General features: G+C 45.8%; 3 protein-coding genes across 3 annotated transcripts; 2 read left to right on the top strand and 1 right to left on the bottom strand.

The window, feature by feature from the left end:
* Positions 1 to 25,469: 25,469 nt before the first annotated feature.
* FASTKD2 (FAST kinase domains 2) lies at positions 25,470 to 45,248 on the bottom strand. The gene is made up of 12 exons (XM_065413597.1): positions 45,209 to 45,248; positions 43,608 to 44,417; positions 42,274 to 42,377; positions 40,175 to 40,283; positions 37,786 to 37,909; positions 35,124 to 35,263; positions 34,088 to 34,260; positions 33,472 to 33,635; positions 30,669 to 30,890; positions 29,499 to 29,586; positions 26,239 to 26,353; positions 25,470 to 25,781 (listed from the first exon to the last, which is right to left on the bottom strand). Exons 2-12 carry the CDS (start codon positions 44,307 to 44,309, stop codon positions 25,662 to 25,664), a joined length of 2,061 nt encoding a protein of 686 aa, XP_065269669.1. The 5' UTR covers positions 44,310 to 44,417; positions 45,209 to 45,248; the 3' UTR covers positions 25,470 to 25,661.
* A 2,116-nt stretch (positions 45,249 to 47,364) lies between these two features.
* On the top strand, positions 47,365 to 70,363 carry MDH1B (malate dehydrogenase 1B). The gene is made up of 13 exons (XM_065413735.1): positions 47,365 to 47,386; positions 51,534 to 51,646; positions 53,329 to 53,463; positions 55,449 to 55,591; positions 56,724 to 57,226; positions 58,072 to 58,213; positions 60,981 to 61,144; positions 61,823 to 61,962; positions 62,549 to 62,597; positions 63,172 to 63,240; positions 66,672 to 66,752; positions 69,603 to 69,677; positions 70,287 to 70,363. Exons 1-13 carry the CDS (start codon positions 47,365 to 47,367, stop codon positions 70,361 to 70,363), a joined length of 1,713 nt encoding a protein of 570 aa, XP_065269807.1.
* Positions 70,364 to 83,181: 12,818 nt separating this feature from the next.
* On the top strand, positions 83,182 to 135,857 carry DYTN (dystrotelin). The gene is made up of 15 exons (XM_065412878.1): positions 83,182 to 83,223; positions 85,574 to 85,631; positions 88,984 to 89,058; positions 95,949 to 96,150; positions 99,189 to 99,274; positions 99,661 to 99,749; positions 102,278 to 102,349; positions 102,703 to 102,866; positions 105,374 to 105,485; positions 107,055 to 107,203; positions 109,729 to 109,897; positions 113,494 to 113,564; positions 124,329 to 124,488; positions 125,885 to 126,389; positions 135,751 to 135,857. The coding sequence occupies exons 1-15, from the start codon at positions 83,182 to 83,184 to the stop codon at positions 135,855 to 135,857; spliced, it is 2,061 nt and encodes a 686-aa protein (XP_065268950.1).
* Positions 135,858 to 136,288: the final 431 nt, after the last annotated feature.

Genomic DNA, 136,288 nt, shown 5'->3' with positions numbered 1-136,288 from the left:
TAAATCCATGATACATCCACACCTTGACTACTGCATGCAGTTCTGGTTGCCCCATCTCAAAAAAAAGATATATTTGAAATGGAAAAGGGACACAGAAGGGCAATAAAAATGGTTAAGGATATGGAACTGGAGAGATTAAAAAGACTGGGACTTTTCAGCTTGGAAAAGAGATGACTAAGAAGGGCTATGATAGAGGTCCATAAAATCATGACTGGTGTGGAGAAAGTGAAAAAGGAAGTGTTATTTACTCCTCATAACACAAGAACTAGGGGTCACCAAATGAAATTAACAGGCAGCAGGTTTATAACAACAAAAGGAAGTATTTTTTCACACAACACACAGTCAACCTGTGGAACAACTTGGCAACGGATGTTGTGAAGGCCAAAACTAAAACAAGGTTCAAAAAAGAACTAGATAAGTTCATGGAGGATAGGTCCATCAATGGCTATTAGTCAGGACGGGCAGGGATGGTGTCCCTAGTCTGTTTGCCAGAAGTTGGGAATGAACGACGGGATGGATCACTTGATGATTACCTGTTCTGTTCATTCCCTCTGGGGCACCTGTCATTGGCCACTATCAGAAGACAGGATACTGGGCTAGATGGACCATTGGTCTGACCCAGTATGGCCGTTCTTATGTTCTTAACTGAGGCTTTTAGGGATTAGCTGAATAAGGGCCCGTTCCTGCATCAAGTTAATGGGAGATTTCGGTGAGTGTTGGAATCAGGCCCTTAAAGCTTTAACCAGGCATGTTTTAAATATTTGTAGGTATGTCTTTATGGGTTTAAGTGCATTAGAAACAGCAAATTTTTTTAGCCTCTGATTTTGCAAACCTTCATTGCTGTTAATAGCTGGCGAAACAGTGCTGAGAGCGTTGGCTGGGTTGAAAAGATTTAGCAACAGTATCTTAGTTAGTCTGGCTTTACCTCTGTTCAGGCCTGTTGATTTTGCTTGTGGTTGGGGATGGATAATTAGAGCCATTTCCTAGTAATTAGCCAACACCTTGCCCCCACCACACAGGCAGGCACCGCTGTGATTGGCATGGCAGTGGGGGAGTGTATTACTAGTATGTATGTTTTATAAAGCAGTCACCCCTTGGGATCCCAGCCAGGATCCCCGCTCCTGGTGAGCTGCACAAACACGTAGTAAGAGACAGCCCTTGCCTGAAGAGCTTACAATCCAAATAGAGAAGAAAGACAAAGGCTGGGAGAAAAGAAGCTCTAGTATCCCCACTGTACAGATGGGAACTGGGGCACGGTTGGGAGTTAGGTGCATAAATGGCTTTAAAAATCTGGCCCTAACTGACTTGCCCAAAGTCACACACAGCCTGTGGCCAAGCTAGAAATTGACCCCAGCTCCCCAGTCTAGTGCCTTAAGACAAGGCCATCTCTTCCTGTCCTTTTAAACTGAAGCTCTTTTCCTGTCCTTTTAAACTGAAGCTCTTTTCCTTCCTTTTAAACTTTCTCTCCACTGGGAATGTGCCCTGTTCCTGTTGAGGGACAAGGCCTCCCTAGCCCACTATTGTTCTACTCCCAGCACTGGTTGTGTGGAGCCTGTAGACCTCATCACAGGGACCAAGCTTTGTGAATCATACGACAACCATTTTGGGATATCCATAGTGGTATAATGTAGCCACACAATGGAAAGACTGTACCTATGTTGGAAAGGGAGTCTGTTTGCCAACAGCACTGAGGCATCTGCCATTTTGTACTTTATTTTGGGTACAGAACATTTCAGAGCAAATCCCCAAGTGCTCTCTTTTTCTTGGTTACTTTATACAACATCCAGCACCTATATTATCCCTGTGACATTGCAGCTGAATGAGACTAAACACAGTCTAACTACGGGTATGTCTACACAGCCAACGTTAAGGGCTGTATAGTCGCAGCTCCTGTGCTGGGAGAGAGCTCTCCCAGCACTATAATAAAACCACCTCCGTGAGGGGAATAGCTACCAGTGCTGGGAGCGCGGCTGATTTACCCCAGTTTCCTTGAGATCAGAATCAGGCCCAATAGCCGTCACTGTTGCAGAAAGAGAAAATGGTGTTTGGGTAACAATCCAAAAGTTTTCTTCTTTGAAGACTTAGGACCAGAGCCTGAGCTGGTATAAATTGGTGTAGCTCCACTGACTTTAATTTACATCAGCCGAGCATCTGGTCCCTAGTTTAACATGCGGCATAATTCAGATGAAGCTATATACAAGGTGATCTGTGCAACAAAACAAACAAAAAATACAGAAATCTTAACAAGCCCACTTTGCAGCATGGATTGAGGAGACATAGGCCTGGTCTACACTACGAGTTTAGGTCGACTTTAGCTGCGTTAAGTCGACTTAAGCCTGGACACGTTTACACGACGAAGCCCTTTCTTTCGACTTAAAGGGCCCTTTAAACCGGTTTCTTTACACCACCTCGACGAGGGGATTAGCGATAAAATCGGCCTTATGGGGGTCGGAATTGGGTAGTGAGGACGGAATTCGACATTAGTGGCCTCCGGGAGCTATCCCACAGTGCTTCATTGTGACCGCTCTGGACAGCACTCTCATCTCAGATGCACTGGCCAGGTAGACAGGAAAAGCCCCGCGAACGTTTGAATTTCATTTCCTGTTTGCTCAGCGTGGAGAGCACAGGTGACCATGCAGAGCTCATCAGCACAGGTAACCGTGATGGAGTCCCAGTCCCAGTCTCAGGATCGCAAAAGAGCTCCAGCCTGGACCGAACGGGAGGTACGGGATCTGATCGCCATCTGGGGAGATGAAGCAGTGCTGGCCGAACTCCGAAACAGTAAAAGAAATGGCAAAACATTAGAAAAGATCTCCAAGGCCATGAAGGACAGAGGCCATAACAGGGACGCACAGCAGTGCCGCGTGAAAATTAAGGAGCTAAGGCAAGCCTACCACAAAGCCAGAGACGCAAACGGAAGGTCCGGGGCTGAGCCGCAAACATGCCGCTACTACGAGGAGCTGCATGCCATTCTAGGGGGTGCAGCCACCAGTAGCCCAAGCGTGTGCTATCAGTCCCTCTCTGGAGACAGGGAAGCGGGTTCGGCGGACGAGGAAGATGAGGATGGAGAGAACATCATAGATAGCTCACAGCAGCAAGGAAGCGGAGAAACCAGTTTCCCCAACAGCCAGGATATGTTTGTCACCCTGGACCTGGAACCAGTAACCCCCGAACTCACCCAAGACCCTGTGGGCACACAGGGGACCTCTGGTGAGTGTACCTTTGTAAATATTACACATGGTTTAAAAACAAGCGTGTTTAATGATTAATGATTAATTTGCCCTGGCAATCGCGGCCAGTACAGCTACTGGAAAAGTCTGTTAACGTGTATGGGGATGGAGCGGAAATCCTCCAGGGACATCTCCAGAAAGCTCTCCTTCATGTACTCCCAAAGCCTTTGCAAAAGGTTTCTGGGGAGGGCTGCCTTATCCCGTCCGCCATGGTAGGACACTTTACCACGCCAGGCCAGTAGCACGTAGTCTGGAATCATTGCATAACAAAGCATGGCAGCGTATGGTCCCGGTGTTTGCTGGCATGCAGACAACATCCATTCCTTATCGCTCTTTGTTATCCTCAGGAAAGTGATATCATTCACGGTCACCTGGTTGAAATGGGGCGATTTTATTAAGGGGACATTCAGAGGTGCCCCTTCCTGCTCTGCTGAACAGAAATATTCCCCGCTGTTAACCACGCGGTGGGGGGGAGGGGTGAAGTGACCAACCCAGAGAATTGGGTGTGTGGGGGAGGGGAGTTAGTTGGGTTTGTGCTGCATGTTAAACCTTAAACCTCAGCCCCTCCTTTTACATTGCAAACCCATTTTAAATGGCCAACCCAACGGGTGCTTGGTATGGTTAATGAGAGCAGTACTGTTTTAAACCATCCCCACTTGTTAACAAGGTTAAAAAAGCCCAAAGACTGTCTTACCATGGCTGCCTACAAGCTGAAATCTGTGGCCTGGCACTGCGTGAGTGATCTCTCACACCAAACTGGCAGTCCCTCAATATAAGAGGAAAAATGCGACCTTGTAACGAAAGCACATGTGCTGTGTGATGTGAACAGCAAAATCTAACGTGAAAGAGTGTACCCATTGTTCTCAAAAATGTATCTTTTTTAAACAACTCTCCCTTCTCCTCCACCAGCTGCAAATGTTTCACCTTCACAGAGGCTAGTGAATATTCGAAGAAGGAAGCGAAGGACACGTGACGAAATGTTCACTGAACTACAGACTGCCTCCCACGCTGACAGAGCACAGCAGAATGCGTGGAGGCAGTCAATGACTGATTTTAAAAAAGCCCAATATGAGCGAGAGGAGAGGTGGCGTGCTGAATCGCGGGCTGAAGAGGAGAAGTTGCGTGCTGAAACGCGGGCTGAAGAGGAGAAGTGGCGTCAGCTTGTACTCAGAAAGCAAGAGTCGATGCTCCGGCTGCTGGAGCATCAAAGTGATATGCTCCTGCGTATGGTTGAGCTGCAGGAAAGGCAGCAGGAGCAGAGACCGCCGCTACAGCCCCTCTGTAACCAACAGCAGGAGCAGAGACCGCCGCTACAGCCCCTCTGTAACCAACAGCAGGAGCAGAGACCGCCGCTACAGCCCCTCTGTAACCACCAGCCCTCCTCCCCAAGTCCCATTGCCTCCTCACCCAGACGCCCAAGAACACGGTGGGGGGGCCTCCGGCCACCCAATCACTCCACCCTAGATGATTTCCACAGCAATAAGTTTTAAAGTTTTAAAGTGCAGTGTGTCCTTTTCCTTCCCTCCTCCCCCACCCATCCCGGGCTACCTTTGCAATTATCCCCCTAGTTGTGTGCTCAATTAATAAAGAATGCATGAATGTGAAGTAACAATGACTTTATTGCCTCTGCAAGTGGTGCTTGAAGAGGGGAGGGTAGGGGAGGTTGGGGTGCTTGGTTTACAGGGTAGTAGAGTTAACCGGGTGCGTGGGGGGGGCTGCGATTTCATCAAGGAGAAACAAACAGAAGTTTCACACCAAATCCTGCCCAGTCACAAAACTAGTTTTCAAAGCCTCTCTGATGCGCACCGCGCCCTGCTGTGCTGCTCTAACTGACCTGGTGTCTGGCTGCGCGTAATCAGCGGCCAGGCAATTTGCCTCTACCTCCCACCCCGCCATAAATGTCTCCCCCTTACTCTCACAGATACTGTGGAGCGCACAGCAAGCAGCAATAACAATGGGGATATTCTTTTCGCTGAGGTCACAGCGAGTCAGTAAGCTGCGCCAGCGCGCTTTTAAACGCCCAAATGCACATTCCACCACCATTCGGCACTTGCTCAGCCTGTAGTTGAACAGGTCCTGACTCCTGTCCAGGCTGCCTGTGTATGGCTTCATGAGCCATGGCATTAAGGGGTAGGCTGGGTCCCCAAGGATCACGATAGGCATTTCAACATCCCCAATGGTTATTTTCTGGTCCGGGAAGAAAGTCCCTTCCTCCAGCTTTCGAAACAGAAGAGAGTGCCTGAAGACGCGAGCATCATGTACCCTTCCCGGCCAGCCCACGTTGATGTCGGTGAAACGTCCCTTGTGATCCACCAGGGCTTGCAGCAGCATTGAAAAGTACCCCTTGCGGTTTATGTACTCGGTGGCTTGGTGCGCCGGTGCCAAGATAGGGATATGGGTTCCGTCTATCGCCCCACCACAGTTTGGGAATCCCATTGCAGCAAAGCCATCCACTATGTCCTGCACGTTTCCCAGAGTCACTACCCTTGATATCACCAGGCCTCTCATTGCCCTGGCAACTTGGATCACAGCAGCCCCCACAGTAGATTTGCCCACTCCAAATTGATTCCCGACTGACCGGTAGCTGTCTGGCGTTGCAAGCTTCCACAGGGCTATTGCCACTCGCTTCTCAACTGTGAGGGCTGCTCTCATCTTGGTATTCTGGCGCTTCAGGGCAGGGGAAAGCAAGTCACAAAGTTCCATGAAAGTGCCCTTACGCATGCGAAAGTTTCGCAGCCACTGGGAATCGTCCCAGACCTGCAACACGATGCGGTCCCACCAGTCTGTGCTTGTTTCCCGGGCCCAGAATCGGCGTTCCATGGCATGAACCTGCCCCAGTAACACCATGATTTCCACATTGCTGGGGCCTGTGCCTTGTGAGAGGTCCATGTCAATTTCCTCATCACTATCGTCGCCGCGCTGCAATCGCCTCCTCCTCCTCAGCTGGTCCTCCTGGTTTTGCTTTGGCATGTCCAGGCTCTGCATATACTCCAGGACAATGCGTGTGGTGTTCATAGTGCTTATAATTGCCGCGGTGATCTGAGCGGGCTCCATGATCCCAGTGCTAGCTATGGCGTCTGGTCTGAAAAAAGGCGCGAAACTAGTATCTAAAGACCAGGGGAAGAAGGGAGGGAGGGAGGGAGGGAGGGGCGGGCGAGTGACGACATGGCGTACAGGTACAGGGAATTAAAATCAAGAAAGGTGGCTGTGCATCAGGGAGAAATACAAACAACTGTCACACAGAATGCCCCCCCCCCCCCCCCCAGAGATTGAACTCCTAAGCCTGGGTTTAGCGGGCCGTTGATTTGACGGAGGGAGGGGGGAAGGAAATGAATAAAACACAAATCTATTTTTTACATCTTAAGACAACAGTGCAGCATGACTGATAGCCCTCGGCATTTTCTGGGTGCTTGGCAGCCAATACTTGGCAGCAAATAGTATACTACGACTGGTAACCATCATTGTCCAACGAGGACGGTTAAAGGCAAGGGGTTGCTGCTGTGTAGCAATGTAGCCCCACGTGTGCCAGCCACATGTCTGCCAGCACCCAGATCGCCCTCGGCCTTTTCTGGGTGCTTAGCAGACAATACTTGGCAGCAAATAGTATACTACGACTGGTAACCATCATTGTCCAACGAGGACGGTTAAAGGCAAGGGGTTGCTGCTGTACAGTAGCCAGAAGGATCGGTAAAGGCGCTCAGGCTACAATAATCTATGAGCATTTCAGGCAACCTCTAAATTTACTTGCTTTCAGACCTGAGGAAAGCTCTTCTTGCAGATCTGCTGAGCACCCAGATTGCCCTCGGCCTCTTCTGGATGCTCAGCAGACAATACTGACAGGACGGTTACCAGTCGTAATAAACCATCTACTGCCAAAAGGCAAGGGGCTGGTGCAATGCAGCCCTACGGCTGCCAGCCCCACAGCTACCAGCATCCCGAGCGCCGATGAAGGCTACTACTCATGCTGCACCGTCTACCGCCAAAAGGCAGTAATCTGCTGCTGCTGTTTAGCAATGCAGTCCCACGTTTGCCGGCACCCGGAAGACATATGGTGACGGTGAGCTGAGCGGGCTCCATGCTTGGCGTGGTATGTTGTCTGCACAGGTAACCCAGGTAAAAAGGCGCGAATCTATTGTCTGCCGTTGCTGTGACGGCGGGGGAGGTGCGTGACGCAATGTACTCAGAACCCCCCGCGGCACTGCTTTGCATCATTCGGGCATTGCGATCTCAACCCATAATTCCAATGGGCGCCGGAGACTCCGGGAACTGTGGGATAGGTACCCATAGGCACCCATAGTGCTATGCGCCGGAAGTCGACGCTAGCCTCGGTACTGTGGACACGGTCCGCCGACTTCATGCACTTAGAGCATTTTATGTGGGGACACACACAGTCGGCTGCATAAAACCGGTTTCTATAAAACCGGCTTCTATAAATCCGACCTAATTTTGTAGTGTAGACAAGCCCATAGATGCAGCATATGATTGTAAATGGTAAATTGAACAAATTTATTGAATACTATCTCTTTGTCCAAAGGCATCAGTAGAATCCAATACCTTAAACAGTGACAAATGAAAGAAAATTATCCTAGTTATTGGAATTTGCATCTCACGACACAAGGCCAGAGCAGATCTGGCACTTGATGGATGCTATGGTAATCATGCTACTGTAGTATTGTATGGGAGTGTTCTCATAAACAGGGAGCAAAGTAGAATGACAGCCTATGTGCTACCCGGAAAAGGAGGACTTTATTTAAATGCCTGCTGCAGACACGCTGGAACCAATTCGCCACTGCCTTGCCCAGTGGGTGCTTTTTTTTACACCTATGCAAAGTAGGTGCAGAAGGGCAGCCTTTTACACGCACCTTGAAGAGTTGAGTATGGAGATGTAAAAAGGATCAGAGAGCTAAGGATTAAATTGTTGTTCCTGAAAATGACAGATCTTAAATACCTGGCTCAAATATCAACTGTCAATGCAGCACTCAAAAGTAGGACAACATAGCTGTCCTGGGCTTTTATAGCTGCTAGCAAAAAATGGAAACACAAGGTATGTTTACACTGCACATTCCTTAAGGCAGCATGTAGATGACATACACTGCATTCTCTCCTAGCATGGGTATAATCAGCAGAGGCACTTAGGTGAGTAAAGATATGCCTGAATCCTGTGGTTATGTACCCTATGTGACTCTCTACACTGCTATTTTTATCAGTGTAGGGCCCAACTGCCTCCCTGCTGCCAGAGCCTTTCCCCACCGCAGGGAAGCACCCAGCAGTGGATAAAGGCTCCAACAGCTCCTTGCTGGCCAAGCCTTTCCCTGCCACAGGGAGCTGCCTGAGCTTTTCCCAGCTGCTGTCTCTCTGATACATGTAGCTACACAGCACAGCATACACAGTGGTGTTCCACAATGGACATAGCCTGCTTTTCACTGCGGCATGTAGCCACGCACACCCTACACACCGCTGACAGTGGTGTGCAGTCTAGACATAGCCACAGAGTTATACTCTGAGCAAAATTACTACTTTAAGTGTTTGAATTTGGAGGGAATGCTAAAATGGTTTCTTAATGAGTTTGTTACTGATTCACAACCAGTGTTGCTCCATTGGATTTTCTATCCACAGCAAGAGGTGCCTGATGGCTGCTTCTTAACATGCACCTTCCCACCCTCTGCTCAGCCTGCCAGACTCCTTCATGTTTTCCCCACAAATTGCATCTTGGGGAATGTTGTTTTTGCACTTTAAATCCACTTAGGGCCTTAAAGTAGATTAAACTGATCTAAAGCCTTGGATTAGTATAAACTACAAAAAATATAATTTGAGGGGTTGGGAGACAATTCCCCCCCCCACACACTTTATAAACATGGAATGCTCTAAACAAGGGCCATGCTGATTACTGGCAAAAGAAGAATGTTCAACCATCACATGTTCAACATCAGTATTTTACTATCTCCAGACATAACTTAATAATTCGTCACATGAAATGTGCAGCATTTTGCCTCCGCTGTTGTCGATACTTACAAAACATGTGTAAATTCTTCTCAAATGCAGATCTTCAATTGCCAAAAAACAGGAAGTAAACTTGATATCTTATTCAAGCAAGGTTATTTGCCCTGCAATTTGCTTGGAGAGATGAGAACAGCTTAGCATTAATAAATAATAATATAAAACAATACCAATTACAGTAGCCTGGGAACAGAAAGACTAGGGAAGAGTCAGGTCAGTCTTTGTAGCACTCTTGGCTACTACAGTTCCCTTCTCTTTTGCAGTTGCCAAGTCCTAATTCTCTAGACTCCAGCACATGCAGGATACTCGCGTACAGGCCCTTTACATAGAACCATAACCACATCACTCCCCCAGAAACACATTTTTGTACCCTCTGTGATAAAGTTCCTCCTCTATCTTGGTGGGTCCTGGTCACCTTTGTGTTTTTCTCCTTGTTCCGCTGCATCCATTGAAGAGGGGCATGGTCAGTCATGAGGACAAATCTGCGCCCGAGCAGGTAGTAGTGCAATGTTTCCATGGCCCATTTTACAGCGAGGCATTCTCTCTCCACCACTGCACATTTTTGTTCCCTTGGAAGGAGTGTCCGACTGAGGTATAGAATTGGGTGTTCCTCCTCCCCGACCATCTGTGATAGAACGGCCCCCAACCCTACTACCGTCTGCAGGATAAACTCCTTGGTGAAATCGGGGGCTATCAGTACGGGGTTATTGCAGAGGGCAGTCCGTAGGTCTGTGAATGCTTCCTCTGCTGCGTCAGACCATCTCACCAGATCAGGTCCACGGGCTTTCACTAGGTCTGTCAGGGGGTTTGCCCTTGTGGCAAAGTGGGGGATAAATCGTCAGTAATACCCCGCCACGCCTAGGAATGCCCGGACTTGTTTCTTGCGACTTGGTTGGGGCCAATTTTGGATGGCCTCTAACTTGTTCACTTGGGGTTTTACCAGACCTTTTCCCACAATGTAGCCAAGATATTTGGCCTCTGTAAACCCTACAGCGCACTTGGCAGGGTTTGCTGTAAGGCCAGCTCGCCTGAAGGCATCGAGGACTGCCTCCACCTTCTCCAGGTGGGTTTCCGAGTCTGGGGTATGAATGACCACATCGTCCAAGTAGGCAGCAGCATAACTGTTATGTGGGCGTAATAGCTTGTCCATGAGGCGCTGGAAGGTAGCTGGGGCCCCATGTAGTCCAAAAGGGAGGACAGTATATTGAAAAAGACCCTCTGGTGTAGAGAGCGCAGTCTTTTCCTTTGCATCTTCTGCAAGGGGAATCTGCCAGTACCCCTTTGTCAAGTCTAGGGTAGTCAAGTACCGGGCATTACCCAGACGGTCCACTAGCTCATCTATGCGAGGTATGGCGTACGCGTCGAACTGGGATACTTCGTTTAGTCGCCGGAAGTCGTTGCAAAATCTTGTGGTGCCATCAGGTTTGGGCACCAGCACGATTGGGCTGGACCACTGACTGTGGGATTCTTCGATGATCCCCAACTCCAGCATTTTTTTTACTTCTGCTTTTATTTCCTCCCTTTTTGCCGCTGGCATCCGATAGGGCCTCATTGTTACTCTGGCCCCAGGGTTCGTGACGATATGGTGATATGTCTCGGTTGTTCGACCCGGTTTTGTCGAGAACACATCTTGATTCCGGAAGATCATCTGAGACACCTCATTTTTCTGGTCTGGTGTTAAATCGGGAGACACTCTCACCTGTTTGGAAGGCTTGTTTTCCTGGGTTAGGTCTTTTTGGACCGTTGTGCATGCCTCTTGTGCATGCCAGGGTTTCAGGAGGTTAACGTGATAAATCTGTTCTTGTTTTCTGCGTCCTGGCTGCCGCACCTTGTAGGTTACTTCCCCCACGGGTTCAACCACCTCATAGGGCCCCTGCCATTGGGCCAGAAGCTTGCTTTCTGCCATGGGTACCAACACCATAACCCGATCCCCTGGTTGGAACTGTCGCACTTTTGCCTGGCGATTGTAATGGGTTCGCTGGGCCTCCTGTGCCTTCTCCAAATGTTCCCGTACAATAGGGGTAACCCGGGCTATCCGGTCTCGCATCTGCATTACATGCTCTATTATATTTCTCCCCTCATTGGGTTCCTCTTCCCAGATCTCTTTGGCGATATCTAGTATGCCACGGGGGTGACGCCTGTATAATAACTCGAAGGGGGAAAACCCAGTTGAGGCCTGTGGTACCTCCCGGATAGCGAACATAAGATAGGGTAGTAGGGTGTCCCAATCCTTCCCATCCCGACTTACCACCTTCCTTATCATAGCCTTGAGGGTTCGGTTAAACCTTTCTACCAACCCATCAGTCTGTGGATGGTAGACTGAAGTTCTCAGGGTATGTATATGGAGCAGCATACAGAGGTCCTTCATTAGCTTCGACATAAATGGGGTTCCTTGGTCGGTTAATATCTCCTTCGGTAGCCCCATTTGGGCAAAGATCCCCACCAGCTCTTTGGCTATAGTTTTAGAGGCCGTGTTCCGCAGGGGGGCGGCTTCTGGGTAGCGAGTAGCATGGTCCAAAACAACAAGTATATATTGATGCCCCGAGCCGTCTTCTCCAGGGGTCCCACTAGGTCCATGGCTATTCGCTCGAAGGGGACCTCTATGATGGGAAGGGGTACTAAAGGTGCCCTCAAGTGGGGACGGGGACTGTGCAGCTGACACTCCGGGCAGGAGGCACAGTACCTCCGCACTTCTTCATGTACTCCGGGCCAGAAGAAGCGTCATAGGACTCGTGCCAGGGTCTTCTCTACCCCCAAATGCCCCCCAAAAAGATGACTATGAGCAAGACTTAATACAGCGTTCTGGTGTTTTTGAGGTACTAGGATCTGCTGTACCTTCTGCCCCTGTACTGGTGCAACCCGGTATAAGAGATCCTTCTTCATTATGAAGTAGGGTCCTGGTCCCTGGGTTTTTCCTTCCACGGGGACCCCATCTATTTCAGTCACCTTCTTCCTAATGTTGTCATACCTTGGGTCTTCTGCCTGGTCCCGTCCAAAATTTCTTCTCCTGGGGCTAATCTGCCCAAGATCTAGGGGCCCAGTCTCTGTTGCCTCTACTGGTTCAGAAGCATTAGGGTGGGGGTCAGACTCAGGTGCTTCTCCCTCCTGCGTGGCCTCCTTTTCAGCTGAGCGGGTCCGCCTACCTACAAGAGCGACCCTCTGGCTTTGGGTCAGTATTCGGGTTCCCAAGGCCTTAGCTGCCCTTCTTTCCCTTTTTGTCTTTCTACCCTGTCTGGGAGTGGAGAACAAATCTGGGGATATTTAAGAGAAGATTGGGGGTTGACAGTCTGCTGTGGATGCCTCATCAATTTTAGGGTCCCCATCTTTCTCCAATCCCCCTACTGGGAGTAAGTTTCCAAACCCTGGGAAGTCCCTGCCTATGAGCACCGGGTATGGGAGTTTAGGGACTACACCTGCTGCTACCTCAGTAGTGTTCCCTTGGATCTCGATTTTTACTGGGATGGTGGGGTAGTAACTAACTGTCCCATGGACGCATGTTATCCCCGTACGTTTAGCCTGCAGCAGCTGACTACGCTTCACGAGCTTCCCTGAGATAAGCGTGATAGCACTCCCCAAATCAACCAGTGCCGTGGTCCCTACCCCATTTAGTTTCACTGGTCTGGTATACATATGTGGGGTTAGTGAGACCCCCACAAGGTGGATTAGGAAGCATGGATCTGCCCAGTTCCCCAGGTTACACTGCATAGGCTCCTCAGCATTGGGACACTGTGCAGCGATGTGTCCCCACTCCCCGCAGGCATAACATCTGTATGGAGCCCTAGGCGTTCCCCGGTCTCTTGGTTTGGGCAGTCTAACATCACAATCCTCTTCTCCCTCAGTGCTCCGACTCTTTGTGGCCTCTAATGGGCCTTCAGCGTCTCTCTTTTTCCACCTGGGCCCTCCTGGTGGCCCAGTCACCTGAACTTTAGGGCTTGGTGTTGCTAGTTTAACCCAGGGTGCCTCTTTCTTAACTGGTCGGGTCAGCTCCCTCGCTGTCCTTCGCCTCTCTACCAGGGCGACAACCTCATCATAGGCGGAGGGTTCGTTCTGGCTTACCCAGGCACGAAGGTCTGGTGGTAGTCCCCTCATGTATCGGTCGATGACCAGAACCGCTAGTATCTCTTCTGGACTCTGGGACTCTGTTTGCAACCACTTTCGTGCGAGATGGATGAGGTCATACAATTGGGACCGCGGGGTTTTGTCTTCCTGGTACCTCCAACCGTGATACTGCTGGGCCTGCACTGCTGTCGTTACCCCAGATCTGGCCAGGATCTCTGCTTTCAGCTGGGGGTAGTCTGCCGCAGCCTCTTCAGGCAGATCATGGTAGGCCTTCTGGGCCTCCCCACACAGGAATGGGGCAAGGATGCCAGACCACTTATCTCGAGGCCAGGCCTCCCGTAGGGCTGTTGTCTCAAAGGCCAGAAGGTATGCCTCTACATCATCCTCCCGTGTCATTTTCTGCAGCCAATGGCTGGCCCGTATGAGCCGCGTCCCATCATGGCCGCGATTCAGCTCTGTAAGGGACTTTACCTGGTTTACCAGTTCCCGCAACATAGCTCGGTCTTGAGCAGCCTGGTCCATCAGCAGGCGATTAGTCTCTTCCTGCAGCCGCACTGCCTCCTGTTGGGCAGCTGCCTGGACACGGGTAGCCTCCTGCTGGGCCACCGTAGATTGTATCAGTGCCCGCACTACGTCATCCATTGTGGTGAAAAAAAATAAACCCTCTTCCTTTTTTTTTGTTTTTTGTTTAAATCACCCTCCTTCTTCTGCCGCGCTGTGCACCCCAAGATCCCACCCCTGACACCAGTGTGACAAAGTTCCTCCTCTATCTTGGTGGGTCCTGCGCTTATTGGCGGCTTTTCTTGCCTCAGAGATTCACCATGTGGGTTGGGGAACAGCCCAGAGACCTTCCCTTCTGGGAGAACCCACAGTCCAGGTCAATTGGGAGGTTTGGGGGGAACCCGGGCCCGCCCTCTACTCCGGGTTCCAGCCCAAGGCCCTGTGGACTGCAGCTGTCTATAGTGCCTCCTGTAACAGCTGCATGACAGCTACAACTCCCTGGGCTACTTCCCCATGGCCTCCTCCAAACACCTTCCTTATTTTCACCACAGGACCTTCCTCCTGGTGTCTGATAATGCTTGTGCTCCTCAGTCCTCCAGCAGCACACCCTCTCACTCTCAGCTCCTTGTGCCTCTTGCTCCCAGCTCCTCACACTCGCCCCACAAACTGAAGTGAGCTCCTTTTTAAAACCCAGGTGCCCTGATTAGCCTGCCTTAATTGATTCTAGAAGCTTCTTCTTAATTGGCTCCAGGTGTCCTAATTAGCCTGCCTGCCTTAACTGGTTCTAGCAGGTTCCTGATTACTCTAGTGCAGCCCATGCTCTGGTCACTCAGGGAACAGAAAGCTACTCATCCAGTGACCAGTATATTTGGCCTCTACCAGACTCCTGTACCCCACTGGTCTGGGTCTGTCACACCTCATTCTAGGATCCACTTATTTATCCTAATTTTTATTTTTAACCCTTCCAAGATACCTCACTCCATCTGCTTATCTGGCACTGGCCCCATTCCTGTCCCTTCACACCAGCCACCTGTTGCAAGAGCCTTCTCCTTTGCAGCACCTGTCATCTCACTTCCCGTCGCTTGCTTCACTGACTCTCTGCCCACTTTTAGACCTCACATGGCTTGCATAGCCTAGTGCCAGTTATTACTTTGTCTGTGCTTTCAATCACTGAACTTAAATAATAAAGTCAAAAGCTTTTTAGCATACAGTTTATAGCAAAGATTACACACAAAGGAACCTGATCCTGCCACCCTTTTCCATGAGAGTTTTTGTTTCTCATGTGAAAAGGGCAGTTAAATTCAATGGGACTAGTGTCTAACGCTTTGCCTGCAACGGGAAATAGCCTGGAATAGCTATTCTGCAATAGCTCCCCATGTGAATGCTTAACCCACAATGAGCACTGGTCTACACTGGGAAGTTACATCAGCATAGCTAGGCCTCTCAGGGGTGTGGCTTTTTCACACCCCTGAGACGTAGCTATGCCAACCTAACCCCTGGTGTAGACAGTGTTAGGCCGATGCAAGAATTCTTCCATCAATGGAAGTGGAATAACTACAGCACTGCGAGAACCCCTTCCATCATTGTACTGAGTGTCTACACTGAAGAACTGCAGCTGTAGCGTTTTAAGTGTAGACATAGGCACTTTTAGGGTATGTGGGTTTAGCTTACTCCACTTACATGAAACCACAGAAAGGCATTCTTAATTTGAAATACCTATTGCACTTTAAATTCGCTCCCTAGCTTATTTTGCAATAGCTTCCCCATGTAGACAAACCCCTAGTTAATACTTCACAAATTCATAATGGGGGAACAGAATGTTACATGGGTCCTCTATTCTGATTTCCTTGTGGCCCAGGGAATAAAACATGCTGCCCCCTTGCATGGATCTGGCCAAATCTATGCCAGCTCTAAGAAGCAGAGTCTGCTCTCTTCTTTGAAAAGAAAGTTACAGCTTCATCTCAATTGGGACATATCCAGAACTGCTATAACAGCGCTATGAAAAGGGTACTATTCATCACTTCACAGCCTGCATGACATTCACTTTGTGCAAAATCTTCGCTTTCATTTCAGAAAGAAGTTTCTAGCTATCACTAGAAAGAAAACCTTCCAAATGTGAACCGAGGGTAAATAGACACAAGGCTGCCTTCCTGAGTCTGCAGCCAGCCTGAAACAATGGCTCAGAGAGGTGTTAACTCCTCTGTCCCCTATTAATCTCACTGGAGTGAGAACTAAAACAACCCTTTAGGGTCAACATTAACGTTCATCATTGCTGATCACTTTAATGGATGGAATGGGTGAGAGAAAGCCCCAGGTGCTGAGAAATTAGGAATTGCTGTGAGGAAAGAAATGCAGAGGGAAGAAAGAAGGAGAGAATGAAAAGGAAGAGGGAGAGAAATGAAGGTGAAAAGGAAAAGTGGGTGGTGGTCCCATGAGGGGGCCACATGATTTCCCACTGAGTGATACCGAATGTGAAAACAAAGTACTTAATAAAGAATAGTAATTAATAAGTTGAGTTACTGTCAAATTCTATACTTGATCTTTGTAAAAAATTTCCATTGACATCGGTGGGAGCATGTTATCCTAAATATATACTCTGGCCCATGAATCATGCCTAAAAATGGAATTTGGCCTTCACTGATTGACACCTGAAAATCTTGTGGCATTTTAGATGCCATGGCATGGTCGCAACTGTACTATGAATGATATTCACACTCAAGCTAGAGGGAAATGCTAGGAGGCAAATACAGTGGATGCCATTTAATAGGAATCCTGATACACCTCTACCCCGATATAACGCGAATTCTGATATAACGCGGTAAAGCAGTGGGGGGCGGGGCTGCGCACTCTGGTGGATCAAGGCAAGTTCGATATAACGCGGTCTCACCTATAATGCGGTAAGATTTTTTGGCTCCCGAGGACAGCGTTATATCGAGGTAGAGGTGTATTATCAACTTCCAGTGGGTAGCAATATTTTCTAATCCTGCCCCACTGACTTTAATGGTAATAAGATTTGGATATTGGCAACAGGCATGCTGCTGACTTTTTGATGTGCCTCCTGTCTGCAGCAGCGGGGAGGTTTGCGGGGCTTCAGCCAGGAGAGGAAGAACTGGGACATGCCAAGCCCAGGCTCCTCTACTGTACAGCCCTGCAACCCCCAACGCCCACATGGAAAGCCCCAGCATCTGGGCTGCATCCCTCCTGCTACCCTGCACGTAGCTGCCCCTCCCAGACGCAGGCAGGTTTGCAGGCAGGCAGGGAGAGGTACCACACATGTCCCAGTGCTTCATTCCCTGGCTGCACCCCTACGGACTTACTTTCTGCTTATTGGCAACCTTTGGATAATAGCAACTTTTTGGTGGGAACTGAGAGGTTGCTAACAAGCGGAATCCATGGTAGGAGGGAAAGAATAGGGTAAAAGACTCAGAAAATCTGAAGACCAAAGTCCTCAATGGGAACAAATATCTTTCTTGACTATTCTATAGCTGAATATTTATAGCACTGTATCGATAAGATGCAGGAATAATACAAACAGCTAGTGATACAGCAGAAGCAAGGTACTATCACAAAGTACGTTGCATATGGCCTGAAACATGCCTTCTATTCGGGACTATTACATTATAACTAGCATAATGAGATGTGTCATTGGTTCCACCCACTACTGTTTTTTTCCAGTGGTCACTCATTCAGTGCAGTGATCATGAGTACTCTACATCTCTAATGTAGTGTTGACAGCAAAGAAAATCGCTTGCATGCCATCTTGGCTACAAGAAAAAGAAAGGTTCATTCAGATAATCAGTATTTCTTGGTGCATCTGATCCATAAAGAGGGAAATCCCAGCAATGAGCAAATCTCTTTGGTCTGAAAATCCAGTTTTAAATCTCACAAGTTCAGGCTTTCTGGCAAAATTTCCATGCTTCTGCCAGTCTGAAAAACAGCAAGGACAGGCTCTTCTTGTGGTATGTTACCAGTCATAACTCTGTACATATCTTTATTAGCAAGTTCCCTCCACAAACATACATCATATTCAGCTGACCTACTCTGTGAAGGGTAGGGCAGCAAATTAAAATAATGCCTCATTTCTTCTTTTCACCTTAATCCTTTTACCACATCATTGCAAAGCTTCAGCCGCATCCTCAACCAAACACAGAGACAAAGAAGTGTGCAGTTCACAGCTCACTATGATGCGAAGCAAGAGCACCGCCATTTGGTTAAATAAGGTTACTGTCAAAGGCTCTGCCATATATTTACTAATTCTGGTTGAACAATATCGTTATCACAGGACTGAGAACACAGAAATGGGTAACAGATTTGTAAGACCACGTTTCAATGCTGTTACTAAGTAAATGTTCAAAATGCTCCTATTCAAAATTGCACTTCACTAAAACAAAAAATACATTTTAATTTTTCTGTCAAGTTTTCATTGACTGACTCTTGAAGGCAAGTACCAATGAATATTCCCAAGAACAGGATGGAAAAGCTATGTCTGTCTCTTCCACTCCTTCAACTTAGAGCATTCTTTGAACTTCACATTTACATCAGTAGGCAATACCACCATTATTTTGGTTTATCCTCTACTACGTAGTGGGCCAGTAGACATTGTGTTGCATCACAGAATCATAGGACTGGAAGGGACCTCGAGAGGTTATCCAGTCCAGTCCCCTGCACTCATGGCAGGACTATATATTATCTAGACCACCTCAGACAGGTGTTTGTCTAACCTGCTCTTAAAAATCTCCAATGATGGAGATTCCACAACATCCCTAAGCAATTTATTCCAGTGCTTAACCAACTCGACAATTAGGAAGTTTTTTGTAATGTCCAACTGTGACGGGGCAGAGCGGCCCCGCACTGGCGCAGCAGGGGTTAATGCTTCCTTCCTGGCAGAGAAAGCCCCGCCCCGGAAGCCCTGCTGGGCATGCTCCAACTGGAGGCTAGGTATAAAAGCCTGCAAAGCTGCTCAGTTGGGGCTGATCACCGGAGGAGGAGGACGCACACAGCCAGCTCCCGAGGAGGAACAGCCCACGTTCCAGGCTCCAGGAGCCAGCCTAGCCGGCCCGAACCCTGCATCTCAGATGGAGAACCCGCCAGAGGGGAACGGACTGGAACCCACGTCTCCAGAGGAGACCGCGACATTGGGGGTAGGAAGTGACCCAGGGGAACTTTAGGGACGAGCCACGTTAGAGCAACACTGATGTTCGGCGTGCGGTGGCCGGATCCCCGCCGAGCCAATGGCAAGGGGAACCCCGCCATTAGGAGAGCCCTGGGTCGGGACCCGGTGGAGAGGGAGGGCCCGGGTCCCCCTACGCCTCTGGCCGTTGGGCCATGCTACCCCGCTACTGAGGGGAGTTATATATGGACTCTGGCCGTTGGGCCATGCTACCCTGCTACTGAGGGAGAGACGACGGACGGGACACCACCAGGAGGGGGCGCTCCACTGGACAGAGCTAATTCCCCGAGACAACCAGTAGGAGGCGCCAGGTGGTGAGTCCCAACCTCGTTATACTGGTGGAGAATGTGGGCAGTGATCAGGGCCTGAAGTAAGGACCCAGAGACCCACGATGGAACTGGAAAAACTTCTGAAATGGCTCCTGGAGAACCAACAGCAGCAGACGGTGCAACAGCAGCAGCAGCAAGCCCAGCTGCTCCAACAGCTGGCAGCCGAACAACAGCTGCAAGCGGCGCAGCAACAGGAACAGCAGCAACAGCTGATCCGGGAGCTGAACGCCCAACAAACCGCCAACCAGGAACGACTGTTTCAGCAGATGGCTACGCTGCTAGGGCATGCACCGGGCCCGCCCGTAGGCACAGCCGGCAGCAGTGCGGGTGATGGTCTCGGAGGATTGCCAGTATGCCTAACAAAGATGGGGCCGGGGGATGATCCCGAGGCCTTTCTGGTAACATTTGAGCGGGTGGCAACCGCCGTCCAGTGGCCCAGCGCGCATTGGGCCACTATTCTAGCCCCCTACTTGACAGGCCAGCACAGGCTGCATATCGCAACCTCAACCTGCAGGAGGCGCTGGATTATTCCAAAGTCAAGGTGGCCATTTTGGATCAAACTGGGATTAGCCCTGAGATTTACCGCCAGCGGCTCCAACGAGAGAGATACGCACCAGGGGATAGGCCTCGAGTTGTGGCACAGCGCATTCGCGACCTCTGCTGGAGATGGCTCGAGCCAGAATACCAGATGAGTGTCCAAGTAGCCGAGACGGTGGCTTTGGAGCAGTTCCAGCAGATTCTCCCTACTGGACGGAGGGAATGGGTGCAACGGCACCGCCCGAAGACCCTCGCAGAAGCAACCTCCCTGATGGAGGATTACCTGGCTGCCGAGGGAGAACCGAAGACTGCCTCCAAAGGAGGGACACAGGGTGAACTGAACGCAGCCCCAGCACTGGGACCCCGCAAGGGGGACGTGGGGAAACCCTGTGTCCGTCCCCAGCCCTCAGCAACCACACCACCCCGTATCACGAGGGGGCCTCCAGGGGGGAATCTCACGCAAACCCTAGGTGATTCGCCGGGGAGGCAGCGTGCCCCAGAATGCCCCACCCGAAGGAAGTAAGAGGGAGAGGTGTTATGAGTGTGGATAGATAGGGCATTTCCAGAGGGACTGCCCATATATGGACTGTAATTACGGGCAGGTTTGGACCGCGGGGCAGTGGGCCCGGAGGTGGGGACCGGGCAAGATTCTTGTACCAGTGAAAGTGGATGGTACACCCACCATGGCATTGGTAGACTCCGGATGTAGCGAGACCATCATCCGGGCAGGGCTGGTAGAACCCACCGGGCCCATGGGGGCCCCCATACACCTGCAGTGTATCCATGGTGACGTGAAACCCTACCCCACCGTCTGGGTACAGCTCGAGACAGCACGACAGGGAGGGCGGTGCCTAGTGGGGGTGGCCCCAAAATTAGCTTACCCGGTGGTACTGGACGCGACTGGCCGGGCTTTGCCACACCCCTACAAGAGTGGAGTGTCCTACCGGCGAAGACAAGAGGTAGCCGAGCCAAAAAAACAGGACTCTTAGGCCAGACCCCACCGGACAACCCCCTAGAGGGCCCTTCGGGGAATCGTGGGGTAGACGAAGAGGGCCGACCCCACACTGAAACCCGGACAGAGGAGGGCCAGAGATGGCTGGAGATCAACACCGATTTTCTAGAAGAGCAAAGGGGGGACACCACCCTCGGTCGGGCCTGGGAGCAGGCGACGGGCGCCTCTGGGGAAGAAGACCCACCCGGACGCCCGCAGCAAGGACCCCGCTTCAAGATCCATAATGACCTACTCTATCGGGTGGTCCAGGAACCCCAAAGGCAGGAAGAACTACGCCAGCTGTTGGTCCCACGGCGGTTCCGGTGGGACCTGCTCCACTTGGCCCACTCCGTACCCTGGGCGGGACATCTGGGGAGGGAGAAGACCCTACAACGGGTGGCCCAGAGGTTCTTCTGGCTGGGCATCCATCAGGAAGTACGGGACTACTGCGCCTCATGCCCCGAGTGCCAGAAGGCCGGCCCGAAAGGGGTCCTGAAAGTGCCCCTCGTGCCTCTGCCGGTGGTCGGAACACCATTCGAGCGGATTGGCCTGGACTTGGTGGGGCCCTTGGACAGGAGCAGCTCCGGACATAAATATATCCTGGTGGTGGTTGACTATGCCACAAGATACCCAGAGGCCGGGCCCCTCCGGGCCGCCACAGCGCCCATCATCGCCAATGAGCTCCTGCATATCTTTGCCCGGGTCGGGCTGCCCCGAGAGATGTTGACGGACCAGGGGACCAACGTAACCTCTAGGCTGATGGCAGAATTGTGCTGGCTGTTAAACATTCGCGCACTGAAGACCTCAGTTTATCACCCACAGACGGACGGGTTAGTCAAGGGGTTCAATGGAACCCTGAAATCCATGTTGAGGAAGTTTGTGGAAGATGACCCCCGACACTGGGATAAGCTACTGCCTGCGCTCCTCTTTGCCATAAGAGAGGTACCACAGGCGTCAACAGGCTTCTCCCCATTTGAACTCCTCTATGGGCGGAGACCCCGGGGGATCTTAGACCTCTTGAAAGAAACATGGGAAGAACAAGAGACCCAGGTCCGAGGATCCATCCAATACATCCTCCATCTCCGAGAACGGCTCTGCGAGTTAGGCACCTTGGCATGTGAGAACGTGGAGAGGGCCCAATGCAATCAAGAAGCTCAATACAATAAAGGGGCCAGGATGAGAAGCTTTGAGCCTGGGGACCGAGTCCTCCTGTTATTACCTTCCTCCGACTCCAAGCTACTAGCGAAGTGGCAAGGCCCCTTCGAGGTAACTAAGCGAATAGGGCCCATTGACTATGAGGTCCTGTTGTCGAGGCGAAGGAGAGACGAAGGTATACCATGTGAACCTCCTCAAGGCCTGGAGAGACCGGGAGGGTATGATGATCGCTCCGTACCCTCCCGAACCCGAGTTGGGGCCTTTGACGGGGGAACCGGAGGAACCAGGGACGGCAGCAATAAGCCCAGAGCTCAACCCCATACAGCAGGAGCAGTTACACCAGTTGGTAGCCGCCTTCCCCGCAGTCCTATCAACACAGCCAGGAAAGACCACGTTGACCAGCCACCACATCGCCACCCTCCCTGGCAACAAGGTGAGGGAGAACCACCGGTCCCTTCCTAGGAAGCTGTGGGAAACAGTGAAAAAAGAGCTTGAGATGATATTGGCACTGGGAGTCGTAGAAGAATCAAGAAGCGAATGGCGGAGCCCTATAGTCCTTGTCCCCAAACCCGATGGGACAGTCTGATTCTGCATAGACTTTCACAAGGTAAACGCGATCTCCCGTTTTGATGCCTACCCCATGCCACAGGTGGACGAGTTGCTGGAACGATTGGGGAAGGCTGAATTCATCTCTACCCTGGACCTGACCAAGGGATATTGGCAGATCCCTCTGACACCCACCTCTAAAGAAAAGACAGCTTTTCCCACACCCTTCGGCCTCTTCCAATTTACGATGATGCCTTTCGGGTTACACGGGGCCACAGCCACCTTCCAGTGACTTATGAATCAGGTGCTGAGTCCCCACGGGTTGTACGCCGCAGCATACATCGACGACATCGTCGTCTACAGTTCTAGTTGGGAGGAACGTCTCCATCACCTCACTGACATGCTGCGTGCCCTGGGTAAGGCCGGCCTCACCGCAAACCCGGCCAAATGCCACTGGGGCCAACGGGAAGTAACATATCTAGGCTACACAGTGGGTCGGGGAAGACTCCGCCCGTTGGTGGACAAAGTTGAGGCCTTGAAGCGCTACCCCACGCCTACAACGAAAATACAAGTTTGGCAGTTCCTAGGGCTAGCCGGATACTACCGACGGTTTGTGCCCAACTTTGCCACACTCGCGGCCCCCCTCACAGACCTGATGAGAAGCTCCCAGCCCAAGAAGGTCCAGTGGTCAACAGCCTGTGAAGAAGCTTTTGGTGCCCTGTGCAACCACTTAACCCGGGAGCCGGTACTGAGACAGCCAGATTTCGCGAAGCCCTTTATTCTCCAGACCGACGCCTCTGAGGTAGGGCTGGGAGCCGTGTTGTCCCAAGAGGAGGAGGGAGAAGAGCACCCCATCTTAGACTTAAGTCGTAAGCTGTTTCCCTGAGACCCGGTATTCCACCGTAGAGCGGGAGGCCCTGGCAGTTAAATGGGCAATTGATGCACCTGTTAGGGAACACTTTCTCCCTGGTGATGGATCACGCACCCCTCAGATGGATCAATAGTATGAAGGAAACGAATGCACGGATCATGCGGTGGTACCTGTCCCTCCAACCCTACTCCTTCCAAGTGTCACACCGGCCGGGGAAGGCCCATGGGAATGCGGACTTCTTTTCCCGCCTCGGGGAAGGGGAGGGGGAAGAAGGGCCCCAGGGACCGCTGGCCCCAGCCATGGTTTTAAAGGGGGGGATATGTGACGGGGCAGAGCAGCCCCGCACTGGCGCAGCAGGGGTTAATGCTTCCTTCCTGGCAGAGAAAGCCCCGCCCCGGAAGCCCTGCTGGGCATGCTCCAACTGGAGGCTAGGTATAAAAGCCTGCAAAGCTGCTCAGTTGGGGCTGACCACCGGAGGAGAAGGACGCACACAGCCAGCTCCCGAGGAGGAACAGCCCACGTTCCAGGCTCCAGGAGCCAGCCTAGCCAGCCCGAACCCTGCATCTCAGATGGAGAACCCGCCAGAGGGGAACGGACCGGAACCCACGTCTCCAGAGGAGACCGCGACATTGGGGGTAGGAAGTGACCCAGGGAAACTTTAGGGACGAGCCACGTTAGAGCAACACTGATGTTCGGCGTGCGGCGGCCGGATCCCCGCCGAGCCAATGGCAAGGGGAACCCCGCCATTAGGAGAGCCCTGGGTCGGGACCCGGTGGAAAGGGAGGGCCCGGGCCCCCCTACGCCTCTGGCCGTTGGGCCATGCTACCCCGCTACTGAGGGGAGTTATATATGGACTCTGGCCATTGGGCTGCACTACCCCGCTACTGAGGGGAGTTATATGGACTCTGGCCATTGGGCCGCACTACCCCGCTGAGGGGAGTTATATGGACTCTGGTCGTTGGGCCATGCTACCCTGCTACTGAGGGAGAGACGACGGACGGGACATCACCAGGAGGGGGCGCTCCACTGGACAGAGCTAATTCCCTGAGGCAACCAGTAGGAGGCGCCAGGTGGTGAGTCCCAACCCCGTTACACCAACCTAAACCTCCCTGGCTGCAATTTAAGCCTATTGCTTCTTGTCCTATCCTCAGAGGTTAAGAAAAAAAATTTTTCTTCTTCCTCCTTGCAACAACCTTTTACACACTTGAAAACTGTTATGTCCCCTCCCAGTCTTCTCTTTTCCAGATTAAACAAACCCAATTTTTTCAATCTTCCCTCATAGATCGTGTTTTCTAGACCTTTAAATCATTTCTGTTGCTCTTTTCTGGACTCTCTCCAATTTGTCCACATCCTTCCTAAAATGTGGCGCCCAGAACTGGACACAATACTCCAGTTGAGGCCTAATCAGAGCAGAGTAGAGTGTCTTGCTTACAACACTCCTGCTAATACATCCCAGAAGGATATTTGCTTTTTTTGCAACAGCTTGTGGTCCACTATGACCCCCAGATCCCTTTCCACAGTACTCCTTCCTAGGCAGTCATTTCATCATGTGATGAATCAAACTAAGTATTGTGCAACAGCAGTAAGTAGTCTTGGAAGAGCTAATACTGAATCACGAGCTGACATCACAAGGCAATTTATACGAGGGACAGGACCTTACATCTATGAGTCTCAGAGCGCTTTAAAACAGAGGGAAAGGCTTGAGACTGAAGAAGCATGGAGAATAAAGAATCATTTGCTTTCCCAGACTTCTGAAAACGAGACGAGAAAATTATTTTTTGAGTTACAAACTTGTCCAGAGATTTGGGACTTTCGATTTTCCACTCCAGTCAATATCTAATGATTTACTGCTTTTCTGGCTGGAGTTCTTACTGAAAGCTAATGATGGATTGACTCATGTAGTGAGAGTGGAACAGTGAGAGCAGTCATAGTCCCAACTGCTCTGAAAGATTGTTACACTTCCCCAGTTCAAGAACACATGAGAAGTTTAGCCCACTGGAGTAGCCTATATGTAATTAAAAAAAAAAAAAAAAAAAATTGAGATATTTTCAACTTTTTTTTTTTTTTAAATGCAGTCAATTATTGTTTAAGGAGCCTTAGCAAATAACTGCTTCTATTGCCAAAGAACTCCTTCAGTAGATATAGTTGAATTTACAAACTTTCTACAAGGTACAATGTCTTGAGGCATTTTTCAGGAATATATGAAACCGCTTCCCTCTTCTTGTGAATGTCTGCGATGGGAAAAAAGCAGGAGATCTGAAGTTCCCAGTCCATTTTAAATATTATCCTGCAAATTCACATCAGAAACAGGAAAAGTATCTGCTGAATAGATTTCTCCCTTCAAACACTCAATTGCTTCTTCTTCCTTCAGTTTTTTAAACTCCTGGTAGTGGACCTTAGTGGAGAGGAGAGGAAAGGAAAGGGTGCATTAGTTCTGCTGCTAAATAACAAACTCACATTGTCTTGTGAACCAAGGCACTTAGTAAAGGGAAACCGATGCATTCCAGAAAGTGATCGGTTCAGATCAGCAATTCCACGTGAAAACAGGTGAATGAGTCAATATCTGATCAAATTCATGCAAGGTTCTGAGGAACTGAATTCAATAACTCAGTTTTAGCTTTTGGAGAATTATGGTGTAGTTCATGACAAAGAAAGGATCAAACTCCACCTGGACATAGTTTACCATAGTGGAGTCCCTTTGCCCAACACCATAGAATACCATCACTGATCAAGGAGTTTTTCCAGCAGTGTCAATTTAGGTTAAGCTCACCACTCCCAGTACTCTGTTCTTCACCTATCATACACGTCATACATGTCACCATATTGATGAGACTTGCATTTAGACTTCTTACCAGTATCACATGATAGCCGAGTGCTTTCAGATGTCTCATCTTCATTGCCAGCTTGCCTTGGGGGTGTCTTGTGCCAAAACAGAAAGCAGACGGAGAAGCACAGAGAACAGCCACTCTAAAGCCAAAAACAGTAATAATTTCTTAGGGAGCTGGCAAACAGCATTATGTTGGTGCAGTTTAAATATTCTTCACAGTTAACTGTTCAGAAAATGCCTTTAATATTAAGGAATAGCACTGCTGTGTTTGTTTATTGCTAATATTTTTGTACATTTCTAATGTAATCATTCTTTTGCTTCTCCGGACTTAAGCAACTTAAATCCCTCTCTCCTGCAATGTGTTTTATCTAGGTGCCGAGGGCTGCCCATGCAGTTCTTACGGCAAAGATTGAACTCTTAGGCCTCAAATCATTCTGCAACTTCTGGAGAAGCTCAGAATGGTGCATTATGTGAAATAGAAGCATCCAAAATATGGGATTGCATCAGGGATGCAATCCCATGCTCTGGGTGTCCTGAAACTTCTGACTGCCGGATGCTGGATGACGGGTGGATCACTCAATAATTGCCCTGTTCTGTTCATTCCCTATGAAGCATCTGGCATTGGCTACTGTTGGAAGACAGGATACTGGGATAGATGGACCATTGGTCTGACCCAGTATGGCAGTTCCTATGTTCTTACGCATGTAACATTTATTTCCTTCTTTCTTCCATTATCTGCTGTGCAAATCCCTAACCTGCCTGGAAGGTTCAGAAAAGTTCAATGACTTGGTAGCCTGACAAGCAGCATTGGCACAGAGTAACCAGTTCCCTTTTCCCCCCCAATAGACAGACAGAAATTCATCTGTGCAAGGCCATGCATCACTTAGATCCCACCTAAGCCCTCAAAATACGACTTAAGTGGTGTCTCAACAAGGGATACGTTATTGTTAGAGATCCAAAATCTGCAGTATCATTGTGGTCTCAAAGTCATGATTTAGGTTTCCTAGTTTGTAACACGGTTCACAAATTGGGTCAATGGATTTATATATACTTCATTTACTAAAAAACAAACATTCCTTAGCATAGAGTTGAATTGCTCTCTCCATTCTAACACGGAATAGAGATATAGTTTTTCACTCAATGCATAATTAGACTGGAACTCATTGCCACAGGATCCCGTTGAGGTCAACTTTAGTAAGTGTCACAGAGGGATTCAACATTTATATAGACAACAAGAATATTCGCAGTTGTAGTTAATGCAAAAAATTTTTTGGAAGAGAATCAAAATCTCATGTTTCAGGATTTATGCTAAACTCTAATTATTAGGGGAGGAGGCCCTGTTTCAGTGTCCACAATTTTAAAATGTTGATATATTGGAGAGGGTTCAGAGACACGGGAATGATTAAAGGATTGGAAAACACATCTTATAGCAACAGATTCAAAGACTTCAATCTGCTCAGTTTAACATAGAGAGGGTTAAGGGGTGACTTGATCACAGGCTATAAGTACCTACATATGGGGAACAGAAATTTGATAAAGGGGGAGGGAGGGAGCTCTTCAATCTAGCGGACAAAGGTATAACAAGATCCAATGGCTGGAAGTTGAAGCTAGACAAATTCAGACTGGAAATAACGTGTAATGTTTTAACAGTGAGGGTAATTAACCGTTGGAACAATTTACCAAAAGTCATGGTGGATTCTCCATCACTGGCAATTTTTAAACCAAGACTGGCTGTTTTTCTAAGAGAGATGCTCTAGTTCAAACAGGAGTTAATTCAGGGAAGTTCTGACATCCTGCCTAACACAGGTCATAGACTAGATGATCAAAGTGATCCGCCCCTTCTGGCCTTATAACCTAGGAGACCTTTATGAGGGCAGATTATCCCACATCTACCCACTGTGGAGTTTCTTGCACCTGCCTCTGAAGCATCCAGGGCTGGCCCCTGTTGGAGGCAAGATACTGGACTAGGCCCTGTGTGACGTTGTGCAGTCTATATGGTTTTATAAAAACATGATAATAAGTGAATATAATGTAACTGGAATTTGCTTCATGCAAAAGGTCTCTTGTAAGGTATCATTACAAAGCTTATAATCTACTGAGTGTGATCATCCTATTTGTATAAATGTACCACTCTTGTATCTAAAACTAGAAATATAAAATAACTCTGAGGGCCTATTGTAATTATGCAAAGTGTGGGCCATTAATGGTGGTTTGGAATCTTGATGACTCCCATTAACCAGGACCATTGTCTGCAGATGGCTGTGTTTTACCTGTGAGTCTTCCTATGTATGTGTGTGTGCTGGCAACTGGGCAATGAAGTCTTGCAGTGACATGTGATCATGTCACCTGAACTGGAATCCATCTTTAACCTGGTGCTTTTCCAGTGAGGGGGAGTGGAAACCCAGAGGGACAAAGGGTTCACGCCTTATGCAGAAGATATATAAAGGGGTGGAACAGAACAAAGGGAAAAGAAGAGCCATCATTAAGAATCTCCTACCTACCACCTGAGCTGGAAGAAGAGCTGTACCAGGGGAAAGAATTGTGCCTAACCCTGGAAGGTGTCCAGTCTGAGAAAAAACTTGCTAAAGCATCTCTGAGGGTGAGATTATCTGTATTCAGTTTGATTAGACATAGATTTGCCATTTTATTTTATTTTGCTTGGTGACTTACTTTGTTCTGTCTGTTACTACTTGGAATCACTTAAATCCTACTTTCTGTATTTAATAAAATCACTTTTTACTTATTAATTAACTCAGAGTATGTATGAATACCTGGGGGAACAAACAACTGTGCAGCATCTCTATCAGTGTTATAGAAGGCAAACAATTTATGAGTTTACCCTGTATAAGCTTTATACAGGGTAAAACGGATTTATTTGGGTTTAGACCCCATTGGGAGTTGGGCATCTGAGTGCTAAAGACAAGCACACTTCTGTGAGCTGTTTTCAGGTAAACCTTCAGCTTTGGGGCAAGTAATTCAGACCCTGGGTCTGTGTTGGAGCAGACGGGAGTGTCCGGCTCAGCAAGACAGGGTGCTGGAGTCCTGAGCTGGCAGGGAAAACGGGAGCAGAGGTAGTCTTGGTACATTAGGTGGCAGCTCCCAAGGGGGTTTCTGTGATCCAACCCGTCACACTGGTCTGATCCAGAATGACAATTCTTATGCTCCTGTGAGAGCACAGAGAATGTGAATTACTTGCTCTGCAGATCAATGAGCCAAAGAGGCAACAGGAAGAGCCTCACATAGAATATAGCCTGGTAAAGAAAACTTGTAACCAAATAAAGGTACCTTTGAACATCTGGAGCATCAGCAGGATCATCTACTTCAGTTACTGGAAGCACTTTTTTTCTGTCTGCATCCATTTTGATTTCAAAATCTGAAAGCAAAACAGTCAAATATTAAATGGCACAAGAGGCTTTGACCATTCCAATATATTTCATGGAGTCAATAGAAAAGAAACAGCTATAATTATTGCATTTGTGAGACAGTTTGCACAATATATTGCAGTTCCTTCGAGAGCAACAAATATATTCAGCTGGCGCTTTGACACAGTCAGAAAAGGTGCTCGTTATCGCAAATCATAGATACTGTACGCGTAGGTGTATCAATTCAGGATTTAAAGAAAAAAAAATTCTGACCAGGTTGCTATGAAACCTCAGACAGATGCATACATATTCCCTTGTCCTTTTATCACTGGGTTTGATAAATTTAGGAATAAAAATACCAGAAGTATCATAAGTGAATCAGGTAATGAAAAAAGCAACAGAGTGTCCTGTGGCACCTTATAGACTAACAGATGTATTGGAGCATAAGCTTTCGTGGGTGAATACCCACAGGACTCTGTTGCTTTTTACAGATCCAGACTAACACGGCTACCCCTCTGATACTTGACACAGGTAATGAAAGTAGCTTGCAAATGATATAATCATAGAAGTATAAACCCTGCATACAAAAGAAACCATACACCATGGAACTTTACTAAATTTATAAATGGTCTCTCAATGAAGGTCATCTCCTGTTGTTTAAATCAAAGAAAAAGGAAAACTGCTCCACAGCTAAAACAATCACCTTGAAGTTTCATATTTTGCCATCTTATATTGTTTCTTTAATCCAAGATTAAAAAAAGTATGTTAGCATTAAAAGGTCAGTGTTGTTTAATATAGTTATGGCCTATTTGGGTTTATGTAGGATTAGTTGCATCAAAAGCCAGATTTTAACCACAAAAAGCCCAATGCAATTTTACAAACCAGAGCAGTAACAATATTTTAGTCAACTATCCAACTATTCTAACGTGAATGTCATAGAAAATACAACCATAAAGGCATAGTTGCCAAATAGACCTTATCACCAGAAATTTATATTTTAAACCCCTTATATTATAGGTAATAGTTGCCAGTCCATTTCTCTATCACTATAAATCAATATTCAAAGGCACATGACAATGAACTGGTCCCATACCAATGTTGTAATCATGTGGCCGTTGGATGTTTTGCTGAAACATACGCTCATCTCCCAGAAGTTTCAGCAGAGCCATCCGAACCTCAGGGAGATCAGAAACCAAAGGTGTGGAGGGTTTCTTTATAAACACAGTTGCTGGTTTGGTGAATGAAGGACTATCAAGTTCCAGACACATGTTCACACAGTGCAGCATCATTTCATTCTGCTCCTTGTTGAGGCCATCTGAAGAAAGGATAGAAATGTAGCATTATAGTGGACTCATTATATTTATATTGTATCATTTTATCTCATGAAATCCACAATTTCACTGGCTACTATTTGCAGTATGAAGAGATTTCAGCTTTGCTGAGCAGTAGATTAATTCCAGATTAGGCATAATAAAACTAATTGTTTCTTGAAAAGATGCCATCAAGACATTGTTAAAATCTTCTTGTTCTATACAGCTATCTAAGCAATTTACAAGACACACATTACTGTAGAATCAATCTCCTGGTGAGAGAGAGCAATGCTATTATTCCCATTGTACAGATGGAGAACTGAGGCACAAAGAGGCTCAGAGACTTATCCAAGGTCACCGACAAAGTTTGTGACAGAGCAGAGAGTTGAACCCCAGGGCTCCCAGGCTCTAGGTTACCACCCTAACCACTGGACCATCCACTCTTGAAAGTCTGAAATCTATTCATTTACTCACTTTCCCCCCTCTATTGTGCACAGCTACACACGTTACCCTGTTACAGCAGGGTTACTAATAAGTGAAAGACATTTATGCACACATGGAGGCTGTTCTTAAAAAAAATAAAAATAAAAAAAAATAAAAAAATACTTTAATGGATATTGATAAAACACAAGAAGTTAAATCACATTTTGGATGTCACTTTGAGAGCATGCTTTAACAGTACCAAACTATAGAGCTGAGCAAAATTCTTCAGCTGAATGGCAAATTCTCTGATAAAATGCAGGTTTTGGAGTGAGTGAAACTATTTGCAAGTTTGGATAAAATTCAGCAAATAGTTTGGGGGGAAAAAAATTGTGGAAATGTTTTTTCAAAACAACTGCAAACATTTCATTTTATCTGAATGGAATTTTTTCATTTCAGTGGGAAAAGCCAATAAATAAATAAATAAATATAAATATAAATATATCAATTTCAGTTAAAAATAAACTGATTTCCCCCCCCTTTGATTCAGCCAGTGAATGGAAGAGTGAATTATTCACTCAGTTGTACTGAACTATTCAGGTTCCAAGTAGACAGACTGTTTTGTTGAAGTGTAGGGACTAACAGAACGTCCCAGAGTATACAGAATCTGCAAGCAACAAATACACTTACACCCTGACTCAGTGCCAAACTAAGCGATTAGCTGTAGAGAATTATAACACGAAGCTGAACGACTACCTTGAACCATTTCAGTTAGGGTCCTTCATCCTAAAGCAAAACAGTCAAGCAACTTCTAACCACGAGTTGTATTTTGAGCTAAACTTTGATTTAGCTGAAAAACATACATCACTTTGGTTATTTTTTTTAAATGTTCTTGGAAAATCTTGAATGCGTGTCCCAGAAGAATCCACAATTTGTTCACATCTGACTTTCTACAACAAATCTTACAGTTACCTAGAAAACACTTTCCTCATTACTGAAGTGTCTTATCTGAAAATGGTACCTCCAACAGCGCAATACACCCCAACGCCATGATGAGGGCATTGGTTCAGTGCTGAGTCTGAGGAAAGAGTCTCCTGAATCACTAACAAGTAACAACAACAACTTGCAGAACTCAGTTTTTTATTTCATATCCAATATTAACCCGTCTGCCCCACTTAGCTTGTGAGCTTCAATGCAACCACACCCTAAAGCAGGGGTCTCAAACATGCGGCCCACGGGGTTATTTTCTGTGGCCTGCGAGCTCCTCGCAGCCCCCCCGGCCCTCCCCCAGCGTTTACCTAGAGCGGCTCCGGCCAGACACACACCGGGGGCAGAATGGGGAACCGCCAATGGGAGCTGCTGGGGGCGGTGCCTGAAGCAACAGCAACACACACCCCCCTGTGCCCCTCCTTCCCCAGGTTCCGGCCGCTTCCCAGAGCGGAGCGGCGCGGGGGCAGGGCAGGCAGGGAGCCTGCCCTGCCCCCGGTGTGCGTCAGGCCGGAGCCCGCCCCCCGAACTCCTCCTGCAGCCAAACCCCCTGCCCTGAGCCCCCGCCGCACCCTGCACCCCTCCTGCACCCGAGCCCCCTGCCGCACCCTGCACCCCAACCCCCTGCCGCACCCTGCACCCCTCCTGCACCCCAACCCCCTGCCGCACCCTGCACCCCTCCTGCACCCCAACCCCCTGCCGCACCCTGCACCGAGTCCCCTGCTGCACCCTGCACCCCGACCCCCTGCCCTGAGCCCCCCGCCACACCCTACACCCAAACCTCCTGCCCTGAGTCCCCTGCTGCACCCTGCCCCCCTGCTGCACCCCTCACCCCAACTCCCCCTGACCTGAGCCCCCGCCACACCCCACACCCCTCCTGCACCCCCGGAGTTGGGGTGGGGATTTTGGGGAAGGGGTTGGAATGGGGGCGGGGAAGGGGTGGGAAGAGGCGGGGCAGGGGCGGGGCCTCATGGAAGGGATGGAGTGGGGGCGGGGCCGAGGGCAGCGGGGGGGAGGTGTCAGTAAATGCCAATGTACTAATCCGCATGTGGCCCTCGTGGTCATTTGAGTTTGAGACCCCTGCCCTAAGGAGTGATTGTGTTGAAGCTACTACTACTCTTCTCTACACACCACTGTGAATTCAATGGCATAACACACATGAATACATTAATGCCTGACCTGATTTTAGTAACTCGTTGAGTTTGTCCTCTTGCAGGAGCTGACTAAGTGCAGGCTGGGGCAAATACCCTAAAATGCAAAATGAATACACTGCCTTCAGCAGATCCACATTAGAAATCCTGGTGAGGTACTTATTCAAGGCATCGTTGAGAGACTCCAGGAACCTTCAAAAGAAAAATGACATCTTTACATACCAATTTATAAATAAACTCAGACTTTCCTAAAAATCTCTATAAAATATAAATCCATACTTTTGAAATAAAACCCCAGACAGACATTCCAATTTACTTGGATAACCAGAACCCAAGTCCAGCATCTAAGCTTCCCACTAGCTACAACCTGTTCACCACTTTTATCAGTCTATCACTTAAGTGATGGGCACCCATTCTCTATTACATTGCTTTACTGTTTGGAAAAAATGTATATCTGCCTTTTTTTTTTTATAATAGTGACAGGTATAGCAAGTTTACCTCACAGATTAGTAAAACAGGACCAAGTGAGAATTATTTCACAACTGGAATCCAAGATCAGTAGCAGGTACTCTTTCGGGTGCCTGTTCAGACACCCACATAACAACTATGTAATTTAATACAAGGCTTTCTAAGCCAGAACCTACTCCTGATTTTGGCATTTGGGAACATGGTTGAGAAGCGAATACACCCAGAGAACACTTAGAATATCCTTCAGGTTCAGGGATTCAGGATGACTTGTCACCTTCTCAGCCAAAATATCCATCAGCTCAACAGGTCGAAAGCGAAGTTTCCCGAAGGCAGACAAAAACAGGACAATCTAAAACGCGCCAAAAAAAAGTATATGAAGAAAAACATTTTTAAGGCTAAAAAACAACAAATTAAAACTAGAGTAAGAGCCTCAATATGGAAATTTACTTAATTGTCTGGTGTTATAGCATCAGAGAGGTTTTTAAAAATGAAAATAAACTTTTGAAAATTGTAATATTTTATTATGAGCATGACTAACTGTATTATTTATTACCATACTGCAATCAATAGGAGAACAATGGACTGTTGAACTCCCAAACACTTATTAAAATATTTAAACTAATACTGTCTCATTGTTTCCCTCTGATCCACCATCTGTATGTCTGTATCCCTCTGTTGTTTCTTGTCTTACACTTAGATTGCAAGCTCTTTGGGGCAGGGACTGCCTTTTGGTTCTGTGTTTGTCCAGCGCTGAGCAGAAGGGTTCAGGTCCATTATGAGGGCTTGTCGGTGCTACACTAACACAAATAAAACAACGACTGCCAATGTACCAGTTTTACTGAAGATTTCCCCTCCACCAATCTGTATAAATACACAGTGTTGTTTCAAAGATATACATCAAGAAAAAGAAGTTTGAAACTGACACATTTTCCAGCCATGGACCAATTTCTACCAAGTTATTCCTATTAAACGTTCATGAAAAGAAACCAGAGAAAAACTGCATTTTTTTTATGCCCTTTGAATTTTTTAACATTATGTACTTGCTCTACATGTAGAGCAAAACTGGAATTTATGCCCAATTTTAAGCCCATTTCAGAATGCAAACTGAAGTACTGAGTCATAACTAGCAACTCTATAAATTGTGTTTGTGTGCGCCTGGGCACAGCTGAGTACTGGCAGTTCTAGTGGTGTCACTTGTGGTCACTACCTCACCTGTTTAATGTCCCACATGTAGATGTGGGAAGTCACGTAGTTTGCTATTGCTGAATACAGAACCACATTGCGGTACCGGAGGATGCTGCATGATCTCAGAACATGGATTAGCTGCCAAAATGGAGTACCATGGATATTCTCTGTAACAGGAACAAAAAAAATAACTGACTGTGAGCTGCGCATTGTGGGATACGACTGGGACCAGCAGCCAGCGGCGTGTGCTGTGAAAAATCAGATGGGGAGCCATGGAAGAGACTGGGACTGGCTGGGCAAAGGAGACCGGGATGAAAAGTTTGGGGATACAGACTGGGACTTTGACTAGGAGCATAGAGGGGGGATGTTGGGACTAATTGGGCAAGGAGACTGGAACTAGGATGAGAACCCTGAGGAGTGGAGACAGACTGGTTTGGTGAGGAAAACAAGACAGGGACAAGGAGCTGAGGGTGGGGGAAGAGACATGGCTGGGACAGGGCAGAAGGGACGAAGCTTGAGAGGAGAGGAATGGGCAGAAAAGTCTGTGCCCACCAGAGCCTGGAATGGAACCCAAACATCCTGAGTCTTACCATTCCTCTGCCTATGGGTTTCACAGCTATTTGCAGACAGCAATGTGTCTCATCCCCCTCTAGTGCTGGTCCATATTGAGGATCACCAACTATTATTGCTATAAGTTACTCCCTTATATGTAGAGGCAGAGGTGTATGAGCTGGATCTAAAGCAGTGGTTTTCAATCTTTTTTCATTTGTGGACCTATAAAAAAAATTTTGAATGGAGATTTCCCTTTGGAAATCTTAGACAGTCTGTGGACCCCCTGTGCGCAGACCACAGGTTGAAAACCACTTGTCTAAACATTCCAGTCCTGCTGATGACCTTTATGTGGGCATCAGTATGATACCACAGGATGGAATTTGGTTTTTTTAAGTTTGCTTTTAAAACCCTAGGAAATTATACGTACGGATACACATGCACACACAAACCCCAAAACAATTTGTATTAAAAGAAAAGTAGCAAGGCTGCAAAGTCGAACACTCAAAAGTTAGGAAATGCAAGAATTAAAGCTTCCTGTGTAACCTTAATTCAGTTCCCCTAGTGCATATGCATTATGATACAGTCTGTAATTTCATGATCACATTCTATTTTTTCTACAAGACCTGTGCCTCGCTCAGTGCACAGGATGGACGTGATCAGGGGATCATCAGGGTTGCATAATGAAGGAGGCTGTTGTCTAGCCCCTGCTTCATTTGTTGCAGTAGTTGGAAGGCGTATATTGAATGAGACAGATGACTGCAGAAATAGGAAGTATGGTCTCATGGTTAAGGCTACTTGAATGTTATCCTGGATTCTATCCTTGACAAGCTTTGTCTTCTATCCTTCGATCCTATGTAATGCTGGGAAAATCACTTAACCCAATGTGTTCCTCATTCTCTGGGTACCCAGGTTGAGACCCTGGAATCTGATTTGCAGAACTGCTGAGCACTCACAGCTGCAAGTTAAATCAAGAGGAGCTGTGCTTCAAACATATAAAGTGCCAAATAATGCTAAGTGCTCTGAAAAAATCAGGTCCAATGCATTTCAGATTGGGAACTCAAAATTAGTGGACACTTCTGACCTTAATATCTGTGTGCTTCAGTCCAGCATATTTAAAATGCAGATACCACCACCTCACTCTTCGGTGTTATGAAAATAAATCCATATTTGTGAAGCACTCAGATATTATAGTGATAAATGCCACAGAAAAGCAAATTAGGAAATTAATAATTCTGTCTTCAGAGCAGGATTTGACTCACGTGTAGTAAATAAGACCTATGGCTGTACGCTAAACAATAAGGATGCAACAAAGTATTCAATAGCTTCATACTATGAATACCATCCATCCTGTACATTAATGAAGCAGGGATCCCGTGGGAGAAAATAGTTTGTTGCCATATAATTAAAGATTGTATCATAAGGTGTATGCACAAGGAGACCAAATTAAGGCTGCACATGCAACCTGAACTTTGACATTTCCTACCTTTTGAGGGCTTGACTTTGCAACATTAATGTTCTTTTACCATAGCTTTGGATGCAAGAGTATATATTAATACATATTGATCAATTATGTCTACAATACTTATTGCAAAGGTCTGAGTAAAGGTCAGAGTATTAACCTTCATTTTAAGTTCCTTTGGGCTCGACTGAGCCATCATTTATTAAGCAGAACTCAATAACGAAATCCACTTAATCATGTCCCCTTTTGCTTACTCCCTAAACACAGAGTTGTCAATTCATACTATGAGATGCAAATTTCCAGTTCAGAAACAGTTTTAAAAGCACATCTGAAACCACTAATTTTACTTGCTGGCCTTTAGTTAGCATTTTCTCTATTTATAGAATTTGGGGAAAAGAAAACAGAATTTTAACTTCAGAGCTATGAAGAGTGCCATTATAATCCACAGAGATGACATTTCATGGTATTAATGAGGGCAGAGACCATAAGAACTACTTTCTTTGATCATCCATCAGTCCTCCAAAATTTTTTGTACTGTATTTTGTCTGATGGATCTGTATTGTTAGACTACAAAACAATCATGTTTTCTGGGCTTAAAAGGAAATTGGAATACGACATTTTCATTAGGAAGAGTCAGAGTAAAGGAGAGGGGAAGTTTAAAAATTCACTTTAACTCACCAATGATTTTGTTACTTGAGGCATCCAGGATTAGGAGGGAGCAGTGATTCATGGCAGCCAGAGCACTAAACATGTGTTGCGCATTCTGAGGAGTCAAGTGGTCCAGCTGTTTCAAAACTCTATCCTAAAATGAATTCAATTTGATTAGACTCTTCATTCTTGGCATTGGCAGTCCAAATTATCTCTGCCGAAGCATGAAGTGAGTTGGAAAGATCAAAACTACTCCAATCCAGTCACCTCACCAGATTCGCACTGAAGAAAGGGTTGGAAGGAGCTTAAAATAACTCCTTCCAATCGCTTTTCTTACAGAAACAACTACAGCTATTCTAATGTTTAGTGTGAGCTGTCCTTAAAAAGTTCTCAGGTGCTCCCGTTTCTTTCTTGAATAAAATCAATACAAGAGGAACTTAATACTTATTCCTGGTTACTATGTATATAGTTTTCCTACCAGTACTTGAAAGAATGGTGGATTGCTACTTAGCATGGATGGCATATTTACCAATATTGCAGAGTCAGGATGATATCTAGTCTTTGCCATGTGCAAGAACTCTAAGTTATTCTAAATCCTTAGTAAATGACTCACGGAAATAAAGAAACAAATCAACAGAGCCAGACGTGTACCCAGAAGCCTCCTGCTACAAGACAGGCCCAAAAAAGAAACCAACAGAACTCCACTGGCCATCACCTACAGTCCTCAGCTTAAACCTCTCCAACGCATCATCAGTGATCTACAACCCATCCTGGACAATGATCCCTCACTTTCACAGACCTTGGGAGGCAGGCCAGTCCTCGCTCACAGACAACCCGCCAACCTTAAGCATATTCTCACCAGCAACCACGCACCGCACCATAACAACTCTAACTCAGGAACCAACCCATGCAACAAACCTCGATGCCAACTCTGCCCACATATCTACACCAGCAACACCATCACAGGACCTAACCAGATCAGCTACAACATCACCAGCTCATTCACCTGCACGTCCACCAATGTTATATATGCCATCATGTGCCAGCAATGCCCCTCTGCTATGCACATTGGCCAAACTGGACAGTCACTACGCAAGAGGATAAATGGACACAAGTGAGATATCAGGAATGGCAATATACAAAAACCTGTAGGAGAACACTTCAACCTCCGTGGCCACACAATAGCAGATGTAAAGGTAGCCATCTTACAGCAAAAAAACTTCAGGACCAGACTCCAAAGAGAAACTGCTGAGCTCCAGTTCATTTGCAAATTTGACACCATCAGATCAGGATTAAACAAAGACTGTGAATGGCTATCCAACTACAGAAGCAGTTTCTCCTCCCTTGGTGTTCACACCTCAACTGCTAGCAGAACACCTCACCCTCCCTGATTGAACTAACCTCGTTATCTCCATACTGATTTATACCTGCCTCTGGAGATTTCCACTACTTGCATCTGAAGAAGTGAGGTTCTTACTCACGAAAGCTTATGCTCCCAATACTTCTGTTAGTCTTAAAGGTGCCACAGGACCCTCTGTTGCTTTTTACAGATTCAGACTAACACGGCTACCCCTCTGATACTTGTCACTATTTTCTATTGCCCTTTGTGATACACCTTTGGCAGATGTACACTAAATTAAACAAGATTTAAAAAACTGGTGAAGCTAAAGTTAGTGGGCCCACTTCTGATATCACTTAAGGCACAGTAAGTCAGGAGTGACTGTTTGCATGGTTAGGGTTATACTGACCCAACCAGCAGCAAAAATTAGGCCCACTAATTTCAGTTTCACCAGCTCTTAAAATAGTTTCACCCAGTACATTCTCAAAGACATATAAAGGGCAATGAAAAAATGTATCAGTAATAGAAAAAAATGTCAAAACAATGTTTAAAAATACTATATCAACCCCAGCTCCTTTCACTGGATTCAGAAAACATTTTAAGAATCCCATTCTATTGGAACTAGGGCAGATGTAGTTACTTGTCTCTCAACAGCATGATTCATTACATAGAAAGCCCTGTTACAATGAAGCTCACAGATAGCATCTTATCTTTTATGCGACCAATTTCTTACATTAACATCTCCACGCTTTCTATCCCTATGCATGGTTTGACCTTCGCACCCTCTACTTATTTAAGTCCCTCCTGCAGACATCTCTCTGTTGCGCAGGCTACAGCAAACTTAATTGACATGTATCGTCATAAAAAAAAATATATTGTTTCCCCTTTCTCAAACCACTATTTCCTTGCTTACCTGTCCCTGGAGGATGAGCAACTTGGGGAAGTTACCATTCATTTTCAATGTCTGGAAACTGCCTAGCGTACAACAGGTGCTACCATCAACAACTAATAAATAGCAACACAGGAGCAATAGCGATGCAGGAATAATAGTAGGACCCACCAATGATTTTAATCTTTTACCTCAAATTTCCTTTTGAGAGAGAGTGGGGCATCGTTCCCAAAGCATTTCATCATGCTTTGCAACATAAAAATGTTAGTGATCTTTGGAATTCGCGGCTCCACCAGTAACCTGATAAGGGGAAAAATGGAATTGGTTTAAGGAGGCTTGGCCTACACATACACACAAGTTGCACCAGTAAAGCTCTGCTTATTTTTGGCAGGAGCAGGCACACATCTGTCTCCCATGGATGACTCCTGAGTTAAACTGGTGTAGCTCCTCACTCCTCTTCCCCACACACTTTTTCTTTTAAATTAAACTGGCGCAGCTCTACATTGACATAGTTAAATTGACTTAATAGCAATGTGGCCATCTCCTGACACTGAAGTAACTACACTGGCGTGAGATATCAGTAGGAGGACTTCTCACTACGTGCCATGATCTGTCCGGCAACCTTTCTAAACTCCACTGCCCAAGCAGTGCAAAGGACCCCGGAATGCCCACCCATACTGCACCATGCTTACACTGATGCAGAATGCTGCTGTGTGGACACAGTGCTGCAACAGTGCAACATACACCAATGCAAGCGCAACAGAGTGAACATATGGCAGGGAAATAGAGGTATCAGTTTAACTAAACTGACGTAACTTATCCCAGTGCAATTTCTCTCTGGAGACAAGCCCCCAGTGACCCATGAAATTCAGGAGAGCCTCATACAGGACCCAGCAAAATGGAGCAGATGGAAAAGAGAACAAGTGATACTATGGTCTGTAGGAGAAGAACAGGATCTTGATATAGCAGAAGGCAAAGCATCACATAGAGAAGGACTCTGATCTGGTGTATCTGTGGTTGCCATTTTGGCTCAGTAGGAAACAAAATGACTAAAGAGACCCAAAAACCCCAACTCTTTAAAACAGTATTTTTTTTAATCAAATATCAGAGCACTAGTTTTGGAAATTCCAGTGTCTGTATGGCAGTGGAAGGCTCTGAAATTGATCCACTGAGATTGACATTTCCCTGTGAACAGGTAGGAGTTTGATTAATCAAGATGGAGCCAAAGTCTTCTAAGTGAAAAATAGAGAGGGATAATCTACTTTCCTCCAGAACTGTGCACCTGAACTTCTAACAGAATATGCTGTTATTTAACCAACATGCCCATCCTTTTGTAGCTGGAGCTGAAATTGAATTGATACATACAATACAAATCCACCAATATGTTCCGTTAGAAGCTCAGGAACACTAGATCTCTGAAGGGGTGAGCAGATGGGGCTTTGTAGACCAACAATCTGAGTACAAAACCACCACCCATAAACAAGTTATTCTGAAACAAGAATAGATGTAATGCTTCTCCCACCCCTACATTTGAATACAGGCAGAATACAAGGTAAAATGGTATTCCAACTCAACGGCTTTTCCTATTGAAATCAAGAAGAATACCACCTAGCTGAAACATAGGGCTTTTCACTAATAGATCTCAAAGCACTATACAAAGGAGGGCAGTTTTATCCTCACTTTACAAATGGGGAAACTAAAGTACAGAGAGGTGGAATGACTTGCCCAAGGTCACCGAGCAGGCCTGTGGCAGAGACCAGGTCTCCTGTGCCATGGTCCAGTGTTCTAACCTATCTCCACCCTTTCTGCTGAGAATGCCAACAATGATGCCAAAGAGAGCTATTTATTTCAGCTACTATCTGATGGTAATGACTTGGGGCCCAATCCTGCAATGAGCTTCTCGGGGTGGACTCTGCACAGAGCTGTCACACAGAGTTCAGTGTAGAATTACAGCCATGGTCACTACAGAGTGTCCCTGATTGTCTAAGACCGTGTAAAGTTACTTAAAGGTTCAAGTGTCTTCCTGCTTTGGACATTTCTACCATATTTTACATATGAGAACACTGCAGGGATTACTAAAATGTTCTAATACAATATATCATTAAATAATCTTCAAGCAAATGCTAAAAATGTAAGCCAGAAAATATCGAAGTGTATTTTGGGCAAAAGAGTAAAGATGCTCACTCTCCTTTCATGCCATATTTATTTTCCTCCAACAGAAATAAATGGTCACATGACAAGACTTGTAAGTAAGGAAACCATAAAAAAAAAAAAAAGTAATTGTTCTCACTGTAATCCGGCTTGAAGAACATCCACATTTCTGCTTTTTCCCATGGTTGTCAAGGCGGTTGCCACAACAGAGAGACATCGGTCATCAAATTCATTGAGGCGCTCCTATTAAAGATATATTTTCACAATGTTAGAATGTTAGAAAATTCTTAAGACTAAGTGGTGGAATGGTCAATTTTTACCAGCTATCTTAGCCCGCCCATCTCCCCTGCCCACACAAAGAGAAAGGTCAAGTCACTGGGGCTGATTCTACTTTGACCTACACACTGGTATAATTCTACTGACTTCTGTGGAGTTAACTCCCAATTTCCCCTGAGAAAATGAGAAATCAGGCCTAAAAGAAAAATTGCATTAAGGACAAAAGGAAGAACTTGTGTAATGTACTATACATAGTGTGGATACAAGCTGATGAATGTCGTACTGGTCATGTTCAAGATTTCCTCTCTAAAGTGTTTTGTAAACAGTTAACAGCGTTTTGATGTGCAGGTTCAAGCACATCTGGGGCCCAACCGTGGGCACGCTTGGTGGGGACCCTCCCCCTCCATGTAATAAGTCAGTGCCCTCTTTCCCTCTGAAAGTTGCATGCTGCTTTATTAAAACACATACAACTCTACAAAGTAGGATGGGTTGGCTAGGTGCAGAGTTAGGGGGAGGTGGAGGTAAGGATGAGGACAGACTGGTTTAAGGGAACAGAAAGGGAAGAAACAGGGAGAAAGTTTCACACAGTGGGTGGGGGGCTCTGAAGAAAGTCAAGAAAGAATCTCCCAGGGCAGCAGCAGGTCCAGAAATGGAGAAACCCTCACCTAGCACAGCATGAAATAGTCATATAATGCTCAGAGGAAGTCCCTAGTTGCATCAGCAGCTAGGGAAGGTCCTGTAAAAATCCCCAAGACAAGGGGAGCATAATACAGCTAATAGTGGGTAGACCAAAGAAAGCTCCCAGAAGCAGCAGGTGAAGGAACTGGGAGTCAAGGAGGACACTGGCCTGTGCCCTCAAATCAAAATATCAAAAATACCTTTCCTCATGACTGCTCACTCTCAAACCTGCTTCATATCATGTGAGGAGAAAGGAGAGGGGGAAGGGAGGGTGGAGGGAGAAAAGAGTTTTTCTAAGCCTCAAACAGATCTAGAGTTTTGGCACAGCCTGAAGCGCAAGTATTCTTTCAGCCCTCTCTCTTTATATGGGGTGTGTGTGTGTGTGAATGAAAATAAAGCATGGGCAGAACTCAAACCACAGGCATTCCATGTGGAGACCCTCCGAGGCTATAGCCTCTACAACCAGTAAGAACTGGCGCTGGAATTTTATTCCAATCTTTAAAAGATTCCAATACTTACCTGACAGACCCTCAGCAAAGTCTGAACCAGTTGAGTGTTCTGGGGTAACCCTAGCCTCACCACAGCATGTAGACTGTATACCAAGTCATTACACCACATGCTCCTAGAATCTTGCATCAGACGCTGACATAGCTGCATAAATGCAGGATGCTCGCCCATCAGTTGCTTCTCATAATGCTTCTGGTCTTCGGACAGCTTTTTGGTGAGCACCCACATAGTACTAAAACAAGCACTACAATGCTTCTCAGAAATAGCAGACTTTGAAACTAGGTCTAATACATCACAGGGAGATGTGCATTTTTGAAGGTCATCAAAGAACTGCTGTGACTGACTCCTTTCGCTCTTCACTACCAGATTCTCTTCAACAACACTTCTATCTTCTTCTAGAGGGTCCAAGGCACTAGATGAACTTTGCACATGTTCATCTAATAGAGTCTTTGTAGCATTCTGTTCTTGTACAGTGGCATCTCCTTTACTATAAACAGGCACCCCCTGAGACAGCAATCGGAGAGATGGTTCAAGCCACCGAGGAGGAACATTTAACAGGAATCTTCTCAGGTTCACACTTTGTATGGCACTCTTACGTCTACTGATCCCTAATGTGTATGTCCTCATTGTAGTTCTAAAGTTGGGACCCAGTTTAGAACCACATACATGCAAATGTCTGATTGTCCTTATCAAATAACCCACTTTATTGTTCATTTTTGCTACTGTTATAAACAGCTTTCAAATGCCAGCTCACAAGACAGGGCCTTAATCAGATTCAAGCCCACAGAAACAGGTCTTTGGACACCAGGTAAAATGCATTATCTGTGAAATCAATTGAAAATTATAAAATCATTAACAAGCTTTTGGTTTAAAGGTTAAAATACCACATCTACTAACACATCTTTTACAGAGGGAACCTGAAACAGACAGCTCTGGAAACAGTTCATTTTCATTTGTAATCAGTCATTAATTAATGAGCGTCTTCTGCTTCTGATTCCACAATTACACAGGGTCTCATGGTCACAAAACTGTTGCAATTCCACAGTACAATTGAAGAGGGACAGGATTTGAAGAGAAACTGGGCAGACTTAAGCCCTGATCTTGCATCTACACTGGTAAATTGATTTCAATGGGTCTCCACACACACTGGCACAGAGGTCTGTCCTCATGGGTGCACTTACAGGACCGAGTCCAAAGTCTGTACCTTCACTTTCCTGATTTCCTTTTCCCCAAGCCTCCCGGAGCCATGCAGCACTCCTGATTTACCAGAAGTGATAAAATTCTGACACTTGCAACAAATTCAGCAGTTAGACAACATAGAGATAGGCGCCTCTAGAAATGTCTGAGACAGATAGAAGACCTATATTATGAGACTAAACAGGACCAAGTAAAAGATAACACCATACATTTAACTATTAAGGGCTTCCTGCACCTTTCTTTGCACAACCCAAGGGCTTCTATCAAAGGTTGCATCCATTTTTGTGGTGCAGACAGAAGTCATGGATCCAGTTAACTCATGGGGAGTCTTGGGTGTTCAAGAAATGTATGATCAGGGCCTGATGTCATAACTTGCATAATAACTACAAATGTTAAGAAGAGAAATTAAAGCTCACAATTCATGGAACAATCTGATGTACTAGGACTAGACAGGACTCCGTTTCTCTCATGAACAGCACACCACAAGTAGAAGACATTTCAGTACAGGCAGTAGAAATCTTCAGGGATTTTACTTTCAGACCTGCAGAATTTCTGAAGGGAAATGGACATTTTTTTATTTTTCAATCCACTTAAGTCTATTATGTTTTAATGAGATATAACTGAAGGTATAATTGTAAGCAGAATTTTGTGTATTTTAGGGCAGAAAGGAGTCCATGTTGTAGCCCTTTGTTGTGGAAGACTAACAGTTCTGCAGCAACTTCAAGCAAGATATAAATTAAAGATTTGTTATAATTAAATATGAAGATTAAGAGCAATTAGAATTGTTTTTCTTTTTTATTAAGTTTTGATTTTACACTACTGACAAATTTTTAATTATCAACATGCTAAAAATTGTGCAGAAACTACAGTTGCATATTAGAAGTTGTATGGGGAAAACCTGGAGGTTTTAGCAGACAGATAGCAGTTGAGCATTTAAGTAGCTGGGGTGGCACTTCTCTCTTTTCCATTTGCAGATGCATGCAGAGGGGACTTTTAAGATTTAGGGGGAGGCTCCAACCCCAACTTTCATAACTCAGCAACCAGCTGCCCCATTAACTGCATGTTTCTGTTAACACAAGCAGCTGCAAGAGAGTTGGCAATGGTTCCCTTTAAGCAGTTATCTTTAGGTTTCAACCGTTGACCACAGGGCAGATCACATACATCTCAGAGGTGCAGTTTCAGGCTGCCTGCAGACTCAGGCAGACACCACTGCTTCGGCTATGTGCCATTTACAAAGCTAAACGTACGCCTTTGTGGTCACAAGGCTTATAGCCTTCCTTAAAAGAAACCTCAGGGCCCGGAGCACCATGGCACAGCCGGGGTGGATCCTGCGCCTCAGTTCATAGACTCATAGACTCATAGACTTTAAGGTCAGAAGGGACCAATATGGTCATCTAGTCTGACCTCCCGCATGATGCAGGCCACAAAAGCTGACCCACCCACAACAGAATTTTCCAGTCTGCGACCCCTGCCCTATGCTGCGGAGGAAGGCAAAAAACCTCCAGGGCCTCTGCCAATCTACCCTGGAGGAAAATTCCTTCCCGACCCCAAATATGGCGATCAGCAGAACCCCGAGCATACAGGCAAGATTCTACAGCCGGACCCTCATTTTACCCGCGATGGCACGTTAATGCCTAATTGACTAAAATCACGTTATCCCTTCAAACCATTCCCTCCATAAACTTATCAAGCCTAATCTTGAAGCCAGAGAGGTCTTTCGCCCCCACCGTTTCCCTCGGAAGGCTGTTCCAAAATTTCACCCCTCTGACGGTTAGAAACCTTCGTCTAATTTCAAGCCTAAACTTCCGCACGGCCAGTTTATATCCATTCGTTCTCGTGTCCACATTACTACTGAGCTGAAATAATTCCTCTCCCTCCTTGGTATTAATCCCTTTGATATATTTAAAGAGAGCAATCATATCCCCCCTCAGTCTTCTTTTGGTTAGGCTAAACAAACCGAGCTCCTCGAGTCTCCTTTCATAGGAAAGGTTTTCCATTCCTCGGATCATCCTAGTGGCCCTTCTCTGTACCCTTTCCAGTTCGATACACGGGCCCTGATCGTCACATACCAGCAGAGACACCTGTGAACGCCCTGTGGCTTCCTGGCCTGAGTCCATGGAAGCCCCCCATGGGGACCCCACCACCACACACACACACACCAGCGGGGACCGGGGCAGACCTCTCGTCGCTGGCAGCGGGGGCAGACCCTCCCCCCGTCACCCGCACTGTGGGGACTCACAAGCCCCCTGACCCCCGCCGCGGCTGGAGGCAGCCGGTTAGTCCCGGGGCCTCTCGCTATTCCAGGGCAGCAGCCAGGCTGATTCCCCAGGGGCGACCTCACCAGGCAGTGGACCGACCCGGCTACGCCTCGTGTGACCGGCCTACAGGAGCCGCCATGATACCTTCCTGACGTACCCTCTGTAAATCTCGCGAGAGTACGGGGCGGACCAGGGGACAACTTCTCGCGCTCTCCCTCGCGCGGCGAGGTTGACTAGAGGCAGCGTCGCCACGTTGCTAAGCAACAGCCAGGCGCCGCTGCCCAAGGGGCTCGGGCCCCGCCGCCAGCCACCTCATGGCAAAGTTCGTGCTGGCTGGTGAGAGACTCGCCCGCTCCCCCAGGGACTCCCCCGCGGGGCCGGGGACTCGAGGAGTGGGACCGGCGGCGGCGGAGCGGAGGGTGCTGAGCTAGTTATGAGCTAGTTAGCGGGGACAGGGACACGGACACGGTATGAGGGGCAGTTAGGGGGAAGGAGAGGGGGGCAGTTAGAGGGGCCAGGGAGGGCATATGAGGGGCAGAGAGGGGTATAGGCAGTTGGAGGGACACGCGAGAAGTTAGAGGGCTATGGGGGCAGTTAGAGGGGCCAGGGAGGGCTATGGGGGCAGTTGGAGGGGTAAGGAGGGGGGCAGTTAGAGGGGACAGGGATATGGGGGGCAGAGAGGGGTATAGGCAGTTGGAGGGGACAGGGAGGGCTATGGGGGCAGTTGGAGGGGTAAGGAGGGGGGCAGGGATATGAGGGGCAGAGAGAGGTATAGGCAGTTGGAGGGGCATGGGAGAAGTTAGAGGGCTATGGGGGCAGTTACAGGGGCCAGGGAGGGCTATGGGGGCAGTTGGAGGGGTAAGGAGGGGGGCAGTTAGAGGGGGCAGGGATATGGGGGGCAGAGAGGGGTATAGGCAGTTGGAGGGGACAGGGAGGGCTATGGGGGCAGTTGGAGGGGTAAGGAGGGGGGCAGTTAGAGGGGACAGGGATATGGGGGGCAGAGAGGGGTATAGGCAGTTGGAGGGGACAGGGAGGGCTATGGGGGCAGTTGGAGGGGTAAGGAGGGGGGCAGGGATATGAGGGGCAGAGAGAGGTATAGGCAGTTGGAGGGGCATGGGAGAAGTTAGAGGGCTATGGGGGCAGTTACAGGGGCCAGGGAGGGCTATGGGGGCAGTTGGAGGGGTAAGGAGGGGGGCAGTTAGAGGGGGCAGGGATATGGGGGGCAGAGAGGGGTATAGGCATTTGGAGGGGACAGGGAGGGCTATGGGGGCAGTTGGAGGGGTAAGGAGGGGGGCAGTTAGAGGGGACAGGAAGGGGGCAGGGATATGAGGGGCAGAGAGGGGTATAGGCAGTTGGAGGGGCATGGGAGAAGTTAGAGGGCTATGGGGGCAGTTAGAGGGGCCAGGGAGGGCTATGGGGGCAGTTGGAGGGGTAAGGAGGGGGGCAGTTAGAGGGGGCAGGGATATGGGGGGCAGAGAGGGGTATAGGCAGTTGGAGGGGACAGGGAGGGCTATGGGGGCAGTTGGAGGGGTAAGGAGGGGGGCAGTTAGAGGGGACAGGAAGGGGGCAGGGATATGAGGGGCAGAGAGGGGTATAGGCAGTTGGAGGGACATGGGAGAAGTTAGAGGGCTATGGGGGCAGTTAGAGGGGCCAGGGAGGGCTATGGGGGCAGTTGGAGGGGTAAGGAGGGGGGCAGTTAGAGGGGACAGGAAGGGGGCAGGGATATGGGGGGCAGAGAGGGGTATAGGCAGTTGGAGGGGCGTGGGGGAAGTTAGAGGGCTATGGGGGCAGTTGGAGGGGCCAGGGAGGGCTATGGGGGCAGTTGGAGGGGTAAGGAGGGGGGCAGTTAGAGGGGACAGGAAGGGGGCAGGGATATGGGGGGCAGAGAGGTATAGGCAGTTGGAGGGGCATGGGAGAAGTTAGAGGGCTATGGGGGCAGTTACAGGGGCCAGGGAGGGCTATGGGGGCAGTTGGAGGGGTAAGGAGGGGGGCAGTTAGAGGGGGCAGGAAGGGGGCAGGGATATGGGGGGCAGAGAGGGGTATAGGCAGTTGGAGGGGACAGGGAGGGCTATGGGGGCAGTTGGAGGGGTAAGGAGGGGGGCAGTTAGAGGGGACAGGAAGGGGGCAGGGATATGGGGGGCAGAGAGGGGTATAGGCAGTTGGAGGGGCGTGGGGGAAGTTAGAGGGCTATGGGGGCAGTTAGAGGGGCCAGGGAGGGCTATGGGGGCAGTTGGAGGGGGGCAGTTAGAGGGGACAGGAAGGGGGCAGGGATATGGGGGGCAGAGAGGTATAGGCAGTTGGAGGGGACAGGGAGAGGTATGGGGGCAGTTAGGGCAGGGAGAGGATTTGGGGGGCAGCTCCATGCTCACTCAATTCATATCCTTCGGGGCCCATATAGGCTTGTTTCACATTCTGTAGTGTTTTACCCAGCCTGGTTGTAGGGATGAGGCCTCACCTGCTCTCCCTGGGAGCCTTATACATCTCAGTGCCAGGAAGATTTCCCTTACACTCAGACTAAATGTTGCCCTTCAGCACACTCATTATTGCAGGCCTTAGTATCCAAGAGTGGTCCATGATTGCAGCATAGAGGGTTTATCGAACTGCCCTGTTCAGTTGCACATGCATTTTGTATTTTCTGTCACATCATGTTGCAAATACATCTGATTTGCTGTCTACTATCAGACCTTGTCTTCATTCCATAGTATTGGGTTTGGTTTCTTTCTTCCATGGTATCCTAGTATTTTTGATTATTTTATTTCAGATATATTACTTCTTTTTTCAAATGAAATTTCATTTTGTTATGTTCTGGCTGTTTTTTTTTTAAATTACTCTGTGTCCAGTGGTAGCAATAGTGTGAGGAGTATAAATCATACAACTCTCAACTTGGTCTCATTTGGAAATTAAATATTTTTTTCTGTTGTGGCTCATTAATGAAGATGTTAAGATAACAACAACAGTAAATATTACATCCTTATCATTACACTTGCATTATGGCTGGTTAGCCAGTGTTCAGGACCAATGGCACAGTTCCTAGCTAAACCAATTTGAACATAGTTGGAGAGTAAGATTTCACAAGAAACTTTATCAAATGGTTTACTAAAATCCAATAGATTACCTCTAACTCTTTTCCTCTCATTCATGAAGGTAATTGACTTCAATGGGATATGAATGTAAGCAGGCACTTAACTGCAATCCTGAATTGGGATACTTTCCTGAACTGATTTTCAAGCATGTATCATCTAGAAAGACTGATGTGTTCACTTTTTTCAAGTCTTACCTGTTCTTTACCAGTACAGTAGAATATTGCTAGTCTGCAGACTTATAATTCTTACAAGTAATAGTATTGTCTTCCCATCTCAGCAAAAATTTAATAGCACAGAGAGCGCTGTAGTGATGTCATATATTACTACATCTTCATTACATTTACAAAATATGCTACAGAATATTTAGACTGTGTCTACACTGTAATTAAACAGCCATGGCTGACCCATGTCAGCTGACTCAGGCTATGGGGCCAAAAAATTGCAGTGTAGATGTTTGGGTTTGGTCTGGAGCCTGGGCTCTGGGACCCTCCCTCCTCGTGGGATCCCAGAGCCCAGGCTCCATCCCAAGCCCGGGTGTCTACACTGCAGTTTTATAGCTCCACAGCCCAAGCCGTGCAAGCTCAAGTCAGCTGACACAGACTAGTCTCGGGTGTTTAATTGCAGTATAGACATACCCTTAGCAGTATATCATGGAGTATAGTCATACATAATCAAAAATGGCACGACATATAAATGAACAGCATGCGCTTTAATTCTGTATCCTTGCATTTTAAAAAATTGCCTTGTCACTTAGGTCCCTATCCTGTAAAGTTCCCCATGTGGGTAGTCCCCTATTGACTTCACTGGGGCTCCATGCAGGTGCAGTGAGATCTGGCTGTCCAGTGCACCTTGAAGGATTGTAGCCTAACTTATAAGATTCAATTATCCTGATTAGGGTCTCCCGGTCATTAGCATGAGTTAGTCAGGTTCTGCTTTTTAAAGAGACTCTCTTACTTCTGGATTTTCAAAGCTTCTTTTATTTTCTTGTTAAAGACAGATTTTTTTAAAAGAAAAAAGACAAAAAAAAATTACAGTATCTTAGCTATTTCTGAGTCATTGTTAATTTCATCTCCCTCTTCATTTATTAATGGACCTTCTTCCTACTGCTACTATCACCCCCGCTATATCCTCCTTAACCCCTTTAAAGTTAAGCATGTGAATAAGTACTTTTGTTGAATTGGAGTTTAGATGTCTTAGGTCCCTAAAATTTTCTTCCCTGGTTTTTAATATCCTTATAGTACTACTGTTCCTGAGCCCACAGAAAACTGGTCCTGTAAAGTCCCCTCTCTTATTCCTTCTTTTGAATCAGAATGACTTGTTTTTCAAAATGTGTATCTTATGAGGCTTTCATCAATCAGATTAATAAATTCTTAGAGTTATGCTAATTCCCTTATTTTCAGGTAAGGCAGACTGTCCACACTTTGCTAAGGCAGAACTTCTGGCCGACTATCTTCAGATTAATTTGCCTAATTTCAAGATACACAAGATTACTCAGCATCCTGACAAGTGGGAGGTAAGGGTATTTAATTCAGTTCATTAATAGATGCCCATGTGCTTCAGGTTGAGCATGGAATGTGCCTCTGATCTGTACTGTGCTTCCTTCATTGTGCATATTAGCACCACTTTCTGGCTCTGAAAACTACATGAGTTTCAGACACCACATTACTATTGTAGATAGTCTGGGACATTTGCAAATCATAATACAAAATATGATGGCAGAATGATTACCAGACTAAGATTATATTTTGATATTAAAATCTTAAAGAAGTTACTATTTCTTTCAGTGTACAAGTGCCTGCTTAGCCTATTATATACTGATCCTCTAATATGTGCGTATTTCAAATATGTATTCCTTCTCGGTCATTATTTGCCAATAAATCTGTGGAGAAGGAATTCTAGACTCCAACAGTTTTATGTTACAAAACCTGAAAATATTGAAACTAAAAGCCCCATTCTCATTTACTCTAAGTTCCCTTTACAGCACTTTGGTGGTGTCACATAGATCACCTTACTCTGACAGTACTATCTCATTGTTTCCTTGTGCTTACCTCTCTGTCTGTTAGTATCCATCTGTTGTCTCTTGACTTAGACTGTGAGCTTTTTGGGGTATGTTTGTACAGTGCCTCACACAATGGGGTCCTGGTCCATACTTCTAAGTGCTATAATAATACAAAGAATACATTATAGTAATAGCAGCATGCTGTAAAATATCGTTAGTGTAAATGAGAATCTGTCACTAAGTGTGTGAATGTGCAATAGATAGTATCCGAAATGTCCAGCTGAAGATAATTTCCTTTTTATTGTGGCCATAATATACTAGATCATATCTAGAGTAAGTCAGACTAATTAAGAATCAGTATCATCAAACTATTAGATGACTTATGAAATTGATTTCTGCGAATGCTTCTAATAACCAATTAAACTAAATCGGTAGAGTGCAGCGTAATAAGTACTGTAGTAGCTGTAGTTGTATGGATGACAGTAGTTACAAAATAGCATTTGATAAAATGCTGTACATTACAGAAGCTACAGTGAACAACTAGACAACTCTTTCAGCCCATCTGTAAACCAGCTTGCATCATCTATTTCAAAGCAGTTGAAATAATATTTATTAATAAAAAGGGCTACCAAAAAGACAATGGAAAAAGACAGTTGCCTCCTTCAAGTTCTTCCTTACTGAAATGGCGTTTCTTGCATGTGTTACAGAAAAATTAAATCTCTTAGATGTAATTTCCTTTATTATCTAACTGCTGATAGCTATTTAGGGTAATGGTAATATCTTACCTACAGCAGAGAGACTAGGGGAAGTTACTAGAAAAAAATCCCAGAACTAACTCATGAGGCAGACAAAGCTGTAAGAGAGGTTTTACCAATAGTATCACCTCTTAGAATTTGCTGAGTTCACTGCTAAACCAACTGAGCAATACTTTTCACAATGATATGATTAAGGAGACAAGTATGATATTTTGTTCTCGTGCTAATTAATTCCTTGCACAATACATCACAGCCATCTGGTTGGTAAGGTTCCTCTGTTTTTCAAATATTCACATTTGGGAGACCTGTGAAGTATCCCACAGCTGTGCATTTAGATAAGAATTACTATTTTACATTGGAAAATACCAGCAGTAATATTTAAATATTGCCTTTTTGCATGTGAAAAAATTATTAAAACTGTTTTGGGTGTGTTGCCTATAGAAGTGGCTTCATGATATCTGTGAAAAGAATGGATGGAAACACAAACGCTCACCAATTGTTTGGAGGGAATTATTGGACCGTGGAGGGAAGGGCCTGCTTCTGGGAGGATTTAACGATTTTATGGAGCATGCCCAGGTAACAAGACTCTCAGTACAATAACTCCTCACTTAACGTCCTCTCGCTTAACGTTGTTTCGAAGTTACGTCACTGCTCCATTAGGGAATATGCTCGTTTAAAGTTGTGCAATGCTCCCTTATAACATCGTTTGGCTGACTTTACAAGGGAGCATTGCACAAGTTCCTCTTCTCCGCCTCCGCCCCCTCCCTTCCTCCCTCCCTCTCTCCCAGCGCTTCCCCTGCCGCCAAACAGCTGTTTGGCGGCGCTTAGGACTTTCTGGGTGGGAGGGAGCGAGCGAGCAGGGAAGCTGCCCCCTCCCCCGCCCCGGCAGGCAGGGCCACCCGGAATGCAGGGGCTTTAGGGGCTGCAGGGCCTTGGGCTAAGGAGTCCCGGAGCCCTGGCCTGCAGCTCTAAAGCCCCTTTCAGAATGAGGCCCTGCGAGCACGGGCCAGAGGACTCAGGAGGAGCAGGGGCAGCCGTACAGCCAACGGCCGAAGAGAAGCAGCGCTTTCCCCTTCAAAGCTCCGCTTCTCTCTGGCCGGCTTTGAAGGGGAAAGCGCCACTTCTCTCCGGCCGCTGGCTGCGCGGCTGCCCCTGCTTGTCCTGAGTCCTCCGGCCCGGGCTCACAGGGCCACATTCTGAAAGGGGCTTTAGAGCTGCAGGCCAGGGCCCCAGGGCCCCCTTAGCCCAGGGCCCTGCAGCCCCTAAAGCCCCTGCATTCCGGGTGGCCCTGCCTGCCGGGGGGCGGGGGAGCAGCTCCCAGTATCGCGGCTCCCAGAATCGCGGCCATGGGGGCAGTGCTGCGCTGCACAGAGCCACCTGCACACCCCCTGCACCAAACAAGAGTCGCCCCAGGTAAGTGCTCTCACCTCCTGCCTGCCTGAGCCTCCTCCCGCACCCCCACCCTGAGTGCCCTCCCGCACTCTAACTCCCTCCCAGACCCCTCACCCCACCCTGAGCACCCTCCTGCACCCTAACTCCCTCCCAGACCCTACACCCCCACCCTGAGAGCCCTCCCACACAGGGCCGGCTCCAGCATTTCTGCCGCCCCAAGCAAAAAAAAAAAAAAAAGCCGCGATCACAATTGCGATCGGCAGCGGCAATTGGGGGAGAAAAAAAAAAGCCGCGGATCGGCAGCGGCAGTTCAGCGGCAGGTCCTTCGCTCCTAGAGGGAGTGAGGGACCTGCCGCCCCCGAATTGCCGCAGGTGCCGCCCCTCTCCCTTGGCCGCCCCAAGCACCTGCTTGTTAAGCTGGTGCCTGGAGCCGGCCCTGCTCCCACACCCTAACTCCCTCCCAGACCCTGAGCCCCAGGAGGAGAATGGAGAAAAAAAGAATGAAAAACGGGGCGGGGGGGAGGAGATAAGAGAGAATGCTCCCCCCACGGGGGGCCCCAAAAATGAAGCTGAGCACAGGGTCCCACTAACTCTAAATCCGCCACTGGTGGGAGGGGGAGGAGCGGGGACGCAGCGTGCTCCGGGGAGGAGGTGGAGTGGGGGTGGGAAGAAGCGGGCCTGGAGTGGAGCGGGGACGGGAAGAGGCAGGCCTGGAGCATCCCCCGGCAAAGTCAGCACTTGTTCTTCTGGGGGGAAGCTGCTGCTCTGCAAAGTGCTTCCTAGCGTTCTTGCCTGCCTCATTGTCTGCAGCGGGCTGTGCCTGTGTGGGGTAAGCCAGGGGCACCGCCCCACCACAGTACAGTACTGTACGGTATATAATGCCTTTTGTCTGCCCCCAAAAAATTTCCTTGGAACCTAACCCCCCGCCTTTACATTAAAGCTTATGGGAAAATTGGATTCATTTAACATCGTTTCACGTAAAGTTGCATTTTTCAGGAACATAACTGCAACGTTAAGTGAGGAGTTACTGTACTGCTAATTGACATTTTGCAGTCTTTTCTCATTCCTTCCTCCTTTTTGAGATGTTACATAACATTATTTTATGTGGTAAAACTTAGTTGTGTTGGGGCCACACTCTTGATTACTGAATGTCCTTTCTTCATTGTGAGCATTACTATGGCATCACCTCGGACATGCTGAGTGAGCAGATGCTGAGAATTGCTGAGGAGAATTTGCAGACCCACATAGAAATTGAGAAAGAGGAGGAATATATTAAAAGTCTTATCGACCCCTTGCAGGTCTGGATCAGCAGGTGAGAAAGCAAAAGCACAGTTATATTCATTCAGCTTTAGAATAATGTATTTCTTCTCATACAGTCTTCCTTCAGCTGATTAAATGAATGTGGGGCTTGCACATATACATTTTGATATTGTTTATATTAACTGAGGTACATACACTTTACAAGTAATTTATCTTTTTTGTAAATTCTTTCTTTAAAATCCTAAACCTTAAAACACATTACTACACCGACTTTTGATGTCCCTTTTAATTAAATATTAATGTAAATTAAAAAGCTCTTTTTGTAAAACATTGTCCATAGCTGTAGCAATTTGTTTTAAAAAATACTATAAATAAAGCACTAAATTGTTCAAGTACTTGCTGATTCGTTTACTTGGAATAGGTTGTATATATATAGTCATTTTTACTGCACTCATCACTATTGTTTATGGGCATTCAATAGATATTCCAGAAGGTATTTATGTTTTGTTTGCAGCTTCTAACCCTCCCTCCCCAAATCCAATCCTTCTTGTGCCCCCTTTCCCCCCCAAAAAAACCTGATAAGGTGATATGAACTTAAAGGGACATTGTTGGGCAAAATTTAGCCCCCAAATGACCTTTGGAAAAAGGACATTTTTACAATAGCAGAACCCAACAGAAATATTTTGAAGAAATGTTTTATTTTAAAGCATAGAGGAAATTTTTACATGAATAAATATTCCCATATAGTGTTGATAATCCAAACATTGCAGCATTATGCTAATACATAAACAGCAAAAATGAAGTTGACTAGAAACAAAAGAAAAACGGATTGGTTTATTTACATTGTCCACCATAATGGAAATGCAAAAAGGAAACAAGCAGCATACAAGAGTAACTTAGACTTAAAAAATTCTTGTACTTTTATTTATTAATTTGTTGGATTTTTTAAATATGATTTTTAACCTGACAGTATACCTTTAAGTGGAGGGAAGCCTGATCTGTATTAATTTTTAACATTTTGATATGAAAGCAAGACTGAAATGATCCAAGGTAATAGATCATTTGAATATTAATCAATTACAAGACTAAGTTCTTTGTCATCCATTTTTATAATACATTTTATAGTACAAACGGCAGCATTTACTGATTAACAAAGATTTTCCATATCTACATTTTCTCATCAGTGCATCAGCTCCTGCCTGCTATAACCTGATTCCATTATTGGCCAATGGAGAAGTGTTTGGGATGGCAACAGAGGTTAGCATTCATCTGCTCGACAGTAGCCATTACAAGGAAATTCTGCATGGTATTGTAATGGAGGCTCAAGACTTAGCATTCCCCCTCCTTCGCAGTGTCTCAATGCACACTGAATTAGATGATGCCTTTGTTCAGGCTGATGTTGTAATTTTGCTTGATGATATCCTCTTACAACACGAGATCCCATCACTTGAAGACTGCATCAGACAGGTGACTGAGCAATGTAAGGTGTATGGTCCCCTGATTGAGAAGAATGCCAACAGCAGGGTCAAAGTTATTGTGTCAGGAAAAACTTTTGTGAACCTTAGGGCATTAATGATTATGACATTTGCCCCATCCATTGACGGCCAGAATGTTATCGCTTTGGCAATGTTCTTGGAAAACGCAGCTAAAGCTATGCTGGCCAGGAAACTGAATATGAGTTCAGCAGGTGAGTAATTTGTATTTGTACTCTTCAATATCAGTCACAATCTGGGAACTTCAGTGGTCAGAATTATGCATTTTCAAAGCAGGATGCAGTTGGAGTATATGTAAAAACAGAAGTACACCCATTACATCTGCAAATGTGGGATTCTACATAAGAGAAGTGCAGACATTTATAAGCACAATGGGTGCACACTCATTTTTGCAGGTGCAATCACCGCCTTTCTTTGAAGTTAATATGTTAAATATCCTATTATTTGGGGAATTCACCAGGTATTTGCTATTTTGGTATTCACCAAAGCAGTTTGCTTTTTTATTTAATTATCTTTTACAGGTCATCATTAAGAATTGGTGTCTAAGGCTTTAAAAGTAATATTACCATGTTTGCAATTTGTTTTGATTTGTTATCCAGTAACTTAAATAGGCACTACGATATACACTAATGCAGTGGTTCTCAAACTTTTGTACTGGTGACCCCTTTCACACAGTAAGCCTCTGAGTGCGACCCCCCCCTTATAAATTAAAAACATTTTTTTATATATTTAACACCATTATAAATGCTGGAGGTAAAGCAGGGTTGGGGTGGAGGTTGACAGCTTGCGACCCCTCATGTAATAACCTCACGACCCCCTGAGGGGTCCCGACCCCCAGTTTGAGAACCCCCGCACTAATGTATACAATAGCATCAGATAGGTTAAAGTTCCTTCTATTTTTGTCTGGGTTTCATACATTAAGTTCTTTTTTGTTATTGTAGCAATTTTGAGGTAAAATGACTCCTGCTACAAGGCAGTAGGCATTTAAAACACAATATCTTTCTGTTCACTCATCTTTATATATTCTTCTTTGTTACAGGAGTCAAAGATGTGATTGTTTGGGGTAATATCAGTGGCAATAGCTACATTGATCTGTCTAAAGCAAAAGTTTACAGATATGACAGTGCTATCTGGGGTCCACCTAACTTTTCACGCCATTTGCCGGACATGATTTATGATGGGTACAGTATACATTTATTTTTCGTTTTGATCTTTTAAATGTTACCCTTTTTAAATCCATATCAACCTGAGGCCGCTCACAAATACATGGAGATTATTATTATTAAAGATGATACTTTCTAGCATAATACTACAGGGGCACAAATAAAAATGAGTTAAAGTAGTTTCATGAACTACATTTATTTCTCTGTTCCCTGCCAATTTTTGTGATTAAAAAGTAGGAAAATTGATTGTATAATTTTTTTTTCTCTCCCATGTTACCATGTAAAGGACTAGAGAAACAAGAAAAACTCACTATGGGCCAGATTTTCAAAGGTATTTAGGCACCTAAAGAAGCAGATAAGCACCTAGTGGGATTTTCAAAAGTGTCTAAGTGAGCTAGGCACTTAGGCCCAGATCCACCTAAGTCCATTTTTAGGAACCACAGCAATCTGCTCAGCTGTTGCCCAACCCTGTAGACACCTAAACTCACTCAGTATGTTTTTGCAGTTAACATTCTGAAAGCACCTAGGTTTCTGCCTCTGGGTATGTACACTGCTGCCTCACTCTAGGCATCCAGGTGTGGACCTCCCACTTAAGCCCCAATACGATCCACAAACTGGGAGAAGATAGGCACTCCTCCACCTAACTGGCACATGGGACCTCATTCAGTAGGTATGCTCAGAGGCTGCCTAACTCCACACAAGACAGCTGGGGTAGAGAGAGAAAAACTTCCCTTATAACCTTTAACCCAGTGGCTAGGGTATTTACCTGAGATGTGAGGAGAAGGGATTTGAACATGGATCTGCCACCTCTCAGGTAAGTGCTCGCACCACTGGGCTACAGGAAATTCTGATGTGGGGCACCCTCAATCTCTCCTGTTGAAATTGTTCCACTTTAATTAAAAAATTGACTATTAAATGGGCCAAAGAGTGAGACTGCCTCTATAGCCCGGTGGTCAGGACACTCACCTGGGAAATGGCAAATTTCTGTTCAAACCCCTTCTCAGCAGGCAGAAGAGGGACTTGAACTGGTGGTCTTCCACATCCTAGGTGAGTGGTCTAACCACTGGGCTAAAGGTTATAAGAAAGAGCTACTTTGTCTCTAAGCACACCTATCAGATCAGGCCCTGCACTTGAATTAGGCAAAGGAGCACCTATCTTTCCTTGGTTCATGGATCACTGGAAGAGATAGGCAGCTATCTCCATCTCCCACTGGTTAGGTTAGGCAGCTCCCTACCTACCATACTAGGTTTGTGGAGCTCATGCTTATTGGGGTAGCCTCCAAGACCTCTTGCACTCGGTTCCCCCAAGAACTCAGATACCAGTCTCATCACTCAGGTTGTTTTTTTTAATTTGGCATACAGCAAAGCTACACTGAGTTGATCAGACAAATGTAGTGGGTGGGTACAGGGTATACCATGCATCCAAAGTTACACAGAAACCTCCCCCCCCTTCCTTTATATACACATTTACACATCACATTAATTTACTATACATAGCATCATGTTTTGGTATTGGCTTTATTACTTTGTAGGAATCAATCACTGTACAGCATGCTCGGTCCACGCGCTATTAGTGTTTGACTTACTCTTTACCTCACCTTACATTCCAGGCTTATTTTATACATTGTTGTCTTGTCCATTGTAAATGATTCCCTGGATGTTCCCCCTTATCTTAGTTAATACAGACATTGTTTCCAGCCTGCTAATCAATTTACCTCCATAATTCTGTCTCCCAAGAAATGAGGCCTCGCCTCTGTCTAGTTACTCATGTCAAGTGAGGCCTACGATGCTAAGGTGCCTGTCTCCCCTCATGCATTGTACAAGGAGCCTTGGCACCTAACCCAGGCTTTGTGAATCACAGTGCTGTTCCTGTGATTTTCTAGGTGCCTAAAAGTTAGAGGTTGTGATGTCGGTGTCGCAACATCTAAGTCCCTTTATTGATCCAGGCCCTAATCTCTATTGACAAACCAGCTAAGGCACCTGTCTACATCTTTATGTGCCTAAATACCTTTCAAAACCTGGCTTTATTAACTTGATAGCACTAGTCAAACAATCTGTGTTCTGAGGGGACCCTGCAGCCACAAGGGAGCAGCAGAGAGGTTATGACCAAGGTTTTGCAAATTCAGCACATTCCCCTGGTTACCTCCACCAAAAAGGCCTTATGGAGTCCCCACTACAGTTTAGAATGCTGAAAAAAAGCATTTGAATAAATGACCTGCACCTGCAACACTTTTCATCTCTGACAACCAGGCCACTTCTACCTCTGTGCTTTTATCTATAGCTGTAGGTGACTAGCTTTAAGCACTCAAGATTGAATTAGTCCAGCGGCTCTCAAACTGTGGGTTGGGACCCCAGAGTGGGTCATGTTAATGGGGTCGCCAGAGCTAGTTTAGAGTTGCTGGGGCTTGGGGCTGAAGCTAGGGGCCAAAGCCGAAGCCCAAGGGATTCAGCCCTGGGTGGCGGGGCTCAGGTTATAGGCCCCCTGGCTGGGGCTGAAGCCCTTGGGCTTCGGCTTTTATCCCTACCCTGCCTAGGCAATGGGGCTTTGGCTTTGGCTCCCCACCCAGGGCAGTGGGAATCAGGCGGACTCAGGCTTCGGTCCCCCTTCCTGGGGTCGTGTAGTAATTTTTGTTGTCAGAAGGGGGTCATGGTGCAATGAAGTTTGAGAACTGTATTAGTCCATACTGACATCTCCCACTGTCTTTAGTTCTTATTTAATCTAGAAGAACTACCTGATCTTGAGTCTTCCATAGTTATATTAAAAATCTCTCCTTTCTTGATGACAGCAACTGGGTGCGTTCAGAATTTGCATTTGTACTGAGTTCCCTGAGTTCCCGGGAGCATCACTGCTTAGGCATGTCACCTGCTCATGTAATAGCTACTGTGCTGAGATACTGGTATCAAGACTCTCCTCCCGGGGAGATTGTCTCAATGGGAATACTCAGTGAAGGTAAATTTCTATTTGTAGTTCACACATACTGTGAAGATTTCTCTTTACTCTATAGCTTCCTTCAGTAAGTGTAATAGTAATTTTTTAATTCAGATCTTTAACAATTTTCAATTAAATCATGATTCTCTGAGGATAACTTATTTTCTTAACACAAGAGCTTCCAAATCTAAGAAATTATTCTACCAAGATCCTAGAATGCTGTATGTACTTTTTTCATGCATCTCAAACAATTACTCAAGTGTTTTTGTGGTTTCATTTTCCTGTCCCTCTATTTTAACCCACTAATTCAATTGATTTTATGTAGTCACTGCTTTGTAGAAAGGATTTTTAAATTCCTTATTGATTCTTTGGGCTACATTTTGAAAGAATGTCCTTTAACTGTGATTATGAGTTCAAATACATTTAGAAATATTTTCGTAAGTGCCATTTAAAGCACAGATGGAAATAAGGAATTTTGCATATCTAGTGTTAAGGTACACAATGATTTTGTGGATTCCTAATTAAAACTTGCAGTCATGATAAATCAGGGAGTTCAGTGTTCTTTGTATTGTAAGATGAGAAAGGCAATAATCTGTCTATTTTAGGGTTTTATATTGCTACTCACCACTACAGTATTTGAGCACATCACTGTGTGTTTTAATCAGAAAGAAACATGTTTGGGGGGAATTTTTTCTTTAGGTCAATTTTGTATCCCTGAAGGGATTATCTTTTCCATGCCTGTGAGGTTCCAGGATGGTAGCTGGGAGGTCATTACAGAAACAGAAATTAATGAAGAAACCCAAGAAGCTCTGAAGCGTTTAGCCCATGATCTGATACAGGTGATGTCACTCTCCATCTAGTATTATTTCCATTCGACCATCTATGGGTATGTCACAAGGTGCTCTACTCACCGCTTGGAAGCGCCTCCTCCTGGTTGTTCTGGGGATTAGCACTGCCAGGCCAATGCCTCTTCCTGTGGTTGCACTCTATCACTCTCACTCTGCAGCCACTCTCTCGCTCCAGGAGCTGCAGCTTCCTCTTCGTGACTCAGTCCTCTGGTCAGGTCACTGAGTGGTTCACCTTCTGGACTATCAAAATCTTTCCATACCAACGGTCTCAGGCAGTTCCCCAGTGGTTTTTTTCAAATACTAGGTTTTTTCAAAGCCTAGAATTTCTCATAAAACACAAAATAAGCTAACAGCAATTTCTTTTCAGTGTGTCATTCACAATAAGTTGAAAATTGTTATTAATATTGAATACAAGAGGACTGATCTCAAACACTTCACTTTCGCATCATTCATTTTTTTCTCTTTAGTCATGTTAATAGTATGTAGGGAGTATCTTCATCGGAACATTTTGAATTCATGCTAGAAATTGTAACTGTTGTAAATAGTATATGATAATAAAGCTCTCTTTCTCATGTAGGAAAAACAAGTTGCACTAGGGGAAATACCAGAAATGCGTCCATATAAAGGTAAAACCATTAGTAGTAAATATTGGTTTAAAGCTGTGTCGTATAACAGAGGACATAAAATAAGATTTTGAGGGGGATTTAAAGTAGTGGGTGTGATGACTGGGTTGTATGATTTTTTTTTCTTTTTCAATGGATTAAAATTCTGCCTTCTGGATTTCTGAAGTTATTTTAAGTGCTGGTATTAAGGGTCCTGATCCTACTGTACTGTTGTAATCTCATAGCCCTTAGAGAGTGCAAGACTGGATGGTGGCAGTCATGTTTTGGTTTGTTGATCTTCTAGCATTCAGAGATTATGAATATCATCACTTGAGTTGGGATGTAGGATTTATATCTTGTCATTGTTTAATATTGAACATTAAGCCTCTTTCCATATTGAAATGACTAATTGGAAAATACTTTTGCCATATGTCTTGGTTAATGTTTTTGAAGCCACTCTGGTATATCATGGGCTCTTTTGGCCTCTTTGTTAACCACCTGCCATTTAAAAAAAAAAAAAAAAGGGGGAAACCTCAGATGCAAAAAGGGCTGTTGTAAATGTGAATTTGAATCTTTTCATTTGGATGTTTTTTTACAGAACCTGCATTCAATGGCTTCAATCTGCTAGCACTTCTAGAAGAGGAAAACGTTCAAACACCCCCAGAGGGTAGGCTAAAAAACATGATAGTAGCCCCAATTATTTCAGGGAAGTTAAATCCAATATTTCACTGTTACATCTTGTCACTTCCTCAGGAGGTCCCAATTACAAGAAAGGAGAGATCTTTTATACCAGCACTAAATTATTGATCCACTTGGCTTCACTTAAAGTAAAATTCCCAGGTTACCATGGCAAAGTTCAAGTGCATAACCACATAAACCGAACCCTATCAATACTTACAGAAAATCCAGCATCTCTTCTAAGAACATAAGAACGGCAATACTGGGTCAGACCGAAGGTCCATCTAGCCCAGTATCCTGTCTATTGACAGTGGCCAATACCAGGCAGGGGCGGCTCTAGACACCAGCAAAGCAAGCACGTGCTTGGGGCAGCCCATTTGCAGGGGCAGCAGGGATCCAGCATGGGAGCTGAGAACCAACAGGGGGCCCTGGGAGCTGTAGTTCCTTGGTTAGCTCCCTGCCTATAGAGCCAGCCCTGGAGCAGGGGAAGAACTACATTTCCCAGCATTCCTTTGGCCACTACCAACAGGAAAGATGGGGAGGGAGGGAGGTAGCTGAGACCTCATGCTGCAGCCTGCTATGAATGGAGAGCTGCACTGTGAAGGGTAGGGATACCATATTTTAACATTCAAAAAATAGGACATTACACAGGGAGGGAGGGTAGCCCCACCCTGCCACCATCCACCCCCTCCGACTGCCCCCCACAGAAACCCCAACCCATCTAACCACCCCTGCACCCTGTCCCCTAATCACCCCCTCCCGGGACCCCTGCCCCTAACTGCCCCCCAGGACACCATCCCCAATCTAAGCCTCCCTTCTCCTTGTCCCCAACTGCCCCCTCCTGAGACCGCCCCAACTTCCCCCCTAGGACCTCACCCCCTACCTGTCCCCTGACAAATCCCCGGGACTCCCATGCCTATCCAACCGCTGCCTGTCCCCTGACTGCCCCCCCAACCCCTGACCCATCTAACCCCCCCTTCTCCCTGCCCCTGACTGCCCCCCCCGAACCTCCGCCCCATCCAACCCCCCAGTCCCCTTACCGTGCCACTCAGACCAGCATGTCTGGCTCCGCGCAGCGCCAGACGCACTGCTGCATACATGCTGCCGTGCTCCCCCGTGGAGCCACAGCCTCCTTCCCCCCCCAAATCTGAATGCCTTCCAGATTTGAACACCTCAAAATTCAGGAGTGCTCAAGTTCAGTTTGGGCAGCTGTTACTTCATTTCTCCCAAATCAAATATACTGATCCACTGTAACTTGCTGTAGAAAAAGTAGGATAAAATTGAGCAAGAAATGCTTCCCAGTGGTTATTAGGACTGGAATTGCTATTTTCAACAGCCATTGCCTTTTTGTTTGTTTGTTTGTTTGTTTAAAAGGAAGACAGTGATATTGCATTGGCAAATTCCCCATAGAAAGAAAGAGTGGAAGAAAAGAATAATAAAGGCACCTCAACTTTTCCTCATTTATGTAGGACAGTCTTATCATCCAGATATCCTCCAATCACACAAGCTGAAAATTGTTCCACTTTACTGCAGTTCTGTAACCATATGGGAACTAATCCTGTCTGTGTTCTGTGCACATCTAAAATTCATGCTGAATGACCTGCCGTGGGAGCGAGTTACCAGTGACCCAGGGCTGCGGCGGAAGGAGGGTGCAGGTGGGGGAGGGGCTGAGAGAGCCCAGGGCTGGGGCGGCAGGAGGTGTGTGTGTGTGAGGCAATGGTGGGGGGGAATGAGGGAGCCCAGAGCTGGGGCGGCAGGGGGTGTGGGTGGGGAGAGCCTAGGGCTGGGGCAGCAGGGGGGGTGTGGCGAGGAGCCCAGGGCTGGGACGGGGGGCAGCCAAAAAATTTTTCGCTTGGGGCGGCAAAAAACCTAGAGCCGGCCCTGATGCCAGGTGCCCCAGAGGGAGTGAACATAACAGTTAAGGATCAAGTTCTCTCTCTCCTGCCGTCCATCTCCACCCTCTGACAAACAGAGGCTAGGGACACCATTCCTTACCCATCCTGGCTAATAGCGATTAATGGACTTAACCTCCATGAATTTATCCAGTTCTCTTTTAAACCCTGTTATAGTCCTAGCCTTCACAACCTCCTCAGGCAAGGAGTTCCACAAGTTGACTGTGTGCTGTGTGAAGAAGAACTTCCTTTTATTTGTTTTAAACCTGCTGCCCATTAATTTCATCATCTCTACTTTGGGAGTTTGAGAGATGAGCAGGATTAGTTTGGCGGGACCTGCAAACCACATCACAATGCCATGACAAACTCTTGAGCCTTCCCCAATCTATTTTCCCCATCCACAATACAAGGCCAAGTCCTAATCCACCTCTTCCGTTGCTTCATTTCCCACCAGTTTTGCTACTTGGATTCTCTGCCCTGTCACTTCAGGATGATTACATTAGGGAAAAAAGAAAGAGCATCCATTAAATTGAAAATTTCCTAATCTGAAAGCTGTGTGTTCTTGGGGTTTATTCTGTTTTCCCATTTTTTGCTCTCCTTCCTTCCATGTCCAAGTTTTATTTTCTTAGCTACATTCCATGCTCTCTTTTTTCATCTTTTTAAACTACAGTTCTCTCTCAATTTTAGTTTTTACTCTTTCCATGTCTCTCTCCCTCTTCCTTTGTGTCATTTCCCTTTCTCACTATCCCTGTTTCCCTGGATTCTTCTCATTTCCACTGAGTTTCTCCTGTCTTATTTCTCAGTCCCCCAAATCTCTTTCCTCTTGTTCTCATAATGCCCCAGTTATCTCCTTTCCCTTACGCAGGTGCTGCTATTTCCCCTGGTCCTAAATTGCTTTCCTTCTCTCAGATCCCCTAAAATTCCTTCTCTTTCAGGTCATAGCAACTCTCTTTTCCCTGAAAACTTTTCTTCTTTCCCATCGACTCTATAGATGCACATACTGGGAAACAGGAAGAGAAATGGGAGTGGTATCTCTGCAGCTCCACACCTCCAGAGAGCACCTGAGCATTTTGGTCTCTCATCATAGTCCACAGCCCCAGTGATGAATTCTTGATATATGAAGGGCTCAGTGATCCGCACTGGCCACATCCTGGTGCTCTCAGAGACAGACTTCAAGTGAGAACAGGACTCTTCCTACCTGGCTGCCACCTGGTGCCCTGTGCTGCTCTTTTGCAAAACTGCCTCATCCTTTGTGGCAAAAAAGGGCACACTGGCAGCTCAGCAGAAGAGCAACTCAGCTACAGGCAGTCAGCTAGCCAGTAGTAACCTAAATACTCAATTGGTGGAGAACCCTGCACGTCAAGTTTCCCTAAGGCTTTGGAGGTCTTAGGATCAAATCTTCATAGCATCATATTATTCAGATAATAGCAAAACGTATCAAAATACCTTTCCTGTCGTCCTGCATATTTAAATATGAGGAGATGTGTGTTTTAAAATACAGAGCATTCTATTATTTTGTTTGTTACAGACCTGGACACCTTATCCAATGGCTTACTTCAGCCAGAGACCCAGGAAGGAGAAGGAGAAAAAGTCCAAACAACCACTGATGGTAAACTATATGTTCCAGAATATTATAGTTTCTACAAAATTTTCCTCATTGATAACATCTGAAGGCTGGAGCTCTTTATGCAGAAGCAGGTTGAAAAACAAAAACAATGCAAATGCGACATTCCCAGACAAGAGGGCAAAGCTTCTGTGAAATCCTGGTCCCACTGAAGTCAATGAGGCCAGGATTTCACCTTGTATGTTTAATGGTTTATAGCCATGTAGGCCAACAAACTATTAAAAATCTTCCTTTGTTGTCCAAAATATTCACATTCAGGTTATACTGAACAATGGTATTCACAGGTAAAAGGAAGTGTTTCACAGCCCCAAGCTACTGCCTCCTCAGGAGGTCAAATATAATAAATGACAACTCCTTTGTAAGAATATATATAAACAAGAGGAATAGTTAAGGTTGAGCTTTCTTTGTCCTTTCTCTGTGAAAGATTTATGTACCCAATTTTAGGTTTTTTGGTCAAATACATACTTACAGACACAATCACAGATAGCTAAATAGATATGATAATCCTTTCCTGAAAGCATTCAGGAAAATATGTATAAATCAATTTCCAATACCTGTAAGTCCCCCTGAGAAATTGGCCCTTAGGATGGTCATTCCAATCCAACTGTAAATTGTTAACTAAAGTTGTCTTATTGCTTTGTAATTTACCACTCGTGATCATATCCAAAAGCTCAACTTGACATAACAGATATAAAGGTGAAACATAAGACAACACTTATAACTGATCACATTTTCAAAAATCTCCACATCCTCTTGAAACCCTCCCGGCTAAGCAGAATATCATCAGTATCTTCCTTATATTAAATACCACTAAAGAGAAGTAGCTTGTTCCACCAACCAAGAAATATATGTAAATGAAAACAAATGTTGCCTCTATTGCTGTATCCTATTAGGATCTGAACCAAAGTCCAATGGGAGTCTTTTCCTTGATTTCAATGGGTTATTTTGGGCCTTTAATGAAGAGAGAGAGGCTTATTGAGCAAAAAACACATATACTGTTTAATATTGATGAGGCCAAGGGGACTCCTCACTGAAATGTTGTAAGACCCTTCTAATACCCTCTTCACCTCCTCAGTACTATTAGACACAAACCAGGCAAATCAGAGAACAGGGGAAGAGCATGGAAAATGCAAATTATCTCACTCATGAATGTAAAGCATTTCATCCTCTAATTCTGTTTACTGTAAAAGCTGAAGCTTCTTTCAGTGACTTATTTCAGCCAGAGACTCCAGAAGGAGAAAAACTCCCACCAAGGATATGCCAAGAGGCTTAATTAAAAATGATCCTTTATTTGTTCATGGTCAAAAGAATGTCACAATCTACTCTGTCACTTTCCTTATTGCTTGCACTTGCGCCAGATACCTTTTCTTTCAGTTCCTCTGTCTCTCCACATACTGCTTCCTTTATGTACATCATAGTGCATAGACTGTGAACTTGGTTCTTCAATTAATGAAGGCATGTTTTTAACCCACAGATACCTAGAACCATTACAACTTTGGAGTTCCTTATAAGCAGAATTATAAACCCTTATATCTAAAAGTGTGGTCTAGTTGCTAAAAAATTAGATTGAGAGTTCTACTCCTGTGCTCTTACACTGACTCAGTCTATGGTTTTTGACAAATCACTGAGGCCAGCATGTTCAAAAGTTGTCACTGATATGGGGTGCCCACTTTTAGACACTAGGGCCTAATTTCCAGAATTTTTGAACACCCATCACTCCCATTGGCTCAGCACTTCTAAAAATCAGACCCAAGAAGTCTCAAATTGGGCATCCAAGAACCAAGGCCCCAAAAATCACTGACTGCTTTTGGAGAAATGGGCCTTTCCCTCACTCTATCATCAGTTTTTTCATGTATAAAATGATACTTGGCCACATTTGTAAAGCATTGTGACTACACACATATTAAGTATTATTATTTATTATTCACATAGAGCCTATTGGCAAGCCAGCCTGTTTCTAAACATTGTTCAGTATTTAGACTAGACATCTAGCTATCTAAAAATGGCTGTCTTCACAGGAAGTTCTAAGTGCGATTGATATCCATTTATACATTTTAGGACCAAATGTCACAAATCACATGTGTTTGGGTAACACATTGCCTGACAAAAGTCAAATGATGATCCTCTATTTTATTCAAAGACTGTCAGTTTTTCTGAAGGCTTTTCCATATCTAAGCACCTCATATGCATTACTGATTGAATGGTCAAGTCAAGGTCATGCAGGAAGTCTGTACCAGAAATGGGATCAGAATCCCTATCTTCTGAGTCCCTGCCCAGTGCATTAGCCACAGTTAGCCTTCCTCTCTTCATTCAGTTCTAATCTGTTCCATATCTCATCTTCTCCTAAGCCTCAGCCCCGGTTTACACTACAAACTTATGTCGGTATAACTACATTGCGCAGGGGTGTGGATCTTTCACACCGCTGAGTGACATAATTATACTGACCTAATCCCTGGAGTCGACAGCACTATGTCAATGGAAGATCTTCTCCTGACAACACAGCCACCACCTCTTGGGGAGGTGGAGTACCTACGTCAATGGGAGAAGCTTTCCCATTGGCATAAGTAACGTCTTAACTAAGCACTACAGTGGTACAGCTGCACTGGTGCAGCACTGTAGGTGTAGACAAGCCCTCAGTTGCATGTGTACTGGTTAGTGTTGCTGAAGGTGTTGGAGTACTGTCCTAGGTGCCTTCTGATACCAAATGTCATTCTCAAAAAAGGAAAGAGACTAATACATTCAGAGAAAATGGCGAGCAAAGAAATAGTAATTGAAATCCAGGCATGACTGTCGTAAAAGTAGAGCATTTTGGTCCTTTCATTTTGTTTATTACAGAACCTGAAGGTCCACCCGATGAGTTACTTCAGTCAGAGATGCTGGAAGAAGAAAAAGTCCAAGTGCCCATAGATGGTAGGCCAAGATGCCTAAATATAATTTTTTTTTTTATTGTTCATAATGTTCAAATTGTAACTCTAACACCTTTTGACAAACCTGGATACAAATCCTCAACTTTTCACAGGGGGCCAGAAACAAAACAATGGAAAACTTTTGTAAGTAAACAGGATAGCAAAATACCAGGTCTAAATAGTTTATTCAATCACTGCCCCAGTTGGTTTAATTTAAAACAGAATATAAAGATTTATCCATTCAGTTAATGGCAAATGTAGCATAAACAAGCAAAGCAGGTATTAATAGCTTCTCAGTTGGGATTGTTGGTAGCTGAGCACTTTTGAAAGTCTGGCCACATCATTTAGGTGCCTATTTTGGAGATGAGCTCTTTCGAAAACCTGGCCAATGAATTTTACTTGCCCCCTAAGGGAATGTCTACGCAGCAGTTGGGAGATGTGATTCACAGCTCAGGTAGACATACATGTACTGGCTACTTTAAGATGGCAATTTCCACAGAGAGCGTGATCTGGCTCCTACAGACCATCAGAAAACCAAGAACAAATAGGGAGAAACTCTAAAAAAAGAGAATTTGTCTTGTAAACCTAAAATATTTTAAATCTGTTTTTACAGATCCTGAAACTTCATCTGAGGGCTTAAATCAATCAGAGACCAGTCTGAGCAATGCAGAAAACAATGAAAACCCTTAAATCATTTCTGATCAAGTAAACTACAGCAAGGGATATGCTATAGTGCTTGGAACATATTACTTCTGTGATCTGACAGAGACAGATTCATGGCTTTGAACCTTCACAGATTTTCTTTTGTAGTAGTTATTTAAGAACCTATAGGAACTGGCACATTTAAAAAAAAAACAAAAAAAACCACACACACCTCATGTTAATTGATTCTACAGGATTGCAAATTTAAACACAAATTCAGTAAATAAAAATGTTAAAATTATTTTATCAATAAGTCATTCACATTGCACTTGTTGTATATTAAAGTAAATATTTAACAGCCTAAGCAAAAATCTTAGGCCAACATTTTCAAAAATGAGAGCATAACTTTAAGCATCCCTTTTTTAAAATCCTGGCTTTCTTTTATTTGTTTTCTGATACCTGTATGTTTGAACTAGTAATATTAATATTGTACTAAAATAAGAAATTAAAACGATGCCAGTGTAGCATAAATATTACATATTTAAAGTGTAGTTTTACTCTGAGAAGTGACAGTAAAAATGGCATCTCTTTGCTCAGCAAATAGAACTCTATATGCACAACAGTAACGTATTTGCTCACTTCGGTGACAAAAATATTCTTAGCTTTACAGAGCCAACAGAACTAAGATGGAATAGAATCTGCATCTAAGGCCTTGGCTACACTTGCGAGTTACAGCGCTGTAAAGGCTCCCCCAGCGCTATAACTCACTCCCCGTCCACACTGGCAAGGCATTTGCAGCGCTGTATCTCCGTGGTTGCAGCGCTGCATGTACTCCACCTCTCCAAGAGGAATAGCGAGTATTGCGCTGCCGCTGCAGCACTGCAGCGCCAGTGTGGCCGCCCAATGCGCTGTGAATGGCCTCCAGAATTATTCGGCAGTATCTCACAATGCCTGTTCTAGCCACTCTGGTCATCAGTTCAAACTCTACTGCCCTGGCCTCAGGTAACCAACCATGTGACCGACCCTTTACATTCCCCGGGAATTTTAAAAATCCCCTTCCTGTTTGCTCAGCCCGGCGTGGTGTGGAGTGCTATCAACGAATCTTTCCAGGTGACCATGCCTCCACGCGCCAAGCGAGCCCCAGCATGGAGCAATGGCGAGTTGCTGGACCTCATCAGTGTTTGGGGGGAGGAAGCTGTACAGTCCCAGCTGCGCACCAGCCGTAGGAATTACAATACCTTCGGGAAGGTATCAAAGGACATGATAGAAAGGGGCCATGACCGGGACGCCCTGCAGTGCAGGATTAAAGTGAAGGAGCTGCGGAGTGCCTACCGCAAAGCCCGCGACGCAAACGGCCGCTCCCCCCGCGACCTGCCGATTCTACAAAGAGCTGGATGCGATACTTGGGGTTAACCCCACCTCCACTCCGAGCACCACCATGGACACTTCAGAGCCGGTGTGGGGGGGGAGGAGGAAGAGGAGGAGGAGGAAAACGGGAGTGATGGTGGTGGGCCAGATGGAGACACCCCGGAATCCCTGGAGCCATGCAGCCAGGAGCTCTTCTCGAGCCAGGAGGAAGGTAGCCAGTCGCAGCGGCCGGTACTTGGTGGAGGACAAACAGAAGAGCAGGTTCCCGGTAAGCGGGTTTTTTTTCGGGAAGGAATTTTTTCGGTGCGGGCTCTTTGGGAGAGGAGGGTTAGGCATGCATGCCTAGATGCGGAATAGTGCATTGATGTGGTTTATCACATCGCGGTAATTGGCCTCGGTAATCTCCTCGAATGTCACATCCAGAACGTGTGCAATGCGCTTGCGCTGGTTTATCGGGAGAGCCACCGTGGTCCTTGTCCCAGCCAGGCTAACGTGTCCGCGCCACTGTGCCGCGAGGGGCAGGGGGACCATTGCTGCACACAGGCAAGCTGCATATGGGCCAGGGCGGAAGCCGCATTGCAGTAGAAGACCCTCCCTTGCTTCCCAGGTCACCCTCAGCAGCGAGATATCGTCCAGGACGAACTCCTGTGGAAATGTTGGGACAGTGTTCAGTGTAGGTGCCCCCTGAAGCTGTTGGCTCTCCCCAAGGCACAGAAACCCAGAGGACAGTGCAGCCCTGAAACAATCAGTCCCCCTTACTCACCATTTTGAGGCTCCCGTGGGATATATGTGCTCTGTTTCGGACGGGAAAATTATGCTATTGTGTAGACCCTGTGTGTTTTCTACTCCTTAAGTGCGGGGGGAATCATTACTCTGTCTGGTATAAACAATGCTGCCTCTGTTAAATGTTGCATTTTGCCTATACAGCTGCATCAACCTTGAGACCTCAGCCGTCCCTCTTATCGCCTGCTCAGAGACTGCAAAGACTCAAGAAAAGACCGCGAAAAAGCAAAGAAGACATGCTGCAAGAAGTGATGCGGCAATCTATTAAAGAGAATGAGAAAGCACAGGACTGGAGGGAGAGAGAAAGCAGGATCCGCCAGGAAAACGCAGCGCACCGGCGGCAAAGCACCGCGCACCGGCAGCAAAGCACTGATAGGCTCATAAGCATCCTGGAGCGCCAAGCAGATGCTATCCAGGAGCTGGTAGCCATGCAGAAAGAGGAGCAGTACCGCAAACGCCACCTCCCCCCACAGCCCTTGTCCCAAAACTCTTTCCGTTGTGCCCCACTGTCACCTCCAACCCACTTTCCCCAACTTCCGTGTTCTTCACGCCACCCGCTGCCTCCAACACCAGTATCTTCACCACCCAGCCCTGAAAACCATGACCCTTACCCTCTGCACTCAACCCCCATCACCATGCAGTATAGCTGTCCTGAAGTGCAGCACTCACTGCACAGCACACCAGACAGGACATACGCGAATCTGTGATTGTACTGTTCCCCACTCCACCCCCTTGCTTCTTTTCAATAAATAATTTTTTTCTCTTTTCAATAAATGGATTCTTTGGCTGTGAAAACATTCTTTATTATTGCATAAAGTAAAAGACTCCTTAGACCAGGAAATAAACAGGCACTGCAAGTCTGCTTGTCTGCTTAGCAAACACTGATTCCTAAAGATTGGAACTACTGCACTTCACTCCCGTGCAGGGCACCAGATATCACTGCTGGTTTTCAGCCTCAAATTGCTCCCTCAAGGCATCCCTAATCCTTGCAGCCCCGCGCTGGGCCCCTGTAATAGCCCTGCTCTCTGGCTGCAGATTCAGCCTCCAGGTGTTGAACCTCGGAGGTCCATGCCTGAGTGAAGCTTTCACCCTTCCCTTCACAAATATTACGGAGGGCACAGCACGCGGATATAACCGCGGGGATGCTGTTTTCGGCCAAGTCCAGCTTCCCATACAGAGATCGCCAGCGGCCCTTTAAACGGCCAAAGGCACACACTACAGTCATTCGGCACCGGCTCAGCCTGTAGTTGAACCGTTCCTTGCTGCTGTCAAGGCTCCCTGTGTAGGGTTTCATGAGCCACGGCATTAACGGGTAAGCGGGATCTCCAAGGATCACAATGGGCATTTCAACTTCCCCTACCGTGATCTTCCGCTCTGGGAAAAAAGTCCCGGCCTGCATCTTCCTGAACAGCCAAGTGTTCCGAAAGATGCGTGCGTCATGCACCTTTCCGGGCCAGCCTGTGTTAATGTCAATGAAACGCCCACGGTGATCCACAAGCACCTGGAGAACCATAGAGAAATACCCCTTCCGGTTAACGTACTCGGATCCTAGGTGGGGTGGTGCCAGAATAGGAATGTGCGTCCCATCGATCGCCCCTCCACAGTTAGGGAACCCCATTTGTGCAAAGCCATCCACTATTTCCTGCACGTTACCCAGAGTCATGGTTCTTCTGAGTAGGATGCGATTAATGGCCTTGCAAACTTGCATCAACACGATTCCAACGGTCGACTTTCCCACTCCAAACTGGTTTGCGACCGACCGGTAGCTGTCTGGAGTTGCCAGCTTCCAGATTGCAATAGCCACCCGCTTCTCCACTGGCAGGGCAGCTCTCAATCTCGTGTCCTTGCGCCGCAGGGTGGGGGCAAGCTCCTCACACAGTCCCATGAAAGTGGCTTTTCTCATCCGAAAGTTCTGCAGCCACTGCCCGTCATCCCAGACTTCCATGACGATGTGATCCCACCACTCAGTGCTTGTTTCCCGAGTCCAAAAGCGGGACTTGTTTCCCGAGTCCAAAAGCGGCGTTCCACGGTGCTGAGCATGTCCGTGAATGCCACAAGCAATTTCGTGTCGTACGCGTTACACGGCTCGATAGCATCGTCGGACTCCTCACCCTCACTCTCACTGTCACTTCGGATCTTAAGGAATAGTTCGACAGCCAAACGTGACGTGCTGGTGAGACTCGTCAGCATATGCCTCAGCAGTTCGGACTCCATTTCCCACAGACAGATCGCACTGCACAGAAACCGTTGAAAGATGGCGCCAAAGGTGGACGGAAACAAAGGGATTTCTGGGATGCGAAGCGATGCATCACGGGGCATTGGGACAGGACCCAGAATCCCCCGCACCCACGCCCCCTTCCCACAACCCACGGCGCCAGAATGGGAAAAGGTGCTCTGTGGGATAGCTGCCCATAATGCACCGCTCCCAACAGCGCTGCAATTGCCGCAAATGTGGCCACGACAGTGCGCTGGGCAGCTGTCAGTGTGGACAGACTGCAGCGCTTTCCCTACTCAGCTGCACTAAGTCAGGTTTAACTCACAGCGCTGTACATCTGCAAGTGTAGCCAAGGCCTTATTCAATCTTGCACAGCTTCAGCAGATTGTTTACCGAGTTCCAATCATTTACACCTGTGCAAACCCATTGAAGAAAATGTTGCACAGATAAAGCTGAGTCCCAGTTTGCCTTTATCAAAGATGCTGATGCAGGATTGAAAAAGTGCAAATTGATCCTCAGACTCCAGAATGAGGTGGTAGTTAGGAAACAAATCTTTTACTTATGTACTGAGCACATTTGACACAAAAATTAGTAATACAACGAACATGGAAGCCATGATATCAACTTTGCAAAGTCACTTTTCAGACTAGAACGTCACATAGAACAGAAAAGAAAGAATCAAAGAATGAAAAAAAACCCTGAGGCATTTAAAAATATTGAGGCTCTTAAGCAAGAATTGCCTTGTTGTTTTTTTTAAATTTGTGCTGGAGAAGTCAAGATACAATAAAGAAAAGTGCCTTCGCTGGACACTGTAGAGTTGCACTGTTGTGCTTTTTTTTTTTGCAGCTTCGTAGGTTTTAAACTCACCCTCTCCTTAGGTGCACCCAGCTAAAAGGGCCTTTTGTGCATCTGTCCAGATGTAGCTATAACTTGGCTTCAGTACTTGGGGAGCATTAGTGGAGGACAGTTAGCACTGCTGGCAGCACTATTGGTCCTAAGGGAGTCACGTCTGGGCAGGGTCACGGAATCAATAAGAATACTCGTATGAGTAAGGGTTGCAGGATCTGGCGTTTGATAAATGAATAACATCAAAGGGTTATAATGGAAACTGTTATGCAATTTATAGGGGAAACAGACTGGTTTTGCGTATCCAAAGAATAATTTGAAAGGTCCACAAAACCTTAATCTCTACAAAGTTTGCTCAACCCAAGGTAATACACAAAATACATTTTCAAGGGTCATTATTGTCATTTACTAGAGAGGAGGTACTAAGGGAAAAATTCCATCCATATTTATTACATAAGATAAATGTAGTAGTGCCAGGACCACTCCCTTTACAAAGGGAACAGATTTGAACGAAACATTACTGAGGGTATGTCTACACTACGAGAGTAGTTCGATTTTACTTAAATCGAATTTGTGGAACCGATATTACAAAGTCGAACGTGTGTATCCACACTAAGGACAGTAATTCGACTTTGTGAGTCCACACTAACGGGGCAAGCGTCGACATTGGAAGCGGTGCACTGTGGGCAACTATCCCACAGTTCCCGCAATCCCCGCTGCCCATTGGAATTCTGGGTCGAGCCCCCAATGCCTGCTGGGGCAAAAAATGTGTCGAGGGTGGTTTTGGGTAACTGTCGTCATTCAACCGTCACTCCCGCCCTCCCTCCCTCCCTGAAAGCGCCGGCGGGCAATCAGTTTGCGCACTTTTCTGGTGAGTGACAGCGCGGACGCCACAGCACTGCGAGCATGGAGCCCGCTGCGATCATTGCTGCACTTATGGCCATTGTCAACACCTCGCACCTTATCGTCCACCTTTTTCAGAGTCAGATGCTGAGAAATCGGGCGAGGAGGCTACGGCAGCACGGTGAGGACATTAAGTCTGAGAGGGGCACAGACCTCTCACAAAGCACGGGACCCCGTGCCGTGGACATCATGGTGGCAATGGGTCACGTTGATGCTGTGGAACGGCGATTCTGGGCCCGGGAAACAAGCACGGACTGGTGGGACCACATAGTGCTGCAGGTCTGGGATGAATCACAGTGGCTGCAAAACTTTAGGATGCGCAAGGGAACTTTCCTGGAACTTCGTGAGTTGCTGTCCCCTGCCCTGAAGCGCAAGGACACCCGGATGCGAGCAGCCCTGACTGTCCAGAAGCGAGTGGCCATAGCCCTCTGGAAGCTTGCAACGTCAGACAGCTACCAGTCAGTTGCGAACCACTTTGGCGTGGGCAAATCTACCGTGGGGGTTGCTGTGATGCAAGTAGCCAACGCAATCGTTGAGCTACTGCTGTCAAAGGTAGTGACCCTGGGAAACGTGCAGGTCATCATAGATGGCTTCGCCGCGATGGGATTCCCAAACTGCGGTGGGGCTATAGATGGAACTCACATCCCTATCCTGGGACCGGACCACCAGGCCAGCCAGTACATTAACAGAAAGGGCTACTTTTCAATGGTGCTGCAAGCACTGGTGGACCATAGGGGATGTTTTACAAACATCAACGTCGGATGGCCGGGCAAGGTTCATGACGCTCGTGTTTTCAGGAACTTGGTCTGTTTAGACGGCTGCAGGAAGGTATTTACTTCCCGGACCACAAAATAACTGTTGGGGATGTGGAGATGCCTATAGTGATCCTCGGGGACCCAGCCTACCCGCTAATGCCCTGGCTCATGAAGCCCTATTCAGGCGCCCTGGACAGTGAAAAAGAACTCTTCAACTACCGTCTGAGCAAGTGCAGAATGGTGGTGGAGTGTGCTTTTGGACGTCTCAAGGGGAGATGGAGAAGCTTACTGACTCGCTCTGATCTCAGAGAAACCAATATCCCCATTGTTATTGCAGCTTGCTGTGTGCTCCACAATCTCTGTGAGAGCAAGGGGGAGATGTTTATGGCGGGGTGGGAGGTTGAGGCACATCGCCTGGCTGCTGATTACGCCCAGCCAGACAGCCGTGCGATTAGAAGAGCCCAGCGGGACGCGCTGTGCATCCGGGAGGCTTTGAAAGCTAGGTTCCTCAGTGAGCAGGGTAACCTGTGACTATTAAGTTTGTTTAAAGAGAAGCTGAACCTGCCCCCGTTTCTTTACCCAGTTAATGTTGACTATCCTCTCCAGTTACATACCCCGTTCACCCCGTTCCCCCCCTTCCAACACACGTTTAAAAATAAAATAAATGGAACTTTGTTAATTAACACTGTTTTCTTTATTACGGATTTCGCGGTAAAGTGTTGAAACTGGGACGCAGACTGTGGTGGGGAGCGGGCGTAGTGATGGAAAGAACGTTTCTAAACTTGAGGAATGACAGGCTCCTGCTCCTAGAGCGGTCCGCAGTGGTGGACTGGTTGTTTCAACGGAGCCTGCCACCCCTCCTTTTTGGGACTCTGTGTGTGGGGGCTATGTGACTTTGTGGTGGGGGAGGACGGTTACAGATCCCCTGCTGCGTGGCTCTGTGATCCAGGCTAAGGACCGCTGCCATAAAATCTCTAACCGCCCTCCCCCGCCACAAAGTCACATAGCCCCCCACACACAGAACATGAAAACCACCTCCCAGATTGACCAGGGTGCCTAGTGACTGCAATGTGTGTGTGACCTTCTGCTGAACCTGCCCCCGGGTCTGTACCCTGGTAAAGGTGACTGTCCTCTCCAATTACCAACCCCCTTCCCTCCCTTCAAACACACTCTCCTCTAAAAGAACACGACGGAAACAGTAATTAACAGAAACGTATTTTTTATTAGCAACTACACAGTTAGGGGATGAAACTGGGACGGGGGCTTGGGTGAGGCGGGAAGGAAAGGACATCAAATTTTGGGGAATGAGAGCCTTCTGGTACTTGAGCAGTCTGCAGGGGTGGAGTGACAGTTTTCACGGCCCCTGCCGCCCCTCCTTCTTGGGACTTTGGGTGAGGGGGGTATGGAACTTTGTGGCGGGGGAGGGCGGTTAGAGATAGACTGCAGCGGGGCTCTGTCCTCCTGCCTCCGGTCCTGCAGAACATCCACAAGGCGCCGGAGCGTGTCCGTTTGCTCCCTCATTAGTCCAAGCAGCGTTTGAGTCGGCTGCTGGTCTTCCTGCCGCCACCTCTCCTCCCGTTCGCTGTGTGATCGCTGGTATTGCGACATGTTCTCCCTCCACTGGGTCTGCTGGGCCGCCTCGGCTCGGGATGAGCCCATAAGTTCTGAGAACATGTCGTCCCGTGTCCTTTTCTTTCTCCGCCTAATCTGCGCCAGCCTCTGGGAGGGGGATGCCGGGGTAGGTCGGGAGACAGTCGCAGCTGTGGGATGGGAAAAAGGGAGTGAATTCCTCACAAAGATACATTTTGTGAACAATGAACATAGTCTTTCTCTGTGAACAAGACCATGCACAGCACCTATCACATGCGCACTCGGGACAAGGTCGAATTTTCGGCCTTCGCATTCAGTGCCTGGGGTCTTGCAGTGGAGATCAGACAAGCGGGGCAGGACAGCGGAATTCGGGTAGCAGGCTGACATGGTAAGCCGTAGACTTTTGGCTGCTTAAAACTTAATTTATAGCAGTGCCCTCCTTTCACGTTCAAAGCAATGCTCCTAGCGTTGGCCAGTTTCTGCTGCCGGCAATCCGGCAAGCATGAACTCTGCCCCTGTCCCACCCCCTCGCGGCTGTCCCCGGGAAAGATCCCTGTATGCTGCCCCTCTCCCGCCTCCACCGCGTGGCTGTAAACTGCCGGTTACAGTTATGTAAAGGAACAGGCAAGCAGTCCCAATACTAACATTCCCCTAATTCAAAGCAGGTCACCATGAGCGACATCACTCTGATGAGGATTTCTGACACAGAGAAAGACTGCATGCTGCGTGAAAGCCAGCAAAAACCAGGGCCATATGCCGCCATGCTCTGCGAGGCAATGATCCCAGAGTACTTGATGACAGCCTGGCGCGGAAAAGTTTCCTACCACGGAGGACGCAATAAGGCCGCTCTCCCCAGGAACCTCATGCAAAGGCTTTCCAATTACCTCCAGGAGAGCTTCGTGGAGATGTCCCATGAGGATTTCAGCTCTATCCCCGGACATAGAGACCTTATTTTCCAGTAGCTGCACTGGCAAGGACTAAAAAGTAGAGCGCCTAGGCAAACTAATCATGATAAACCCATTTTTAATATTCCTGTTCTGTTCAAAATAAATGTTTACATGTTTAAAACACTTACCGACTGATCCTTCCCCTGATTCTGTGTCCGGGTTAACGCCTGGGGACGGTTGGTAGGGGATCTCTGTAAGGGTGATGAAGAGATCCTGGCTGTCGGGGAAATCAGCGTTGTAAGCGCTGTCGACTGCCTCGTCCTCCTCATCTCCTTCCTCATCTTCCCCGTCCGCTAACATCTCCGAGGAAGCGGCCGTCGACAATATCCCATCCTCAGAGTCCACAGTCAGTGGTGGGGTAGTGGTGGCAGCCGCACCTAGGATGGAATGCAGTGCCTCGTAGAAACGGGATGTCTGGGGCTGGGATCCGGAGCGTCCGTTTGCCGTTTTGGTCTTCTGGTAGCCTTGTCTCAGGTCCTTGATTTTCACGCGGCACTGCGTTGCATCCCAGCTGTATCCTCTCTCTGTCATGGCTTTTGAGATCTTCTCGTAGATCTTCGCATTCCGTTTCTTGGAGCGCAGCTCCGAAAGCACGGACTCATCGCCCCACACAGCGATCAGATCCAAGACTTCCCGATCAGTCCATGCTGGGGCCCTCTTTCTATTCTGAGATTGCATGGTCACCTCTGCTGGAGAGCTCTGCATCGTTGCCAGTGCTGCTGAGCTCACCACGATGTCCAAACAGGAAATGAGATTCAAACTGGCCAGACAGGAAAAGGAATTCAAATTTTCCCGGGGCTTTTCCTGTGTGGCTGGTCAGAGCATCCGAGCTCGGACTGCTGTCCAGAGCGTCAACAGAGTGGTGCACTGTGGGATAGCTCCCGGAGCTATTAGCGTCGAATTCCATCCACACCTACCCTAATTCGACATGGCCATGTCGAATTTAGCGCTACTCCCCTCGTCGGGGAGGAGTACAGAAATCGAATTAAAGAGACCTCTATGTCGAACTAAATAGCTTCGTTGTGTGGACGGGTGCAGGGTTAATTCGATTTAACGCTGCTAAATTCGACATAACCTCCTAGTGTAGACCAGGCCTGAGAGGTGTTCTCTGCTGCTTATGGACCAACGCACAGCTCCCATTACCGTCAATGAAAGTTTTGCCAGGGTAAGTACCTCAGGATTTGGCTTTAATTTCTTGACACAACCATTGAAAGCATTTTCTTTCTGAATGTAAATTCTGTGTAGCACACTCTAATCAGCACAGCAAAAGTACATTTTGCTCTCAGGATTGGCTCTAGAAAATATAAGCAATAATAAAATGGGAGGCGTAAGAGACAGTCAACTCTGTGTGATCAGCCAAGCTGTGGTTCTTGACATCCCCGATTCAGTTACAGGACAACAGTGTTATGGTCAGGGCAAGAATTCTCTTTAATCACAAAAGATCATTTCTTTGCTTCTTAGTGCTTCATCTTAAAAGGAAGAAAAAATATCAACTTTTCTTTCATTTTTTCCTCCATTCATTATTTCATTCATTCCATTAGTTTCAAAAGGCATTACTCTTATGCTGAAAGGTAAGCAGATGCTTAAGTCCTTGCCCAAATCAGGGTGTTGGATAGCTGCAGTAAACCTTTTCATATGCACTCAGTGGAAGCTGGTTGTACACTTATATTGGGAACTCCTTTCTTTTGTTAGTCTGTCTATTAAAAGATGTAATCTTAAAAACAAATTAAATGCCATTGTGCATTCTTAATTTCCTTTTGCTGCAAAGTTTGGAAACAGGATAAACATTTTTGCTGTTATCTGCAACAAATAAATAGTGTTTGAATAAACTCATTTCTGTTCCAATGGAGGCTCCATATGACAGGGGAGGAAACTAAGTGGAGTTCTTTAGTTCTCTGCCAGTTAGATGGACCAAATAGGGAGAGGGAGTCTTGTGGGTCAAAGGAAAGGGAGCTTATGAGAAGAGTGCTTAGGTGGCCCAAAGAAAGGTGGGAGATTGGCTGTTGGGTAGGATTTGGACGTGGGAGTTGAGTATTTTACAGAAGGAACAGCACAAATGGGAATAGTGTCATGGAGGCAGCAAGTGAGGGACCCCTAAGTTTCTTATGGGGGCAAGTGTCTCACTGGCAGAGTTCATACTGGAATCAAGAGTCTGCTGGGTGTCTTAGGGAAATCATGTAGGAGTCAGATGATTCATGGGGCAAGGATGCGGCATTGGGGGCACAGGTTTAAGGGAATACATGTAGCTCTACTGAAAACCAGTTTGTCACATTTTCTTCAAACTTTATAATTATGTTCTCCTTGGCCTTCAGAGTATTTCTACCAATTTTTAGACCAGACCAATTTTCTAAGCCTAAATTAGAGGGTAGTTAAAATCTGACATTGTAACAGCCTCGTTGTAAGATATTTGTTCATATATTCTCAGATTTAGTATCTTTTAAGCCATAAATAATTTCCAGTACATATTTTATGAGCTATTATTTAATGCTACATATGCAGGGAATGCGTAGAGCATGTGAGTTCTGATATACTGCCTGTCAGAATAACTGGAAAAGCTTAATTTTAAAACTTCTTTAAATAAATGAATTTATCTTGCCAATTTTAGCACATGCATTGCACATACTGTACCATTTGGTTGTACTGTAAAACATGTAAGCTTTCTGGTTACACTAACACTGCTTTACCTAGGGGGTTACATTACCAGTTTGACTTATTACTGTCCCTGTTTGAATTGTCAGACTAGTTGATTGTCACAGGACACTACTTCCTGCCTGAGAGAGAATGACTTCCTCCAGTGTCCATAGTAACGTCATGTTTCTCAGCAACCCGGAGAGGCTTGTTTGTGTTCCCCCTTCTAGAACTATTACCTCGCAGTATAAGAAAAATGGCCCTTTGAAACAACGAACAAGGAAGTTCTGTATTTAATCATTCCGAATATTTATTAATTACTCTTCTGTGTTTTGACTGCTGAGACAATGTACGATGTCTTGAGCTGAGCCTTTCCTGTGTATTACTGTGAACAGCATTCATTTAAAAGCACAATAGTGGTGTCTTGAAATCATCTTTTAACTACTGTAAAACTACTGAACTGCTTCCACAATACCTTGCGACTTCCAGGCCTTTGGTAGGTAATAGAGAAAGGTAAGAACCATTACTGTATTTGAGAAGAGATTGTATTTACAATTACAGCATGAAAATAATTCCCTTCTCCCCCCCAAAAAATATATAAGAAAATGTTTTATATTGCTATGGCTTCTTCAGGGTATTTAAGTACAGAGCACCCTGAATATCTCACCTGACTCAGTTTTGCCTGACTAAAGACTGCAAGATTGGGCCTGTTGATCTACTGTAGATATCTTTGCCTTCCAGAATCTTAGTTAGCCTATTTAAAAAAAAAAAAAAAAAAAAAAAAGATGCAAGACCCAATTCTGCAAACACTCTTGCAAATGAGTAACTTTAATGCATGTGACTATTCCCCCTAGCTTCAATGGAACTACTTATGTGAGTAATATTACTTATACCTTGCACTTCTATTGTTACTTGTGTTTGCAGGATTAGTCCCTCAGGTTGTAGGAGTTCTGTCCTGCATATTCATGATTTATCTTATACTACTACTACTTTGTTCGGTTAAGGCCTATTTAATTATTAAATAAAGCATTTAGACTTATTGTTACTGACCTGCTATACTGTGCATTAAGTATAGTACATCAGAGCCTACTGAAATTGCTAAGAGGTGTTAATGCAACAATTAGTTGCTACCTGGATAAATATTACTTTTACCTTGCTTACTTTATGTATAGAACAGATATTAACCTTGGGTCAAATCCTGTTCACCTCACGAGTAGTCCCCATTAAAGGCAATCACGATTTAGTTACCTCCCTCTTTAACACACCAAAGTTTATACATTCATAATGTGTGTGGGTGTAATAATGCCTTTAAAACGCTTTGAGCCAAATGCATTGCTGATGCACGTGGATGCAACTCCATTGATATCTGAGGGCTCAATCCTGCAAGATGCTGAGCACTCTAGTCCAACTCAGCAAAACACATGAGCACGTGTTTCACTTTAAGCACCTATATAGTCCCATTTACTTCAACAGTACTACATCTATATTTAACTTTTAGGGTATGCATAAATGTTTTGGTGGATCAGGCTAAAATGTTCAACATTTTGCAGGATCAAGCCTTAACAGTTTGCACTCACTGCATAACTTCATTGAAGTCAGTGGAACTGTTACCATTTTTGTTAACACCGAGTTTGCCCCATGTACCTTTATACACAATGTCACCTCTTGCTTTATTTTGTATATCTTTGTTGGGAAAACAAGGTAAGAGGTATTTCATGTAGCAGGCTGCGTCTATATAAGTCTACGTCTTATAAGAAAAGTGAGGCAGCCTTTAGGTAACTACACCTTTAATAATGTATTCCCTGATGCACTAGCATGGAACCCTGCTGTTCTGGGGTCCCACTGATTTCCCTGGGACTGCACTAGTACATCAGTATACACCTCTGCCCCAATCCTGGGAGGACTTCAGTAAGCAAAGTTATACCCCTGCTTAAGTACTTTGAGAACTGGGGCTATCAGAGCTAATGGAGAATCAGGCCCATAAACTGTAATAAGGAAGAAAGTAATGGAATAAGGAGAATTTTTAAAAAGTGATATTCCTTTCAAAGCAAGAGTTTTGAAAGAGGTTATAAATGAACTAACAAAAGTAACTGTAGGTTCCTCTGTTTAAAATATTAATATGGGAGTAAGATTGGGACCCAGAGTCATAGCTTTCACACAATAAAATGGTAATCAATACATCTATAATAGACATCATTTTTCAGACCCACTAATAACTATAGGTCATTGAATTTCTATGCTGTGGAATTGGCATATGTACTATCATGTTTATTTGATAAGTAGTGGTCAATGGCTATGAGTGGAAAAATACAATATGATGCAAGTTTGGGTAAGTTCAGCTTTAATGTCATATTTACTATTAATGTTTCAGACCATTTCCAACTCTGTCTAGGTTACTCATTTCTTGTTCAATTGAACATCAAGATTTTTCACTGAGCCATACATAATGCTTTTGGAACCTCATAACTGTTCCATTGTGCCCTATGTTGCTAAAGGTGAGTGTATAACTAGAAGATAAACTTCTCAGGAATTTTGACAGCAGCTAATAACAGAATTTCATTTATTGCATTTCTAACATGTAAGCTGAGAGCAGGGCTTGAAGTCTCCACTGTTCTCAATGGTATAAGGACTTCTATTTTCCAGAGCAGGGGTGGGTTACAGAGGTTAGGTGTGTGTATGTTTTCCATTCCACCTTTCCATATTCACCTCTGAAAAGAAATAATAGCACCTTAGTTGAAGAATCTTACTCCACTTGGAACAATGTAAAAAGTTGAATTATTAAAGCAAGTGCACTTATTAAGTGGCTAGCAGACTTCAAAACATGCTTTCTTCTCTGGTATTATTTACTCTTGAGTGGGTGGTAATGTTGTACATGCACATTGGATCACTGAATAGCAAAGGATCCCATCCTACCATATACCTACATTTAAATTCCCATTGGTCCTGATTATTCTCTCACACAAATTTACAATTACTCCTGTTTCACACTGATTGGGAGAGGGGAGTCAGGCCCATTGTCCTCAATTTAATGGAAGTTATGCACATGGAACTGCACCATGAGGGAGTCCATTTTAAAGTAAAAACTTGTTTTATGTAATTTTTATTTAATTTCATCTTGTAAATATACCCAGTAAATGATGCAGATTAAGATGTCCAGTTTAAAGAGCTTGTACATATCCTGGCTGGGAGCTGGGATTTAATACCATGGTTTGTTTGGTTACAGGAAGTCCCGTGGCATCTGCCCATTCTAAGCCTCTCTGTTATGGATCCAGACCAGCAAGGTAAGTACTGTTGTCAAGTGCTTCCCACATTTCACAAGAGAATTCCCAGTGTCCAAACTAGTGAACTTAACTGGAGTTGTTCCATCTTCAGAATCTTTTTGTTATAATGCAGGAGACAAGATCGAATGTTATGGCAGATCAGCCTGTTGCTTTAGATCATACAGCCTGGAAGAAGGATTTCCTGGTTGTGTTATTCTTACAGTATTCCCTGTATTATATATAAAATAGGAGAACAGATACTATCTCATCTGCCATTCAAGTCAGTAAGATGCGAAACTGCCGGATAATTAGATGTGAGGTGTAAGGAAACAAGGAGGACAAAAATATGTAACTTAAACCAATGTAATCTTAGGACTGGAACGGATCTCGAGAGGTCATCTAGTCCAGTCCCTGCACTCATGGCAGGACTAAATATTATCTATTCCATTCCTGACAGGTGTTTGTCTAACCTGCTCTTAAAAATTTCCAATGATGGAGATTCCACAACCTCCCTAGGCAATTTATTCCAGTGCTTAACCACCCTGACAGGAAGTTTTTCTTAGTGTCCAGCCTAAACTGCCCTTGCTGCAATTTAAGCCCATTGCTTCTTGTCCTATCCTCAGAGTTTAAGAAGAACAACGTTTCTCCCTTCTCTTTGTAACAAACGTATATACTTGAAAACTGTTATGTCCCCTCTCATTAATGCAAGTTAATCAGCAAACTATTATAAAAGCAAGAGTTTTACATCAAGGACCATCAATTACTTGGCCTATGCCATTTTCATGAGTTTTAAATTTGAGGGCTAGCAGCAGCATCTTGGCCAACCTAGTCTAATTGAAGTTCAGGAGGTCCTCAGCCCAGCTTCTGCTGTCTGGTGTAGCCCCAAACTGAATACAATGTATTAATAAACCCTTTTGTTCAGTAATTACTTATTTACTGCCAGATAACATGGAGAGAAAGTCTACTGTAACATTGGTGCTCTGCGTGCTATTTTTCCTCTTGCTGGTTTTGATTCTCAGGCTCTAAAACCCTCCCAACTATAAATTAATGACTCCCGAGTTGTGTTTTTTTAAAAACCTAGTGGTCTTGGGTACAATTCACCCTGTGCAGAGAGTCAGCACAAGGTCTAGCACCACATAAGGACCATTTAAGCCCTGGACCTTCACAAGGCCTATGCCCCAGTTAAGTAAGTCCATATAGGGCGAATGGGAGATTCAGTGGTGCATAGGCCTCCTGCTGGTTCTCTGCACAGGTGAATTTCACCCCAATTTGAAATTAGATATTTAATTTATGTCTTGTAAAATGACTTCTCATCAATAGTAATTCTGATTGATATGTAACTTGGGCTAATATCTTCTTTTCTTGGACACCTTGCAGATTAGTTTTGGAAATGTTAGTTGACTGGTACAGAAGGACCTACAAATATGAGCAATCGGTAACCTAATGTTTGTTAAGGATTGACATAAAAGTAAAAAATATGGTGAAATGTTTCCAAAGCAGACCACTAGCAGATGGCTACCTGTGCTCACTGCAAGTGAGCCTGAGAATGTCAGTTGATAGCATGAAATTCCCTCATCTCAGGATGCTTCTTGTTCTCCTTCTGTAAATCAGACTTGGGACCTGATCCAAAGCCTATTAAAATTAGTGGGAATCTTTCAATTGGCTTTAATGTGCTTTGGATCAGGCCCTTGAAGGAAAAAAAAAAAATCACTAGTACTACAAGCCAGCAAAACCAAACTCTTTTTCCATATTGCATTACTTGATACGGTGCATTATGCTGCATAACTTCTCCAAACAGCAGGCAGCAACATAACCTGACAAAAGCAAGACTGGACAGATGGCATAGCAGAAACAGGTTTACTTCTATACCATAGGAAGCAACTGAGAACCAGCAGAGTCCATAATGTGCTGACTATTAGCATTAGACTGGCATGTATGTGAGGAACCACAAATTGGTCCATTTCCACAGGAAACAAGTGGAGAGTTTTGTGACCTATTTCCACTCAGTTATGCATGTTTGCAGTTTATCTACACCCTTCATCATCTGTAAGTATTTGCTTCCTATTTGAACTGCAGGGATATATATGGCTTACCAGGAGAAAGGAACAAGCTAATAAGTCCTTCGATAGCTTCTAAAGATACTGTATATAAGCATTTTTTTTTAAAATACAGAGTTTACATGTATGTCTGTAAAGCACCAGGAATATTTTTGGCACTGTATAAACAACAGGTCAAGCCATGAAGCCCCTTACTCAGTTCCTACTCAAATGCCCATTGACTTGAACGGAGTGAGTAGAAGTAGTAACGACACAGGATTTAACCCAAGAACTTCAGTGAGATTGCTGACAAATTGTTTGGTTCTAACAGAGCCACAGATGTAAGACCCAAGCATTGTTTTCACAGTATAAAGTACAACTAGTTGAGAAATTGTTTATCCCTGCAAAAGACTACAAAAATGAAATTGTTTTGGTTTTCATCCATTTTCCTTCAAAGTTTTAGATTTTTGTTGAAGCCAAGTTGTTGAGTTTTTTTTTTTTTTAAAGTCTGCAAATTTTTCCATTTTGTTGTAAAGCTATTTTCTATCAAAAAACTATTTCAGTGGACATTTTTGACCAGCTGTAGTATAGCGTGAGCTCTGTCAGTCTGTAGTACCTCCCCAAAATGGCATCCTCCTGTCTTGTGACTCCAGTGATGACAGGCTAGTCCCTCTAGCATTATTTATGGAGAGAGTCTAAAATAGTGATCAAACTACTAGGCTGGTCTCTCTTTGAAAGATTCACATCAGGAGAGCACTGTTTTTCTGTACCATGTGTACGCTATACTGTAAAAACAACACTTGGGTCCTACAGTTCTGGAACAGAAACCTATTAACTCCTCTGGGCATTGGCTCTGTTTATGGTGCAGAGTGAGGATGAGCACTGTGCATACCTTTTGCCAAGTTAATAATGAAACAATATTTCTAAAAACAGTGCCCTTTCTTTATCAGTGCAGAGATGCTGTTTCTATAAGAGCCTGTTCAGTTACCCTCACACCTAGCAGGGCTATAGTGTTCCATGCACTGGGCAAATTTTATGTTAAGACAAACATCTGTGGCCCTCTTAGAATCAAACAGTTTTTCAGCTTTAATGCTTCCCCTTGACTATCTCACTGAAGTTCTTGGGATAAATCCTGTGTCCTTAGTCAGTTTTTACTCACTAATTGTAATTGAGTCCAGACTGGGATCAGGTGAGAGCTGGACAGTTTGAGAAACCCTGGTCTCAGAGGTCAGGTCTTTGAGGACTCCTTTCATGTTCTCTTAAGCGTTTCACCATCCCTTCCCTTCATACCATAGATTCTCTTGTGCTAGTTAATGTATATTTGTTTTCCTTTACAGAAGCTCTAAATGACATTCAGAATTCTGTCTATAGAACAGCCCTGAAACTACGCTCAGTGCAAACCTTGTGCCAGTGTAAGTAGCTCAAAGGAGTCCTGTGGGAGGAGAATCTGGAAGAGTGCTGGCTCTGAGTTGCAATCATAAATACTACTACTTGCTCTTCTCTAATGCTTTCCAGCTGATGATCTCAAAGATTATAATCAACATTAATGAATTAATAAATAATACTTCATACATGTATTAGCTTCCTTTGAGATTCTCAGTTGAAAGACACTAAATATCATTATTCCCATTTTACTGATTGAGAAATGGGAGCATAACAAGTGAAACAAACAAATACTTTCTCCAGTTTTTTTAAAAGTGGGGGAAAACCTAAAATTGAAGTGAAATATTTTTAAACAAAACCAAGCATTGCTATGTTTAAAATATGGTTTAATTTTCAATAAATCCCCAGTGTAGTCTGTGCCTCACTAGTGCAATTTGTACCTTCTGCAGCTAGGTGGGGTGAATGTGACTCAAACTGTAGGGCAAAAAAACTTTTTTTTTCCTACTTGCTTCATCTGCTTGGCTCATTCTCTATAGACTAAATTAAAATAAAAGGAAAAAGAGGAGAAAGTTAAATAGCCAGGCTAACTAAAATAAAGTCTAGACACGGAAACCTGCTCCTCAGTGAGTGAAGTACTTGGTGTGGGCAGGGCCGGTGGAAGGATGTTTCGCACCCTAGGCGAAACTTCCACCTTGCGCCCCCCCCGGTCCCCAAGCCCCCGCCCTGAGGTGGCCCCCCCCCCGCGGCAGCTCCCCCCCCTCCGCCCTGAGGCGCCCCCCCCCCCGCGGCAGCTCCCCACCCCCTACCCTGACTTGCCCCCCCCCCCCCCCGCGGCAGCTCCCCACCCCCCACACTCAGAAACCCCCCCGCCCCAGCTCACCCCTGCTCCGCCTCCTCCCCGAGCACGCTGTGGCTGCTTCACTTCTCCCGCCTCCCAGGCTTGCGGCGCCAATCAGCTTAGGCGCCGCAAGCCTGGGAAGCGGGAGAAGTGAAGCAGCCACGGCGTGCTCGGGGAGGAGGCGGGGTAGGGGTGAACTGGGGAGGGGAGTTCCCCTTTCGTGCCACCCCGCCCCCCTTGCTGCAGGCGGCCCTCCCCGCGCTCCACTACCCCAGCTCCCTCCGCCTAAATGCCGGCGGCGACCGGGGCGGCCGAAGATCCAGCCGCCTTGGTTGCTGCCGAAGAAAATGGCGCCCCCCAAATCCTAGTGCCCTAGGCGACCGCCTAGGTCGCCTAAATGGTTGCACCGGCCCTGGGTGTGGGAGAATCACAGTGACCAGGCAAACAGTAACAGTATTCTTACAAAGAGATTGTACCCTGTAGGATGGCAGACTCACCCCAGAAAGAGAAGCAGATGTTCTCCATTTGCCTTGGAGATCAGCTTTGCCCTGCCCACACTTACTATTGAGTAATTGGACACCACAATCAGCTTCAGCTATGGAACCCTGCAGACAACTATGTACAAGAAACTCACAGATTACCACAATTACCTTCACAGATCCAGTAACTACCCAAAACTTATCTACAGCCAGGCACTCATCAGATATCACAGAATATGCTCTGAGGAGAAAGTCTGGGATACACACAACAACACAACACACTTAAAACCACTTTTAGCAAACAAAAACTCTCCACCAAAGTAGATTGCATCATGGAATGAGACATCCAAGTACCCCAAGGAAACCTAATTCAATACAGGAAAAAACACCCTCTGACCATCCACACCTAGTTGTCACCTACATCCCCACACTGGAACCCATACAGGGTATCATTACACAATTACAATCCATACTCAATGGGAACTACATCCTGAAAGAAATCTTTCCTGGACCCTCTCGTGTCCTTCAAATAACTCCCCCCAACCTCATCATCAGAAGCAAGCTTCCCACAGACCTGGGCACCCCAGACCCTGCCAGAATAGATGCAAAACCACCAGACATATCTCCACTGCTACGATGACCAATACCACCCCCCCCCAAACACACCTTTCAAGATCCACAGGTCCACCACATGCCCATCACAACATATGGTATACCTCATCCTGTGCACCAATGTCCCAACCTCACTACACTCGTGTCAGGGTTCCCTCCCCACTCTGAACTCCAGGGTACAGATGTGGGGACCTGCATGAAAGACCCCCCAAGCTTATTTCTACCAGCTTAGGTTAAAAACTTCCCCCAAGGCACGAATTCTTCCTTGTCCTTGGACGGTATGCTGCCACCACCAAGTGAGTTAGACAAAGATTCAGGAAAAGAACCACTTTGAGTTCCTGTTTTCCCCAAAGTATCCCCCCCCCACAAGTCCCCTCAACCCCTTTCCTGGGGAGGCTGGAGAATAATATACCACCCAAATAGGTAAACAAGGTGAGCACAGACCAGACCCTTGGGTTTTTAGGACACTAAAAACCCATCAGGTTCTTAAAAACAGAACTTTATTATAAAGAAAAAGTAAAAGAAGCACCTCTGTAAAATCAGGATGGAAGATAATTTTACAGGGTAGTAAGAGTTAAAACACAGAGGTTTCCCCTCTAGGCAAAACTTTAAAGTTACAAAAAACAGGAATAAACCTCCCTCTTAGCATAGGGAAAATTCACAAGCTAAAACAAAAGATAACCTAACGCATTTCATTGCTATTACTTACAATTTGTAATCTTATTTCAGATATGGCTTTAGGAGATGTATTTTTCCTGTCCTGGTCCCTCTCCGTCCCAGAGAGAACAACAAAGAGAGCCAAAACAAAAACCTCCCCCCCCAGATTTGAAAGTATCTTCTCCCCTTATTGGTCCTTTTGGTCAGGTTATTTGAGCTTCTTAACCCTCTACAGGTAAAGGAGGGATTTTATGCTACCCTTAGCTGTATGTTCATGACAACTCTTGAATGAACTCACATGGGGGTGGGGGGAAAGAGTGGGGAGAGAAGAAACACCATATCACCCTTGGGCGAACACTTTTCACAAAATGATCACTCTGTAGCTGACCTCTCACTCCTTGTCTTCAAAGGAAACCTGCACAAGACCTTTCAAAGATAAGCCTGGGAGCTTACATTCATAACTCTGCTAGACACTAAAAATCCTGGTCTTAATAAAGGCACTGGATTTATGGTTTATTACAATAATCTATAACCCACTAACCTCCCCCCTTTCTTTTCTCCTATGAGTGAAGAGGTGTTAAAGGACCACTTCACCTTGAGTGGTCCCTTAGAACGTGTGTTAACTACATATGCTAAACAATCTGTTCCACCTTGTTTTTAGCTGTGACACTCTGGGTATGTCTATTCTACACTGCATTGCAAACCCAGGGTTTGAACTCCGCCTCAAGCTTAAGCTGCCTTCTGTCTACACACAAATTGTGCTAACCCAGGGCTAGGATTCAAGGTCTTATGACCCCATGGGAGAGGAGGGTCAGAACCTGAGTCAAACTGGGACCCAGGATTCAAGGCCTATTGCTTTGCAGCGTGGACACAGCCCCTCTAGACTCAGATTCTGGGAATCTGCCAAAAGTATTCCACAACCTCACAAACCAACTTTGTATTCTGGACAGTCAAGCTTTCCCACACTGCACCACGAACAAAGGTAAAGTGGCCATATTTTGGGAGGGCACTAGGAAGTCTGGGATGTGTGTGGCTGGATTTGGGCCTGCATAATACAGTGTAGATGCTGGAGGCCCAGTTTGGGACTCGGGGTTCAACAATTCCTAATCTGGGGTTGCAGATAAATGTAGATGCTCAGTCCTTAGGTTAACAAACCCAAATACTTCTAACTCAAGTTCTACTAATCCTGGGTTTACATTGCAGTGTAGACATATTCTCAGAATACCTTTCCCAGACCTGAAGGAGAGTTCTGTGTAGCTTAAAAGCTTGTCTCTTTCACCAACAGAAATTCATCCAAGGAAAGATATTACCTCTCCGACCTTGTCTCTCTCAGCTCCAACATTGCAAACTACAATGTAAAATGTCAAAGTCAGACATTCAACCCCTATGCTAAACCAGATGGTAACATAACCCCAAATACACTGGCAAATACTATTTGTGAAAAGGGGGTAAGGGGCTGGTCACTTAGCACAGAGCGTCATAACCATCTCAGCTCTCTAATGGAAAGAGTGGTGAAGGTTGAGGAGCATAGTCAATGCTATTACAGAAAAAGCAGATCTGCTATAATGGCAGTAGTAGATAGTTCACTGCACCCGTGAAATTCAAAAGAACTCTCCCTTTAATAGATCTTTGTAAACAGTTCTACTCACTGCCTTAGCATGCCACCGCAGGAATCTTTGCCTCTAACAGCCCCTGTGGACCACCAATTTGGTCCTACGGTGGACCATTTTGGTCCACAACTTGCCCTCTAAGTCACATTTAGTCCAGATATCTTCTGGAGTAACAGAAGGCCAGCTAGAAGTTCACACATCCCAACAAGAGATCCTTTCAACCCACTAGGGCTACTCCTAAATCCATCATCTGGGCTCAGTCCTGAGCCCCACTCTGGACTCAATAGTCCTTGTGATGGAGTTTTTACATCCTTTTCCCAGATAGTAGGGGAACCCCAATTTCTTCCCACTCCTCCTCTGTGGTTTCCAGCCCAGTGGCCTTTTGTTGAGCAGCTAGGTTCTCTCCTTTAGATCTGTTTCCCTGGGCCACTTCTTACCTCCACGTCCTAATAGCTTATGGATAATACAGCCTCTCCTCTGGCTCTAAAGCTTCTCCCAAGGTACTCCCAGTTCTTTGTTCCTACCCTGGAAAACCAACCCACAAGGCTGCCTCCCTAGACCTTTTCCAGCTCCACCACAAGGACTAGTTCTGTCTCCAGGGCCCTGCTCAGTCTGTCTTCACCAGGCCCTTCCCAGAGAACAAGAACTCCCCTTTCTCCTGGACCTCCTCCTGTGTCTGTTCTCTCCCTTCTCCAGGTAGTCTCCCTGGCCCTTCCACAGCTGGGATCACTAATTGTAATGGAGTCCAGATCACTATCAGCTTCGGGTTGTTAACTGCTAAGTCATAGGCTAGATTGGTCACCTTAGAGGGCTGGCCAGACTGAGACAGTAGAGCTTTTTAAAAAGTTTTGCAAGATAAGGAATCTTTGCATTATTATTACAATATATTACATTGCTAACATAGTGCAAAAGTTGCCAACGATTATGGAACTCCATATATGTTCTTGTTAAATGTCAAAATCTGATGTGTTGCTTAGGGATTGATTTACTGGAAATAGACATAAAACATCAAAAATGCATGTGTGATTTGCAAACAGTATTATTAATGCTATTATCATTAACAACCACAAAATAAATTAGACTATAAAGGATCTATTTAGCACTGCTTCTCTGGGCAAAATTCTCACTGAAGTCAGTGGGACTTTTGTCTTAGTAAGGTGTTACTGAGTAGAGTTCTGGGTTTCTTGCTCTCTAATTCTGGATGCAAGCTTAACACAGAGTGCAAGCATATGGAATTGGTTGTCTTTGTGTCACTTTCAGCAAGGTGAATGCCCCAGCATCCTCACCTGAAACAGTCTGTTCCTGAGAAGGTACAAAAATAGCAGTCATTACCTTTAAGGCAAAAGGCAGTATGGCAAGGAAGATTAGCCTGGTGTTACGGCACTAGAAATCTGGGTTCCGTTCCCAGTTCTCTCACAGACTTTCTGTGTGTTGGCAAGTCATGTTGGCTGGGAATTTCAAAATACTTAAGTCATTTGAAAGTCAATAGACCCTCTGTTCCTAAATCACTTAGGTGTTTTCAAAATCCCACCCTTAATCTCTCTGTGCCTTAGTTGCCTTTTCCTAAGAAGGGGTTTTAATACTTTTTTTCTCCCATCCCTTATCCATCTAGAGTGTGAACTCTTAGCGGCAAGGACTGTCTCACCGTATGTATGTACTATACCTGGCACTATGGGGCCCTGATCTCAGCTCGAGCCCATTGCATCTACTGTAATAATAAATAATAATCAAAACCAAATTAAGGCTTGGATTTAGTAAAGTAAAATATTCCATAAATATTGTTATAGGGGACAGACTAGACCATCACAGGGGTCCCTTTGGGCCTTATAATCCATGAAAAAAATATTTTCCGATCTGTCAGAGTTGTCACAAAATCATTGACAAAATATGACTTTCTAGATGATTTTCAGATCATATGTCTAGTTGGTTCAGTGGATGTTCCCATTTTGGAATCTATTCTCTGATTGATGTATGTGCAGGGCATGCTCATATTAACGGTCTCAGTTGTTGAGTGAACGCCAAGGATATACTCCTGCTGTTCACGTTGGTTTTGTTCATCTCTTCTCCCTTTCCAGTCACTTTCCATGCACGTTTTCCTCTACTTGGATACAGTTAGTTCTATGCTGTTTACTCTGGCTTATGGTCTTTTGGATGTGATCTTAAAAAGATCAGAGTTCTGTCTGCACTCTGTGGACATTAACTATCCCATGGCACTTTTTTATAATAGGGTAGTTACCCCGGTGTTCTTGGCCAAACCATTTCCCATGCTCTTTTATTCTAGCGGACATTGTATGGAAACCTACAGTGAAGGGCAAGGAAACCTGAAGTCCCACTTAAGCCTTATTTTGAGGTTGTAAGTGGTGCATAGGCTTCGTGTTATCTCTCTGCCCAGGCGTGAATTGCATCCCACATACAAAAGTTACATGTGCAGTTTGGATGAATAATTGCTTCTGCACTTTTCCTGTATCACCATTTAAAAATCAGGCCCATGAAAGCTCAATTGATCTTTTCCTTCTTTGGACTCTCAGAAAATTAGCTGAATATGAAAACCCAGCACAAGAGCCCTTGCAGGGTATTTCCCCATTCAGTTTTATACCAAGTATTGTAAGAGTCTTTGCTTTCCAGACAGGTCTTAGTTATGTATTTTCAATTAAGAAATGTTCTGCTTCCATTTACGATAAAGATATAGGGATTGATTAATTTCTCCCGTTGTTTTCCCACAGTGGGTTTGACTGATGTCTCCCTGATTCAGCACATCCTGCCGAGCCACCAGTGTCAGAGGGAGAAGCAGAGCTCCCTGACAACACAGCAGCTATCACAGTTGCTGAAGGAGCTATTCCAGAATGCCAGATTAGATAAACCAGGCCAGGTAGATCCACAAGCCCCTGAGCTCACCCAGAACCTGCTAACTGCCATGTATGACAGGTGAGAGCAAATGCACCAGTGACTTCATCATCACTATAGTAACACTCATTTCTATCCCCTCCTGCTTTTACATGCCATTTCAGTGAGAAAGTGCCCCCCCCCACACTCAGAAGGCGTGTGTTATTTAAATTATACATAGTCAGAGGGGTTCATCTTCAGATCTGGATTAAGTTTAGGCTAAGGTTTGAGGTTCAGGTCAAAGCTCAAATCAGGGCTAAGGTTCAGGTTAGATAGCACCAAAATCTTGCAGACCTGTTCTCATGAGCTTTCAGGCCAACTTGGTGGAAATCTCACGAACTATGCTGCTTTTGCAAAATTTATGCCATTTTGAATCAACCCTCTTGATGGTAATCTCAGCCAAGGGGCTAGGGACCGAAAGCGTGGGGAAGGTGAATGACCTCTTCAACCTTAGAAGCAGTGCTTCCAGGTGAGGGTTGAGGCATGTTGGCAGAGCAGTGCAGGGAAGCTTGCATGATGGCATCCCATTCTACAGCTATTCAGTCTGATAGAGTAATTCAGTCTCCAGATCTGGTGAGCTTCACCCACCAATCCCAGTTATCAAATAGAATGAGCAATAAGTTCACAAACAACAACAACAACAAAATGGGAAATGTACAAGTGGGTTTTGTTGGTAAGAACAAGACCTGGAGAAACTTTGTTGTTGTGTGAACAACCTCACTCATGCTACAAAAGAACAGTAATTACGTACAACAAGGGTTGAATCTGTGGTGGCTTTCCATGCCCTGAAAAAAATATAGTGCTAGGTTACATGGCATGAACTGTGAATACTCTGTGTAGCTCTGACCTGAGAAACCAAGGGATGGTGAATTGGAAAGGTGTATGAACCTGATTTGCTGTTGAACAATGCAGAGGATAAACCCCTTCACTGAACTGAAAAGAAATGCCCAAACTAGGGTGACAAGCAGAGAGTGCATGCTGACAGCAGCGGCTCATTAGGCAGTGAAAGGGTGGTGCTGACAGCTGGGTTTTTACTAACAAGGAAGCCACAAAGATGAACTAGTTTTAATCATGGTGGGAAATTTTTGCAAAATTTCACTAGTGAACACAAGGCTTATCAGACAGTTTTGCCAAAATTCATTTGAACCCTACTCAGTCGTTCAGTTTCACCCTTTGCTAGCACCTGCGTTACTATCCATCATTCTCCAGTTTAAAAAGTTTGTCATCCATTCATAAGCAGAATCAAATCAGGAACAAAAGAAAAAAGTTAAATTCATTGTTTAATTTATTCACAATGGATGGAACTTACCCCGCAGAAAGAGCAAGAACAAAACCTATGTACCACTTAAGCCCTCCAAAGCAGAACTTAAGTGATTCATTGTACTTTCACTATCCCCCTTGAATTTCCCGTAATGAATAAGTTGATCTGCTGTTTGCAATTCCATGTGATGAACAGCTTACAGAAATCACTTGAAGGTTAAATATAAACTAGAGTATTTTGGAACAAAACGAGAAATATCAGGAGTATTTTCTAAGCTTCATACTCTAAGTACGTACAACCCAAGGGAAATTGAATAGAAGAATCTCCATTACAGGACTGACTTGGTCCCTTTTTTCAAGCCATTTTCTGACTTCCCAAGGCCGGGCATCATTGTCCTCTCGCTGCATATTTGATTTTGCCAGTGACTTTCTTGCCTGCATGCACTGTAGGAAAAGCTTCACGTGTCATTTTGTTTTCTTCCAGTGATCGTTTTACTTCCATCTATAGTTTTTTCCACTATCTGAAGCTAAAACATTTTTTCCTAAAAGGTTCTGGGTATGTCCCTCTTGGGTATCCATGTGTTAGTTTATTTGTATGCCTGCTGAGAATATCACAAAGGCTTTTCTGTGGACAGTAGGAGCTCACGAGTGATTTCACTGGTATCTTTTCTGCACATTTCATCAGACAGAAGTGTCTGGTGAACATTCTGTTTACGTCTTCACCTTTTTCCCAGCTGATTGATCTTAGTTTGGTCTCAGTGCACTGCTGATGACTCAGCCCACTAGTCCATTCAGTTTAAGTGAGTTTCTGATCGTCTGTAGTTTCCTTTCCAGTAGTACAGCACAATTTTATTCTTCCCTTTAAACCTCTTGCCATTGATGTTCTGAAGAGAATGGTAAGTTTCCAAGTCTAGAAACCCTTGTCTGATTGAAACTCCCACCAAGATATATATTACCGCTATATCTCAATCCTTCCCATAATAAAATAAGATTATGGATACTTCTGAAGATGATTTTGATGCACCATAGTAATTAAAATTCTTTAAAGTGCTACCCTACCCTGAAAAGTGACTCTGTTATAATAGCATTGCAGTGTTCCACATTTATGGTCTCTCAGATTCCAAATCAAATCTTCCCTGTTTTCAGGTTTAAAAAAAAAAATATTAACTGTCCACCTTGCAAACTGCAGTTGAGCTGAAAGTTAAGCTGGGTCCTTTCTGGCCTGCACTTCAACAGTTAGAGCTTAGGCCCTGATCCTGCCTATCCGTAAGCCTATCAAGCGTCCCAATGAAGTCAGTGAGGATCTGCTCAGTCACTGGGATCTGCCCACACAGAGCCCACTACTGGGCTGGGGACCAAGTTAATTCTTTTGATGATACATAAAACGTAGTAGAACCCAGCTTTCTCTCCCACAGCTGTACTGGCTCCACAGGAGTCAGAGATAGTAAAAACTTAGGGAGGGAGTTCAATGACATGAAGCAGGTCTATTGAGTAAGAAAATGCCATTTTATAGGGTACCTTTCAGAACAGAATCACATTTTAACACAGGGTTTCAGATGGGACATAATCTTGTTACAGTTTGTGATATCACAGTGTAAAATCCAACGCTAAAATCTACTTAGATTGTAATCTTTTTGTTTTGTGTTTGTATAGAGCCTGGCACAGTGGCACATTTTTGATATAAATAATATGGTATATCAAAGCATGTACATAAGAATCCAGGTCCTTTTATATGAGGTTGTCTTCCAATATAACAATTGTTTTTGCACTAGTAGCTTTAGTTTTCACATTCCTAGCTTTATTTTTTAATCTTGTTCTAGGACTGGAACAGGGTTTATCAAAGCCAGATCGGCCGCAGCTGCCCTAATTGCTCTCTCAGGAGACAGTCTGCTTACTAAATACAAAGGTGGGAAAAACAGACCTGTACACACTACTTAAGTGTACTGAGTGTTGACCAAATCTCCAATCTATTTTATTTCTACATGAAAAGAAAATGGGGTCCAAGTGTGCACAAATGTAAGTACATGGGACCAAAATCTGTGGCTTTATTGTAGGAAAAAGGTTGATGAAGAAGAGTAATATCCATCCATCAGTGATTATTATATAGTACCCTTTGTGTAAGCATCTCAGAACAAGTCACAGACAATACGATGGTGGTAATTGCTTTCTTGGTAGTGGTGTACTGATGAGACATCCAAGTGTTGCCATGGCAGCTCTTGTTGGAAAGAAGTTGCATTGAGAATCTTCAGGCTCTGCCAGGATTGTAAAGCTGTCTTCTCTGGTCCTTTGCAGCTTTGTTTCAACTCTATGCTGACCCCAATGGGAGGGGGACCCTGATCACTCGGAGTGCCATGAGGAGTCTGCTGACAGACTTACATCAGGTGATGTCACTGCTACTCCACACATGGAATGGCTAAGTGTAGTAAAGTGGTTGTAAAAGGGCTAACTAGGTTACCCCAAATATTATGGGATGGAGCCTTGCTCCACCCTTCCCTTACTTCCTCTTTTGTAAGGTGGGAGGCTTTCCCTCACTCTGTTGTGCTACAGGTGAATAAAGCAGCAAGTTCCCAGCCTGCAGCACTGTGAGTAGAGAGTTTGTTTTGTTGAACTAAGCAATCCCTTTACAAAACTGAAGTCATTGGGGCTCCATGTAAGCACAGGGATCTGCCATGTAGACCAGTTGTTGGACCAGGGCTTCAGTGTCAAATCCGGTAGTCTTCACTCAGTCAAAATTCCCATTGATAGCAGTGCCTCTGCAGCTTGAGTTGTGGCTAACTTTATGGTAGCCAGATCCTGTACGTAGTGCCCAGAGCATGGAATTGCACCTGTGCAGAATCCTGTTGTTGTCAAAAGGGGCTTCAGCTGCTTGCTGGGTCCAGGCCATAGCTCCTTAGATTGTAAGCTCCTTGGGGGAAGGGAGGAGGTGGTTTGGGGACAAATTGATAAACTAAACAGTACTAAGTCACCAGGACCAGATGGTATTCACCCAAGAGTTCTGAAGGAACTCAAATGTGAAATTGCAGAACTACTAACTGACATCAGTACCGGGCAAACTGGTTGAAACTATAGTAAAGAACAAAATTGTCAGACACATAGATGAACATAATTTGTTGGAGAAGAGTCAATATGGGTTTTGTTAAGGGAAATCATGCCTCACCAATCTACTAGAATTCTGTGAGGGGGTCAACAAGCATGTGGACAAGGGGGATCCAGTAGATATAGTGTACTTAGATTTTCAGAAAGCCTTTGACAAGGTCCCTCACTAAAGGCTCTGAAGCAAAGTAAGCTGTCATGGGATAAGAGGGAAGGTCCTCTCGTGGATCAGTAACTGGTTAAAAGATAGGAAACAAAGGGTAGGAATAAATGGTCAGTTTTCAAAATGGAGAGAGGTAAATAGTGGTGTCCCCCACGGGTCTGTACTGGGCCCAGTCCTATTCAGTATATTCATAAATGATCTGGAGAAAGAGGTAAACAATGAGGTGGCAAAATTTGCAGATGATACAAAATTGCTGAAGATAGTTGAGTCCCAGGCCGACTGCGAAGAGCTACAAAAGAATCTCTCAAAACTGGGTGACTGGGCAACAAAATGGCAGATGAAATTCAATGTTGATAAATGCAAAGTAATGCACATTGGAAAACATAATCCCAACTATACATATAAAATGATGGGTTCTACATTGGCTGCTACCACTCAAGAAAGAAATCTTGGAGTCATTGTGGATAGTTCTCTGAAAACATCCACTCAATGTGCAGCAGCAGTCAAAAAAGCAAACATTGTTGGGAATCAGTAAGAAAGGGATAGATAATAAGACAGAAAATGTCATATTGCCTCTATATAAATCCATGGTACACCCACATCTTGAATTCTGCATGCAGATGTGGTTGCCCCATCTCAAAAAAGATATAGTGGAATTGAAAAATGTTCAGAAAAGGGCAACAAAAATGATTAGGGGAATGGAACGGCTGCCATATGAGGAGAGATTAATAAGACTGGGACTTTTCAGCTTGAAAAAGAGACGACTAATGGGGGGGTATGAATCGATAGATGTCTATAAAATCATGACTGGTGTGGGGAAAGTAAATAAGGAAGTGTTACTTATTTACTTTATTCTCATAACACAAGAACTAGGGGTCACCCAATGAAATTAATAGGCAGCAGGTTTAAAACAAACAAAAGGAAGTATTTTTCTCCCACACAATGCACAGTCAACCTGTGGAACTCTTTGCCAGAGGAGATTGTGAAGGCCAAGACTATAACAGGGCTCAAACATGAACTAGATAAGTTCATGGAGAATAGGTCCATCAATAGCTATTAGCCAGGATGGACAGGAATGGTGTCCTGAGCCAGTATGGCCATTCTTATGTTCAGGGACCTTCTTTTTGTTCTGTTTGTCCAGGGCCTAGCATAATGGGGTCTTGGTCCATGACTGGGGCTCCTATGGGGCTATGATAATACAAATAATAAACAGCAGCAGCAGACAGGCATTACTCATTGGCATGGCTCTGAGAATGGCCTTCAAGAAGCTCTCAGCCAGGAGACGCTATGAGGTGTGGAGGTTAAGGTGGGAGTTTTCTCACTTCACTGTGTTTAGGAAAACATGGAATAAGTCTATGCTGGGGGGGAAAAAAAGTCTGTCCCACTACTGGGTTCAGTGCTTTAGCCCAACAGCACAATCTGTTGATTCATATCTAATTACTGGGCCAGAGACATCATTCTGACACATAGTCAGGTTTGGAATTACACTGGTGTCATGTGTCTAAATTTAAACAGTCTTTTCCCCACCATAAGAAGTAAATGGCTTTTCCTTTGACACTTCACCATCTGTGCTGTCACTACATCGGTATAGCCTGGTGGTGATAGCTGTCTTATCATGGTGGTTCTGAACAGCTGTCTGTCTTCCTGATGTAGATCCCAGCCATTGTGGGGGAAAGCTGTGCTCCTTCTTGTGTGGAAATTGCTATTCGAAGCTGCTTCCATGGGGTGAGTAGAATTCCGATGACCTTGGGAAGTGACCATGAATGTTGCTGACTGATTGAAATTGCCAGTGTATCACATTACAGCAATTAAAGTTACCTCATTTTAAGGGACAAGCTTGCTTCCCAATTCCACATGGTAAACATCTGACACCAATAAAGAAGAATACTCAGTAAGGTACTAGCATGGACCCCTGCACTCATGTGGAGACCCTTTGAAGCCAGTGGTATTCTACATGTGTGGAGGAGTCTGTGCTAGCATATCCTGATCTAGGATCAGGGCTTATATTATGAGGTGTGACAGAGGCAATAGTTCTATTTAAGTAAGTGATTGAACCAGAGATTGATATTCTTTTCCAGGTTCTGAACTCAGCAATCGGTGAAGAGAAATTCCTATCTTGGCTACAATCTGAACCTGGCCTTCTCCTGTGGCTTCCTACCTGTTATAGATTATCAGCCACTGAAATGGTTATGCATCACGTTAGATGTAGCATCTGTAAGAATTTCCCCATCACTGGACTAAGGTACAGCATACTTACTATAAAGTATTATTTGTAGTGTGTAGAGATCAGCCAAGATCAGGACCCCATTGTGCTAGGCATTTTACATGGACGTAGTGAGAGATAGTTGCAGCCTCAAAGAGCTTACAGTATAATTAGACAAGACAGATGGGGAAATAGAGGCACAGAAAGGGAAAGTGACGTGCCTCAGATCACCAGCAGGCCAGTGGCAGAGCTGGGTATAGAACTCAGCTTTCCTGAGCCTTGGGCCACTACCCTGGCCATTATGCAATGCTGCCTTGTAGCAAAACTTAACAACAACATCTACTTCCTGAGCAAATGCAAGAAACAAATCATCATCCCCAGAGGTCTCACCATCTGTAACCCTCAGAACACTGCATACAACAGTTACCTCACCCACGTGGTCTCTGTAATATCCTGGGACTGACCCGGCTACAACTACACTGCATACATTGTAGCCATGGTGTCTTTTTGTTATTAAATCTTGTTTTGCCTTCTCCAGTTGGTTAGCTACAATATCTGTTACATCAGCGGTTCTCAAACTGTGGGTCAGGACTGCTTACACTTGCTGGGGCTCTGGGCCCAAGCCAAAGCCTGAAGGATTCAGCCCTGGGTGGCAGGACTCAGGTTTCAGTCCCTCCTCCTGGGGTCGTGTAGTAATTTTTGTTGTCAGAAGGGGGTTGCAGTGCCATGAAGTTTGAGAACCTCTGCTTTACATCTATGCAACTAAAAAAATACCTCAGAGTATTATAGGAATGCTACCAGGTAGCTAGAGCCCAAAATAAAAAGCAAATATCAAAAGCTTAATATTAATATAAATGTTTTCATGAAACTAGATCATGATCTGGTTTTGAATATCCTCCGGCAGTGTTTGCCTAGATCTATTTTACAAAGCTCCTCTATTCTAAAGAGCTGTACAAGTATTCAAAGTCCAGTGAGGGCTACACAGGGAGCAGTCAGTTCTCCATCCTCGTCTAGCTGTAATCAAGGCCTCTAGTTTTGAGTTCGGTATCTCACACCTGGTTTAATAATAGTGGAACAGGGCTCAGGGCACTGCCTGGTTAAACTGTGTGAATAACTGCTTTTTCAGTTCAGTGGCTGAACTAAATCATGGTGGGGAAAATTGTTTTGAGTTGACTCCATTCAAAAACAATTTTCAGCAAACCAAAACAAAAAAATTAAACTTTTACACTTTGGGTTAAATGAAACATTTCCTTTAGGTTTTTTTTTTTTGGGGGGGGGGGAGGGGGGAATGGTTCACCTTTTTTAAAATAAAATTGCTGTAAAATTTGAAACAAAGGCTTTTTGAATTGAAAAATCATAACATTTGAAAAATCTTGAAATAAGTGTTTCAGATTCTGATTTTTTTAATGAAACAATTGGACCCTAATCTCAAAAAGTTTCAGTTGACTCAAATCTGCATTTTTAATTGAAAAAAGTTTCAGCTGAAAAGCTTCACCCTGTTCTATTGCCTGGTCTCCAGCAAACCAGGAGTTAACTGCAGCTTATCTTTCCCCACCTCTTGGACAGGTGCTATGGGAAGGGTGAAGGGAGGATGTCTGAGAGAAGGCAGGACTAGGCGAGATGACTGTGATGAACCCAGGACAGGGAGTTTTACTATTACACTTTTGTGGCAATGTTAACTTGCATTATTGACTTTTAAGTTTTTTCAATGTCATAGGTCCCACTTTGCTCTGATGCCCAGCATTCAGCATGCTGGGATGTTACAGCCCACAATGAACTGTATATAGAGATAAACTGAAGCATGTGAAATACGAGGATACAGCAACAGTACCAAAAATGGCATCATTGGCAACTATTGCTTCACTATACGAAATTCAGTGCATCAGTTATTAGCTATAAAAATAAAGCTGTTCTAAGTATTAGAACATTGTCAGCTGATCAATTACTCATTTTGATGATGAACTCCTTGGAGGTCCCCTAGCTGGGGGAAATCATTACTACATTGATAGTATCATCAGAAAAGCTGGGTTTTTTGATTAACCAATTTTTCACTGAAAAATGCCAAATTTGATGACCAGGGTTGGTTTCAACAGAGTGTCCAACTTCAAAACGTTTTTGGAAAAGAAAACTGACATTTTAAAACCAGAAAGTTTCAGTTTTGAGTCAAAACAACTTTTTTGTTTCAAAGTTTCAGTAAATTTAGTCTAAAAGGTCAAAAAAAACCCAACCCAAAATAAAAAAGGTCACAAATAAAAAAAACCAAAACATTTCAAAAATTATCAAAATGAAATGTTTCACTTGACCCAAACCAAAATATTTTTTAAATTTTCAGTTTGTGAAAATTCAAGATTTTGACTATTCATCCTTATTTAGGACAGAAAGATTTTCAATATCTCAAATTTTCTTGGACCAGGAAAACTGTTGCCTGCCCACCTCTGTCTATATCATCAAACATTCATGGGTGCTGATTTCCAAGATCCCAATTCACTTGTATGAAGTTGCCAGTCCTTGGAGGTTAAGCTTATCCTTTCTGTTTTCCCTGACAGGTATCGCTGTCTGAAGTGCCTGAATTTTGATCTTTGCCAAGTCTGCTTCTTCACTGAGCGTCAGAGCAAACCACACAAGAAGTCACACCCTGTGATGGAGTACTGTGTGAAGGTACCATCCCATTTTACTGACTCATCTGCTTGCTTGGCCTATTGGTGTGGATAGGTAGGCTCTTGGCTATGATGATTAGCGAGAGAGAGCGCGCACGAACGTGTGTGTGTGTGTGTGTGTGTGAGATCACCCCCATAAAATATATCTGCACCAGTTGCCGAGCAATGTTAGGTGAGCAAAAGAAGAAAGTGGGGTTTTAAGTTTAGAATTTTCACTCTGCTTTGAGATAAAGACACATTCTAGTCACATGGGACAGTGAGGAGTAAATCCTGCCCCCTCCTTTGTGTGTGGTATGTCAGGTCACCACCCCCAGACATCTGCCATCCCATTTTTGGATCTGTGGAAGGGGCCCTCCATGGCACCAGAGTTGTGTGTGTGCAGACTGGCTGGGGAGATGGTAGGAAGGAAGGGAGCTTGGCATATGGCTGGAGGAGACATGCATCATTCCCCCTCCCTTCCACCCCACCTTGTGTCCATTCAGGAGCTAATTCAGTGTAAAGCTGTGTGAACTCCTCAGTAAAGCTTCTTCTAGTTGGTTTACCAAGCTTTGCGAGGAGGCCGCAGGCGCAGTGTGCTTGAAAAGAGAATTCCTTTTTTATCATGGCTTCACCTAGCAGTGTGGAGGCACAGACACCAAGGAGATCAACCCTCAGTTACAGGAGGTCCAGGGCCCCCTGGGGGGCCATGAGCAGGTTTCAGGTGGTCCACCAAGCAGGGCCACTGTTAGACTCACTGGGGCTTAGGGCAGAAAGCTGAAGCCCCACTGCATGGGGCTGAAGCCCAGGTCTCTGAGCCCTGCCACCTGGGGCTGAAGGCACAGCCTGATCAATTTAGCTTTGCAGGGGCCCCTGTGGCATGAGGCCCCAGGCAATTGCCCTGCTTGCTATCCCCTAATACAGGCCCAGGCTTTTCTATGCAGAAAACAAGTTGTTGTGGCACAGGTGGGCCGTGGAGTTTTTATAGCATGTTGCGGGGGAGGGACTCAAAGAAAAAGGTTGAGAACCCCTGCTTTACATTGGCGTGGGGCGTAGAGAAAGACAATGTTTATAATGTCAATGCCGTTTTTCTTTACCACAGTGACACCTTGTGGTAATTTATCATCAGTGTAAGAAATGAGTAGAAGGTACAGTGGTTACATTATTTTTTCCTGTTTCCTCTTTCACAATTCCCCATGTAGATGCACTAGGTGCATAATGAGCATCAAGTGCTGCCAGCTAGGAAATACAGCATTTTACACACACTTGGCACAGCGGGAAGTAACTGGGCCCTTTGTTGTCTTTCAAGCACATTCTTTAAAACAACTTCAGGAGGGACAGTAGGTTCATCCCTATCTACAAAACAAAATCATATTAAAGATGAGGGCTCTATTAAGTTCCCAACAAACTAGGGAAGAGCAACTAAAGTTAGCCAGCATCCACAAAAGTCTGGAGTAACATTTGCTTTCTTGTGGGTGGAGGGGAGAAGATAGCATCACTCAGCTTTATCTGGGATTGTGTTGACTGACTGCTTGCTGCTTCAGAGCAGTGCTTGTTTTAAATCCGCTCCTTTCTCTATTGCATGTCGTTCCAGCAGATGTCAGCAAAGGAGAATGCAAAGATCTTTTTTCGCACTGTCAGAAACAACCTGCTTCAAGAGCGCTGCAGAAGAAAGGAGGCTCGGAGAAGGCAGACACTGGAAATGATGGAGGGAGGGGACTTCCCAGAACATGAGCAAGCACCGTGAGTGTCAGTCCCAGTGTATTTATACCACTGGAGTGGTGAATTTGAAGAGACCAGATACTTCCAAGCTGCAGCACATTCATCACCTGCATCTAACAGTGCTAATATAGAAGCAATTTTGAACATTATCTACTTGACTGTGCCCATACAGTAAATGACTTTGATTTGACAGATGAAATGTGGTCAGTGATTAGTTCATAAAACACAAATTAAGATTACAAAATGGAAGGGTTGAAACTGTACAGTAAAATCAGTTTCTTTCCATGCTTTTTTAAAAATATCAGTCATCTGAATAAGTATTTGCAGGATATATTGATACTGTGCCCACAAAGTAGCCATTACAGTCTATGGGGTCAGTGAAAGAACCTTTTTCATGCCATGACTTCATATTATGGCAGAACGTTTTGCAGATTCCTGCTCCTCTCACCCTAGAGAATGTGAAGGTGGTCGCAATGGCTCGCACACAGAAAACTATCAACAAAGCATTTTGTCAAATCTAACACACTTCCATAAAAGAAATTGTAAAACACTCTATCAGGCTTTGGTCCTGTACAGTAACTGCAGAACTCAGCCTTGCTGACAAGTAGAAAGGAAGGTTGGTCTTGTGGTTATGGCCTTGGGTTGGGATTCAGAAGCTCTGGGTTTAGTTCCCAGCTCTGCTACTGATGTGACACCTTGGGCAAGTCACTTACTTTCTCTGAACCTCAGTTTCCCATCTGAAGGTGGGGACAACGATGCTTCCTTTGTCTATTTAGAATGTAAACGCTTTAGGACAGGCGCCATGTTTTTCTAGGTATTTGTACAGACCTAACACAATAGGGTCCTGATCTCAGGTGGATTCACTAGGTATTACCAGAATACAAATAAGCAAGCAGTTTTGGATGAGTCAGTTATTCTATAACACATACTCTCCTTTAGGGGGTGTCATGGGTGTTGTAGTCCATCAACTCTTTAGGATGCTTGGCAGCAGAGTAGGTGAACAATGAATTTGAAGGCATGTGACTTCTTACACCAACCTTCTACAGGTGTTTGAATATTATGGTGCTGGGGGCCATACTAGTAACTATCTAAATAAAACAACAAAGATGGAATTAGAATTATGAGCCCCATTCACAAACAAGCACACATTTATTTTGTTTTCTCTTCTTAACGTCAGCTCTTTGTGCCATGTTTTGTCACTCCTAATCTCGGGCCCAGCTTCACAATACTTACTACCAGACAGTGCCTCCCACTGTGGATAACCTCAGTGATGTCAATGGGACTGCTCTGTGCCCTTTAGACTCAGGTAACTGACTTAAATCGGTTACCTCCATTCCTGAATGATCCAGGGCCCTTTATGTCATCCAGGTGTGAGAAAAGGCTCCTCTTAGGCGCCTCAGAATTCACGGCAATACTCTATGTCTGGGAGTTGTTTTGGCATCTTATTATGCTTGTCCTTCATTTGACCCATTTTTGCACTTTGCCTATGGAGGACATGAATGAGACTGAAGAGGTCTCTTAACCATGTGCTGGTCCTTGGCACAAGTTCTGAGTATTTGTCTTGCCTAATTGGTCTGTTCAGTTTGTAGACTTAAATATCTGCCAAACAGGGCTGAAGTAGAATTAAGTGATGGCATTCACCCTTTTGAACAGGGGTGAATTTCATCCTTCCCAACAGGAAAGAAATGGAAAATATATTTACTAAACGTTACAGTGCAAAAACACTGGGTGGCGTTATTGCTATTAGAAACCAATTTTAAATACATTCAGACTAATCAAGAACCACAGCTACAGTATGAATAGTTTGATAGAATATAAACAGTGTCAACAAGCTATTTGATCACTGAGATGTTACTTAAGTGTTTGTGCCTTAGCATGGAATGTGATTGAATGCAAGTTGCCCATTAATTCTTTCATGACTGATATTTCCTTACTTTCAATTAGCAACAAAAGCTCCCTTCTTTACATGAACTTTACCATAATCTTTCTCTGAGTCCACAAGGTCATTTGATAACTTGATGGGTTTTTGCTTGCATCACATTTGGGTAGGATGAGCCATCAGTGAGAGCAGAATTTGGAGTTGCTATTCCAGGTGTCATTAAAAGGCTCATTTGGTACTTCAGCCTAGCACAGATTGGACCGCAGGATTTCTGGCTTTCTAAAACTTTCCTTAGTTGAATTGCCTAGTTTAGTTGGCCCTCTACTGCCAGTGGCTAAGAAACAGGGGAAGTTGAAAAGAGAGAGCAGCTGTACTGTTGCTAAATGAAGGGGAACTAGAATTCTGTGCTAGGGACTTTATGGTCTCCATTCAATAAACAAAATGACATCCACTATACGTATCCATTTTTCCAGCCAAATATAGTGCTAGCTAACAGCGGTCATAACTAACTCATAATTCTTACTCAGGCATGACAGTTATTACTCTGTTGAAAACAGAAGTTTTATTTATGATGATTCTAGATTCCAGGGAAAGGAACCTAAGAGTTCTCCTGTTGAGCTTCTCATTTCATCCTCTCTCTATTTTTGCTTTCTTTCCTGGTGTACAGGCCCTCTACAGAGCTCAGCACCTCCACACAGCCTGCCCATCGTTACCTATCCTCCCCAGCATACAGACTGGCCCCAGCGTTATCCAAGCACTTAGCTGAAAAGGGGTCTGCAGTACAGCAGATTGAGAATGACAACAGGGCACCAGCACAAGACAAGACATCAGCACAGGTGAGCAAAAACAAGATATAGCCACACTGAACAAATCAGGGTGAATATTGAAGCGGCGCAGGGAGACCCAGACCAATTCTCGATCAGCTTTCAGACTGCCTATTAAATACTGATCCTAAGATGTTCCCTTGGTTAACTTCAACCCTGTTAATGTCTCATGTTGGAGGGATGGAAGTGGGCAGGAGAAAGTAGAGGGAAACAAATCAAGAACCTGGAAACTTTGTAGAGTCATCCCTTAAAGAACTTGGCCACATTTCAGTATTGGTGACTGCAGAAGAGTTGACTCACTTTTGGCAGGTCCCCTGATGGCAGAGCTGGGGATAGCAGCTCTTTTTTGCTTAACGCTGTCAACAGTTTCTCCAGCCCTGCAATGATCTGTCTTGTCTTGCAATTCAGCCCTCCAGCCCCATTACATTTTAGTCCCCCCCCCCCCTTTGAGTCAACAGAGAGTCTAACAAATAACAGTCCCAATGTCCTTACAAAAGGCCTTCACACTCCTTCTCTCAGGGCTTCCAGTCATCCTTATTTCCCTCTCAGGTGGCTTCATGCCACCTTTCCAGTAGCTGGTAAGGAAACCCAGGTCCTCCCACCCCACTAGGTTCCAGAGCAAGTATCATGTAACAAGCAGCAGTAGTCTGCTCTGTGAGACTCCTTGCTGCTACATCTCTGGACCTCTTCCTACTAACTACAACCATTATGTTAGGGCTTCTGCAGTGATCTACTCTCCATGCCCTATTCAGTTCCTCCAACCTCTCCCTGCTTCTTGCGGACTCTGACTCAGGGTCTCCCACAGGATCCACTTGTTCTCTATAGCCTCTTCAGCTGTATCCCCTCAAACTTCAGTCCAAATGCACCTTAGGCCCTAGCTTCTCTTTACCTTTAGTTCAGATAAACTTTCTAAGTATCTCTCACTTGGGTCTTCTACCTGCCTTCCTATTGCTCGATGCTCCTTAGTCCTTCCTTTATGAAGGCCCAGCTCCTCCCAGCTGGGTATGATCATCAGTTATGCCTGACACCCTTAATTGGGCTCAGACTCCATTGACTCCTGGTTAACAAGTCTGGGATGTATACACCCAATCATAGTGACTAGGCCCAGATTCATAAAGGGAGTTACATGCCTAAAGCCCAGATTTAGGTACCTAAGTCCCAGCTTTTAGTCACCACTGCAATTCACAAGACCTCCACTGACCCTGGTAGGCACCTACACTTATTTAGCACTAAAATTTTCAAGAGTAAAATTTCCTTAGGTACCTAAGTTTCTGCCTCTGGGCATGTGTACTGCTGCACCACACTAGGGACCTGAACACTTATCTTCAAGAACCAGGGGAATATAGACATTACTCTGCTTAACTCACCTGCAGAGCCCTATCCAGTCAGCATACTCAGAGCACACCTTCCACATTGGGTCCCACAGGCAAGCTTACACAAAATGGCTGGGGTGAGAAGGAGGAGGAGGATCTGCTCCCTCATAACTTTTAGCCTAGTGGTGATGTGGGAACTTCAGGTGTCCCAAGCTCCATGAAGCTGGGCTCTAGCCTCCTGCACCTTTACAACAGGGATGTCCCAAGGCAGTGCTTCTTTCCAGCTTATGAAAGCCCTACATAACTTTTAGCTGAGTGGTTAGGGCCATCACCTGGGATGTGGGAGTCCAGGGTCCAGTCCCCCTGCTCCAATTACTTTTTATTTATACACAGTAGAACAGCTGAGATTGAGGGAGCCTCATGTCAGAATATCCTATTGCCCAATGATTAGGGTGCTCACCTGGGAGGTAGCAGATTCCCAGTCAAGTCCCTTCTCTTCATCAGGTGGAGGGGGCAGTTGAACTAGGGGTCTCTGACATCCCAGCTGAGTACCCTGCTCTCCCCAGCAATTTGCAAAAACAACTTTGGGCCCCTAACTCCAGAAAAGGGTTCACAGCTGAGAATCACTAGCAGAGATAGGTGCTAGCACATACCCCCCGGTCAGCATCTCCCATTGGCTAGCTTAGGCAGCTCCCCAGTTAGTTGCTGGCTTTGTGAATCACAGTCTAGCCCCCAACTCAGGATCTGTGGATCACAGTGTTGTTCCTGTGATTTGTTATGCGCCTAAAAGTAAGGCATTGTAACACTGAGCACCACAACTCCTATGTCCCTTTGTGAATCCAGACCTCACTGCCTGACTGTGGCAGCACACACAGTTATTTGCACTGCAGGGTTATTTGTTCTGTTGTTATTTTTTATTTGCATTACAGTAGCACATTAGAGGCCCCAGCTGAGATTGTGATCAAAATACGGTCACCCCTCCCTTCTGAAAGCAATAGTTCAAGGAAAGACATCATAGGCCTGATTCTCAGTTAGGCTCGGGCCATTCTCTGCCATTGTGACAGCATAAAGACAGCAGAAATGGTCCCCCTGAAGATATGCCCAGAGTAGTGATTCTCTCCAGCCAATGTAGAATTGGCATAAAGGCTCTAAACCAACCCTGCTCCCTGCCCCTGCACAGCACCCATGTTAGGGGCATGCAGGGAGTGAGTGGAGGGTGTAGGTGAATGCACTGCACAACAGTATTTCTTTATTTTCCAGGGGCCATGGGAAGCAGAGTGTAAGTTAGAGTAGTCTCAGGTTAGGCAGCCCCTGCATAGCCCTAAACTATGGGGAGCACAAAAGGTGTCTCAAGGCCAATTTTGCCTCCCCACCCCCAGAATGGAGTAACTGAGAATCAGTCCCCCTATATCAGCTCATCCATTTTGGCATCACATCTGTGCTCTGCCTCTAAAGACCTCTCTTCAGGAGCTGTACTTCCATGGAGAACATGAGACAGCGTCAGCCAGCATGTATCAGCTGTGAGCATCTGCAGCTCTTCAAGTCAAGAGCACTTCACCTCATTGCTAGGCATGCACTCATTTCAGAAGAGAGGTAGATAGGACTGCCACCTTTGGGTTATATATGGAGATATACCTATCTCATAGAACTGGAAAGGGACCCTGAAAGCCCCCTGCCTTCACTAGCAGGACCAAGTTTTGCCCCCATCCCTAAGTGGCCCTCAAAGATTGAACTCACAACCCTGGGTTTAGCAGGCTAATGCTCAAACCACTGAGCTATCCCCCCTAGTTCCTGCACTGTGTTCATTTTCCATCTGGTGAGGTAACCTGGGGTCTTGTCATGCTGGCTGTTGACTTGTTTAGTTTCTCCATGGGCTGAGAATTCTTTCTGAGGAGCTTTATCCTCCTTTCGTGTTCTACACGGACATCATGCAGGTTTTTCAGTGTTGCTTTAAAAGCCACAGATTGAAAGTCCTAGAGTCCTGTTTTGTCAGAAGGTAGATATAGGATGTACCAGAACTGTACCAGACATGTTCTAAATTAAGATGCTTAGGAGTTCCTGAGGATCTGCTTCCAGGCACAGTGGAAAAGTATGACCCACAGAGAAGTATCCAGACTGTTAGAAATGTGCTAATACCTCAAGTTAATGGCAGTCAATTAACTCAAGGCAAAAACTATAATGTAGACATATCCTAAATGTGATATTACTGCTTATAGCAAGGTTTACACAGCAAATATGATTACAAGCAGCACACTGGTAAAATTCAAAACAGAATCTTCTCTCTTTCTTCCATAGGCAATAGCCTCTGTTAAGGCAGAATTATTAAAAGTTCGTGAATCCATCAAAGCCCTTCACAGGGAGAAGAGGTGGGTAGGTGTGTTAACACCAAAGCTGGAGCCTAATGGAGATAAGTGTTTTCATATTAAAACCAGACAATTTGAATAAACATTACTACTTCTTTCCTTCTAGTCCCAACCCTTCATTTCCAACACTAAACTGGACCAAAGTAAGAGAAAGGTTTTTATCCTTGTGCACAGTGTGTGTGTGTCCATCAGATTTTTTCTAGCTGTCAAATGCTGGGATACAGGTCTCATGTGCATTATTCAATGAGACAGCTTGCAAGTGTTAAGAGATTTTAATTCTGCCGTGTGGGCATCAATTTAATGATCCAAATTTTCTGCTGGTGTCAATTGGCATGGTTCCATTTAAGTCAAAGAAACTGTGCCAGTTTACACCAGGGAAGAATTTGGCCTTACACATGGGTCAGTAATATATACACAATATATACCATTAAGTGCAGTATATGTTAATTGTGGCCTCTTATTCTCTTTTCATGTTCTCAAGAGCCATGCCAGAGAACCTCATTAATATGTGTTGTCACTTATTAATTTCTCTTTAAATATTGTTACAATAATTAAGCTGTTTGTATTGGCTCCTTATGAACACGAGCAAGATAGTCCAGCTCCTATCGTCCCTGCAAAAGAACAAAAAAAAAAAAAAAAATACAAATAGCAATTTTCCAAGTCGTCCTTTAGATTACTATAATATTATTTAATTTACTACTAATACAAGCAAAAATCTTCTGCCTTTTCCAGAACACAAGTTGGAAATAACCCCTAGAATGCAGATTTGAATCTGCACCCATGTTGTTCAGCAGAACAGTTTGAATATACCCATGGTAAGAAAAGCTTCACAGCATCAACCAACAGAAATTTCTTTAGAAAAATTAACAGTTTGATTGTAAATCGGATTTCTATGACAGGTCCTACTCCCGGTGTGGCATCAATATTGTGGGGGACTCATGGCCATATGAAAACCCAGTGCAAGTGATTATTAGCCAGTCTTCGGTTTACTAAAATACTGGTTAGAAAATGAACTGTGCTGTATAAAAATTAGACATTTTGGATGGGATTTTTAAAAGTGCTCATGGATGGCCTAACTGCTCCCACTGAAGTCAATGGGAGTTTTATCATTTACTTTTCTGGGAATAGAATTAGGTCAACACAGCACCCTTTGGAATCTCACCCTGTCTATAAATGTTAATATTCAATCTAGAAGTTGTGATGTCCTGTCCCTTTAAATGTTTGAGCACTCCCCCCACCCTGTGCAAAGCCTTACTTTGGTGTTAGTTTCAGGTTTGCAGCCAGAACAATAACAATTTCCACAGCAGCTAACTCTGCTTCAATAAGCTCCTCTGTGTCTGGCTCTCCATCTCTGCTAGGTCCAGCTAGAGCAGAAATAAAGTGCAATTAAAAAAAAATGAGGATAAGTAACCCCTGGAATATATTTATTTAGGGACGTGGTAGATTCTCCATCACTTGAAGTCTTTAAATCAAGATTGGATGTCATTGGAAAATATATGCTTTAGCTCAAGCAGAAGTTATGGGCTTGATGCTGAAATTATTGGTTGACGTTCTATGGCCTGTGGTTCATTGTGGGAAAACTTTACTGCCTGCCCTGCACATTACAGGAAGTTTGAACAGCCCACCAATGAAACTTGCCAAGCAGTCATTTTGGTCTGTGCAATCCCAGCTACCGGAGCCAGTAACATGGAGAAGGCGCCGTTTGATGAACTTCTCTTGCTTGTGCTTTCACTCTTGTATCAAGAAACTGGCAAGGCACGGGTGGACATTTCAGTGGCATTTTCTGTCCCACCAAAGGTACCTGACAGATTTCCTGATGGATTGGCAAGAGGAGTACCCTGGCATTGCAGACTCGCATTGGCAGAGGCTGCTCAGTAGAATTGGCAAAGCCACTGATGTCCCCTATGTAGACCATCGCTTCTGGTGCAGGACCACATTCAGACTGGTGGAACCACATCGTCATGCAGAACTGGGATGACCAGCAGTGGGTCTAGACCTCTCGCATGAAGAAATTCACATTTCTGGAGCTTTTTGAGTAGCTTGCCCCCACCCTCCACCGTAAAGAGACAACTAAGGTAACCCTTGCCGGCCCAGAAGCGGGTTGCTATAACCGTCTGGAAGCTGGATACCCCAGACTGCTACAGGTCCATTGCCAACCAGTTTGGGGTTGTAAAGTCAACAGTTGGTAACATGGTGGCAGAGCTAATTGAGGCAGTCAGGCATGTGGTTTGCCCCAAGGTGGCAGACATTAAAGATATTCTGGAGGTAACTGCTGACTTTGAGAGAATGGGGTTTCCTACCAGTGCTGGGGCCATGAATGAGACTCATGTGCCCATAGTTTGCCCTCCTCAAAGAGCACGAGTACGTAAACCACAAAGGATACTACTCTCCTGTTATGCAGACACTAATGGACCACAGAGGCAGATTTATGAACAAAATCATCATGGACTGTACTGGAAAAGAGCATGGTGCCAGTTTTTTCCCCGCTCAGGAGTCTACATTCATGGACAGGCTGGGACATTATTCCCACAAATGACATTGACATTAACAGTGTTACTGTTATTCTGGGGGACTCCACATACCCCCTTTTGCCATGGCTTATGAAACCATACCATAAATTCAGAGGCCCTGGCAAAAGAAGGTTAAATTACACTCTCAGCAGGTGTAGAATGGTTGTTGAATGTACTTTTTGGCAGATTAAAATCATATTGGAGACAGGGCTGGCTCCAGGCACCAGCTAAAGAAGCAGGTGCTTGGGGTGGCCAATACCAAGGGGCGGCACTCCGGCCGCTATTGGGGTGGCACGCCCGGGTCTTCGGCGGCGGGTCCCTCAGTCCCTCTCGGAGCAAAGGACCTGCCGCCAAATTGCCACCGAAGAGTGGAGCGGCGCGATCGCGCTGCCGCGGCTTTTTTTTTTTTTTTTTTTTTTTTTGCTGCTTGGGGCTGCAGAAAACCTGGAGCCGGCCCTGATTGGAGGTGTCTACAGACCCATTTGGATGCCAGTGTCATCAATACTGTCCGCATTACTGTGGCTTGCTGCACTCTTCATAACTTTTGTGAAGCCGGAGGTGAGCCATTTCCCCGAGAATGGACCTATGATAGTTGTTGGTACCCTCAGCCAGAAAGTGCAGCTACCCAATGGGAGCTGGTTGCACCTGGGCACCAGAAGTGAGGGATACTTTGTGCTCTCACATTATGGACTTGCATGGCCCAATGGAAGAGGGGGAATAGTACCTGTAGGAATGTGCTTGTGGGGGAAAAGTGGCTCATTATTTTTGAGGGGAGCAGAGAGCAGTGCTTGGGAGGAGTGTGGGGTTGATTGCCATGCACTGTAAGTCTGAATGACATGAAGAATAATGAATTGGAGGTGGCAGAATGGGTGCACAGATGGAATTTATTGAAATGTGAATTGCCATACCTAGCTAAATCAAGGAATACTATTTGCTTACTAATGTTTAATTGCTCCTGAATATGTTTTTAGCTTTATTAGCTCAAATCATGATTGCACGAAGTGATGCATTGATAGCAATAAACTTTCTTGAAAACATAATATGTTTTATTTATAAACATGTCTTAAAATAGCAAAACACTCACACACTGTTGGGCAGACCAGCTGCCTTAACAAAACCATACACACACGCGCACACACACACACACACACACACACACACACACACACACACAAAAGGGGCAGGAAATATTTAATACCTGACAGAATCCCCATGCCGCTACATGTCCTCTGGCCCCATGTTCTCCTTTCCCTTTACACATTTTCCCTTCACTTGGCAGAGGGGTAGGCAGGTGGAGGTTTCCACTAGAGAAGACTTGAAGAAGGAAGGCTGCATGGAGTTTAGTTGTCCTGCCCCACTGCTTTTGAGTCCTGAATGCATCGACCACCCCGATATGGGGTTGCCCAAGCTACTGCAGGACTGAGGCATGTTGCAGGGTTCTCCTGCCATGGTGTGGGGGAGGCAGCAGGAGATGGTACTCTGGCAGCCATTATGGATGGGAGTCGCTGAAACAGTTCTCTGTTGAGCTCTGTCTCCCTCCCTAAGCCACCATCCCTGTTCCAGGAACTGCTTTCCAAGTGCCAGCCCCATCGCGGAAACCCTGTTCTCTACCTGGGTGGCGTGCCCCAGCCTTTCCTCTTGCCTGTCAGTATGCTGTTGTTCCAGTCTTTCATCCCTCTTCTTCTGGTACCGGACCCGCTGGTCTGCCCTCTTAAGATCATCGACCATAACTTTGTCATGGAAACTCTTCCTTTTGGAACGGTCCGTGAAGGGACCGTGGACCAGGAATCGAGTTCCTGAAGAACAGCAGGCAGTAGAGGTTGAGGGTCCTGAAATAGGACAAGAAAAAAGGATTATTGTCTAAAGTAGATTAGTATCACAGAATTAATTATGGTGGAATCTCAAGAACATAAAATGTAACATTTCTAAAGTGAACAAATATTGTGAAGGGGCTGCTTCAATCCTCATGCTGTCTCTGAACACAGCCTTGTTAGTCACTGTTACAGAAGTGTGGAGACAAGGGTAAGTTAAAAATTATAATCTTTTTTCTGTTTCATAAAAATTTCATAACTAATTGTCATGCGGGGGAGGAGGAGAGATGTGTATAATGCCCTTGCTGCAAAAGGCTTTTTCTGTCATTTCAGGTCTTTCATATTTTGGAAGACGACATAAGTGTTCTTGTGGTGCCCTATTGGCAGAGAGACATGTTATTCCAAGCTGCTGGAGAGAAACATGCAGTGTGTGCAGCTGAAATATTCAAACATATAGTGACCAAACAGCATATTTGAAAGTTGGGTGGACTAGTCAGCTAAACGGGGGGGGGGGGGGGGGTCTGGAAAATATGCCCTTCCCTGCAATGTGTGTGGAGCTCCTGTTTCAGGAAAAGCATGCAGCTATCAGCAGCCAGGATTGGGCCAGAATCCATGAAGGAATTAATCTTATGAGCTGACACGGGATCTTTGGCTTACCCTGTTACTGCCGCATGCAAATACCGCTAAAATCTGCAGCTTTTCTGCACCTGGCACAGTTCTGGGGAAAAAACTGACGCCCCATTCGTACTTCGGAGAAATGAATTTGTGACCCGCAGACTGCATGGATTACCTCTAACAGAAATGGACTAGATTTGGAAATAGAAGACTTTTTCCCAAATACACACACACTCAGTTCGCTGTTTACAGGCAGCTGCATAGACCCAGGAGGAGTGATTACAGAGTGGCATATTTCTTATTGCTGAAAGGAAATCATGAATGACCATAGCAAACATCTGTGACTTAACAGTTACAATAACCTTTACAGCTGTTTATTAATCTTTGAAATTTCAAGTTGCCATTTTGAACTAAACAGGTGGGGGAAGGGAAGGCGAACAACATGGTGCTGTGCTACAATCCACCATTATTGGCCACATGCTGATAGCTGGGACTTACTTTTACATTGCTTCTTAGAGCAGAAATCCCTCCCATTACTGGAATAATAAACTGTAAATTTGAATCATACACTTACCGGGCTCTGGGGCCACTTCGGACTCCACCGTGTTTGCAGCAGACTTGGCAGTGGGCTGTTCCTCGGGCAGGGCGATCAAACAGCTCTTCCAAGTAGGGACCAAGAACTTGCTGTTGATCCTGATCCACAGCCTGCTCTGGAACTGGTTTCATTAAGAGAGTCACTTCATGCTCCTCACTTGGAGCCTGCTGCTGACTGCCTTCAGTCCTCATGGTGGATTCAGGAGCTAACAGAATCATAGAAGATCAGGGTTGGAAGAGACCTCAGGAGGTCATCTAGTCCGACCCCCTGCTCAAAGCAGGACCAATCCCCAACTAAATCATCCCAGCCAGGGCTTTGTCAAGCCGGGCCTTAAAAACCTCTAAGGCTGGAGATTCCACCACCTCCCTAGGTAACCTATTCCAGTGCTTCACCATTCTCCTAGTGAAATAGTTTTTCCTAATATCCAACCTAGACCTCCCCCACTGCAACTTGAGACCATCGCTCCTTGTTCTGTCATCTGCCACCACTGAGAACAGCCGAGCTCCATCCTCTTTGGAACCACCCTTCAGGTAGTTGAAGGCTGCTATCAAATCCCCCCTCACTCTTCTTTTCTGAAGACTAAATAAGCAGAGTTCCCTCAGCCTCTCCTCATAAGTCATGTGCCCCAGCCCCCTAATCATTTCTGTTTTCCTCCGCTGGACTGTCTCCAATTTGTCCACATCCTTTCTGTAGTGGGGGGCCCAAAACTGGATGCAATACTCCAGATGTGGCCTCACCAGATGTGTGCCAAATAGAGGGGAATAAATACTTCCCTCGATCTGCTGCCAATGCTCCTACGAATGCAGCCCAATATGCCGTTAGCCTTCTTAGCAACAAGGGCACACTGCTGACTCATATCCAGCTTCTCGTCCACTGTAATCCCCAGGTCCTTTTCTGCAGAACTGCTGCTTAGTCAGTCAGTCCCCAGCCTGTAGCAGTGCGTGCGATTCTTCCATCCTAAGTCCAAGACTCTGCACTTATTGTTGAACCTCATCAGATTTCTTTTGGCCCAATCCTCCAATTTGTCTAGGTCACTCTGGAACCTATCCCTAACTTCCAGCATATCTACCTCTCCCCCCATCTTAGTGTCATCTGTGAACTTGATAGGGTGCAATCCATTCCTTCATCCAGATCATTAATGAAGATGTTGAACAAAACCAGCCCCAGGACCAACCCCTGGGACACTCTGCTTGATACCGGCTACCGACTAGACATCGAGCCATTGATCGCTACCCATTGAGCCAGACGATCTAGCCAACTTTCTATCTACCTTATAGTCCATTCATCCAATCCATACTTTTTTAACTTGCTGGCAAGAATACTGTGGGAGACCGTATCCAAAGCTTTCCTAAAGTCAGTGTATATCACGTCCACCACTTTCTCCATGTCCACAGAACCAGTTGTCTCATCATAGAAGCAGAGGTGAGCTGGAGCCAGTTCCCACCGGTTCGTGGGAACCGGTTGTTAAATTTAGAAGCCCTTTTAGAACCGGTTGTCCCGCGAGGGACAGCTGGTTCTAAAAGGGCTTTTAAATTTAACAAAAGCTCCAGCAGCTCCCTGCCCTTCCCCTGGCCCCAGCTCACCTCGCTCCGCCTCCTCCCCTGAACGCTCCCCCAGCTTCTCCTCCCCCTCCCCGGCTTCCTGCGAATCAGCTGTTCGCGCGGGAAGCCTGGGAGGGCTGAGAAGGAAGCAGCGGCTTCCCGCAGGTGAGCTGGGGCGGGGGCGCGAGGAGGGCTCCAGGTGCCGCACGGCCCCGGCCTAGCCCCCGGCCGGCACGGCTCCAGCCCCTGGGCCCGGCCCCAGCCGGGCCCCAGCTGGCCTTCGCAGCCCCCGGGCCCGGCCCCGACCCTGGCCGGGCGGGCAGGCGGCGCAGCTCCGGCCAGCGCAGCTCCGGTCCGGCCCCGGCCGAGCGCCACAGCTGGCGCGGCTCTGGTCCCAGCCCTGGCCCAGCGGCTCCGGCCGAGCGGCTCCGGTCCCAGACCCCGGCCCCGACCGAGCGGCTCCGGCCGAGCGGCCCCGGCCCCCACCTCCAGGCAGTGCGGTAAGGGGGCAGGGAGCAGGGAGGGGGTGTTGGATAGAGGGCGGGGGAGTTGGGGGGATGGATTAGGGTCGGGGCGGTCAGAGGGCAGGGAACAGGGGGATTGAATGGGGGCAAGGGGCCTGGGGGGGCAGTCAGGAAGGAGCAGGGGTTGGATGGGGCGGTGGGGGGCAGTCAGGGGCAGGGGTTCCAGGGGCAGTCAGGGGATAGAGAGAAGGGGTGGTTGGATGGGGCAGGGGTCCCGGGGGGCCATCAGGAATGAGAGGAGGGGTTGGATGGGGTGGTAGTCAGGGGACAGGGAAGCGGGGTGGATGGGGCAGGAGTCCTGGGGGATGGGGGGGCACGACCCCCTCGTGGGGTCAGGAGAAGAGAACCGGTTGTTAATATTTTGGCAGCTCATCACTGCATAGAAGGCAATCAGGTTGGTCAGGCATGACTTGCCCTTGGTGAATCCATGTTGACTGTTCCTGATCACCTTCCTCTCCTCCATGTGCTTCAAAATGGATTCCTTGAGGACATGCTCCATGATTTTTCCGGGGACTGAGGTGAGGCTGACCAGTCTGTAGTTCCCCGGATTCTCCTTCTTCCCTTTTTTAAAGGGCAACATCATGACAGACCAGGTCGTCATGAAGCACGATTGGCTCCGTGCTGGGCGCAGTGCCCAGAACCCGGTCAAAGTCATCATAAAATGGGCATGTCGTTAGCAAGTTGCCTGAGGTGCGGTTCTTGTTCCTGGTCTTCCTGTATTCACTCTTTAGCCTCTTAATATGACCACTTGTCCAGAAAATCTGTAGAGCTGCTAGCTTTTTATCTATTTGCTGGTATGCATAATCGTTCCTGGTGTTTTACTTGCCTCGCATCAGAGATTCACCAAAATTTGGCTGTGCTCCTGTGGCCATGAAGCAGCTCACTTTGCAAAAGGCTTGATTGTTTCGCTCTCCATTGCACACCCAGAGGCTCTCCGATAGTGTGCTTGCAGATCAGTGATCAGAAGAGAAGGAGTTAATGCTGGCATGAGCTGCTGCCATTTGCCAAAGGGGGGGTTGGCTTCTGTTTTCAATAGAGTGGATTGGAGATTGTTGGGATAGAGAGGACTAAGGAAGTTGTCCCATGAAATTGTGAGATACTTCTGGCAGACTACTGGGACATGTATCAAGTGGACTGCATCTGCACTGCAAAGTAATAGGGGTGAAACCCTGGGTCCCAGCTTGACTTGTGCTTGGACCCAGCAGGGTCTTGGGACTGAGTCCTGGGTTATAGCAATTGCAGTGTAGATGCAAAAGGTGTTAGGCTTGAGCCCAAGCTCAAGCACAGGCTTACACTGCAGTGTAGACATACCCATAGGGGCCAGTCCTGTGAGATGCTGAACATCTTAAACTCCCACTGAAGTTAATGGTAGCTGAGATGGTGCATGTGAAGCCTTCTCCTTCAGAAATGTACTCTGTCCTGACTCAAGACTAGGGTTGCCAATCCTCCAGGATTGTCCTGGAGTCTCCAGCAATTAAAAATGAATCTTTAAAGCTTATGTCATGTGATGAAACCTCCAAGAATACATCCAACCAAAGTTGGCAACCCGATCCTGTAAACAGGAAAATGAGTAACTTTGCTCATGGGAGTAGTCCCCATCATTCCTAGTCAGTGGAAATACTTGCACAGGTTAAGTTTCTCAGGTGCATGTTTGCTGACAGAAATGGTCACAGAAATAGCTAAAGATTCTCAGAATCACACAGGACAGGGCCATTAAATGCTGAAATATAAGGACTATTAAAAGGACTAGTAGAGCTGGTCAAGAATTTTCCAATGAAACATTTTTCATCAGGAAATGTTGATCTGTTCATTTTCTGATTCAAAATGACTTTTTGCTTAGAAATTTTAATTTGTATTAAAATAAGTTTAAAAAAAAAATTAAAAGGTAGGTATCAAAATGAGATGTTTCAATTGATCCAAACCGAAAAAGTTTCATTGGTTCACAAAAAAAATTTGAGATTGACTTTTTGTCCCATCTCAGGGTGGGAAAAAATTTCAAAAATCTGAAAAACTCTCGCAGGACAGGAAAACCTTTTCTAAACCCAGATCTAAATACTAGTGTTAACTTTGCATGTCCAGGCTTTTTACAAGCCTTCTGGCCAAGTCTTGCTCAGCTGATATGTATAATCTCATTGAAGGGGTCAGTAGGGCTACTCACATGAGGAAAGTGAGCAGATGAGTTCTGTCTTTACCCCTAGCGAAAGTGGGTTTTTCTGAGTGCGTACTGACTGATGTATTTCTTCTTTCAAAAATAGAGCTGGAAGAAACCGTTTAGTAAAAGACAGATTTATAACACTGTTACTTCTTGCTTATATGAACCAACACATTATCCAATAGAAAGTTAATAAACTAGAACTCTTGGATGTAATAGAAGAGTGGGGAGAACTATTTCAATTGAGCAATATACAGCAGCTGTCTTATTTCGCCAGTGCTAACCAGCTTTTATGTCTCCCTTTCTGCCTCAGCAGTGGGCAAGACAGAGCTGTATTGCTATCCTGTGGGCAGCACTTCTCCGTAGGAGTCTGCCTCTAGATTAGAGAAATGGGTAGTATTTATGTATTGTCTGCCCTGAGTAGATATTAGGTGCATCGTCTCTAGTATGTGTGTGGGTAGCACTTTTGATTGCAATAACCTCATCTTTCCAAGGACAGTGGCTTCTGTCGAAACTTTCTGTGCAATCAATGGAGGCCATACAGAAGGTCCTTAACAAGAAGGATCATCATCAGGGAACAGTGGGGCAGATTCATCCGTGTGCTGGGGCCAGGACAGACAGCTTGCACTTCCTCACTTTGAGAGCTGGCTTGACCCCAGGCACAGGGGAGGGCAGCCTTGTGGGCTGCCCTGTCTCTTGTCTCTGTTGTGACAGTCCCGTGGGCCATTCCAGGAATGTTGAATCACCAGAGCCCAGGACCATCCTGGCCACACCTTCTCCATCCTGCCCATGTCCTGGGCTTCCTGGAATGCCCCTGTGCATAGGCTGCTGTGGAGGCACTTCAGCTCCTGGAGTACTGGCCCCCTGCACCCTGGTGGGAAGGTTCTTATACCTGTGCTATGGCCCCTTTGCACCAGCCCAGCTGCAATATTTGTTCTCTCTCATGCTCAGCATTAAGGAGTGTGCATGGAAGGTAATTTAGTCCAGTAACTCCCCTGTCGCTCTCTGTTGCCTGGCAGGTACCTGAGAAAGCAGTTAAACAAATGGAAAGACAAAGTGCTGCTCCTCCACAACTCCCAGGAAGACAAAAGCTGCAGACTAGAAGCAAAGCTCCAAGCCCTGATAGCAAACCAGGAGTGTGTGCAGGCAGAGCTGCAGCAAACGAGGCAGGAAATAAAGGTACAGAGAACAATGTGCCAAGAATCTGGACAAGGATTTGGCTATTGGCATGCTCTGAGCACTGCGCACCAGCCTGGTCTCATTGTTACTTTGTGCGCCCCCTGTTATCTCTTGTATCTGTGTATCTATCGACATAGACAGACAGACAGACAGTAAGCGGGGACTCTTTTTGTTCTGTTTATACAGCACCTAGCACAATGGGGCTCTGATCCACAATGGGGCTCGTAGGCACTACCACACTACAAATAAATAAATAAGAATTATAATGAATAATAAATAATGCGTAAGAGTGAAAACATCCTTAGAGAAATTCCAACCATAAAAAAAGTCTCCAAAGAGAATTGCTCAATGCATCTTAATCAAGACTGGAAACATCACTAGACAGTGCAGTCTAAAGAACAATCTTATCTTGTCAGGTGATAAGAATTAGAGATCTAGTCTGATAATTAAAGGAAAGTCTTTCCTTGCTGCGGATCAATATCTTATTTTGCCTTTTTCTTTTGAAATATTTTAATTCTGATTCATTTAAAGTAACCTTTGGTTTCTAAAGTTTAAATGATGTTCTCACTCTAAAATATTAGTCCATATGCTATGCAAATACATGGCATCTTACTACTGGATATACATGCAATTTGTTTGTATGAGTCATACGTACAAAGACACGTATATATACACCGAAATATGCATGCACACATTGCATGTGTGTGTATATATATATTTTTTTTTTCTTAGTTAAATTCTTTTAGAATAATTTTCCAGCAAATTAAATCTTGAGCTACTATGACATCCCCTTTTTACTGGCACAATAAGGTATAATATCTTGAGACTGAAATTACAATAAATTGAGACATTGAAAATTGTGGAATGAAACCTGTGTACAACATAATTAGACCCAATACACTTAAAATCAGGCAGGGGATAATTAGAAGAAGAAAAAGGCAGAGACACCAAAGTTTCTGGATAGACACCAAAGTTTTTATGGGCCTGATCCAAAGTCCACTGAAGTCAATGGAATAATTCCTATTGATTTGTTGTTATATTGCAGTAGTGTCGAAAATCCCCAGCCACGATCAGGACTCCATTGTGCTAAGTGCTGTACAAGCGTATGAAGAGAAAGTCCCTGTCCTGAAAAGCTATAAACTAATTAGACAAGACCGACAAGGGAAGCATTACTATCCCCTTTTTACAGGTGGGGAAACTGAGTCATGGAGATTCACTGATTTGCCCAAGGTCATATATGGTTTCTGTGGCAGGGATGGGAGGGAACTGAAACCAGATCTCTTAAGTCTCATTTCAGTTCTTTAACCACAAAACCATCCTACCTCTTTAACAGGCTTCCATTGGCTTTGTATCAAGCTTTATAAGCAACAGGTTTCCTGTGTTGTGTTCATTTCAGGCAATGTTACAACCACCAAACTATCCTTCATTTGTATTGTGTCAAAATATGATGCCAAAAAGTGAAGACCCCTGGGAGGAAAGAAAGCTTCACAATGGATCAGATTCAGCTCTGGCAAAACCCATCCCCACTAGCTATACTGAGTGGAAATCCTTGGATCCCTCCTCAGCTGCAGAAAAAAGGCAGCTATTACAGACTCAGACTGATCCAGTTGCAATGAACCTGAGATCATCAGGTACCACTTTAGGGTCGAAATTCCTGCAGAATGGCAACCCCCTAATGAGACAGCATGAAAAATCAAAAGAGAAGGGAATTCCTCAGACAGATCAGGAGGGGATATCACAACCTGAAAGGACCGGGAACCTTCCCCAGGGAATTATGACCACAGCTTCTAGCCCCACTTCTGCAGAAGTGCCATTTAATGAGAAGGAGGTGAATGAAGAGAAGGAACTGCAGCAGCTAGTGCTGAAGCTGAAGGATGCTTTATCTCTCCAACTGCAACCAGGTAAGAGTTCTAAAGTCACAGATATTGGGCCTGATTGTCTTCTGACCTACATCCAGTTTACTCCAGCATAGTTCTATAGACTTCATTGGAGCTACTCCGGACATATATACGTGAGTGAGTGGAGAATTAGACCTGATGGACCAAACTCTCTATTCTGGTGTAAATGGGTGAAGCATCACTGACTTAATAAAGTGTCACCCTTTGACACCAACAGAGAATTTAGTCGAGTCTAGCATGAGGTGCCTTTATATTTACACTTTGGGTCGGTCAGGTGCTGCACTTATTTGCATCCTGAGCAACGCTAGGAATTGCCCAGAATATAAAAGTTGCAACGTGTGAGATGCTCATTAAATACTACTCAAGCCTGTACTCAGCAAATATTGTTCAGTCTTTCTGTGTAATTATATTTCACCTTTGGAAATGCTTTAAAGGTTCAGCAGGTTATGTTCCCAACAAGAGGGTGCTCATTTTCTTGCCTTCTCTATGAATTTGAGGTCTCATTTGAATTTCTTTCGCTGGTTCAAAATTACTCTAAAAAGGATGCCCACAGAGTTCACATCCATTCTTTAAACACAGGGGAGGTGTCCTTCATATCCCTTCTTCACGGAAGTCCTAGAGTATGTAATGATGGCACCTGCTGTTTTTCATCAATTTGAATATAATTTGGTTAGACAGTATATTATTAACTAGATAACTTGTGTTACATACGGTTTTTTTTATTTCTAGACGTGCAGTAACTAAACCTCACTGCATCCCTTGACATTAGCAGAAAGCTTTTACATGGAAATCTGAAATGCACGGGAGGCAATAGGTCTCAGGATATTTGTGTAAGATGTGCTTCCTGGCACTGTAAATTACTAAGGAGGGAGTGACATGGCATTCTGAGGAACCTGTGCTCTTCGAGTGATTGCTCATGTCAGTGCCAAGTAGGTGTGTGCATGCTGCGTGCACAATTGTCGAAAGGTTTTTCCCCTAGTGGTACCCATCGAGTCGACTGTGGACAGGGCCGGCTACAGGCACCAGCGTAGGAAGCTGGTGCTTGGGGCGGCCAATTCAAAGGGGCGGCACCCCATCCGGTATCGGGGCGGCATGTCCGGGTCTTCGGCGGGAATGCAGCAGCGGGTCCCACATTCCCTCTCTTCCTCTTTGATTTGCCGCCGAATTGCCGCCAAAGAGAAAGAGAGGGAGGACCCGCCACCGAATTGCCGCCGAAGAAGCGGTGCGATTGAGCTGCCGCCAAAGTGCTGCCGCTCGTCTTTTTTAATTTTATTTTTTTTTGGCCGCTTGGGGCGGCAGAAAAGCTGGAGCCGGCCCTGGCTGTGGAGCCCCCTGGAGTGGCGCCCTATGGTGGTGAATATAGGTGCCTGCTGACCTGCCGCCTCTTTAGTTCCTTCTTACCACCAGTGACAGTCTTTGAAGCTACTTTGTTCTCTTGCCTTGGATAAGCTCTTCTCCTAGTGAATAGTTATTCTTGTATTGTATATAGTTCTACGTAGTATAGGTGTTCTAGTATTTTAATTAAGTTAGTTTATAGATAAGTTTCTGTTGGGAATTACCCCCCACTTTTTCCTACTAGGAGTTTTCCTACTCCCCTCCGGGGACCAGGGCATGCTTCGGTCTCAAGGCTTCAGAACTTGCGGGTCTTGCCAGAAGCCTATGCCCAGGGGAGACCCTCATGACTCCTGCATAAAGTGCTTGGGGGAAGCCCACCAGACCGACAAATGCAAGATCTGCAGGAGTTTCCACCCAAGGACTGAAGGAGGGAGACTTTGGACTTAAGCTTCTCCTTATGGAGTCAGCTCTCCATCCCCAGCTGGCTCAGACCACGTCAAGATCCAAGCCCAGCACTTTGGTGCTGAGTGCACCAGTAAGGGAGGCTGTGGTGCTGGAGAAGGATTTGGGGCCCAGAGACCCGCGGCACCGCCACTCTTCGGCATCAAAGACAAGTTCGGCGATTTCTCGGCACTGATCTCACTCACTGGTGCTGCATAAGAAGCCGAGAAGAGCCAAAAGAACTCACCAAAAGTCTGAGCAGTGGAGCATGATGGTGCCCGTGGAGTGTGTCCCACGTCAGGACACTCAGCTCCTGCTCAGGGACAATCAGTACCCTTGACTCCAGCGGCCCAGGCAGAACCGTTGAGTCCGGTTCTGTTGGACTCTCCGGGATGGGAGAGCCAAACTGGGGAGTTGGACATGCCGTCCACTCCTGACACGTTTGAGGCTGCCAGGGACTTCATAGAGATGGCAATCCAGCACTCCCTGGCACCGGCAGAGCCAACAGCGCTGGCACCAGCAGCTCCAGCACCATGCAGGGGGGCTGGACTGTCCAAGGGCAAACCAGCCATGCTGCGGCACTGGTCATCCTCACCTTGGCACTGATCACTGGCACCAGCCCACATGGCACCGCCATGGAGCCCAAGATCAGACTCGTCCTCGGAGTCGGAACCAGAATCATACATCTCCAGATGCAGCTGGCACCAGTCTCTTCGGTCCAGGCATAACGAGATGCAACAACTTCCGATGATGCCCTGGCCACCACAGTGGCAGGCACCCACTCAGTGGCCGTTCTGGTCCCCATGGGCGTATCATCAAGCCCAGGAGCCAAGCTCCAGGTCCCTTTCAGTCACCTCGGACAGATGGGGACCTCAGTCTGCCTCCATGGTAAGGGAACCTCCAAGGGAACCACCTTCACGAATTTCAGCGGCATTTCGGCGGCGATGCCTCTTAATGTTGCCGCTTCACGGCGGCATTTCGGCGGCTGCTTGTCCGGCGGCCACAGTCCTTGGCGGCTAGTCGTCCGGTGCCTGCCCCACGGAAAAGGTTGGAGACCACTGCTCTAAGGGGTACAAATACCTTTTCACCCACCCCCAGCTGGGCATGCTGGTAGTGGATGTGGCCAAGGCCAAGGAAAGGCAGGGTCACCAAGGCCCCACTCCAAAGTCTAAAGAGGCAAAGAAGCTGAACCTCTTCAGCCATAAGGTCTATTCCACTAGGGGGCTCCAGCTTCGAATTGTCAATCAGCGGGCAATTCTTAGCCGCTACAGTTTTAACTCTTGGAACTCCCTGTCCAAGTTTAGGGAGCTACTTACATCTGACTCCTGCTCTGACTTTGGGGCTGCCCTGGAGGAAGGCAAGACCATTGCAAGGACTTCCTTGCAGGCTGCATTAGACTCAGTGGACTCGGCCACCCGTACAGTGTCTACGGCCATTGTCATGTGACTAGCTCGTGGCTATAAGTCTCAGCCCTCCCCAGAGGTCCAACAGACTATACAGTGTAGGGATATTAAAGAAGGTACTAACAGTGATTCCCCCAAGTGACAGTGACCCCCTCATAATTTGTCCCCCACACTTTAAAATCCAACAGTTTCACCAAGTACAAAAATCTCTTGGGTCTTCTGTTAAAACTTGTAAGCTACTGTATGTAGAAACCATTGATTATATCTATCCTGTGAAAGATACTTTACTACTATGTAAAACTTACAAACAAGTTAACTGACTCAAATGAATTAGCACACACCCTGAAAGTGGTGGAGACAGTAAATTAAAATATGGTTAAGGTATGGAATGTATGCTGATGAATGCTTGATATACATGAATGGTTAGGGAGGTGCCAGCCTAGAAAGGGAGTATCCATCGGCCGAAAAATGTGTCAAGTGGATGACCAGAAAACCCCCGGAGGGTAAACTGGGATCCACCCCATCACCTGGAAGGATGAGAAACACAAACTTCGGACAGTGTGGAGCCACCAGGAATGTGCCACTTTGGACAGGAATGTGCCATCTGCTGATTGAGTCAGCAACAGCAGGATGAAACAGCTCCCATAGACTAACATAGGAATTAATTCCTATAAGAATGGACTCTAAAGACTGATGACTTTGAGTCTCTGGTTCTGCTGCCAACCTCCAGGAGCATCAGGTGCACCTGACACAGACTCGGCTCCATCCTCATGACCAAGATACCTGGCCAGTAACTTGGCATGAGCAACTTCTAGGCTGGTAACTATAACACCTATACAGAACTTGAATGAATGAATGAATGAATCTCTCTCTCTCTGTATAAGAAATAAGTAGTCAAACAACGTTGTTTACTTTTATCTTTTGCTTTATCAGTATATTTACAATAAATGTGGCATCTTTGCCTTATCCCTCTTAATAAGATCCTGCTGGTTTTTATTCTATTGGTATAACAACAGGACCTGTCCTTCGATGGTGCAGGTCTCTTCGCTGAGCAGATGGACTCTAGGCTCCATAATCTCAAAGACTCTAGAGCAACCTTAAAGTCCTTGGGGCTTCATACGCTGGCCCCGCAAAGAAAGCATTTTAAGCCTCAGCCCCCGCCTCACTTCTACCCCTCTCAGCTGCGGCAAGACTATAAACAGGAGACGGGGTAGGAGTAATAGGAGAAGGCCTCTGCAGTCCTCCTCTACCCAGGGCCAAGGCTTGGCGAGACAGTCACTGGCTCCCAAGAAAAACTTTTGAAGGTGCACCCGGGGCTGACCCATCAGTCCATATCCCGGATCCTTCTTCTTTTGTGACCCATCTATCCCATTTCTACCATGCTTGGGCTCAAACAACATCAGATCGCTGGGTCTTGAGCATGGTAGAATTGGGATATTCTCTCCAATTCTGTACCTTCCCACCCACCTTCCCCATCCCTCTTCAGGGTCCCTTCTCATGAGCAACTTCTAGTGCAGGAGTGCAAATGCTCCTACAACTCGGGGCAGTAGAAGAGGTACCTATGGAGTTCAGGGGCAGGGGATTCTATTCCCGTTATTTCCTAATCCCCAAGGCCAAGGGGACCTGCAAAACCTCAACAGATTCATAAAGAAGCTGAAGTTCTCCAGGGTCTCATTGGCTTCCATCATTCCCTCTCTGGATGCAGGAGACTGGTGTGCCGCCCACGACCTGAAGGACACGTACTTCCATGTGTCCATAGTCCCGTCCCACAGACATTTCCTTCGATTTGTTGTCAACACCCACTATCAGTTCATGGTCCTCCCCTTCAGCCTCTCGGCAGCCCCTCGGGTGTTCACAAAGTGCATGGCGATTGAGGCGGCCTTCCTGTGAAAGCAGCAGGTGCAAGTGTTCCCATATCTGGACGACTGGCTGATCAAGGGTCAATCTTGGGCCCAAGTGGAGGACCATGCGAGCCTGGTGCACATGACATTCCTCAGGCTCGGTCTCATTCTAAATGTAGAAAAAAAGTCAACTATAACCCCTATGCAGAGGATAGAGTTCATCGGGCCCTCCTGGACTCCACCCAGGCCAGGACTTTTCTCCTAGAAGCTCGTTTCCTCACCATAAGCGCAGTCATAGAGGATCTCAAGAGATTCCCCACTACAATGGCGCAAACTTGTCTGAAGTTGCTTTGGCATATGGCTGCCTGAATGTGTATGTGGTACACCATGCCAGGTTGCAGCTACGCCCGCTTCAGACGTGGTTAGCCCAAGTTTACAGGCCAAACAGAGATCGCATAGACAGACTGGTCACCCTTACTCCTCAGGTTCTCAAATCCCTCCGATGGTGGCTCAACCCGTAAGCAATATGTGTGGGAGTGCCCTTCTCCATACTTCAGCCGTTGCTGTCTCTAGTCACAGATGCAGCGGCGATGAAATGGGGGGTGCACCTGAACGAACTCAAGACACAAGGCCTCTTGATCCCAGGCGGATCTTTTGCTGCACATCAATGTCAGGGAGCTGTGGGTGGTTCGTCTCGCTTGCCAGACATTTCAAACCCATCTACAGGGAAGATGTGTATCAGTACTGACAGACAATACCACAGCAATGTTTTATATAAACAGACAGGGTGGTGCTCGCTCCTCTCCCCGTGCCAGGAAGCCCTCAAGCTGTGGGACTTCTGCATCGCCCACTCGATACAATTGGAGGCCTCGTACCTTCCCTGTTCGCAGAATGAACTGGCCGATCGCCTCAGCAGGTCGTTTCACAGCCACAACAGGTCCCTGCACCCGGATGTCACCATCAACATCTTCCAAAAGTGGGGATTTCCCCAGATAGACTTGTTTGCGACACGCTGCAACAGGAAGTGTCAACAGTTCTGCTCCTTCCTGAACCACAGCCCGGGCTTGCTCGCGGATGCCCTCTTCCTGTCCTGAAAAGGGTGCCTGCTGTATGCATTCCCACCCTTCCCACTCATCCACAAGGTCCTCCTCAATGTCCAGTGAGAGAAAGCGTCGTTGAGTTTAATAGCACCAGCGTGGCCATGTCAGCACTGGTTCACCACGTTGCTGGACCTGTCAGTGAATATGCCCATTACTTTGCCCTTGGTTCTGGACTTGATCACACAGGACCATGGCCACTTCCAGCACCCTAACCCAGAATCTCTCCATCTCATAGCATGGAAACTCCTTCTCAGACTCGGTTAGGGAGGTTCTCCTCGGCAGCAGGAAGCCTTCCACTCGTGCCACTTATCTGGCAAAGTGGAAGAGATTTTCCATTTGGACCCTCCAGAAAGGTACTCCTCCGTTGCAGTCCTCGATTCCCTTTATCCTGGGCTACTTGCTTCACCTGAAGCAACCGGGGCTGGCAGTTTCATCAGTAAAGGTGCACCTGGTGGCAATTTCGGCTTTCCATCCTGGCTCAACAGGACGCTCAGTGTTTGCTAACCCTGTGGTTGGCTATTTCCTCAAGGGGCCGGACAAACTGTATCCCCAAGTAAAACAACCAATCCCTCCATGGGAGCTTAACCTGGTGCTCTCAAGGCTCCTGGGCCCTCCCTTTGAGCCCCTAGCAATGAGCTCACTGTTCCACCTGTCTTGGAAAATGGCGTTCCTAGTGGCTATAACATCAGCCAGAAGGGGGTCTGAGCTCAAGGCTTTGACGTCAGAGCCCCCTTATACCGTGTTTTATAAGGACAAGGTACAATTGTGACCGCACCCAGGTTTCCCCCTGAAGGTAGATTCGCCATTTCACACAAATCAGGACATCTTTCTGCCAGTGTTCTATCCTAAGCCACATGCCAATGACAGGGAATGCATGCTCCATTCCCTGCATGTCAGACGGGCATTAGCTTTTTACATCAAGTGAACAAAGCCATTTAGGAAGTTGATGCAGTTCTTCATCGCTATTGCAGAAAGAATGAAAGATCTCCCTATTTCGTCTCAGAGAATCTCTTCTTGGATCACGGCCTGCATCAGAACATGCTGTAACCTAGCAAAGATTCCGGCCCCAGCGTTGACAACGCACTCCACAAGAGTGCAGGCTTCATCTGCAGCAGTCCTGGCACAGGTTCCCATTCATGACATCTGCCGGGCGGCAACGTGGTCGTCTATTCACACCTTTACGTCACACTACGCCATCACTCAGCAGGCGAGAGACAATGCCGCGTTTGGTAGAGCCGTGCTACAGTCGGCAGCTCAGTGAACTCCGACCCCTCCTCCAGGGGACTGCTTAGGAGTCACCTACTTGGAAGTGACATGAGCAATCACTTGAAGAAGAAAAAAAATGGTTACCTACCTTTCGTAACTGTTGTTCTTTGAGATGTGTTGTTCATGTCCATTCCGAGACCCACCCACCTCCCATCTGTCAGAGTATCCGGCAAGAAGGAACTGAAAAGGCGGCGGGTCGGCAGGGACCTATATTCACCGCCATAAGGGCGCCATTCCAGGGGGCTCCACAGCCAACCTGAAGGGTACTACTAGGGGAAAAACCTTCCAACAATCATGCATGCGCATGCACACACCTTCTTGGAATGGACATGAGCAACACATCTTGAAGAACAACAGTTATGAAAGGTAGGTAACCGGTTTTTGTCTCTCACTGACAGGAAGTGGCTAGATTCATAGGTCACCTGTGTTATGCTGGATGGATTTTCAAGGAGGGAGGGGAGTGGGATATGAGAAAAGATAAAATAATGCGGTAAAAATGAGCTGGGAAGATTTAAAAAATAATTTAAAACTGCTTAAAATCTGAAATTAATAACATTCTATTAAGCCTTATCATGCAAGGCCCAAGGCATTCCGTGTCCATTACATCTGGCCCTATAAATATATATTACACACAAAAAACCATGTGAAAATAACATTACTGAGATTGCAAAAGTTGGAAAATGCCAGAATTAAGGTTGCTTCTGAACCCTTAATTCAGCCCTTTTATGCATTTGCATTATGAGTCAGTCTTTAAATACATGATCATATACTATTTTTTCCACAGGACTCTTGCCTCCTACCCCCCAGCAACCAGTTCTAGCCTCCATTTTCCTCCCTGACTTCCAGTCCCACCTCTTTGCCTAGCCAGTCCCAATTCTGCCCCTCACCCCAGGTTCCAGGCACAGTTTCTTTTTCCCCTGCTCCACTTCCAGTTTCACTAGACACCTTGTCCCAATCTACTCTTCCCTCCTCCACAGTCCAGTTTTTGTTACCACTGTATTCAAATGAGACAGCTTTCTCCTCTGTGCTAGCTGACTGCCAGTAGGGGATCACTGAGTGCACAGGAGAGACAAGCTCATTGCTCTCAAGTTCTAGGGCCAGCTCCGCCCTGGACCAGAGCAGCCACTACAGGGAAAGTTTGACTTTGCCCTTGTAGCCTTATGGAGGAGGAGGAGCAAGTTCAGCCTGGGGAAGATGTGCAGCGCAGAAAATGTCAGCCCAAAGGGTTAAAGTTTAGCAAAGTTATAAGCAACTGAAAACAGGGTCTTATAATGGGAACTTTGGGCAACCTTAATAATAGTCAGTGCTACCAATGCTGCTGTTTATATACAAGGTGCTTAGGAATGGACCCAAAGAGCAGTCTCTTACTGTAAGTAATCCATATAAGTCACAGAGCAAAGACCAACTCAACATGAGTAGAGATATAATCTGACAACTCCGTTCATAGTTTATAAATAGCATATTAAACATGTGGCAGAGTCAAGCATTGAACCCAGATCTTCTAATTTCCACTGCAGTGCTGTCACCACAACACTAGCCTTCCTCTCTCAGCGTGCAATCACTCTAGAATTACTCCAGATTTGCACTCATGTGAGCCCAGCATTTAAACCCTCACTGCTTGAGTCATTTAAAACTGGAGAAGACATAGTACTGTAGAGGAAGTCACTCTCAGCAGTCAATATGGAACAAACTTGCATTGGTGGTCTTTTCTGTCTCCAATTTCTATGGCTATGTAATTGTTTGACCCCACAGCCAGCCTCCCAATCACATAAAATCCTCTTATAATCAATGGTCTTATTACAGCATTGCTTTGTTCAGCTCTCAGGAGGTCTCACTTTCATTGATAAGAATGTAATAAGGAAAGCCACCGGATAAAACTTTTGTTTCTATAGAGTTACCTTGAATTGGAGTCTTTTAAAGAGTCGTACAGGGATTTTACTGCATTCAGGTGCTGTGAAATAATCTCTTTTCTTTCCAGCTCAGCAGTCTGCTATAAAGCAGGAGTTGGTCTCCACAGCTGAGCATGTTTGCAGGTCCTTCTCTGACCTCGTCAACCATGTGACTTTGCCTGCTTGGAAGAAATAGGATGCCAGTATTAGCCTTACTACTTCATTGCACTGTTGCCCAGGTAATTACAGCCATGTGTCATCTCTAAAGTTGGTCAGATATTGAACTGTAATAATCTAACATAATCGAGTTCTGTCTCTGGGGTCTTTACCAGAGTCTTCTGTGGTGTTAGAGAAGGAATTCTCCCTTATATTAGTACCATGTATTCCTAGCCTATTCCTAACCTGAAGAAAATATAGGGCCAGATCTTGGCCAATGCATATCAATATAGTTCTGTTGACTTCAGTGAGGCTATGCTAACATACACAGCTAATGATCTGGCCCATACTATCCTCTCATTACTATAGTACCTGATAATTGCTTGTGTTTCAGGAAACAAGAGGATTTTTTTCCCCACACGCACACATGGAGATGGCTTTAGCTAACCAATCTCATTGATAAGTTGTCTG

The sequence above is a fragment of the Emys orbicularis genome, chromosome 11 (genome assembly GCF_028017835.1).
Source record: "Emys orbicularis isolate rEmyOrb1 chromosome 11, rEmyOrb1.hap1, whole genome shotgun sequence".
Lineage (NCBI taxonomy): Eukaryota > Metazoa > Chordata > Testudines > Emydidae > Emys > Emys orbicularis.
Note: the sequence above shows the minus strand (reverse complement) of the source record. Positions and strands in the feature narration are given on the sequence as shown.

Bases quoted from the DNA above. Each gene is read 5' to 3' on its own strand.
- FASTKD2 (XM_065413597.1), bottom strand. From the start codon at position 44,309: ATGAACAATAAAGTGGGTTATTTGATAAGGACAATCAGACATTTGCAT. The intron at 40,284-42,273 runs GTGAGAACAATT...TCCCCTTATCAG, and splicing joins GTTCTTCAAGCCGGATTACA to GTTACTGGTGGAGCCGCGAA. The intron at 30,891-33,471 runs GTCAGGCATTAA...TCCTTTCTTCAG, and splicing joins CAACGAGTTACTAAAATCAG to ATGGCCTCAACAAGGAGCAG.
- DYTN (XM_065412878.1), top strand. From the start codon at position 83,182: ATGCATGTGACTATTCCCCCTAGCTTCAATGGAACTACTTAT. The intron at 83,224-85,573 runs GTGAGTAATATT...GTTTGGTTACAG, and splicing joins GCTTCAATGGAACTACTTAT to GAAGTCCCGTGGCATCTGCC. The intron at 126,390-135,750 runs GTAAGAGTTCTA...TTTTCTTTCCAG, and splicing joins ATCTCTCCAACTGCAACCAG to CTCAGCAGTCTGCTATAAAG.
- MDH1B (XM_065413735.1), top strand. From the start codon at position 47,365: ATGGCAAAGTTCGTGCTGGCTG. The intron at 53,464-55,448 runs GTAACAAGACTC...CTTCATTGTGAG, and splicing joins ATTTTATGGAGCATGCCCAG to CATTACTATGGCATCACCTC. The intron at 61,963-62,548 runs GTGATGTCACTC...TTTCTCATGTAG, and splicing joins TAGCCCATGATCTGATACAG to GAAAAACAAGTTGCACTAGG.